The sequence below is a fragment of the Dipodomys merriami genome, unplaced genomic scaffold, assembly GCF_024711535.1.
Source record: "Dipodomys merriami isolate MVZ:Mamm:240054 unplaced genomic scaffold, mDipMer1.0.p SCAF_39, whole genome shotgun sequence".
Taxonomy (NCBI): domain Eukaryota; kingdom Metazoa; phylum Chordata; class Mammalia; order Rodentia; family Heteromyidae; genus Dipodomys; species Dipodomys merriami.
The window spans coordinates 11690464-11812359 of record NW_027205492.1 but is presented as its reverse complement, the minus strand read 5'-3'; the positions used below and the strand labels follow the sequence as shown (position 1 = coordinate 11812359).

Genomic DNA, 121896 nt, shown 5'->3' with positions numbered 1-121896 from the left:
GGTTGGAAATTTGCATTCAGGATGCCCGTATGGCCAGCTTTGGCTCCCCCACCTGTGCTCACCTGGCTTTCCCTCCTTAAGCAGGCCAGGGCCCTGCCCTCCCCACCTCAGTGGAACCCGAGGGAACAGAGCCTTCTGTCTATATCTCCAAGGAAATTTCTAGAAGAAAGCGCTGAACATACTGAGACAAGAAGACGAAAACGCCCAATGTCCTCCATAAAGAACTTTTTATGGATACACAAGTCTCGTGTCCGGGATTCATCTGTGTCCTTGCTGTATGGAAGGTCCCATGGCTGCTTCTGTTCTAACGATGTTTTCTGTCCAGGTCTTCTCATCCAGCAGCATAAGCCCAGGAGGCCAGGGGCCGGGAGGGCCCTCCAACACTGTCCCTTGATTTTGGTCAAAATCAAGTCACTTGCTGATCCTGTCCTAGCAGAGGGGCTCACAAGGGGCTTGGACATGGGGACTGTTGTTGGACACCTTAGCATTAAAGACTTGGGGCCACCAAAGGATGGCCAACTTGGATGAACTGCAAACTTCTAATCCTGGGGAACAAGTGGCGTAGGATCCCTCAAAACGGGGGAGGTTTCTAGGGGTCCTGGTGCTGGCCCCGCAGGAAAGAAGGTCTGTTGGGGCCTCTCCAGCTCTTCCTGTGCGCGGTGACCGCACATGAGCACCTGGGGCTGATGCATCTGTGGACAATCCGGGTGAACCTGCTCGATGCCTCCGTCATGCCAACCTCCCCTCTGCCCACCACAGGAGTACCCAGAATTCCCCAAGCCTGGGTCTGCCAAACCAGGGAATCTGGCCTCGGCCGGCTGGATGGACAGGCTGGTTTTTCCATTCATGTGCCCTTTGGAGTCCTAAGATGAAACAGACTTTACGATGAGCCCACGTAAGGACAGCAGCTGTGTTCTTACAGGATCACACCTAAGACTGGCTCCGGAAGGAAGGCTGTGTTCTTACAGGATCACACCTAAGATCGGCTCCAGGAGGAAAGCCTCACTTCTTTTGATCACGAGAATGTTCAAAGATAGAAAAAAAAATGGGGGGAAAAACTGTACCATGAACATCTGGCCCCTGGAGCGAAGATTCCATCATTCACTTTTTACTAAACTTTGTTTTTTTCTACCTGTGTATCTGTTCCTCCCTGTCTCCATCCATCATTCCATTTTAGTTTTGGAATTGTATCCTAGCCACTCAGGAGGCTGAGAGCTGAGTATCATGGTTCACGCCAGCCCAGGCAGGAGAGTCTATAAGACTCTTATCTCTAGTTAACCACCAGTAAACCAGAAGTGGCACTGTGGCTCAAAGTAGTATAGTGCTAGCCTTGAGCAGAAGAGCTTAGGGACAGCGCCCGGGCTGAGTTCAAGCCCCATGACCAACAACAATAAATAAGTTCTAAAGTATGACTTTAAGGCAATGCAGAATTAAAAGTTATTTCATACAGGTTTAGGGAAAACTGAAATTCAGTAACTGGAGTTTGAGGGTAGCCTAGGTTATATACACACACACACACACACACACACACACACACACACACACACACACACACACACACACACACACACAAATCAAAATAGCCCTGGCTACCTCGAATGTTCACAAGATGGCCACGAATCTGATTCATCCATAGGAAGATGATGTTGGGGACGCTGGGTGAGGGGTATGCGGGAACTTGATTCTGACCAAGCAAGGGCTCCCACTTCTCCCAGTCTTCCCAGGGCTCGGTGGGTTTGATTTCAGCTCTGACTGGTCCGATGTCCCAACTCTCCTAGGCGAGTTCCTGGGTTTTGATGGCATGCTCCCTACTAGCAAGGGGGTAGCCAGACAGCACACACAGCCTTCAGCTCACGGAACTCCCTGGATCTCCCTGAATGGTGTGGCTTTGGAGAGGTTCTGCAGGCTGCTCACGGTGGTGCCTTGTGGTAAGATTCCTGTGTCTGGATGTCCCAGGTCACGTGCTGCGGTGATGGGTGGACACACACACAGGGCTGCTATAGCTGTCAAAGGAAGAAGGTCACAGAAGCAGGGAGGCCAAGCCAACTGCATGGATTCAGCATGATCTCAGACCCCTGTGCTGCGGGGGGGGGCAGGGGGCGCGGTGGAGGGGACGCACATAGTCCCAGGCCTTCCTGGTGTCCCCACAGGGGAAGTTGCACATGCGATCCCTGGACAGCCACACTTCCTGAGGACAGCAAGGCAGTGTCCCTAGCCCAGCAGAGTGAGGGGCACCTTTGAGGGGCTTCTGGTGGAGTGTGCAGGTGGGAGGTGCCCTGGGAGGCTGGCATGGTGGGGGGGGAGTGCAGGGCCGGGGTGGGCCTGCCTGTGCTGGCCGCTGGTTCCCTCTAGCGTTCGTGCATCGGGACAGTAATAACCCTCATATGATTTATGGTCTGGAGGGATGGCCTGGCTGGCTGGGGCTGATGGGCGTTTATTACCTACTTAGCTATTTAAGTAGAAGAAAAAGGGAAGTCCTCTCGCACGGAAGGTGATGAATGGGTTCAGACACCCCATTAAGATGATTCATTAGCATGACAAAGGGCTGCTAGTCTCCAGACACAACCTAATGGGGAGGCTGGAAGATCAGGCAGGACCAGACCAGTGCTGGGGCACTCCAGAGGGAGTGGGGGGTGGGGGGACACAATGTTAAAGGATGCAGGATTCAAGGTCAAGATCCCAGACCAGTGCTGTCTGGCAGCATTGCTGCCTCAGCCCCAGGGGGCTGCAGTGGCCACTGACCTGTCCCCTCCAGCAGCTGAGGGGAGGGGGCAAGGGGGGGGCTGGCGCTGTGGTGAAAAGTAAGAGCTGAACTCTGGACAGCCTCCGTGCTGAAGAAATGACTTCTCCTAAGCCTCGGTTTCCCCGTCAGGCCTCAGTTCCCAGGTGATGCCAAGGTTAGAGGAGAGGAGGAAGGTTTGCTAGAGCTTGGCTCAAGGCCAGCGCTGAGGGAGGTGGCCCTGGGCCTCTCCAGGCAGAGCCAAAGGACAAAGTTCTTGCTTGGGCCCAGATGCCACCTGGTCTTCTAGAGTGTTCACCATCCTCCTCATATATGCGCATCTCTCCCTCCCTCCATGTTTTCCTTCCTTCCTTCCTTCCTTCCTTCCTTCCTTCCTTCCTTCCTTCCTTCCTTCCTTCCTTCCTTCCTCCCTCCCTCCTTTGTTCCTGCCATCTTCCTCTTCTTCCTCTTTCTCTTCCTCCTTCAGTGCTGGCCCTAAAGCATGCCAGGCCATCAGTCCGCTACTGACTTGTACACTAGCCAAGAAAGTCCTCGTGTTTCCCTCCAGCTTGCCTGGAGCCCCGCCTCAGGGGAGCCAGGGCTGCAGGGGGCGCTGCAGGGCCTGGTTACTGATTGTTTTTCTTGAACCTAGCCGGCTTAGGTGGGGTGCTCCCTCCTCCTTCTCCCTTAATTCTCACCTCAGCCCCTGAATTTGCTCGACCATCAGCCCAGACTCCTAGACAGATGAGGGAGATTGAGAGTCAGGAAGGGTTAAGTGATTTGCCCAAGGTGACATGGCCGCCAGCGGCGGCGGTGGACAACTTGAACCCTCATCTGTCTCCATCTGCCTTCGCTCCTTGCAAATGTGTCTGCCAGTGATTAGGAGAGGCAGGAAATGGCCAATCACAGGTCAGAGCTCCACTGCCCTTCGTCTCTTCTCATCACTGTGCAGTCTGTCCAAGGTGATCTTTTATTTGTCCTAAGTGATAGCTGCTGGCTCCTTGGGAGCAAATGGACTTGGGAGAGGCAGGCAGGCTTCGGAGGTGAATTGCACTTGGTTCTATGTCGCTGACACCCTGTGTGACCCAGGACAAGCTGCTTGCCTTCTCTGTGCCTCAGCCCTGGTGATGGTGTCCATGCTTCCTAGGGCGAGGCTCAGAGGATGTCAGCCTTTACGACAGGCCCCATCAGCACCCCTCTCAGGGGGCTCTGTTCCCCAGTGTCATTTGGTGCCTCACAGTGTGACCTGTGGGTGCCACCAGGGGACACTGCACCCCTAACACCAGGTCCCCATTTCTCTTTTTATTTGACAACGAAATTCCTATTCCTACTACCTACAGTGGGAAGAGAGAGAGAGATAGATAGAGATAGACAGAGACAGAGAGACAGAGTGGGGGAGAGGGAGAGGGAGAGGGAGAGGGAATTCAACCCTCAAGCCTTCGAAGGTCAACGCCAAACAAAAGTCCTGCCCAAGGAGAGAAAGGCTGAGCAGCATTTGTTAGCGCTCACTCAGCTTTGCTCCCTCCAATCCACCCAGATCTACACAGAGTGGCTGAACCAGCCGGCCCCTCCGCTCCCCTCCCCTCCTCCCTGCTCTGCGGGAAGCTATTGAGTGGAAGTGGTCCAGGTTGCTAAGTGATTTCACTGCGTGCAGTCAGGCTAGAAAGGAATCCCAATGTTTAATTAAAAATGAAGGAAGGGGAAAGAAGGAATGCACAGTGAGAGGAACAAAAGGAAGGAATGGAGGGTAGGAGGGCTCGAGGAAGGGTAAGAGGAGGGAGGGAAGAAGGAGGGGAGGAAGGAGGAACAGAAGAAAGAAGGAGGTGAGGGAGGAAGTGTGTTGCGTGCACATGGCTGCACTGAGGTCAGGTGGCCATGTTCTCTTCTTCGCACAGAACTCTGCAACCTGCGCAGATGGGCCCTGCCCCTGCCCCCACCCCCAGAGCCACTGCCCCCTCTGCCCCCCCCAGCCCTGCCCAACCCCAGGACAGAGCGCAGGGAGCCGGAGCTTCCGCTGGCAACATGACTGACTTCTGAAGTCGCCAGGGTCCACCCCAAGGGCTGGCACAGGGAGGGGTGCAGTGCACCCAGGTCATAGTGCTGGGCCGCTGGGACTCAACCTGGACACGGCCCTGGACCGCCTCGCTGCTGTCCACCTTCCCTCCATTTCCTGGGGGAAAGGAGAGGCACTTAGCCATTTCCTGTTTCTAGATAGTTAGTCGGTGGGTGCTGGGAGCAGGAGGGATCGGGAGCCAAGTCTGAAGCTTTTCTTTAAGCCAGCAACCTTGCGAGTGGACTGAAGGCCATGTCCTCCGTGATCTATTCTTCTGCAGGGCTGACCACTCACATGACGTGCAGTGGGCTCCATCTCCCTGTGTGCAGCTGGACAGCACGAGATGCAGAAGAACCCCCAAGCCCCAGAGACTGGGACTCCTGAGGTGTCCCCACACTTTGGGGGGAGATAACCACTCCCCCAAACTCCTCTCCACCGGCCAGATCATAGTTGGGCCCTCCTTAGTCTTCAAGCTCATGAGGGTCTGGAAACCTCGGCTGTGGGGCGGGCATTGCTGGGGTCTCTTACCCCCCCCCCCAGGATTCCTCAGCATTGCCACAGGCCGGGGGCCTTGTGGCTGGGGCTGCGCTGCCCTGTGCCCTGCAGGTGGTGGCCTTATGACCCAGAGCAGAAGCGCCCCCTCCAGTTAGGACACCCCAAAATGTCCCCAGACATTGCTGCCCATGCTGTGGGGCATGAGGCTCCCTGCTTAGCACCTCACTGGGGCCATGAGAAAAGGGAGTGGTCCGGGGGAAGGGCAGCTCTGTGTCCTTGTCACCGGGATGGGCAGCGGCCTCCAGGTGCTGCTGGGTGGCTTTCAGGACTGGCTTCCTCACACAGTGAATGTAGCTGCAGCCTCCAGGCACAAAACAATGGTCTGAGCACGCGTGACCATTTGGTGGAAACCCAGGTCCCATCCAGAACGGCATCTGGTGGCACAGCGTGTGTGTTTGTGTGTAAGGCGTATGTTATATGTTTGTGTGTGTGAATGTGTGTGCCTGTGGGTACACACACCTATATGAATATGTATCTGTGTGCACATGGAGTGTTGTGTGCCTGTGTGTGCACACCTATGACTGGGCGTCTGTGTGTATGCCTGTGTGTGCACACCTATGTGTGTGTGCGTGTGCCTCTCTATGTATACATCATTTTTTAATTTTTTTGTCTGTCCTAGGGCTTGAACTCTGGGCCTGGGCACTGTCCCTCAGCTCTTCAGCCTAAGGCAAATGCTCTACCACTTGAGCCACAGTGCCACTTCCAATTTTCCAGTGGTTAATTGGAGATAAGAGTCTCACGGACTTCCCTGAGCAGGCTGGCTTTGAACTGCCATCCTCAAATCTTAGCCTCCTGAATAGCTAGCATGACAGGTGCGAGCCACTGTCCCAGGCCATGTTTACATCTATATGAGTGTGTGTGTATATGCCTATGCGTACACACCTATGTGAGTGTGTGTCTGCGTGTGCCTCTCTCTATATACATCTATATGAGTATGTGTCTGTGTATGCCTCAGTGGTGTATACACCAATATGAGCGTGTGTGCCCGTGTGTGCTTCGCTGTGTGTGTATACACCTATGTGAGTGTGTGTATGTGTGAGGCACTTTGGAGGCACTAATGATGGAAATTGTGGGTCAGCCCCATCTCCCGCGCCCTCCCCTTTTTCCATTCTAGACAACAAGAGCCAGACCCTCTGCGGTGGGACCACCAAGGCGGAGCAGGACCAAGGCCTCCAGGGGCTGCTGCCCTGCCGCACTGGCCTCAGGGTGTCCCAGTGAGCGGCCTTCCCGCCCCGCCCTGAGGCCTCCGCAGACAAAAGCACTTCTGTTCACGCTGTCCTGGCCTCCGTTTGGACGCAGCCCTGGAAATCGATCTGGACCCGGGGCTGATCTGGATCTACTGGCTGAGGATCCGGCCCGGGCTGGCGTGTCTGGCCGGATCGCCGGGCAGATAATTTACAGCTGAAACCCAGCACAGGAGAGCCTTTTTTATTTGGCGCAAATGTTTTCTATTAAAAGCCACGGAAGCCTCTAGAAGCCTCTTCTCCCACACTGGCTCCAGGGTCCTCATGGTGCCTGGAGGCTGGGCAGAGTCCTGCCGCTGCAGGAAGGGGGGGGCTTCGTGCCCACCTGAGGTGCCCTGGAAGCTTTGTGGTCGGCGGTCTCACTGCTGAGCAGCCCAGGGCAGGCTGGGCATGGGCAGCCCCCCTCTAGAACCTCCCAGAGATGGAAGGATTGATCCAAGGGGAGGGATGTGGGGCTAGGTGGTGGGCTTTCTGGGCCATATAAGGAGGTCAGTTCTATACCACATCTGGAGTGGACTCCCTGTAAGATGATGTTACCTTCCATCCCTCCCCTCTCCTCCCCTCCCCCCTCCCCTCCCCTACTCCCCTCCCCTTCCCCCCCCTCTCTTTCATCATGGGCTTGAACTCTGCACCTGGTGCTGTTCCTCAGCTCTTCAGCTCAAGGCAAGCACTCTACCACTTGAGCCACAATGCCACTTCTGGTTTTCTGGTGGTTCATTGGCAATAAGAGTCTCACGGACTTTCCTGCCCAGGCTGGCTTTGAACCGAGATCCTCATATCTCAGCCTTCTGAGTAGCTAGAATTTCAGGCATGAACCACTGGCACCCTGATCATGTTATGATTCATTTTGAAGAATCCGATCTTTACTGTTCTGTATTAATGAATTTGAGGGGAGCCTGGGGTGATGGGCTCATTTTGTGTGGCCCCTGGAATTCTTGGCCCCATTTCCAGAGCGGCTGATCCTGAGCTGCCCATTACTTGCACTATGCAGGGTCTCACGTGGTGCACAAGGGCTCGTGGGTTTGTTGAAACATGGGGATCAAAAGCACCGGGAAAGAGCTCCCACAGAGCCGTCTGACGCAGGGCTACAGAACCTGTGTGTGGAGAGCAATGCTGCCCTTTCTTTGTGGAGCTGGGGCAGAGCCTGAGACAATGGGAAGTGACAGGTCAGCCAGGCTGCTGGTAGTCAGGGGCCACAGAGCCTGCATTCCTTCCCCTGAGGCCATGTGGTGTGGAGTCCCCCAAGCTCCCCAAATGAGATCGTTTCCCATGCTGTCTGCGTCCCACCCCCACACCCAGACTCACTGAGTGGGCCAGTGCGAGGGAGACAAAGGAGGCCTGGTGGGACCGTGGAGTCGTGGGCAGTCAGCACCCCGTGAGATCACAGCAGAGTCGGGGGGCCTGATCGCCGGGCCCAGCAACCACCCTCTGATAAGCCAGGCCTTAGTTCCAAGATGGACGCCTTTCTCTGCGAGCATGGGACTGTGAGTCTTCTGTGGCTCTGTGGGCCAGGCGGTCTCCGTCACATCTCAGATGCAGCTGGAGAATAAAAAGCAGCTGTAGATAAAGTGTTGGCGAGTGGTCATGTTGTGTTCTGATCAAAGTTCTGAAACTAAAGAAGGCAGCTACATGTGGTTTTGGGTCCCAGCGTGGTGGTAATCGCTGATCTAGTGACGTGCTATGTACACCATCCCTACTTCGAAAGGGTGCTGGAGATGAGCGAGTTACACCTGGGGTGAGTGCAGGCAGGGGCTGGATGATGCAGTATCCATTCTCCCATTCTCTTCTCTCCTTTCGACTGCAACTGGCATGGTGCCAGCTAAAAGGGCTCACCAGTTAGCTGTTTCTCCCACAATCCTGTGCTGGCTGAGATGTGATGGTATCAAGAAAGGCTTTTATTGTCCTAAAAAAAAAAAGACAAAAAAAAGACAAGTGCACCTTGCCTTTCCTCCTCCTCCCATCCATCCCGCCTGGAAGGGTGATGCAGTGCCTGGAGCTGGAGCAGCTCACGCGCTGCAAACCACAGGCTAAGGAAAGCCGAGCAACCTTTCTGGAAGAAAGTCATGAACTTTGCTCCTCTGTAGAAAAACCCAAACTCAAACCAGTCATTCTCTTGTTTGGTGAATGCAGTAAAAGCAGGTTCTAATGGAGCAAAACCAAACCTCTGGGTTGAAATTCTGAACCCAGTGTTGGGCCAGGTGTGGACAAATGACCATTCAGGGTTCTGACCTTGGCCGGGTGAATGACACGTGGCGGGGGAGGTGGAGGGGGGGAGAGAGGGACATGTTTTGTCCTGGGAGGTGGCAGGAGGGGACAGGTTGTGTCTCTGCACAGGTTTTCACAATGTTGCCATAGTTTCTGTCCTGCCAGTCCTGGAAGTCATTCACACAGGCCCATAGAGGTTTAGGGGAGCAGAGCTGTCTGGCCAGTGGGTCACCTCAAGTCTGTCCCTAGCAGCTGCTTTCCACCTGCTCCCGGACTTCCTACCCCTCCCTCACCCCCACCCCCAGCTAAGCTAAACATTAGTTCCTGTCCCAGCCTCCCTTGTGAGTAGGGGTGGTCATGTGATCTGCTCTGACCAATGGGGTGCAAAGACAGGTTGCCAGGGCCCCTGGGAAAGTATCTTTCCCTGTGCAAAAAGAGAGGAAGAGGAAGGCCCTTTGCTCCCACTCCCCTCCCTCTCAGTCCTTGTGAGCCTCTGAGGGCTGCGGCTGGGGAGATGGGGAGCGAGAGGGAGGCTGGCTTCAGATCTGCTGAGTGGGGCCATGGAGATGCCCCCCACTTCCAGCCTCCCTTCCTCCCAAGCCGAGCCTGGCTTCAGTAAATGCCACCGCCCTTTACCCAGTTGCTTAGGTCGGAAGCCTCAGCCTTCGGAGACCCTGTCTGCCTCCAGCGGCTGCCAGCCGAGCCTGCTGAGCCTTCTGCCATCTGCCACTGGGTCCCCTGAGGTCTCCTGCTGGTCCCTGCTGCCCCTGGGGCTCTCCCAGGACCTTGTGTTCTTTGGGCAGCAGGGTGAGCCCTGGTACTTCCACCCCACCCCACGGCTCCCATGCTTGGGCCCTCCCCAGATTCCTGACCCAAGTCCAGAGCCCATTGCTGCTTCCCACCGTCACAAGCTGGTGGCTGCTGCCCTGTGTGCCCACCTCCTCCCAGCTCCGGGAGGAAAGAGGAAGGGAGGCCTTGGGGCTTAATTCTTGGGAAGGGGGAGCAGTGTTTCTGAGCTAGTTTGGGGGTTTCTTTGCATGTCTGATGATTGACCCACTGCCTGGAACTTGCTGGGCGAGCTCTGCCATCCAAGGGCTGAGGAGGTCTGGCAAGGGGGCGTGGCCCGAGTCCAGGCCAAAGAGCAGAGTGCCCATGTCAGGTGACATTCCATCTCCCTGGCCCTGGCCCTCTCTATCTTTCAACTCCGTATCAATCCCAGCATTGGCTACCTGCTGTGGCTCCCTGGTCCTTGTGGCTGTGGCCAGGTGTGGCAGGTTCTCATCTGAAGGCTCATCGCAGGCGGGTGGTCATTCAAGCTCACGGAATTCCTTGCTGACTGGGGCTGGCAGAGGCTGCCCTTGGCAGTTGACATTTGGGACTCCCCTGCTTCAAGTTGGCACGGGGCACTAACATCATCAGCCTGGACATGAGTTGCAGTTGAGTATTTATTGAACACCAACTGTGTACAGACCTGTGTCAAGCTCAGGCAGACCCCAACAGCCCTGTGCACCATGTCCTGGGTATTCCTGGGGCTGTGAGTGTCTGTGCTGATGATTTGTGACAGATAGGCGGGCTGGATTCCTAAGGGGCGTGAGGCTGGCAGTGTCCTGCTTCCCCAGGGGCCCCATATGAGCCCCAGCCCAGTGGGGCATTACCCACAGGGACTCCTTGGTTGAGCTTCATTTCATTTTCACGTGTCTCATGTGCCTTAGTGCCTTTCCTGATGACAGCTCCCCCACTCCAGGGAATTGTCTCACTGCAGGGGTGCCTGATGGGGCCCTAACTCCAGCTGGCTTAGATGAGCAGATACCTCAGGTACCCTGAGCTCCATCATGACCCATGAGGGGAGCTGGGATATGTCAGTCCACGGTAGCTCTTTCCCCTTCACCAGCTGGCTCTGCACAGCTGCAGTCATTGGGGCAGAAGCCTGGCACGCAGGGGAGGGATCTAAGGAGGCAATGAGTTGAAAGATAGAGAGGGCCAGGGCCAGGGAGATGGCACCTCACCTGACCTGGGCGCTCAGCTGTTTGGCCTGGACTCGGGCCACGCCCCCTTGCCAGACCTCCTCAGCCCGTGGATGACTACAGTGCTCGCCCCGTGGATCAGAGCTTGCCCAGCAAGTTCCAGGCTGTGGTTCAACCATTAGACATGCAAAGAAACCCCTCAGAAACTAGCTCAGAAACACTGTTCCCCCTTCCCAAGAATTAGGCTCCAAGGCCTCCCTTCCTCTTTCCCAGTGAAGAAATCAAGTTACCTGAGAGCATCTTCTCCTAACACATGGCCGTGTTTTTTGACAGGGACATCTCAGCCAAGGTGGCCACAGGTGGCCACGGGTGGCCGGTGAAATGAGCAACACAACGCTGATCAGATGCAATGGCTTATCTCAGTCCTCCAACCTTCCTGGGCTGCCGTGGCCTGAGCCCGGCCACTTGTGCTGTGCAGCTGAGTCACGTTCTGTTGTCTCCTCTGGGAGATCGCTGCCCCGGGACCAGGCCTGCTTTTTGAACACAGTGAGGTTCTATCTGCGTGGCCTGTTTGCTGCCTGGTGCTGAGGAGGCTTCCAGATGTCTTGAACCGACCTCCAAGGACGGCCACCCTGGCCGGCAATGTTTCCGGAGAAAGAGAAATGAAAGAACCAAATGTGCGCAAATTAAATTTTCTGCTTATAACAAGGCTTTTGAAGCCCCGTAAATCATCCTTTTGTTCTCCAGCTTCCCACCCCACCCCCAACAGATTCTCAGATGGCTTTGGGGAATCAAAGGATTTTGCCCCATAAAAAACAAAACCGGGGCCTTGGTGCCAACAACGTCACACACAGTGGGGAGGGACCTGCAGAGCCACTGATCTGGTGGTAGCTTGAAGCCTCCACAGCTCCTGCTCTTCCTGGGGGCCTTGAACAGAAGCCTCTGGGCTTAAGATCTGAGCAGCAGCCGCAGAAACAGGTCTGGTCAAGGCTACCATACGCTTTTGTACCCTCTTTGATGTTAGGCAACCGCAGGGCTCCTGGCTCAGAAGCAGACACTCCCTGGCAGCCTGCGGGGGCTGAGTGGCCTGAGGAAGGGGGTCTGGCTGAGGAGGATGAGGCACTTTGCCTGGGAGCAGCAGATGTGCGTGCCTAGCAATGCCTGGTCTAGAGGCTCAGCCAGGCAGCATGCTCTTCCTCTTTACAGCTAACCAGTGTGTCACGCCTGTGCAGAGATGTGGGGTGGGTGGCTTGCCTTTGCTCAAGTGAGCACAGGACAGGAATGGGGCAAGTTGATGTTCACGGCTTGTTGCCCTGGGCTCCACTAGCAGGTGTGAGCCGGGAAGGAAAGAAGATAATGTTGGCATGCAGTGCATAGCCAGGGTCCCTGGGAGTTTGCAGCTGGTGGTCTACTGGCTCTGTCACCTGGCTGTCTGGTGACAAGGGCTTATATGACGAGCTCGATATCTAAATCGATGTGAATGTCAGGTACACTGCCAGCGGCATTTTAGTGTATATATGTCTGAAATAATGCATGGGACACAACTTTCTGCGGTGTATCACACATTCCCACTGTTGGTAAACTTTCTGTCACTCTGACAAAACATTTGAATGGAAGAAGGATCTGTTTTGGTCCCTGGTTTTGGAACGTTCCATTGGGTACTTGTTGGCTGCATTGCTTTAGATCTGGGTCAAATGTGAGTATCCTGGGGTGGGAGCCAGTGGAGGAGGAGGAAGCTGCCTTCTTCATGGCGGCCAGGAAGCAGAGTGGGGGGGAGGGGAGTTGGGTTAAGATTTACTCTTCCAGGACATGCCCTCAATGGTCCACTTCCTCCCAGCCCATTACCCGGAGAAACTCACAGATGACCAATCACAGTCCATGGTGCCAGCTGGGGCCACACTTCAACACATGAGCCAGGTGTGTGTGGGGGTGGGGATGTGTCTCATCCCATCCACAGCAGCCTATATCAGTTTATTTTTTCCCTACATGCTGCTGCCCCACCACATCACAGTTCTGTTTAGCCGGAGATGCTCTGCTTTTGTTGTTCTGGGTATCTGTGAGAAGGTTCTTGAACAAAAGTTAGAGCTCCTGACCAGGAGGAGTAAGCTTTTAACGTTGGTGTGATTGCCACAGTTACCACAGGGATCCCAGCGACTCATGTCCCCCTACAGAGGTGGCAGGAGGCACTGAGGGTTGTCTGGCTCAGAGAAGGAGCAGAGGATTGTGGGATGCCCAGGTCCCTCAGGAAGGCAGAGAACCATGTGTCCCCAAACCACTCTGCGCAGTGCTGTGGCGTGGACAGCTTCGGTGACATCTCTGATTGGTTGGGTCTTGGTCACATGCCAGCCTCTGGCCGCAGGGCGGGCTGGGACACTCCCTCTCCCAAAGGGTCAGCTGTCCTTTCAGAGGCCAATTCTGCTTCAAAGACAGGGATTCCATCTTTGGGATCAGGTGTGGTTTGGAGGAGGGAGACACTAGAGCAACAAATGCCTAGGTTCCTAAACCAAGAATTCTGTTTTGGCTGTTTCTGTGGGAAGAGGAGTTTCTGAGAACCCCAGTCCTCATGTTGGTGGGCAGCCTTGGACTTTTCCGTGGCTCGTTTGGTGGCCCTTAGATGATGAATTCATTGGAACTGCCATGAGATATCCCAACTGGTCTGGTTGGGTGTATGGTGGCAGCTGGGGTCATCTAAATCCACAAAGCCGGGGCAGAGAACTTTCTTTGGTTTAGTAGACAAAGCCCAAATTGAATGAGTAAGAGACAAATTAAGCATTGAGAATTGTCTAGTGCAAACCCAGCTCTCTGGCTCCTTGAGATCCAGTGTTTTGGTTGTGTGGGACTCAAAGCCTGGACGGGTCGGCTGTGGGCCTGTGGGCACGCGGCCCACCCTGGCTCCCTGTCCTCTTTATTGAACTAGGCAGCGTCGTCTCTTGCCACCTGACATCATGTCTGTGCTCAGCCCTCAGTAGCATCAGGAGAAGAAATACTGCTCAGGCCGTGTACCTCGGATATCTGTGCTGCTCACCCGGCCGCTGCCTTTGGGCACCGGAGTGCAGGACTTTGGCTTATGAGAGGAGTGTGAGAGGGACTCAGGGGGCACTGGGTCTTCACCCAACAGCAATAGGGCACCTACTGTGTGCATGAGACGCCTTGGTGTGCCCCAGTGCAGGTCCTGGAATCAGACAGGCTGCAGTAGGAGGTGGCCGGGCCATCCACCCACCATCAGCTTCTGGAAGGTTCCCTAAGGGTTAGAGCTGGGATGTTCTCATCTTTAAAATGAGATAACTACAACAGCACCCCATAAGGTAGTGCGTGTGTGTGTGTGTGTGTGTGTGTGTGTGTGTGTGTGTGAGAGAGAGAGAGAGAGAGAGAGAAAGCGAGAGAGAGAGAGAGAGAGAGAGAGAGAGAGAGAGAGAGAGAGAGCATGTATGTGCGTGCGTGTGAGAGAGAGTCAATCAGTTACTCAAAAAACACATGAGGGCTGGGAATGTGGCTCAGCGGTAGAGTGCTTGCCTGACATGCATGAAGCCCTGGGTTTGCTTCCTCAGCACCACATACACAGAAAAAGACAGAAGTGATACTGTGGCTCAAGTGGTAGAGAGCTAGCCTTGAGCCAAAAGAGGCTCAATGACAGTGCTCCGGCTATGACTTCAAGCCCCAGTACCGGCCAAAAACAAAACAAAACACAATAATATGCTTCAGATTGTAGCTGGAAGATATTTCAGTCTGAAGCTTCAAGCTGAAAATTTAGGGGAGGGTGTTGCTCTTAATGGAGTTCAAAGGCAGTGGCGGCAGCATCCGTACCCAGAATGGGCACAGTGCATTCTTGGCACACCAGCCTCCTGGTGTCTGCTTTGTACTAGGTCCTGTGCACAGCCGGGTAGAGAGGTGCTCCCTGATAAACCTGGGGGGTGCTACTTGTGACTAAGCGTGGCCCATGGCCATTGCTGGTTAGCTGTGGATTTGGGGCTGGTCCTGGGCACCTGACAAGTGCTCCATGGAGGGCAGGGGTGGGGGGCAGGGATGAGGGAAGGGGAAGAAGCAGATGCCACCCCCAGGGGCACATGCTCCGCAGGTCAGAGCAAAGGAGAGGAAAGGAGCCTAGAAGTGAGCCAGAGAGAGCTGGGACTCAAGGCCCAGCCAGGCTTCTCCCCCAGAGGAAGCAGGGTCACCATGGTGGTGGTGTACAAAACCATCCCTCCCCATGTTTGTGATACCCTGGTCATCTGCCGGGCCACCATTTTTCTCTGTGTGTGTGTGAGCTCATCTGTCTGTCTGTGTTTTCCATTTGGAACTAACGACTGATGGAAGATTTTTTTTTTAAGACAAGTTTTCTCTCTAGGATACTCAGGTCAGCCCTGAATTCACGATTCTCCTGCTGCAGCTTCTGGAGTGCTGGGGTTACAGGTGTGCACCACTATGCCTGGCTGATGAAAATGAAACTACATGGAGCCTTTTATTCCACTGTTTTAAACATTGTGCAAAGGACACCAGGGACGAGCAAGCATGGGGAACGAACCGGTGCCTGGTGCACTGAAAACTGGTGCAGGGCGAGAATTTCACCACGGTACCCTGTGCAATGCAAGCTCTGCAAGGGAGGAGAATCTCACCACAGGTGTGCTAGGATAATTGCCTCCTGGTGGCTCTCACGGAACACAGGCATTTTCAATCATGCAGAGCAGAGCAGGCTTTTGACCCTCTGTTCCCTGCTGGGGCCCAAGGCCCAGATCATCTGGCCGAGGCCAGGTGGGGTGGAAGAGGCGGCAGCCCCAGTTTTTTTTTGGGGGGGGGCGGGCTGGGAGGGACTGGGGCCAGCTGGGCTTCCTGCAGGGCAGATGGAATAAAGTTCTAGAGAAGCAGCCGCGGCCCTCCCTCACCTCCGCTAGCAATGTGTGTGTCAGCAGAATCCGTTTCTTCTTTTTATTGCCTTGGAGACATATGCTGACTTGGTCAAAACCGCTTCTGCAAGATGTGACTGATGATGTGTGAGGTGAACCGTCCTGGTGGATGCGGAGAGCAGCCAGCTGGGGTGGGATGCGGGGCTGGGCTGGGTGGGCCTCGGGTCGGAACACAGTCACCCCGTTCACAATTCCAGGCCTTCTTTCAGCAGAGCCGGCCCAGGGCCCAGGTGTGCCGCACTCCAGGCAGATCGGATTACAGCACTGGAGCCCCAGGCTGGGTGCCCTGGCTCTGGAGAACTGGGAGGGGAGCGGTGGGGGTGGGGGGCTGGCTGTGGGAGAAAAATGACTGGGAAGTCCCTGGGTACAGGCGGGCCTGGGGTGGGGGCTGGGGACCTGGGCAGATGGAATGCAGGGTTACCTTTCATCTCCCAGCCCCGGGCTGGGCTGGGCTCCCTGACACCCACCATTCTCACCAGGCCAGGTTAGCTTGGTCTCTGCTGGGCCCCAAATCACACTATCCGGAAAGGCTCTGTTCCTGGTTATTTTTAAACTCAGATTCTTATCTGGATGGTACTTCTGTGACTGGGGGCGTGGCTCAAGTGGTTTAGCACTGGCCCAGTAAGCAGGAGCAGCCCTGAGTTATTAAAAAAAAAAAAAAAAAAAAAAAAGTAGGGGCTGGGAAGGTGGCTCAGTGGTAGAGCGCTTGCCTTGCATGCATGAGGCCCTGGGTTCAATTCCTCAGCACCACATAAGCAAAAAGCAAAAAGCCAGAAGTGGCACTGTGGCTCAAGTGGTAGAGCTCTAGCCTTGAGCTGAAGAGCTGAGGGACAGCGCCCAGGCCCAGAGTTCAGGCCCCACGACCGGACCCCCCCCCCCAAAAAAAAAGAAAAAAAAAGGTGCGCACCAGTGGCTCATGCCTATAATCCTAGGCTGAGATCTGAGGATCATGGTCTGAAGCCAGCCCCAGGAAAGACTCATCTCTAATTAAAAACATCAAAAACTCTGGAAGTGGAGCTGTGGCTCAAATGGTAGAGCACAAAAGCTCAGGGACAGCACCCAGGCCTTGAGTTCAAGCCCCATTATGAGAAGGGGGGAGGAAGAGAGAAGGAGAGGGAGGGAGAAAGGTGGAGTGGGGAGAGAGAAGTAGAAGTGAGGCTAGTCTGGTAGAGCACCATCCAGTCTTGAGTAAAAAAGCCACAGGAAGCCCTGAATTCGTGTCAGTACACACTCACACTCATACACACACACTCACACACACAGATTAATACTTATTTTCTCCCATGCACAGGGTGCCCCCATGACTTGCCCATTCTACAGAAGGAAACGGAGGCCGGCAGAGGTGAAGTCCCTCCCCCATGGTACCCAGCACCCAGCTGGCAAAGGCAAATGCAGATGAGTGTGGGGACAGGTGGGCACACTGCCCCCTCCACTCTGAAGGATTGACCCCCATCCTATTGTCCCAGGCCCACACAGACTCCAGGCAAAATCCCAGGTATGTGTGAACTCCACCTAAGCCCAGCTGTAAACATCCCATTGTGGGCCCAACTGAAAGGCCCCCACCTTCCTTGAGCTAGGGCCTTTTTCACTAACCTCTACCTCCTTGCTAGGACCTCCTATAAAAACCCAGATCCTGACCCAACTCTCGGGCACAGCCCAAACCCATGGGAAGGTCTGAGCCCCTGGCTGTTTCCTTTTAGGTTTCCCTCCATTTTCCTAACATACCTGAGACTCCCCATCAATCTCAGGTCTTTCTTGAGTGTGCCCCCCCTCCACTCCACACCCAGGTCTCCCCAGGGGGCTTCAGTGTCTCTTGCTTCCTGTTTCTGAGAGCCTGGAGTAGTATTGGGGGCTTCTATGGGGGAGGAGGCAAGGAAGAGAGACAGCCCCTTCTCCCCCAGAGCGATCACTGGGAGATAAACTGAGGGGGGTGGGGGGAGAAGGGGGAGCCTTATCTCTTCAGTTGCCATTGGAGCCCCTGGGGTGAGGGGCCTGGGAGACACCTGGCTCTTCAGGTTTGGCAATGATTCATCCAACAGGTTTTTTACTGAGCACCTGTTGTGGGGGGGACTGGGGGGGCCCCTGGAGAGGTGATGCACCCTGGGGCGGAGAGTGGGTGACAGAGGATGCAGGTGTGGCAGACGATGCCTCCTGAGTCTCCTTTTCATTGCAGACTTTGGAAAGAAGCCACCTCTTCATAGCCATGGTGTCAGCGCAGCTGCTGCGGCTTCACCCTGGGCAGCCTGCCCTGGTGGCACGGGCAGGGCTGAGGACAAGGCTGGTTCCTGTCCCCAGCGCTGCAGGGCCCGTGCGCTGGCCGGTTCCGCGGCTGGCAGCTTCCCCTGGGAGGCTGTTTGACCTGGTCTCACCGCTCCTCAGGATCCAGGGCCAAGGCTACACCTCCAGCAGCCCCCGTGGCCCGCCTCCCCTCCCCTCTGTCTCTGATCACTTGTCACGGGCTGAACAGTCACGGATGGATGGTGGTGACTCCCGGCTGGCCGCTAGTTGGATATCCTCACAGTTTGGCTGAGGGACCAATCTCCCTCCTGGGTTCTGTCTCAGAGAGAAGCAGAGGGCAACAACTGCCTTTCCCCGGCTCCCCAGCCTGACGGCAGGCGTCTCTGGGACCTGGCTTTGCTGTCTGCTTTGTCCTCACTGGGCACTGATCAGCACCAGGTGGGTCACATGACATTCTGGGCCTAGTGAAAATGAGAGCAGGGGTTCTCTGGCCCTTGATTATTAAGAACTGGAGTGTGTTGACCGCAGGGCCTCAAGGGCGGCTGCACAGGCTGTGTGCCACGGCGGCCACTTTGCCCACATCCTGTGTGGAAGGAATGAACAGGGCAGGGCAGGTGAGGGGCAAAGGAGCTCAGATCTGTCACACTCTGCAGCCTGCCTCCAAGGAGGAATAGCTGGGCCAGGTTGGTCCTTGCTTGGCTAAGGCCTCTCCTTCTTTCTCCATGTGGCCTCTTGGGCTGCCATATTCTCCTTAAGTGCCCCAAAAGGAGACCTAGAGAGCCTCATGGCTGGTCAGAAGCTGTAGAAGACCAGGATGCTCCAACTAGCCCCTAAGAAAGGCTCAGCCAGAGTCCCTTTCTTAGACTCAGACCTTCAATTGCTTACCCCAATACTTGGATCACCCACAAAGCCCGGCCACAGGAGAGCAGGAGGAAGAGGTTGAACTATAACCCCACACAAGGCCCTGGCTTCCAGGCTAGGTATGGCTTTGCTCCCATTCTTACAGCTGAGGAAAGAGGCTCCTTGGACTAGTAAGGCATCATGTCCCACCAGGCAGAGAGGACCCTGGCCTTTCTGAGTCACAGGGGGCCTCTTTGGATGAGTGGGTGGCTCCTTCTTTGTGAGGTGGGGAGAGGGAAGAAAGGAGGCGTGGGGGGGGGGGTGAGGAGAGGCCCAGCCCCTTGGTGGTGAACTGCATCTGCACTGCTAGGGCCAAGGGGGGACTGAGGTGTCTGTCTGGGGCAGAGGGCTGCGTGGGGATGTGCTCCCCTGCACACACATTTCACTTGTACACTCAACAAATACAGTTTGGATCCTGCAGCCCCGGTGGCTTTCCCACAGGGAGCTACGGAGCTCCTGAGAAGATGGCGGGCCTCCACCCCCAGGGGTGTGGCTCGCAGTGGAGACAAGAGCACGAAGACAATTCTAGACAGTGAGGGAAATCACAGAAAAGAACACACGTGTGTGTGCCTGGTGTGAGAAGGGGGAGTGGCTTTATCACAGGGGCCCAGGTAGGAGTGTGTGTGTGTGTGTGTGTGTGCACGTGTGCACTCAGGCACAGAGTAAGGCTAGTGAGGTCAAGCCCGCAGTAGGTGGGGAGGGCGGCCGACGCGACGTGCTGGGTGGAGGGAGTGTTAGGGGTTCAGAAGGACGAGGCAGGCTCCAGGGCCACCACCTCCGGGGAGCCCTCTCCCATTTCCGCGCCGCTTCTCACCACAATCACTGCCCGACTCGCACCGGTCGGCACAGCTCTTTCCTGGTCCCAGGGAAGGGCCAGGCGACTCGGACTCCGCGCTGCTTCGCACCCCCGGGAGCGACCGTCCGGGTCCGAGGAACCCGGTGGGCACCGCGAGGGATTCGCGGAGCGCGCTGCGGGAAGGAGGGAAGGCGGCCATTGGGCGCAGCTGGGAGAGGGCGTGGCCGAGCGCAGGTGGGAGGCCGGGCGCGGGCGGGGCGGCGCCAAGACCGCCCTCCTTCCCCTCCCTCCTCTTCCCAGGCCCCTGCGCGCACCACTCCGGGCTCCCCGGGGCGGCTCTCGTGAGATCGCCGGGCTGGGGGAGCAACTCGGGGTCCCCTCTTCCCTGGCTAGAGTTCCCCAGAGCGTGGGTCGCCGGCGCCCCAGGGCGAGGGCGCGAGCGGAGCCCGGGGAAGGAGCGCGCTCGCCGCCTCCCTGGCCCCGGCTCCGGCTCTCCGGACTCTTAGGTTGCTGGCTGCTCCTCCCACACCCGCGCCCGCCTCCCGGATCCTTTCCTCGCTCGCTCGCTCGCTCGCGCTGGGTCTCCTAGCCCTGCGGTGCGCCCGAGCGAGTGCGGGGCGAGGGGCCCCGGGCCAGCGCCGAGCCAGAGGCGAGGGGTCCGGGCCGAGCGCGGCCGGCCGGAGAGTGGCCATGTGTGGAGCGGGCGCCGCGGGGCCCGTCTGCAGCGAGTGACCGCGCGGCGTGGACGGCCGCCCGCCTCCCCTCCGCCCCTCCCTCCGCCTTCTGCCACCTGGGGCGGCGCGGCCCGGGCGCCCCCGAGCCCGGCTCGCGCGTAGAGCCGGAGCCATGCACGTGCGCTCGCTGCGCGCCGCGGCGCCGCGCGGCTTCGTGGCGCTCTGGGCGCCGCTGTTTCTGCTGCGCTCCGCCCTGGCCGACTTCAGCCTGGACAACGAGGTGCACTCGAGCTTCATCCACCGGCGCCTCCGCAGCCAGGAGCGGCGCGAGATGCAGCGGGAGATCCTCTCCATCTTGGGCTTGCCGCACCGCCCGCGCCCCCACCTCCAGGGCAAGTACAACTCCGCGCCCATGTTCATGCTGGACCTGTACAACGCCATGGCGGTCGAGGAGGGCGCGGGGCCCGACGGCCAGGGCTTTTCCTACCCCTATAAGGCGGTCTTCAGTACCCAGGGCCCCCCTCTGGCCAGCCTGCAGGACAGCCACTTCCTCACCGACGCCGACATGGTCATGAGCTTCGTCAACCTCGGTGAGTGGGGGGCGGCGGGGGGAGGGATGGGGTGGCAGTGCGCCCCTGCCGGGGGGGGGCGCTCGGGACGGGGTGTTGTGCGTCCTGCTTAAGGACGCCTTGGGAGGGGGTGTGCCCATGTTGGGGGCGCTCTGCGACCCGGAGGGGGCCAGCGCTACGTCCATTCATCTGGCCATTCAGCGCCCTTCGCAGCACCGCGGGTGCTCGGCGCGATCCGTCCCCCATTCAGTGCCCCGGGGTCTCCGCGGGCTGTCTCCTCCCTCCCGGTCGGGCTCAGCTGGCCCGCGGTGGTGGTGGATCGCGAGGCCCGTGGGGGCCCGTGGGACGCCTCGTCGGGGTCTGGCGCCTGCCCGGGCGCGGCTCAGTTCAAAGCGCTCGGCCGGGTCTGTGTGCCGTCCCGGCCGCCTCGGCCTCCGCTACCTGGACTTCGAGGGCCCTTCTGGGCGAAGCTGCCTTCCCGTCCTTCCTGGGCCCGTCTCCGCCCGGCCCGGCCCTGGCACCGCGGGCGTCGCCCTCCCTGCCCGCCCCGGCCGGCCCTCCCTGTCCCCTCGCGGTGCGCCTGCTCCGTGGCGCCGCGCGCCCCGCGCGCCCCGCGCCCTTTCCCAGCCCCGCGCCCACCGCGCGGCCTGAAGCTGGGGGGAGAAACGTTGCCATCGCGAGCTTTCTATTTTAAATATTTAATGATAGGTCCCGAGCGGGCAGGATCCATTTCCAGCGTTTATCACGTGTGGCGCGCAAACCACGGGTTCTGGCGATTGGGCGGCTGGCGTGAGGTCTCGGAGCAGAAGCCGCGGCGGGGTCGGCGGGGTGCCCGCTTCCTTCCCACCTGGAGGCCCTAGGACCGCAGGGACGCTGGCCCCGGAGTCCACTCCCCCGCCGCCGCCCCCCCCCTCCACTTGAGACTTGTACAAAGTGACCCCCGGCAGGCAGCGCGCTTTAGGGGCTGACAATCAAATATTTGGCTTTGGAGATAATAGGCCAGGAGAATGCTGTTTCCTGAGCCCCTTTCATTGCACTTGTGTAACTTGCAGCGAAATCCCCAACCAAGTGAAGTCAGCAAACACGCCCACGGGCGGGAGCTGGGTCGACTTGAGAATAATGTGCCCCTTGCTGGGCACCTGGGGTGCCGGGGGAGGGGCTGGGGGAGCCGGGATCTGCCTAGATGCCCCCCTCCACACCGAGTCTCCAGATTCCCGAGGTGGGGGTGGGGATTGTCTAGTCAAAAATCAAAGACTAGCATGAGGCTCAGGAGCAAGGAGGTGGGAGACCGAGATTTCAAAATAACTTAAAGCAAGTTGAAGTTAGCTAAGCCTTTGGCTGTGTGTCCCTTTGTAGGTGTATGGATCGCTGGAGGGACTGAAGTTTATTGCCCACAGGAACTCGACACTAGGAACTGGAGTCTGATTTTTTTAAAAATTGTGCTTGTGTGTGTGGTTTTCCAAATGTGTGTGCTTATTGCTGATATCAAGAGCTAAAGAAAGATTCTAACAGCACGCATGTGTGTGCCGGGACTTCTCTAGCCCTCGATGCCCGCCCTGCTCAGCAGGCCTTTTCTTTGCACTTCACATGTGTTCTCTCTTGATTCTCACACAACACGGTAGGTCCCAGAACTACACTCAGCCTGGCTGGAGTTCCTTTTTTTTTTTAAGTATTTGTAATCACTGACTTGAGTAGCAGGCTTTGCCAACCACGTGCAAATTCTGCCCTGCTGCTTCTCCTGGAAGGGCGCTGTGGCATCCCAGAGGAGAGCCCGGCCCTCCGGGTGCTGCTGGGAACTCAAGGGCAGGGCTGGGCGCTCCCCCTCAGCCTGGGAGCAAGCTGAGGCTTGCCTGGGAAGGCCACAGCTGGGTGGTTTTCCTCTTCTGGCTGCACGCATACCTTTCAGTCCAGTTCTTTCATCTTGAAAGGACAAAGACTGGCTTGTCTGAGCCTCTTAATCAGCCGGCTGGCTGGCTTTGGGCTTTGTGGGACTGGCCTGACTTTCTCAGGTCTAGCTTTCTGGAGCATCACTGCAAATTAGATGGCAGAGTGGCTTTTAAGAGAGCGCACGGTGACCTTGTTTTCTTTCTTTCTCTCTGTCCCCAAACTCGAGGTAATTAGTTAGGGGAAGAACAGTCTGTAGTCTGGTGAACAGCTTTCTGCTAAATGCCCCAAGGGTGTGTGTGTATTTCTGCTCAGCAACAGCACAGGAATCAACCCTCTATCCTTTCTGTCACGAGAGGCTCCATAGGAGAGACTCAGGGTGGAAGTTGGTATGGAGAGGGGTGTGTGTAAGTGTGTGTGTGTGTGTGTGTGTGTATGTGTGTGTGTGTGTATGAGAGGGAGAGGGATGGGGGGGAGGGAGAGTGAGAGGGAGCGAGGGAGAGAGACAGACACCCTGATCTGTGTTGGCCAGGAAGCCAGTTTTCTCTGGGGCTGCAAATCACGTTGATCTGTAATATACAAAGCTGTTTAAAGCCAAGTTTGTTCTCACACTTCACCTAAGAGTGAGAAAATATCACTTGTTCACGTCAAACCATTGCATGTTTCCTTGACTTTGGAGACCCCTGGTGAGATTCTTGTATGGGGGGGGGAGAATTAAGGGGGGGAAATGGTGGGAATGTTCCCTGCCACCCCTCCCCCTCCGGCATACTTCTGCTGTCCTGTAGGCCTGCCTGCCTGCCTGCCTGCCTGCCTGCCTGTCTGTCTGGGGACCTTGCCTGCCTGGGGACCCTGCCTGCATCCTGAAGGCTTTTGCAGACCTGTTGCCTTTATTCTTCCCTCTGTCCACAGCCACCCTGGTTGCTGTTCTTATACGTTCTTCTCCTTGGAATTCGAGCTTTTTGCCGGGCTGAGCAGGATCTGTTCTACAGGGGGAATTTACGACAAAACCATGTGCTCCCTTGAGAGCTTTAGAGGGTACCTGAGACCAAGGCCAGCCCCCAAGAACCCTCCAAAGCAGGCAGCCAGGGCAGCTGGCTACTTGAGCCGGCCTCACGTCTCCCCAGCCCAGGCCCCTTAACTTCAATGGGAAGATCAGTAAACTGGTTTGGATTAAAAAGTCCCCGACTCCTCCATGTAGATTTAATTTGGGAATTTGAAACAGGCTCCTCTCTCCTAAATAGTCCCCAGGCGACGGTGATTCTAAGATGACTCTCCCCTTAGCCCTGACGGCTCATTCTTTTCTTTGGAAAACCCAGCAGCTCTGCTTAGAATTTTCTAGACAGGCCGGCTGGCATGGGGGTTGGTGACCCGTGTTTATCTCTGGGGCCAGGTTATGAAGGAATGAAATTTGTTTCATCTTTGATGCTCATTTGGAAACACCAAAAAAGACGCAGAGCTGGAACCGTGCTGTTCTGGAAGCCAGCGGCAGGGAAGGGGCTTTGGTGACTGCGACCCGGAGCTGGAGCGAGGAAGGGGCTGTGCTGGGAGGCTGGCTGGCTGCTTTGACCATCTGGCTGTCCTTTTTGTTGACAAGTGTTTGGCATTAAGAGCTCGCCTTCTCCCCCTTCAGAACAGGCCCTACCACTGTAGAGTATTAGGAAAAGATTCTGTTACAGTTTAAAAATGTCCGCAGGCCGGCCGGCGCTGCAGCTGTAGCCTGGCTTGTGTTAGACTTTGGAAGGGGTGGGCTCCGCATTCCAGCGCAGCGCGGCCCTCCTTGGGCCGCGGCCAGGGGTTAATAGAGATGTCACACAGGCCCCCCCTTCTCTCTCCCGCACCCTCTTTCTCTCCCTGCGGCCGGCCTTCGCGCCAGGAGTGGACCAACAGCTGTGTTTTTAGTAAACCTTTCAAAATCACTTCTTCTAAAGCTCATTTTCCTGCTTATATAAATCAAAGATTGCTCCCCTTCCCCTTCTCACCCCCCCCCACTGGGGATCTCTGTAGGTGACCCATGTTTGAACTTTTGGGATCCTTCTGTGGCTTTCCCTTCTAGAATCAAAGCAGGATGAGGTTGAGTCCCAGATGCCAGCTTGGGTGGCTTTTTTTTGGGGGGGAGGGGGGTGGGGGGTTGAATTCCAGAGCTGTTGTTTAGTGACAAGGTCCGCATGGAAGGAGCAAGGGAGGCAGCCCAGATAAAGGAGGTTGGGGCCTCGAGGGGGGCAGGGGATCGTTGTTTGAAGGTGGGATCGGGCCTTACCTCCCCGCTGTTGGCGGCCATCACGCCTCTGCCCGGATAAACACAGCTGGTGGACCGTCCCCTGGCCGGCATGCCTGCGATGTGAGCGAGTATCACATGCCCCCCACCCCCCCATGAATGGTGACTTCATTCTAGGGAGAGCCCGTCTGAGCTGATTGATTACCCGTATCGCCCGCTATCTTGCCCAACCCTGTTTGCTAAGGTCATATTTGGCCCACGGTGGGGATGAGTGTCCTCAGGCTGCCCTCCTCCGCCCTTCCCGGCCTGCTGAACTCATGGAACCCAGGACCTGGTGCGCCCAGCTGCTGCGCCCAGCTGCGGCCACGGTGCTCCAGGGCTGTGGACCCACTGGGTTTTGGCCCTCAGGCCAAGTATCCACCAATGCACTCCAGTGGGGGGGAGGGTGTGGGGGGCCCTCTGGGGTCAGGCCCAGGCAGGGATGTGGGGACCTGTCATGTGGTCGTCTGCAGGAATTTGGGGGTGAGCTTAGAGTGGTACGGTGCGGCTGTGGCGTTTACTATAAAAGACTTAACTTCCATTGGCAAAATCAATGCATTGAATTTCACAACCTTCTGCTTTTAATTAGTTTAAATCAAATGAGCCCGTGCCATTTTTTTTAACCGCCTCTCGCCTTCATGGCATGAGGAAATACCAATATTTACATAGAAACTGTTAATTTGCGGTGCAAATGATAACGCGTTCAGCTTTACACAGCACAATGGCTCCAGCTTCAGTATCCCCAGAGCAACGCGGGGACGGGGACCGAGGGGTGGCCTCAGCCAGATGAGGGAGCAGAGAGGGGGTGTGGGCAATGTCTGGGGCTTGGAGCCAGGGTGCCAGGACACAGGCAAGGGAGGCTGGACTCACAAAACAACAACAACTCTTTCTTTGCAGGTCAGCAAAGCTGAGTCTGCCACAGATCTAAAATCCTTCCCCTTGCTGGGTGCTGGTGGCTCACCCCTGTCATCCTAGTTACTCCGGAGGCTGAGATTTGAGGATCGCAGTTCAAAGTTAGCCAGGACAGGAAAGTCTGGGAGACTTTCAACGAACCAGCAAAAAGACCAGAAGTGGCTCAAGTGACAGAGTGCCATCCTTGAATGAAACAGCTAAGGACAGTGCCTGGGCCCTGAGTTCAAGCTCCAGTAACGACAGAGAGAAAGAGACACACACACAGACACAGAGAGAGAGAGACAGACAGACTCTCTCTCTCTCTCTCTCTCTCTCTCTCTCTCTCTCTCTCTCTCTCTCTCTCTCTCTCTCACTTCCCCATAAGCAATTCTTGCACTTCAGAGCAGTGGACACTTGACTTTGGGTTGGCTGAGAACCTGTGAGTGTGTAGTCTCCTTTGTGCTGGAAAGCTGGAGGCCCAGGCTTTATTTATTCCAGAACTTTCTTTCCCAACCTCTCTGCAACCGTTTGTAGAGTCAGGAGAGCTGGCGCATGGCAAGTGATCCCGGACACACATCACCATGATTATGATGTGAGCCGGTCGGTATTAGCCATGTGTTCAGCTGGGATTGAATTCTGGGTTTTGTAGAAAATGGCATTTGACAAATACTATTTGACAAAACATGTGACTTAGTATTTCTTAATGTGGAACAGATATTTCATAGTTAACCTTCCCCGGTGAAAAATTGCCCCAACCCAAGTAAAATCACTGACTACCAGGGCTGGGTTGGGGACTTTTTTTCCTTCCTCCTCCGTCTCCCCCCCCTCATCCTCCCCTTCCCCCCTCTCCACCACCCCCTCTCCCTCCTTCCCCTCCCCCTCTCCCGTGTATGAAGGAGGCTGACACTTGCCCCAAAGTGACGCTGGGGCAGGCGTGTGCGATGTGCCGCGCTGGCTTTTGAGCCTGTGTTTGGAAGGCAAAGCCTCTCTGATCCGAGTGGAGTGCGTTGAATTAATGACGACTCTGAGGGCCCAGGTTGAGGGTAATGGCTTTATTGTTTTGGAGCCCGGGTGCTTATAATCCGGTTCCTGTACAAACATGTTTAACGTGTGTTAATGCATTTCCAAACCAGAGCCTCTCAGCACAGCGCTGCTTTTCATTAATTGATGTCGGTAGCCTGGTACAGTATTTCAAAGGGCTGGCCAAGTATAAGCTGTGTTTCTAATTTCCTTCCTTTCCTGTGCTCCAAATGCCAATGTTAATTTGTTCCCATGCAGGCCCCCGGCTGCCAACCGCGGCTTTCCATAAAGGGCTTCCAGCCCTCGCTCAGGCTTGGGGCCGCCTGGCCAAGTTTCCTGACACTTTGCAACTAATTCTGGGTGATATATGGAGGGGGGTTGGGGGGGGGTTCCCTGCCGTGTGTAACGGAAGTTCTTGGTGACAGCAGTGGGCGTGGCTTGGCCAGGCAGAAGGGGAAGGCATCCCTGGTGATTGTCTGTAGACTCTGCATAAACCCATGGGTCTGCCGTCATTATGGTTGCACATTAGCTGGGTGACTTTGCTCGAGTTACTTAACATCTCTGAGTTTCTTGCCTCTCTTTATAAAGGCAGATAATCCCTTCCTCAACTGAATCTCAGGAAGACAGCATCATATTGCCTAAGTGCAGAGTTCTGGCACACAGTAGGTGCACAATAAATGGTAGCTGTGGTTGTTTTTATTGAGATAGTCAGATAAATACTAACTTTCCTGTGTTCATCTTAAATTTTGGTGTTTTGTTCTTGTGAGTGTGTGTGTGCTGATACTGGGGCTTGAACTCAAAGTCTCCAACTCTTGTTTGGCTTTTCCACTCAAGGTTAGTGCTCTTCAACTTGAGTCACAGTTCTACTTCTGGATTTTTGTTTTCGTGGTTAATTGAAGATAGAATCTCATGGACTTTCCTGCCCGGGCTGGCTTTGAACTGGGGTCCTCAGGTCTCAGCCTCTCGCGTAGGATTTACAGGGACGAGCCACACAGGTGCTTGAATTTTAGTGTTTAAGTGCTATTGTCTTTTTGTTCCGGCACCTGGGCTTGAACTCTGGGCCTGGCTCTGAGCTTTTTAGCTCAACGCTAGTGCTTTACCACTTGAGCCACAGCTCTATTTCTAGCTTTTTTTTTTGTTAGTTATGGGGCTTGAACTCTGGGCCTGAGCACTGCCCCTCAGCTCTTCAGCTCAAGGCTAGCGCTCTACCACTTGAGCTACAGCGCCACTTCCGGTTTTCTGAGTGTTTATTGAAGGTAAGAGTTTCACGGACTTTCCTACCCGGGCTGGCTCTGAACCTCGATCCTCAGATCTCAGCCTCCTGAGTATCTAGGATGACAGGCATGAGCCCCCAGCTTCTTGTTCATGTTATTTACTGTTTTTTTTTTTTTTTTAAGACATCACCATGTGCATGGGCTCGGGCATCCCTTCTCTTTAGAGATTGTGAAGTAGGATCGGACAAACCCGACCCCCTGGATGGAGAATCGTGCGCTGCTGTGGGTCTTTCTGTGTTGGCGTCTGTGCTGATTTAAAAATAAAGTTACAACTTGGGGGATGGCATTGGAGCTGTGGGGACATACTGAAATCCACCTGCTACCTCGGCAACTGCCAATGACGACAGCTTCTCCAGATGAGAAAGTTGACTTTGTAAAACCGTCATCGCTGAAGTGCCCGGGAAGCTGGCCCCAGCACAGGTGGTCTTGTCTCTTCCAGGGGCCACAGCCACTGCATTCATCAACAGTCCCACTTTTTAAGGGAGCAGGTGCCAGGCGGCAGCCGCCACTCCTGCAGCTGGGCCGGCAGTGTAACAAGGCCCTCCGGTGGGGGCGGGGGGGGGGGTTCAGTGTGTTTCGATGCCTGCAGAGACCAGAGGACCAAAGAGCCGTGTCTAGGGCTGCCCACGACCGTGCCTGTGGGGATTCTCCTTCCCATCTTTCCCCCACCTGCCCTGCCCTTTGTCTATTGGGTCTCGAAAGTCCGACTTAGCTAGTGTTAAGTTTCTCTTCCTCTCTGAAGTCACGTGTCATCTCGCCTTTAACTCTCTGAAGGCGTTTTCAGGTTTCTCTCTTTTGTTGTCTGGCTACATTGATCTGGCTACACATAAAAACTTTCAGTGTTTCCAAAACCCAGGGCTTGCATGATCCAAGGCACTGGACGGAGGCCTGGACCTCCCGCTGACCCCGGCCTTTGTCTTAACTTTCATGTTGTTTGAATAAAGCAAAAGAACAACATCTAAGCGCTCAGCTTTGCAGTTCACACAGCTTCTTGGCCTCTGCCGCCCCCAGTTCTCCCACATAAGGGCAGCTGGGGCCTGGATTCCATGGCTGCCGCGCGGGCACTGTCCAGCCAGCCTACCTAGGGCATAGTGGGGACCCGGGAACAGGGAGAGCGTGCGCGTGGCTTCCTCAGGCGTGTATGGTCTCCAGCCCAGATTAGCGCGCATGCACAAACAGAAATGAACTGAAACGCCTACCGAGTCAGGCTCCATCCTTACTCTAGAGAAGGTGGATAAAGGTAGAAATTTAAGTAGGAGTTCCAAAGATGAAGTACAGTGCAACACTTTACACGCAGTCATTAGTACAGAATTTAATTAACCTTCATGAATGCATTGCCAGTCCTGGGGCTTGAACTCGGGGCCTGGGCGCTGTCCCTGAGCTTCTTTTGCTCAAGGCTAGCGCTCTACCACTTGAGCCACAGCGCCACTTCTGGCTGCTTTTGGTGATGAATTGGAGATAGGAGTCTCACAGGAAGGGCCTCGCCATGCCATCTTTCCCGTCTTGGCATTCTGCACAGGAAGTGGCACTGTGCCCTCCACAGGGAGGAGGCCAGCCGCCTCCCGGGCCCACAGGAGGGCCAGGTGGGGCCTGGAAATGCCTCCTGCCTTCGGCTTCTGTGGGGGCCCCAGCTAGGGAGTGGGTGTGGAGGAGACAGGGTGGACACCCTGTGAACAGAGGCCCAACCCGTGACCTTGACTTCGTCCTGTTCTGCTGAGTAAGATACAGATAGCAGGCGCCGCCTCCCCCTCCAGTACCTGTCCTGTGTGCACAAACTCCTCTTCCCTGTCTTTATGGCTAATTGTCAGGGCAAAGGGCCCGAGTGCCCCAGTGTGGGGCCCAGGGTACACCCTTACCCCTCCAGGAGACAATTCCAGGAGAGCTACATACAGGTGTGCATTTTAGTAGCCAAGCTTCAGGAGGCTGAAAAGCCCATAGGAGCCATCCCCTGCCCTCTCCTCCGCTGCCCTCCCCTCCCCTGCCCTCCCCACCCCTCCCCTTTCATACTGGGGTCTAAACTCGGGGCCTTGTACTTGCTGGGCTGGTGCTCTGCCATAGGAGCCATGCCCCTAGCCCTTTGGTGATTTTTTTTTCAGGTAGGATCTTACATTATGGCCCAGGGCTGACCTGGATCTTGATCTCCCTATTTAGGACTCCTGCATAGCTGGGATGACAGGTACACATCATTGTGCCTGGCTTTTTACTGTTGAGATGGGATCTTGCCCACTTTTTTTTTTTTCAGTAATACCCAGGCTAGCCTTAAATCATCATCCTCTGGATTGCTGCCTCCATTTCCTGAGTAGCTGGGATTATAGTCCTATTCTCAGTCTCACTGTGTGTCCTGGGCAGTTTGTAATAAAGGAAAGTTGCCCACATCCAAACGTCTGTGAGTAGGGCTCTCGCCTGGAAAGGAAGTGGCAGAGGGGTTCAAATTCAGTGGCTTCTTTGTGCGTCAGGTGCTAGGGTTGAACCTCTGCTGCGTAAGCACTGTGCATACTGTCCCGTGGGGCACTTTGTGAGTATGGGGGGAAAGCTCTAGCAGCTTCAGGGTGACAGCTGTTGGGGTTGGGTTTCAGGCAAGGGATGGGATGGGGAGACATTCTCAACAAACCCTATTCCTGTCAAGTTTTATTTCTTTTAACAATGAAAAACCAGGCGCAGGCCCGGTGCCTCACACTTGTAATCCCAGCTACCTGGGGGATGGGAATTGGGAAGATCTTCGTCAAGGTCAGCGGGGCAGAAAGTAGGTGAAACTTCATCTCAACCAGTAAGTTGAATGTGGTGGTGCACACCTGTCATCCCAGGTGCGTGGCAGGGGCCTGGTCCAGGTGGGGCTGGGTAAAAATGTGAGCTGCTAACTGCAGCAAAAAGGACAGGGGTGTGGCTCACGTGGTAGAGCACCTGCCTCGAGAAGACACAGCCCGGAGGTTAAACTCCAGCACTGTCCCAAACCAGAATAGAATAGGACAGGAAACATGCTGGGGTGTCTGGGCAAGGGTGGGGGTGGAGCGAGACCCTCCGTGGACATGCCCGGGCCAGGCGCAATCCTCTGTAGTTCAGGCAGGGCATCTCAACTTATTCCCAAGTGAAATGAACTTGGTAAAGGCAGGAGGCAGCCAGGCCGTGGACCGGGATCAGGGGCCCGGGTGCCCATGGCCCTTTGCTCTTCATTCTTCCCTGAGCCCCAGCAAACCAAAGCAGGAGACGCCTGTAGGCTGAGTGCGGGGGGGGGGGGGGGTGAGGTGGGGGGTGGGGTGGGGGGTTGTGGCTCTGTGGGGCCGGCGTGCTGCTGGCGCTGGGGTATCGCACCCCACAGGCCAATAACCATGCAGTCTTCAGACCTATTAACGCGAGGGGAGACTTGGGGCAAATGAAAGGCCCGCGGCCCCTGCCGGGGAGAACTTTAAAACTCTCAGCTGTCCCTAGGGTGCCCAAATAAAGCGGCCATTTGTTTATGAGTGATGGGGGGGGGCGGCTGGGGGGGTCTTCCAAGTTTCTTCTTGGCCTTGAACTTTGTAAAATCCCTTCCCCCCACCATTCCCTTCTCAAGTTCCACTGTTGGGCTCACTTGACCCTGGGTTTGTTGAGTGAGAAGCCCCTCGAAGTACCAGTAGGGCCTGGAACCTTCTGGGGCCAGTGGATGTTTATGGCTCTTCCCTTTAGGAGGACTCAGTGAGTGAAGTAGCTGGGCTCTGAGCTTCTAATGGCCCCGTGTCCGGCGGGGGAGGGGGTCCGGGGGTCCCCAACACCCCAGGGGCTTGGGAGCCCTTCTTATTAGCTGGCTGCAGGGCGGGGGTCCCCGGCCTTGTGGCGTGTCTCCTCCCACGGGATGCCCGCCCCAAGGTGTGACAGTCACTGACACAGCAGCTCCCCTGGGAGACCAAGTGGGGCCTGGCCGAGGATTACAGACTCGGGGGGACTTTCTCCAGCTGGCATCTCGGCTTCAACTACTGACCTGGGGCCTTGGGCTGTGAATCCTGCCCCCTCCCTTCCCCTCCCTTCCCCTCCCCTCCCCTCCCCGCCCCAGGCCCAGGCCTGGAACTCAGTGTCTGATGCTTTTTGCCCAAAGGCTGGTGCTCTACTACCTGAGCCGTGGCTTGTGCATTTTAGAAAACGAGCGATACATCAGTATGGCCTGTCCAGTGAGAAGTATATGCACTTTGGGTGTCAGGGTGTGGACATGAGGGGGGCGTACTGGGCCTCGCAGGTTCAGCGGGTCTTTGCTGACCTCTGCTTCCACCGTCTCCAGCCCCTAGCAGGGACGGTATTCTCGCCTGCCCCCTGCCCTGCGGGGGTCAGCGGCCCGGGTGCCTCTCCCGCCCTGTCACCCAGGCTCTTCCTCGCTCAAAGCCTTTTGAGGACCTCTGAGCTCCCCTCGGGAGCCCTGCTACCTCCCACAGCCTTTCCTGAAGGCGCCCGGCGCCCGCAAAGGCCCCCGCCCTGCGCCCTGAGTTCTGCCTCCTCCAAGGTGCTCAGATGGCAGAGCCCCACCCCTGCCACTGCTAACCCGAGGCCCTGGGTGGGCTGCTGAGCGGGGGGGGGGGGGTCCCCGCATCCTCTGAAGTTGACCCCTGCCCCTGACCTGGGGTGTGGTGACAGGCCGATCTGGGCACCCCCGCTGGAGGAGAGCTGACTTCACATGCTTGCGTCCTAGCGCCCAGCCATTGCGACATCAGCTGCTGGGCGCAGAGACTCTGCCCATCCGGGACTGCCTGCCCGCCTGTGCCCATCCAGGACTGCCCGCCTGTGCCCATCCAGGACTGCCCGCCTGTGCCCATTCAGGATTGCCCGCCCGCCTGTGCCCATCCAGGACTGCCCACCTGCATCTGTCGGTGTGTGCCTGACTGTGCCTTGCAGCTTCCAGGCAGAGGGTGGGTGGGCTGAGTGCCCGGCTCTTTCTGGACCCGCAGAAGCTGAGCTCTGGCAGGTGGCTCTCCCGAGCGGTGCCACTGGTTGGAACAGGCCCGTGGGCACCAGGCTAACTGGGAAGCTGGTGACTCCAGATGAAGCCTGTCCCGTGACATGTTTCCTGCGCTTGGTCACGATGTGCGTGCCGGGGCAGGGTTGTAAGGAGCACCGCGCTGTGCGGAGAGGCTGCAGGTGGTCCGGGCCACGGGTGTTGTGGGGCAGGGAGGCCGCGGCTCACAGACGGAGCCACTCTGAAAAGCCGTCCAAGTTCAATCACAGGAAAATGGGCCATGCTTCTTTTTGTTCCTCAGTACGGCGTCAGCCTGTCCTTCCGCATCCCCTCCTTTCGTCCGTCCCCACAGCTGACCCTTCCCATCTTCATCTGCTCATCAGATGGTGGGAGCCCACCCTTGTTTTACCCGTGAGGAAATAGCATCAGCGATGGCTCAATCTTGCTTGGTTTGGGGAGTGGCCAGCCTGTCTACCTGCGACTTTATATCACTGAGGGAGTGCCTGGCCCTTGAGTCTCCTTTCTTCCCCTCTCCTCTCCCCGTTTCCTTTCTCCCCTCCCTCATCTCCTCCCCTTCTTGTCTCCTCTCTCCCTCTTCCCCTTCCCCTCTCCCTCCTCTTTCTCTTTTCTCCTTCCCTTCTTTTCCTTTCCTGTCCCTCCCTTCCTTTCTTTTTTTCCCTTCCTGGAACTGGCGGTTCTACTCAGGGCCTCTAGCTTGCGGGTACTTTACCACTTCAGCCATGTCCCTGGGCTGGGAAGGTGGCTCAGTGGTGGAGTGCTTGCCTTGCATGCATGAGGCCCTGGGTTCTATTCCTCAGCACCACATAAGCAGAAAAAGCCAGAAGTGGCGCTGTGGTTCAAGTGGTAGAGCATTAGCCTTGAGCTGAAGAGCTGAGGGACAGCGCCCAGGCCAGAGTTCAGGCCCCAAGATTGACCAAAAAAAAAAAAAAAAGCCCATCCCTGCCTGTTGCTTTTGGTTTATTTTTCAGATAAGGTCTTGTGCTTGTGCCTGATTAACCTCAGACTGATTCTCCTGCCTCTGCTTCCAGAGCAGCTGGGATTACTGGCATGTGCCACCGAGCCGGGCTGGGAGGTGGTGGTGAAGGGCCCAGCCGACACGTGCAGGGGCCCGTGCATGGGCTGCTCCCGGGCCTGCGGGTGCCCTGTCCCTGGCTGCAGAGCCCCTTCCTGGCCTCCTGGGCAGGACCGAGGGTTAGGTCTCATTCTGACAGAATGAGCCAGGCGGCTTCTCTGCCTAGAAGGAAGCCACGCAGGAGAAATACTTGGCTTGGATTTAAAGACCAGGTTGTCACAAAATACTTTAGCTCTTTTTTAAGTTTGTTTGTATATATTTTTATTGTAAAGATGCTGTACAGAGGCAAGGTAATGAGTCCATTTCCTATCCAGCATTGCAACCCCTCCTTTGTTTCTCCCCTACCATCCCTTTCCTCCCACCTCCCTGACTCCTCCCTCTCCCCACTTTTTTCTTTTTATTGAGACAGGATCTCCCTAATGCAGCCTAAGCTGGCCTCGTACTTCTGATCCTCCTGCTTTAGCCTCCTGAGTGCTGGGATCACCGTGTGTGCTGCCATTCCTGGCTCCCAAATCCTTAGGTTTCAGCCCCCACCTCCCCGTCCCCGGGGTGAAGGCGCTCTGAGCCAGCTCTGAGCCAGCCCTGCTGCCGGCTTCAGCAGGGAGAGGCGGGGTCCCCAGCAGAGAGGCGAGCGGAGGGGAGGGGAGCGGAGGGGAGGGGAGCGGAGGGGAGGGGAGAGGAGAGGGAAGGGAGTCTTTCTTAGAAATTATTTCTGGCCAGAGTATGCTTGGTGAGAGCAAAGCATGCTTGTCAGAATTCTCTGTATGTAGACAGCAGACATGTGTACTAAGTAGCTTGCATGGTGGTAGTGGTGGTTGTATGGGTGTATGGTGGTATGGATGTATGGCGGTATAGTGGTATGGGTATATGGTGATATGGCTGTATGGTGGTATGGCTGTATGGGTATATGGTGGCATGGCTGTATGGTGGTATGGGTATATGGTGGTATGGCTGTATGGGTGTATGGGGTATGGCTGTATGGGGGTATGGGGTATGGGTCTATGGGGGTATGCTGGTATGCTCAGTGATAGGTGGGCCAGCTGGTGGCTCAGAGAAATATTTGCTGCCTGATGAGTGAAGGCAGGGCAAACAGACTTGTGTCCTCTTCCCCTTTTTCTTGCTTTGAATGGTGCTTCTGTGGCGATCAGATGCTTGGAGCCACAGCAGCCACGTTGTGTCTACTAGGCAAGAAGTCTAAAGATGACAGTCACTGTGTAAAAACCATGGCAGGGCAAAAATGGCCTAAGGAACATGAGCTCTTGGCAATGTGGCTGAGCTGTGTGCGGTGGTCTGAATGAATGACGTGTTCTGTCCTGTGATCTGGAAGCTAGATAGGCCCCATGGAGAAGGACACAGGGTGGGGGTGCTCGGGGTATGCCTTAGTTACCAACATCTGCTGAGGGTCTGCTCCATGCCTCCCTCCCATCATCCTCTTCTTTGTTTGTAGTAACTGACTTCATTTCCAAAAGCCATTTCAGGTGGAGGCCTTGGCTGTGCAAGCACAGAGAGGGCGTGGCTGGCCGCAGGCTGCACAGCCAGTGTTGGTGCCTGGCTTTGGAGGCCCGCTGTCCCAGGCCCCACATGCCAGGCTCTGAGGACACAGGGCTGGGCGAGGCCGCTCCCTGCGCCTCTGCAGTCGCCCGCTCAGAAGCTGTAGTTCGCTCTTGGGGTCTGCTTAGAAGTGCAGGGCTGTGTGAGAGTCGGGCACACTTGTGAGTGTGCAGCGCCCACACCCAGAAGTCCACAAATTGAGTTGCAGGAGAATCCTTTCCCCTCACGCTTCCGTCCTGGGCCCATGGTAGGTTGGACCTGTGTCCGGGTCAGTGTGTCCCCTGCTAGCTGATTCCTCCACGCACGACCCCGGAGATAAACCTGCTTCCTCCACACGCAACCGTGGATTTTAAACTTGAAAAGCGGCTGGAAGCTCAGGATTTCCTCCTCCTCCCTGTCCACAGGTGGGTTTGGAGGGCAGCGGTGCCCCTTCATGGCTGTTGGCAGGGTGGAGGACAGGAATTTAAATATGGCTGGCCAGCTCTGAGCCTTTACTTGCTGCTACACATCATGCTTGGAGAAATGAAGCTGATGACTGTTGTTAGGTGTTGTTAGGTGTATGTGTGTGCCAGTACTGGGACTTGAACTCAGAACCTGGGTGCTGGCCCTTCTTTTCTGCTCCAAGGCTGGTACTCTACCACTTGAGTCATGCCTGAACTTCTGATTTTTTGCTTGTTAATTGGAACATTTCTGTCTGGGCTGGCTTTGAACCTCCATCCTCAGATCTCAGCCCCCTGAGTAGCTAGGATGACAGGAGTTGGTCACCAGCAGGGACAGTGTATGGATTTAAAGACTCTTATTTTGAAGGGGAGATAGAGCTGGCCCCTTTTTTTCTGCACCTGCATCTCCTGGTCTAATGAGTTTAGGCTGATGGAACCCAGACCCCAGGAAGGATTAGAAATTCTCATTTGATTTGATTTGCCGCTAACATACCTGAAACCAGCTGTGTCTACCCCGCTGACCCCAGCAGCTCTGGCCTTGCTGGGAAGGCTGGGGTTCCCTGCTGTGGGGCGGGGAGAGGGGGGTGACAGGCAGGGAGAGGTGTGGGGGGGGTGACAGGCAGGGAGGGGTGGGGGGGTGACAGCAGGGAAGGGCCACAGCCCTGCTCCCACTGGGCCACCTGGGAAAACAGCGACCTAAGCAGCATCCTGAGTTTCCCACCCTCCGATGGCGACCTCTGCCTCCAGTCTCACAGGAGGATAGAGTTGACTTGCCCTGAGTCCCTTGCTGTGGCTGGCAGAGCCTGCGGGGTCTCCCGAGCAGCACCACCACCCCAGAGAACGGCCAGGCCGCACCGCAGACGGGCGTGGGCCGTGCTGCGGGCAGCAGCGCGTGGGACCAGGTGCCCGGTTTGTGGGACCAGAATCCCTGGTGGAGGACAGCGCTGCGGAGCCTAGGGCTCACCCTGCTCGTGGGGCAGGCGTCTGCTGCCCCAGGCCCCTGGGACCTGACACCGCTGGCAGGTGGCCCAGCCTGAGGTCACCGGTCACCAGAGGCCGCCACAGGTGCAAACCCAGCTGGGGACAGAGTGCCCTGGGGACCGCCTAAAAGGAAATTGTGTTGTGTGTCGCTGCCCGTGCCTCGGGCCCCTCAGTAGGGATGGCCCTGGGTGCCATGGGACTGAGCTGAGCCACATGAGTTCCCGCGGAGGTGACCACGAGCCACGCGGAGCGCTCAGGGATAACAGCAAAGCAGAGCACTTAGCTGCTAAGCCGCACTGGCCACCTCCCTGGGCCCAGGTGGCCTGTGGCTGCCACCTTGGTGGTACAGGCGCGATGGGCAGTGTTGGTGCCTGTGCCTGGCATCGCCGCTGGGAGGCAGAGTGACTCGGTGGCTTGCGAGGTGCGGCCTGCCGGCGGGCCGGGCAGGGACCGGCGCAGCCTCGTCCTCCGTGGATGTTCGAGGCGGACTCTCACCATGACGCCCAGGCCTAAGCAATCCTCTGACCGAGAGGGTGAAGTGGAGACCCAGGGACCCCAGGGTGGCTCCTTGGCCTGAGGACTGAGGGCTGCAGGATGGACGGACGTGGACGGCTCCTCTTCCCCCTCCTCCCACCTCTGGGTTGGGTCCCTTCTAGGCAAAGAACTGTCCCAGCCCCGGAGATCATGAATTAGCCCCAGCTTGCCTTCCTCTCCGGCTCTGCCCGCTTCCCACCGCTGGCACTGGGAGCAGCGTTGTATAGGGCCTGGTTGCACAAACATCTGTGCAAGCCACCCGAATCAGGATGAAAAGATCCCCAGATGCCTCCGTGTGCACCCCTCTCCCCCCATCTATAACGCCCCGCTGAGGGGACCGGCAGTGGCGGGGTGGGCGGGCCCTGGGGCCCAGTTGCGGGGAAGTTCCCTGGTAAAGCCAGGGAGAGTGGACGGCGCGTTTGGCTTTCACCAGCATGGCGGATGAGCCGTGGGCGCGCTACGCTAGTGGTCCCCAGGTGAGGGAGCGTGACATGGCCGTGGTGGAGTCTTGCAGAGCCTCTTGTCAGCTCTGGCCATCAAGGGAGGGCAAGTGACTTGTCTGTCCAGCTCGGCATCCTCACCTGTGGAGGGGGCGAGGTGCATGTGCTAGCCTCGGGTCAGGGGTCAGGGGTCAGGGGTCAGGGAGGTGCCGGGGAGACATGGCACCCGGCTAGTGGGCACTCTGCCTCATCTGGGTCCCGGATGCTGTCACAGACAGCAGAGCAGAACAGAACGGAAGGCAGCAGCCGTGGGCTGGGCCGGGGGCGGTCCCCAGTGGTGGGCAGCGGTCACTGTGGTTCCCTGGGCACCTCCTGTGAAGCTGTCAGCTGCTCATCTCCCCTGCCCCTAGCTGTGCAGCTCTGTCCCTGCCAAGGGATGGCACTGTGCCCACAGCCCTGGGCATTCTTGTCATCCCCAGTCTTCAGACATTGGAATCGGAGCCGGCATTGGCTTCTTCCTGTTGCCTTGAAAGAGGCTTCTCGTCCATCCCTCATCCTTTTATGGAGCCAGATTGGGGGCAAGATATATAGGCTCATTTATCTCGCCAGGGTTGGTAGTGGCAGCCCGAGTGCCAGGTAGAAGGAAAGAGTGCCGTGATCGCTTAGTGATGCCTGCCTTGTGGGCAGGAAGGCAGACGGGATGAGTGTACTGTTTAGGCACCATGCCCTGTCCAGGCCCTTCCTCCAAGTTCTGGCTGCCTCCATTCTCCTCACAACACTTCCCCAGGGTGCCGGCCTGTACCACAAGGGACCAAACCAGTCTTATTAATGGATGGAGGACTGGCTCCTCAGCCTGGAACCCAAGCCCCTTCCCAGTGAAGAGCTAACCACGTCTTATTCTTGTCTCCCAGTCCTTCGGCCATGCTGTTCCCTCTGCCTGTGTTGCCTTGCCCTGGCCTCCGAGGCCAGCCAACCTTGTTCTTCCTGAATCCTTCTAGCTCCTTCTCTGTGAGAACTCACCTTAGAGTTGCTCCAGTCAATGGAACAAGCCTTCCCCTAGGGACTGGGTCTCCTGATCCATCCCCTGTTGCCTCCAACTTTGGACACAGCAGCTCCACGCAAGGTGTTTGCCCAACAGAGATGTGTGCACCAAGAGGAAAGTGAAAGACATATCCAGACTCATCAAAAGTGAGTCCTGAGCTGGGCACCACTGGTGGCTCATGCTTGTAATACTAGCTACTTAGGCGGCTGAGCTCTAAAGATCACAGTTCAAAGCCAGAAGTGGAGCTGTTGCTTAAGTGGTATAGTATTAGCCTTGAGCAGCAGATTGGTGGGGTGGTGTGGTAGATGGGTGGGAGACGACAAAAACAAACAAACGCGCGCGCGCGCACACACACACACACACACACGCACGCACGCACGCAGGAACAGCGAAGGCTACTCAGAAGGTTGAATCTGAGGATCACGGTTCAAAGCCAGCTGGGTAGGAAAGTCCACAAGACTCTTATCTCTAATAAGCTGTGCAGAAAAAGCTAGAAGTGTTGCGGTGGCTGAAGTGGTAGAGTGCTAGCCTTGAACACAAAGGGGCCCAGGGACAGTGCCCAGGCCTGGAGTTCAAACCCCAGGACTGGCAAAAACAAAAAGAGCTGGGCCAGACACCACTGGTGGCTCAAGCCTGTAAGCCCAGCTACTCGGAGGCTGTGATCGGAGGATTGTACATGGTCAGGAAAGCCCAGAAGATTCTTACCTCTAATGAACCACCGAAAAGCTCCACCAGAAGTAGAGCTGTGGCTCAAAAGGTAGAGTAGTAGCTTTGAGCATGAAAGCGCAGGGATACTGCCTAGGTCCTAACCAATTAAAAGCAAAAAGGTTCCGGCCTATGACTGTGCTGGGATCTGTCTCAGTGGAGACAGATGGGTGGAGACCCAGCACCATGGGGATAGCCTCGGGCGGGAGCAGGGAGGGGACACGCTCTGTGTCAAACAACAGGTGCCTGATGGTGGTGGTGGGATAGTGGCTGGCCCTGGGGGGGGCCGGGGGAGCCTGCTGGTGTCTTTGGTACTGGTTGAGTTGAGTCCTGCGCGGGGTGTGCTCCTGTTGGGAAGTTCTTCAGCTTCCAGAACTCCCCCTGTGCTCCTCACTGTGGGCTAGGTGGGAGTCAGGTCCAGTGACTGCTGTCATACCTGGGGAGCCCTATGAAGCGGCGGGCTGGGCTGGGCCTGGGGTTCAGGGTGCAGGCCTTCTCTACCCTTCTTCCTACAGAGCTCCGTCAAGGCGGGGCATCTTGCATTTGGGAATTTATTCAAGCTCCAAGAAAGCTGTTGTCATGGCAGATGGCCACCCTGAGATGACCGCACTGCCCTGTGAGCACTTCCTGCCTGTGCGTTTCTGGGTGTGTATATAATTGGGCTCATGTTTGTGAGGCTCAGAACTGCTGTGTTTGCAGAGCACCCCGACTCTAATTAGCTTAAAGAGGTCTTGTTTGACGTAGCAGATCAGGAGACAGCAGCCCTGACCTCCGGGAGAGGTGGGGACCACAGACAGGGGCTTGAACCTGCAGGTACTCCCTCTTCCTCCCCCTCCTCTTCTCCCCCTCAGTGGCATATGTCACCTCTAGAGTTCAAGGCAGGAGAACAAACCCTGTCTGTTTTCTAGTAAAAAACTTGTTTCCTCCCATCCCTCTATGTGGGAGAAAGGGGTCATGGGACCCCACAGCCTGACTGGAAGAGCACCCATCAGGGCCCTTCCTCACCTCTTCGGCTGGGGGAGGAGAGAGGGGAAGAGAAGTGGGTGGGATTCATCAGTCAGTCAGTGGGTCCAGGGGCCTGGCAGTGCCTCCATGCCCATGAAGCTGTGGATGCCCTCTGAGGGGCTCTGAGGGGATGTCTCCCACCTGCCCGCAGTGCATCTCCCTCCACAGCTCTGAGTGGGGTAACTCATGAGTGTTTTGGGGAGTCAAAGGCTCAGAATGGGACACGTTGGGCTTCATGGTCTCCCAACTCAGAAGAGACCAAGCTACCTGCATGCTGGGTCACCTGCATTTACATAGTCATTTGCATATGGACGTTCATTGCATGTAGGTTATCTGCATGTAGATCATTTGCATGTAGAACATCATTTGCATGTAGGAGGTCATTTGCTTGCAGGAGATCATTTGCATATAGGATCACCTGGGTGCAGGGAGCTACTCACATAGGGAGGACTGTGACCACAGTCGAACGTGGACAAACTCCCAGGAGGCTATAGGGGCCAGGGCCAAGCCTAGGGAACACTAACAAGGTGGGAGGGGAGGAGAGGAATTGTCTGCAGACAGAATCCAGCCTGGACCGGAAAGTCTATGAGATTCTTATCTCCAATTAACCACCAAAAAGCTGGAAGTAGAGCTGTGGCTCAAGTGGTAGAGCATTCGCCTTGAGTAAAAAAGCTCAGAGATGGCACCGGGGCCCTGAGTTCAAGTGCCAGGACTGACACGCAAAAGAAAGGGTGGGCAGGGCATTCATTGGAGGGCTGGTGATCTAAGGGCTCCCGGTGTCGGTGTCGTAAGGAGAGTGGGGGTTCTAGGTGGGAGGAGCCATGATTGCTGGCCGCAGGCTCTACCTGATGACAGCTGGTTCTCTGCACTAGTCCAGATGTCGTTGTGGGGAATGGCCTGATGGGTGGACTGGGGGGGAGCAAGTGTGGAAATTCTCCCTGCGAGGGGAGGGGGCCATGGACACTCTAGGACTCAAGGCCTCTTGGGCCTCAGCCCCAGGAAAAAAGACATCACAGCTGTGAGTCATCCTGAACTGCTGTCCCCTGCTCAGGAGGCCCTAAAAACCTCCCAGGGAGCCCCACTGGCCACAGCCCGGTGAGAGCTGTGCCATCGCTGTTGCTGGCCGTGTGCCACTCCATGGGACGTAGGCGGCGCCCCAACCAGATGCCCCCTGCGGGCTTCTAGAGCCTCCCCTCAGGAGCCCCGGTTTGGAACTGTGGAATGGGCAGGTGGATTAGAGCGCCATCAAACTATGGGCCCTTGGGGTGAGTAAGTGGACAGGCACCACAGCGTGGAGGGACGCCTGCACGTTCCCGAGTGGCTTCCGGAAGCCGGGCAGCCAGCCTGGGGGGGGCGGGGCTGGCCCTGTTCTGCTGTGGGCCCCGTGGGGTCCTCTGAGGGAGGGTGCTCAGGACTGCGGCCCTCCCCTCCCAGGGGCCCACGGGGTGGCACGGATTGGCCCGTGACGGGCATTGGCCCTGGCTGTCTGCTTGCTCCCTCACCTCGGGTTCCTGGGCCACCTGACGGCCAGAGGATTGCCCTTGGAGCAGCTGCCACTCAGGACTGTCCCTCTGCCTTCGCAGCCAACAAGTGCGCAGGGCGCTAGCAGCGTCCCTTCTTCCCACGCGGCCTTTGTCACGCTGTGTGAGGGATGAGCGGGCCAGCTGTCGCGCGAGGCGTGTGGATGCTTTCTGGGGAGTCTGTCTCTCTGTCCCGTGCTCCATGATGAGTGTCCTGGCGTGCCAGCAGCGGTGGTCAGAGCTCACCTCCCCAAGGTCGTCCTAAGGCTGAGACCTTTTGTGCCCAGCCGGCCCTGCTGCAGGCCCCGTGGCCTTGGGTTTTCCTCCTCCTCCTCCTGGGTGTCTGTGGTCTGTGACCGGGACCCCCTATCTACTTTCATCCCATGTGGAAGGGACAAGGTGCGGGCCCTGGGCCTTGCTTTTCCTGAAGTCATCTCCACAAGCTCCCAAGGCTTGGCCGTTCTCCTATTTCAGGGCTGTAGTCTAAGGCTGTGGTTGCCATCTTGGTTACTCATTAGAAATACGTGGGGGTGCTTTGAAAGGGGCGACTTCTAACTCCTCTGCCCAGCTGTTGAGGGTCCTAGCCCAGGTGAGGTGAGACGCCTGAGGCCCGGTAGCTCCCAGCCCCCGGCCCCGGTCCCAGCCACCAGCCCTGGGCCCCAAGCCCCTGGCTCCCAGCCCCCGGCTCCCAGCCCCCAGCCCCGGCTCCCAGCCCCCAGCCCCCAGCTCCAGCCCCCGGCTCCAGCCCCTGGCCCCCAGCTCCAGCCCCCGGCCCCCAGCTCCAGCCCCCGGCCCCCAGCTCCAGCCCCCGGCCCCCAGCTCCAGCCCCCGGCCTCCAGCTCCAGCCCCCCGGCCCCCGGCTCCCAGCCCCGGGCTCCCAGCCCCCAGCCCCAGGCTCCCAGCCCCAGGCTCCCAGCCCCTGGCCCCCGGCCCTGGGCTCCCAGCCCCCAGCCCCAGGCTCCCGGCCCCCGGCCCCGGGCTCCCAGCCCCCAGCTCCAGCCCCCGGCTCCAGCCCCTGGGCCCCCAGTTCCAGCCCCCGGCCTCCAGCCCCAGGCTCCCAGCCCCCGGCCCCCAGCTCCAGCCCCTGGCCCCCGGCTCCAGCTCCCGGCCCCCAGCTTCCGGCCCCCGGCCCCCAGCCCCCAGCCCCCGGCTCCGGCCCCCTGGCTCCAGCCCCCAGCCCCCAGCTTCCGGCCCCCGGCTCCTAGCCCCCGGTCCCCCAGCTCCAGCCCCCAGCCCCCGGCCCCCGGCCCCCGGCCCCCAGCTCCCAGTCCCCGGTCCCCCGGCTCCCAGCACCCAGCCCCCAGCCCCCGGCCCCCAGCCCCCGGCTCCAGCTCCCGGCACCCAGCTTCCGGCTCCCGGCCCCCAGCCCCCGGCTCCAGCCCCCAGCTCCCAGCCCCTGGTCCCTGGCTCCCAGCCCTGAACAGGTGGAAGTGGGGCTTGAAATCTGCCCATCTCTCAGTGCTGCACTTGGAAATGAGCAGGCTCTGTGGGTTAGTCCCATGTACTTTACTGACCAGCCCATCCATTATTGTGGCCAAGACCCCCCCCCACTCTCTGGATGTCCAAGGCAACCTTGGGGTGCGCCGTGACCCTGCAGTCTGACTGTGCGTGTCGTGTGGGGTTGCGCTGGTCACTAGGGTCACTTGTGGGCAGGGCCTCACCCCGCTCTGGTCAGGAGCCTGGACTCTGACCAGGGGAGACAGGGAGACTAATGTCCCCTTTCTTGCAGTGGAACATGACAAGGAGTTCTTCCACCCGCGCTACCACCACCGGGAGTTCCGCTTCGATCTGTCCAAGATCCCGGAGGGGGAAGCCGTGACCGCGGCCGAGTTCCGGATCTACAAGGACTATGTCCGGGAGCGCTTCGACAATGAGACCTTCCGGATCAGCGTGTACCAGGTGCTGCAGGAGCACCTGGGCAGGTGGGTGCTGGCCAGGGATGGCGTGGATAGGCCGAGACCATCTGGATGGCTCCTACCAGGGAGTGGTGTCTTTGTTAAGGTAGGTGTAAGTGGTGTGATGCTGTGTGCCTTGAAATCTGGGCAGGACTAGGCAGGGACAGGAAGCGCCAGGACCTGTGGCCCTGTGTGGGGATAGGGGGGTCTGTTCGCATGCTCAGGAGCATAGAGAGAGGGAGGAGTCAGGGTCCAGGGTGCCCCGTGGTCCCTCCCCCCCACAGTGGAGCCCCATGTGATGCCTGACATACGATCAAAGTGGCATTTGTAATTAAATGTTAGGAGGGAAAAATCCCAAACCAAAAGCAAACAACAGAGAACTCACAGCTGTGCAAGAATCACTAGCAAGGTGAGGTACCAACATTGGGGGGAACCCTTGTGTTTCTGGAGGTGGTTTAATGCCAGGGACTGTGAAAGGCTAGTGAGTTAAAAACAAGTCTGTGGGGCTGGGAAGGTGGCTCCGTGGTAGAGCGCTTGCCTCGCATGCATGAGGTCCTGGGTTCGATTCCTTAGGACCAAATAAGCAGAAAAAGCCGGAAATGGTGCTGTGGTTCAAGTGTTAGAGTGCTTGCCTTGAGCTGAAGGGCTGAGGAATGGCATCTAGGCCCAGAGTTCAAGCCCCACAACCGATCAGAAAAGAAAAATAACAACTTAAGTCTGAGGAGACTAAATGGCCAGTGTCGTGTTTCTCTGTGGCTGGACTTTGGGACTACATAAATCTTGGCTTTTTTTTTTTACTGGTCCTGGGGCTTGAACTGAGGGCCTAGATGTCTAGTCTCTGAGCTTCTTTTGCTCATGGCTAGTGTTCTACCACTTAAGCCACAGCTCACTTCTGGCCTTTTCTGCATAGTTTATTGGAGATAAGAGTCTCATGGACTTTTCTGCCTGGGCTTCGAATTGCAATCCTCAGGTCTCAGCCTCCTGAGTAGCTAGGATTACAGGCGTGAACCCTGGAAGCCAGCGATCATGCCACTTTTATTGTCCCCAGTGGTGTGCTGTGGCAGTTGTTAGGAGCTGGTTGGTCTTTTCCTACAGGGTGTAGACTCATAATAGCTGATGGGGACAGGGAACCCCCTGTGTTAGGGGGGGTGCTCATCTTGATTACCAAGACAACAGAACTTAGATAGAGTATCACCAGTGTTTTGAATGTGTCACCTTGAATGTCATCTTGAATATAGCTTCCTTACCTTTGCGGACAGTGTATCTGTGAAACAGGCAGAGTTGGCATGGTCTAGAGCCACGGCACACAGCCATGTGACCCAGGCTCAGGAAACTGGAAAAATTCATACTTAACAAAAGAATTTCCATGCAGAATTTGGTTTGGAGGGCTGGAAATGTGGCTCAGTGGTGGAGTGCCTTCCCTGGTCAAGGGCAAGGTTGGGGGCTCACCCCCCAGTCCTGGCAAAGGGGAGAAAAGCTCAGTTGTGGATAGGCAAGGCACATTCACAGAATAAAAGTGCACAAATGAAGGCTGACTCCTCCTATGAGCCCCCTAGCCTGCCCGCCCTGGGCAGCCTGTGCCCTGCTGGGTTTTGTGTGTTTTGAATCTGGGGCTTAAATTCAGGGCCTCACTCTCTTGCTTGGTGTGTGTGTGCCTGGGTGTGTGTGCACACACCAGTCCTGGGGCTTGAAAGTGCCTGGATGCTATTCCCGAGCTTTTGTAAAAGCACAAGGCTAGTGCTCTACCACTTACGTCGCAGCCCGCTGTAGCTTTTGCTGGTTCATTGAAGGTAAGAGTCTCATGGGCTTTTCTGCCCAGGCTGGCTTCGAGCCTCACTCCTCAGGTCTCAGCCTCCTGAGTAGCTAAGCTTACAGGCATGAGCCGCTGATGCCTGGCCTGCACCCCATTTCTTACCCAGCAGGCTTATTTGTCTGCTTGTCCATTCCACGGTCAGTGGCACTGACCCTTTCCTCCTGCCCCGTTCCTTCATGCCAGCCTCGCCTGTCCTGTCCTTCCTGTCTTGTGCTTTTTAGACTCCGCAGAGCCCCGTTGTGTGTTTGTGTGGTTGTGCGGGTGGGGTATCTCACCCGATGCCCACCAGCACGTGGTGGCCTCTCTGTTCTGCCAGTGTGGACAGTGTCGTGGGTCTCAGTGACACACCTGGGTGTGTCTGCGGCTCTGGATGTAGCCTAGTTGGCCAGGGCCTCACCTATTGGTGGCTTTGGTAGGGACAGCTATGCTGTTTCTGCACCCCTTGTGTCTCCCCCTCCCCCCTCCCCCACCAAATGTGGCTGTGTGTCCTCTTCCAGCCGATGGCCTCCCTGCTGTCCAGGCCTCTCTGCAGCCCAGTGCCCTTGCCACTGTCTGCTGTGTAACCACCCTGGTATCTGCGTGGAGGGAGCTGTGGTCTTGCGGTCACCCGCCGCCCAGCTGTCCCGGGCCAGGACATCTGGCTGTCGCGCAGAGCTCTGGGAGGCCGGGGTGCCGGGGCGGCCCCAGGGCCTCTTCCCCTGGAGCATTACTTTCCACCAAGTCCTCTTGATCTCTCAGAATCCAGATTGAATTCCGACAATGAGCTGAGCTGGAGGCCTTCCACAGCCTCGGGCACTCCTTCAAGCCCAGCCGGGGAGCCGCCCTTGGTGGGCTGAGGGCCAGCGTGGGGCTTCGCTGAGGTGCAGGGGAGGTGTAGTGAACGGATAGCAGAGTCTCCGTCTCCTTTTCTGAACCCTGGGCGGGAAGCCCGGCCAGCCGGGGCCCAGCCTCCCGAGGCCGCCTTCCCTCTGTCCTGTGGACAAGCAGCTGGCCCAGGGGAGGGGTCGGACAGACCCCGGCCCCTGCCCAGTCCTGCAGCTGGGATCGGACGCTCTGTCCTCCGTCCCTGCTGTGTCCCAGGACAGCTCCCCTGGCTGTGCTTGTGCTCAGAGCCCCGGAGGCCAGGCCTCCATCCTCGTCACCACCGAGGTCGTGAGGATGTCGGCGGCTGAAAGAGAAATGTCCCCTGATCCGTCACAGGGACTCTGGTTGCCAGGAGGGTGACCTCAGTGTGCCGGCCGTGCCAAGACCCAGGTCAGCTGCGGCCTGAGTCACTCGGAGGCCAAGGGGGCTGCGGTCCCGCCCGGCCCCGCAGGAGCAGCTCACAGCCCCTCTCGGTCCGGTCCAGGCCTGTGTTCCTGTGCCTGGGCCCTCCTGGTTGGGGCGGTGCTGCAGCCGGCCGGCCCAGCTAGCAGCCTCCCCTGCCTCTGGGAGGCCTCGAGGTCCCCCAGCCTCCTGGGTGCACACCTGCTGTAGCTCAGCTTCCCACCCCCTTGAAGACCTCAGCTCTGTTCCCCAGCGGGGTCTGGAGCAGGAGGGAGCCACGCCAGCAGAGGCCACACTGCTGGGTCTCACCTGCTCCAGGAAGGTGCCGGTGACCAGGTACTTGGCTGAAAGGGTTTGCACTTGCCTGCAGTCCCTGTGTCCCTAAGGCCACAGGGTGACCCAGGGAGGGTGGGACCCTCCCCCCCGCCCCTGCCCTGCCTTTCCCCAGCCTTGCAGGGGGCTTGAGTGTGGCCTGGGTGACTTTAGTCACGGAGCACATTGGAGCAGAGGGACATGGACACTGCCTCCCACCTGCGGAGGCAGGTGGGAGATAATGCCCCCCTCCCAGAGACCCTGGGGCCACGGGGAGGCCCAGTGCTCTTTCTGAACACCCTGAAAGCCGAGACAGTGGCTCTGATGAAAGCAACGCCCCCATGACCCTGGCGTGGACCCGTGCGGGGGCAGGTGCCCTCCCCTTGGGGAGCGTGGGCCAGGACAGACCCCAGGAGCCGACATCAGGCTATGGATTTTTGGGTCCCACCAAGAAGTTTACACCCTGGAGTCTGGGTTGGGGCTGACACCAACCTGCCAATAGCTCAGAGGCTCTGCCTGTCTCCCCCTCCTGCCCCGCCCCTTGCTGCACTCTCGCTTTCAAATGCTTTGCCTCATAGTTTATTCAGGAGCAGAAGGTGAGGGACCCCGCACCCCTGGATGGCAGCCCAGCGCGCAGTTGCCTCCTGTTCCCCTCCGCCCCTGGCTGGGCCTTGGTGGGCGAGCAGAAGAGCTCCAGCTGGGCTCTCTGCTTTGGTCGTGCATGAAAATCAGTTCCGCTGATTGGTTAGGATCCATCTGTCCGCCCAGCTCATTGGCTGGACGGAGCATTGGTGTTAGTCGGGATCTCCCAGGCTGTCCCCTGTGTGCTGGGCTAAAGCTGGTGGCCGAGACCTCGTCTGGTCTCCCCAGAGCTGGAAGGAAGGGGATTTCTTTGGGCTCAGCCCCTTGTATTACCTTGGGCCTGTTTTCTTAGAGACTTTTACTTCCTGCAGGACTCAGCCCAAATTGTGGTCCAGACCTGGATTGTCAGCCTTAGCGGCTGACGAAAAGAACTGGCTGGGGGTGGTGCTGCCTTCAGGCTCAGGCGACTTCTGGAAGCTTCTGGAAGCGTCCTACGGCTCTTGGAAGTCTACGTGCTGGGTTCCACATCTCCTGGCGTTCACTCCTTGCTGCTGCACCTCAGCCTCAGGGTGTGAGCTGCTTTCTCAGGATGGACCAGCTCAGCTCCCCTGGGAGCCCCCTGGAGAGCAGGAGGGGGAAGCTGGCGGCCACAGGGCCAGCACGTCCCCAAGGGCGGAGGATTGGCGGCCTGGGTGCCCCCTTCAGCCCTCTCCCTGGTCCTTACTCCACAGCCCGGATCTCAGGCCAGGCAGTATCCCTCAGGGCCTCTCGGTTCCTCTGGGACCCTCCTCTCACCACTTTGCAAAGATCATTCTGGAAAAAAGCCTGCTTTCAGTCAGTGCCACCCAGCCGGGCCGGATAGCAGGCTACTGTGTCCCATCCCACCAGCGCTGGAAATGCAGCATCCCAGGGCCAAATGCCTGCCGGCTTCCGGTCCTGCGGTCTGAGGCCATCTGGTGGGCCGTGGTGGCCGTTTTGATCTTCCAGCCTTTGATTCCTTGCCATACTTCATCTCCAGCCTGGCGTCTCAGGGACAGTGGGGGTGGGGGTGGTCGGGATCCACAGCGACAGGCTTGTCAGTGATGGCTGGAGCAGCCTGGCAGCCCCCCACCCCCGACTCCTCCCAGCATTGTCACGTGGCATCCAGCTGGGCAGGTGTCCCTGCTCAGTCCTGGAGCTCTGCACCCCCCACATGGGAACCGACTGCCTCCTGTGCAGCCAGAGTTGCCCGGCCAAGTTCACAGTGTGGTTCTCGGTCACCATGACGTGTCTCTGGACCGGGGCAAGAGGTGGCCGTCCTTGGGGACAGCGGTGATGACAGAACCTGGCTACCTCTCTTTATACTTTCTGAGCAGCTCTCCCCGTGGGCTGGTCCTGTCCACCCATTTTACAGACAAGGAAACTGAGGCGCGGTGCCTGGAAGGGATGAAGGCAGCCCAGATCTTCCTTCCCTGGGCTTCTTGAGAGCACATCTTCCTTTCTCCCGCTGTGGAAATTGTATAAACTGTGGGATGGATGGTGGGAAGATCACATCTCCACCCAGGGAAACTAAGGCAGAGCAGACAGATTGACTGTCTAGCATTGCAGCCACCGAAAGCACCTCTGTCTCCACTGCTTAAAGTCATGTGAACTGGGTTTGGCTCGCAGGTCTTGGTGGAGCCTTGTTGGCTCTGTGGCAAAGCTGCGTGGCTGCGTGGTGCGTTGGGGGTGGCCCAGCACAGGGGCCGTGAAGATGCTGAGCAGGACCAGAGCCCTCGGTGTGCTGCTCACGGTCAAGTCCATGTTGCCAGTGACCCTGAATGTAGTAGGTGCTCAGAGAAACACCTGCCTCACAGACGCATAAAAGAAGGATCTGGCTTTCTGCTTTGCTGGGCTCCTACGCTCTCCAGGCACCCCAGCGCCCTCCTGCATGCCCGTGTCACACTGGCCCTGAGGCACGTCATAGACGAACGCGCAGGCAAGCCTCTGGCCACCAGCATTTTTGCCCTGGGGTCGGTCCACCCTAGCACACTTCCCAGCATGCTCTCTCCTCCAGAACTGAACCTGGAAAATGTCTTGTTTGCGATCTTTATTCGGCATCTGAGCTCAATTTCCAAAAAGTGAAAATTGCCTGTAATTATAGTACTTGTGATCCTATGCAAGTTTCCTAGTGGTGATTATAATTATATTATTTAGATCTGGTGGGCCAGTGGGTATCCACGGGTCGGCTGGCCCTCACTGGCAGCAGCGGGACTGTCCTTGTGTGCTGTGGCCCGGGTCCCTGGCGCTGGACTGTGTCTGGGGACACTAGGCCTTGGGAGCAGGGCTGTCTGGATAGTTTGACCCGACACTTTAATTCCAAAAGCACTTCATACTTGGACCAGGACTTCTACTCGCCTATAGGAGCCTATTTTTTCAAACGTATTAACATCTGTGTTTCATATCGCAGCCTGTAATTGCTTTAGCCTTTTTGGCAGGAGACAAAGAGAATTAATATTTTTCAATTTGGTCACAAGCGGTCATCTGTAGCGGGGAAGGAAAGGGCCTGCTCAGATGTTAACTCTGTACGGATGGGGCGTGCGGGCGCACCGGGGAGGATGGTTTACACATCAACTTTGGTTAGCAAAGGCCAGTTATTTCAAAGCCGGGTCCAGAGTCAGTTTCTTCCTCCGTCTCGTCAGTGCTGCCGCCCCAGAGGGGCCAGTTTGTTTTCCCAAACAATGCCCGTGGCTTTCCATCCTGCCACTCTGAGAACCGAGCAAGCAGAGTGGACATCTGGCCTGCATTCCAGCATGCACACCACCAGCCTCCCTCTGGGAGTCAAGGCAGGCATTGCTAATCAGTCCCAGCACCCTTGCCCGCTGTGCCTGGAGTACATCTCCACCAGAGGAGGCAGCCATCGCTAATCAACCCTGCCATCCAGTGAAGCCTCCCGTCCAGGCAGGTCTGACCTTGAGTTGAGGATTGTGTGAGAGCTGATGACCCCGAAGAGCCCACAGTGCTGAGCAGTGGGACCATGGATGAAGGAGGCCGGGGTGGAGGGAACTGCACTGTCCAGACCAACTTCACACATCGCTCAAGGCTGTGTTTCTTGGCTTCCTCCTGGCACGCAGGTTCAAAACCAGACCTGCCTGCAGTGGCACATTCCAGTCAAACAGGAGGATAAGTCTGCAGAATCAAAAGATCGAGACCAGCCTGGCCTACCTCTCGAGCTGGTGGCTTACGCCTGCAATTCTAGCTACTCAGGAGGCTGAGATCTGAGGCTCAAGGCTCCAAGGCAGCCTAGGCAGGAAAATCCAAGGGATTCTTGTGTCCAGTTAACCAGCAAAAAGCTGGAAGTGGAGGTATGGCTTAATTGGTAGAGCACCAGCCTTGAGTGAAAAAGCTAAGGGAGAGCATGAGGCCAAGTTTGAGTTCCAGTCCTGGCACACATACACAAACCCACAAACAAACCCCAGGCCGAAGCACTTCCAGGGTTTGTTGAGTCCCCTGGGGTGAGGCAGGTTGGCTCCGGATGGAGGAGCACCAGGTGGGGGAAATGCCCGGTCCCAGGATCTTGGGTGTAAGACGTCCCCCCACCCAAACCTCAGAGCTCAGCTGTGAAGATCCCAGAGGCTTTGGGGCAATCCCAGCTAAGGCCCCCAGGGCTTGGTGGTTCTTGGGGTGGGAAGACCCTCTTCTTCCTGTCCTCCTCCGCTCCCCTCGGCCCCCCCACTGCCCATCAGCTTCTGGGGAATGACGATGCGTGAGGTGCAGGTCCCACCTGGGATCTCATTTAAAGAGAAGAACATGGGCCCCAGGTCCCACTGGCCCCAAGCCGCGCTCAGTGCTTGGAAACAAGCTTCTGGTGCTGGCCACTTGTGCGGTTGGACGCGGGAAGCACGGAGCCCCTTGATACAAATGCGATGGTGATTTCAGCCGGTGATGGCGGAGAGCTGAGTGCGGCGGCTTCCATCCCCATGTGGGGCCTGCTCTTCTCCCATGCGCCAACATCCCCAGCCAGTGGGTGGGGAGTCTCTGAAAGCCACCCAGAGCTCTCCGAGCCCAGCCACCAGAGCGCCACGTGACTTCCTTCCTTGCCTCTCTACCCGCCCCTCTGGATGGCTCCTGGGTCACTGCTCAGGTCCGTTCAAGCCCCTGATGTACCGTCTATTTCTGAGGGGCTCCTGGAGCGTGATGAGCCTGTGACACAAGGCCCGCTCCACACCTGGTCCTGCCCCAGGAACCTGGCAGGCGCCCGGGAAGGGTGAGCCATCCTCCCTCCCCGTCTCTCCTCCTGGTCCCCCTGCTTACTTCTGGATGCTGCCTCTAGCATCTGCCTCCAGCAGATGCCCCTTCGCCCTTCGACTACACATCCCAACAGCCTCTGCGTCTCCATCTTCATCTTGATTAATTGCAATTATCAGCCTGGTCAGCGTCAAAAATGGACACATTTTGTGTCTCTCTATAAATGTCTGAATTTTCTGAATAACACTTTATCCGTGTAGGAAGGGTCTGTGTACTCTTGATTTTACTTGGGACTCAGGACCGTTGGCAAACATGGGTTCTTTTATTCCATTCTGGTTTTAATTCTGAAGGTTGGCTCTTAGTGACATGCTCCATTTCACACCATGAAATAATACTTGCAGACTGGCTATGGAAGGGTTAAAGGGCTCAGAGGTCTTGCTGAAGGCCGGGGTGGAAACTGATGCAGACATAGAGTCGCTGCAGGTTGACGCAAGACACAAGCACAAGGACCCCAGCTGCTCCGGGGCAGGGCTGCCGGGGTTCAGAGCTGGCTCAAGGGGCCTCACATGTGCACCTTGGCTGCCACCTTGCTCAGGTGGGCTGTGTCACTTCAGGGAAGTGTGCTGGCTGAAGTCCCGGGGCAGGGTTTGTCCCCTCATTTGTAGTATGATGGGCTCATGATAGGTCAGTGGGTGGTGCTGAACCCCAGGTTAGATGCCTCTCAATTTGTGTGAGCAGGTTGGGGTGGGGAGTCCTATCACTTCTTGGCCTGGTGAGTTAGAGACATGCAGGCTCATGTTGTGAGCAAATGCGTGTGTTCCCGATTTCCCTCAAGGCATTGTTCCTTCATAGGTAGCCATTTTCATTTGTGTGGATTATTTGTAAGTCTCTGCCTCGTGGTTTGTGCAGGGCCGGTGGTGGCTGTCCTTGTGAGCGCTGGCTGTTTTATAAAACGGAGTCCCTTGGGGCTAGGGGCAGCGGGCAGTGACGCCCGCGCGCGCGAGTGGCTGAGCAGGGTGAGGCTTCGTGCCCGTGGCCAGCGCGTGGCCGACATCTGCCTGCAGCCCCTCTGTCAAGTTCATTTCCTTCCTGCGTCATGTGGCTGCGCTTCTCCAAGTCTGGGCTTGGGATCTGAAAACATCCTGTGGTTCTCTTTGTTTTGTTTTGTTTAGAAAGGTTGGAAGGATGACGCAGCACGCAAACTTGTTTGTGTTGGTTTGTTTGTTCCTGGACCGCTGAGGAAAAGGCTGAGTTCACCTTGTGCTATTTTGGTTTGGAGCGAGAGGAAATGGAGCAACCAGGGAAAGTCTAGAAAATCCGCCTCCACCATGCCAGTCACAGGCCCTGCCCATCTGTGTGGACTTCCCAGAGCTGACTCAGAGTTCTGCGGGGTCTTAATGAATATGTACGTCTGGGCTGCGTGTGCTGGAATCCACCGGGGAGCCCGGCTGGTCACCAGCTTCCCAGATTGGGGACTCCTGGGTCTCAGGGGTGGACGGGGCTGAACTGTGTACCTCTGGGGTTGCTGGGGTTGGTCAGCACTGGTGGCTCCCACCTGTCATCCTAGCTATTCAGGAGGCTGAGATCTGAGGATCGTGGTTCAAAGCCAGCCCGGGCAGGAAAGTCCATGAGACTCATATCTCCAATAAACCACCAGAAAACCGGAAGTGGAGCCGTGGCTCAAGTGGTAGAGAGCTGGCCTTGAGCTGAAGAGCTAAGAGACAGCTCCCAGGCCCTGAGTCCAAACCTCATGAGTACTCCCCCAGTACACACACACACGCATGCACGCATGCACGCACACACACACACACACACACACACACATGGCTGGGGTGCATGTTCTGAAACCAAAGGGGGGGTCTAGTGTGTCACCAGTTTTCCAGAAATTCTGGGGTCCAATCTCTGGCATCCTAAGCAGGGGAGGAAGCGTTGGGTCTGAGAAGAGGGTGGAGGTCCTCTTTCTTCCCAGTGTTGCTCCCCAAGGTTTCCCAATGGGGATCCAGGATAGCAGACAGCGAGAGGAGCAGGGACCCAGCCCAACCTCAAGGTCCCAGGGCCCAGGCTACAGCCAGGCCTGGGGAAGGTGGTAGAAGGGAGGTGCCAGGGTAGGCTGGTGTCTCTTCAGCCAAGTTCTGGTTCTCTGCTGGGTGCTGAGCACTAGGTTCTGGGCAGTGGGTGCTGGAGCTTGGTACTGAGTAATGAGTACTGGGTGCCCAACCCTGGGTTCTGTATGTTAGTAATGGATGCTGGTGCTGGGAATTGGATGTTGGGTGCTAGGCACTGGGTGCTGAGTGCTGGGAGCGAGGTGGTGGGTGATGGGTGTTAGACACTGGATACTGGGTGTTGAGTCAGTACAGTGGGAGGGAAAATAAGGCTGGACCTGGCTGACAAGTTGTTCAAATGGGGACGGAGAGAATGCCACACGTGGCGATGTGGCGGTGATGGTGTGGCCGCAGTTCCGGCTGTCCCGGAGGGACTTTGGCTCCCGGTGTCCCCAGGGCCCGTGGTGCTTTGTGGGGAGTGGTTGCAGTAGAGGAAGGAACAGTGTCGCAGGCAGAGGGGCCTGCGTGTGCCAAGGCCTCTCATGTAAATGAGAGCCCGAAGGAGCCTGGGTGGGAGGATCTCGTGTGGAGGGCCGGACACCATGGCGCGGATGGAGCCAGGCCCCCGTGAGTCCCTGTGGGAGCTCTGCTCTCCCTGGAGTTCTGGGTCAGCAGCATCAGCTCCTGAGCTGCGGGACACAGAAGGGTCACGCTTATCCCGAATGAACACGAGACTTGGGGGTGGGGGGGGGAGCTGCCCGTGCAGGCTGCTGGGTGCAGCGACACCCCGAGGTTCCCTTTGCGGTCCCGGCCACTGCCTCACCACCCCAGAGCTGCGTGGGGCCCCAGGACCTCCCGGGGCTCCCCGCAGAGGGCCCTGGCCCTGCCTACACCTCTGCTTGTCTATGCTGGTAGCCACATCTCACGTGGGGAGAACCCTCTGTGTGTCGCCGTGATTTCTTTATCCACCCTTGGTGCTCCACCCCAGTTACACACCGGGTCTTGACAGCAGGACCTCTCCGAGACTTTCAAGTGCGCATGTGTGGTGCCTTCTCTGGATGTCAGTACCTGGCATGATGCTTTGACTGCGGGGCCTCTGTGGATGAGATGCATCTTTGGTGACTTTGTGAAACTCCAGACCCTTCTTGCAGAAGGAGGAACTGAGGCCCAGAGCTCCGTGGCTACTGTGTTCCTGGCCCTGTCCCTCTGGGTGCTAGATGGGGGTGACGCAGACCCCCCCCCCACATGCTCACTCCCTCCATGGGTCTCTGTGCTGCCAGGACCCCAGGGAAGCTGGGAGCAGACTCCGTGCTCTCCCTGCGGTCGGGGGTGGGGGGTGGTGAAGGGGGGCATGTATTTCTTGTGTATTTTTCCACCTTTCTCCCGGGTGACTTAATTTTAGTCTTCCCAGAAGTGCTTAGCTTTTAGAGAGTGTGTTTAAAAACAGCCCTGGCCTTCCCTGACTTCATCCTCCAGCCCTGGGGGCCCCAGGCCGCTGGGGGTGATCTGATGACAATGGAGGTGGGGTGGGACGCAAGGTGGGGGGAGGCCCCCCGCATTGTGGCCGCCCATGGCCCTGCCTGACTCATGCATACCTGCCCCCGCCCGGTGATGTCACGCCCGCCCTCCTTGCTGCCCACCCCTCCTCCCTCCATCCTCTGACCAGTGCCCCGTGGCCTGGCAGCTGTGCCTGGCATGCCAGCCTCACGGTTTTGTGGAAGGCAGCAGAGCGATCCTGCAGGTTGGGGGGGCAGTTTGGGACATGGTCATCCCCTCGCCCCCCCCGTTCCTGCTGTTCCTGTACCCCCGTTCTCAGGACCCGACGTCTGTGGTCAGAGGTCCTGGGGGCCTGCCTGCACCTGTGTCCCCCCTCACCCTCTCCCGCCCCTCCCCAGTCTCTCAAGAGGCTTTCCGCATTCTAGCCCTCTGCTAGGGACACGTGTCCCTGCACACCTCCTCGGGTGGCAGCCTGCCCTTGACTTGGGGTGCTCGTTGACTTGGGGTGCTTGTGCACAGTGCTCCTCTCCTTCCTGCCGACCTAGTTAGGTGACACAGAGGCCTGAGGAGAAGCCGTTCTCGTGCAGTGATTTGGAAATGGGGGGTCAGGATCACGCCTGGCCCTCTCCGGCTCTGAAAGCCGCCTCATTTCTTGGGGAAGTTGAAAGGGGGCAGCAATTATGTTGCTCTGACCTCCCCTTCTGACCCTGCCCCCCCTTCCGCGAGGCCCCTCTGCACACCCAGGTCATCTCCTGGGTTCATTTAATCGCGGCCAGGCTAGGGCTCAGGACAGAACCTTTAGACGGGCATCTTCTCCAATTTACTCCCCAGTGCCCCGTGACCCTGGGTGGGGACCCTCAGCTCCTTTCACCTCTCCTGTTAAGTGGGGTCCAGCTTGGACCTGCGTCTTGGTGGAGGTTAGCCGAGAGGGGACCAGGTCCCAGGCTGTGGTGCCAGGGTGCCCAGGCCCCCTGGAGGCCCCCAGGCCCTAGCTTGTGCTGCTCCCCGTGGTGGGGGGCTGGGGCAGCTGCCTCGAGACCTGGACGAGGACCCCTTGGAGACCCTCGGAGCGGGTGTCGTTCTGCCCGCCTTGCAGTCTGAGCTCGGGGTGGAATGTTGCGCATGCACACACGGTCTCACGCTGCCCGAGCCAGACCCGATGCTCACCCACCCCGCAGCCTGCGCCAGAGTCCAGGCCGCCTGCCGTGGAAGGCCGAAATGCCACCCATGTAGTTCCAAGGCCCCATGGGGCCCTGGAGCACCTGGACCCCTGGCAGGAGCCGAAGGTGGAGACTCTCCACAAGCCTTCATCCCGAGTCCGGACCTCAGGAGACAGCAAGGCCCAGCCTGGTTTTTTGTGTTGTTTTTTTTTTTGGGGGGGGGGGGCGGGTTCAGGGCTCCCTTGGGCTGGGCTGATTGGAGGTTTGCAGTTCCTCTGCAGCCCTGGTTGAAGGGGTCCCCGGCCCCCCGTGGGAGGAGGTCCTGTCACAGGCTCTAAATAGCCTCTAGCCAGAGGGCCAAAAAGAGACTTTTTCCACCTCCCACGCTTGAGATGTTAAAATATCCACTTTCCACGCAGGAAGAACTTTCCTAGGAAGGTGGGCGGAGACATAGGAAACCAACGCTCCCTGCCCCCCCCCCCACACACACTGCTGAGTGATCTGGAATGGGGAGCCCTTGTGTCCCAGGCTGGTGACTTTGGAGCTCCTGTGAGTTCATCCCTTGCACAGCAGGGCTTTGTGGGGTTCAGGCTTGCCAGCTTCTGCTGCAGGCCGTGCCCAGTGAGGTATGCCTTTAAACCCAGCTACTTGATCACAGGGCCAAAAGCTCGCAAAGCCCTAGTTCAAAGAAAAAGCTGAGTGTAGTGGTCCATGCCTGGAATCCTAGCTATTTGAGAGGCAGAGAGAAGAGGATTACTGTCCAAGGCCAACCTAGACAAAAGATAGACCCTGCCTGAAAAATAACTAAAAAATAACTGGAGCAAAAAAAGGGGGGAGGGGGGAAGGCAGGGGCATGGTTCAAGTGGTCAAGCATCTGTCTAGAATGTGCAAGGCCTTGAGTTCGAATCTCAGCAATACCCCAAACAAAACCCAAAAGCCAGAAGCAGCGTGAGGTGGGAGGCAGCCAGAGGACATCTCTGCTGAGCCTGCCCACACCCTGAGGGGGGGCGGGGAGGGTCACGTGGACCACGGGAAGCTGATCCAAACAGACCGGGTTTTCCGAGCTGGTAACCGGGCTGTGCATGCTGAGCCGAGGCGCTGTGGATGATGGGTGCATGTGGGAGAGAATGGGGGGCAGCGGCCCTCACAGAGGAATCCCGCTGCCTGCCCTGTGCTCCGGAAGCTTCTCCACAGGTGTGTGCCCTCCACATCACAACTGATCTGCAACACAATTTCCCTCCCTCCCTCCCTCCCTCCCTCCCTCTGTCCTGAACATGCCAGGCAGGTGCTCTACCACTGGGTTGTATTCCCAGCCCTACTTTACTTTTCAATTTTCAAGCAGGATCTCATTAAGTTGCCCAAGCTGGTGACCTGGCTCACCCCCCCCCCCCCCCCCACTCCAAGTAGCTGGGATTACAGGCACGTGCTCCTGTGCTTGGCTCTCTACTGGAATCTCTTTAATGTCTTATTTGACTGTTCAAACGTTCCCTTTCTTTCTGCCTCGATCTCGGCATTTTGTTGCCTCCTGGAATGCGCACGGTGCGTGCACTGTTTCACGGGGCCTCTGCCCGCGTCGCGGAGTGGAGCGGATGGTCCCGGCTTGCCCGTGTCAACCCGGCCCTGCCCAGCAGCGGCTGCGAGGCCCCCTGCCTTGCCCGCCTTGCCCAGGCCCGCGTCCTCGCCGGTGCCCCTCAGAAGAGGGCCCGCTTTCGGTTGAGTGTTATTTGGATGGTCTGTGCCCGCCCACACGTTGTGGTTGAACCAACAATGATTCTTTGGCTCAGGAATGGGGCCGGGCAGAGCCAGCTGCTGCTGCTGCCCTGCGGGGGGCGGGGCATTGCTTGTGGTCAGCCATGGCACCCCACCTGGAGCCCGCCTGGTTCCTGGCCCCCCCCCACCCCAGGATGTCTCTGTCTTCAGCAATGTCAGCCTGGCCTTGCAGAGGACAAACCCAGAAGCCACCAGCCCTCTTGAGTCACCAGGCCTGGTCTCCGCGGGCGCCTCCTGCACGCCGTGAGCTGCACGGTCCGTCCAGACCCCACAGATGGGGTCAGACTCCACCAGCAGCTGGGAGCGTGGCTCAGGCACAGACAGGGAACATGTGTGTGTGTGTGTCATAGAGCCACGAGTGGCCTTACACACCTGTGGATGGATGTGGGGATCCCAGGGCGGCTGGGAGATTCCGAGCTGCCTCACTGTGGGGAGCAGCAAAGGCCCTGCCCGGCCCTCCCCCATCTCCAGCCCTCCCGCCCCATTCCTGTTCTCAAGGGCAAACAAAGGCTGGGCACCAGTGGCTCACCTCTGTAGTCCCAGCTACCCAGGAGGCTGAGATGTAAGGATCATGGTTCAAAGCCAGCCTGGGCAGAAAAGTCTGTGAGGTTCTTATCTCTAATTACCAAAAAGCTGGAAGTGGAGGAGTGGCTCAATTGGTAGAGCACCAGCCGTGAGTGAAGAGCTCTGGCCCTGAGTTCCAGACCCAGAACTGGCGCCCTCTCCCCACCACCACACACACACACACAATACCCTTGAGGACACTGGTTCATGATGTAAGTTTGTTTATTCCTGGGTTCGCCGGGGGGCTGTGGAGGGTAGCATACCCCGCAGCGCGGGGAGGACCCCTGCACACCTGGAGTCCCCCGCTTGCTTCCCGCCGCTGGCTGAGCGGGAAGTTCTGCCATAGTCTCATTGGTCAAAGGCCTGGAGACGCTGACAGCCTCACCTGAGCAGAGATGCTGGAAGAGCCATCTTCCTGCATGGTGCCTGGCTGGGTTTTGCCTAGCTGGCTCCTGGTCTGGCGATAGAATCCCGGGTAAACAACTCCAGCCTTCTGAGCCGCTGCCCTTGAGAGCCACACACTGCTGGGAAGAGTTCCCCAACCTTCAGAGAAGTCGGTGACATGAAGCTGGTCAGGCTGTTCACCCAGAGCCTGGCATGTAGTAACTGCTCAGCACGTACTTACCACAGCTGGTGACTGTGTGTGAAGAGCAGAAACTCTCTTTGGGTTTTGTCATGGTGCTTTCCATGCATCCATGCATGCATGCATGCATGCATGCATCCATCCATCCATCATCTATCCATTTATCTGTCCGTCCACTCAATCTGCCACCCACCTCACTATTCATCTACCTACCTATCTACCCGTCCATCCATCCATTTATCCACTCACCCAACTATTCAGCTACCCTCTCACTCCCCTGTCCACCCATCCAACATCCATCCGTCCATACATCCACCCATCCATATATCCATTCAAGCATCCATCTTTGCCTGTATCCATTTATCCATTTGTCTGCCCATTCTGTCTGTCCAGCTACCCACCCCCCACCCACTCACCTGCCTACCCATCCACAGGGCAAATTGTAACTTTGCTAATTCACTACTACAAAAAGCGAGGGAAAGAACTAAAGGGCGCCCTCTTTCCTTCTCTCAATGACCAGCACCTGAATATACACACAAAATAAAAGGAAAAGGAAAGAAAGAGAGGGAGGGAGGAAGGAAGGGAGGGAGGGAGGGAGAGAATAAGACAAAGCTTCTGGCAAGGGTGCTGAGCTGCTTGGGCTGCTCAGCCCAGCAGCACCCTTGGCTAAGTGACCTTGGACGAGTGATGGTTGTTGCTCCCCACACATCAAGGTTGGGAGGATTAAGTGTGTGTAGAGCCCTGCCCCCCCCCCGGGCTTCCAGCAGCCTGCAGGTTGGCACCACCTGCCAAGAAGCCCCGAGGGCTAAGGCCAAATGGCCTGGTGGCAGCCCCGTCCCCCATGTGTCCCTGTCCCTCTCCCTGCTGTGGGGCTGCCAGGGCCCCCTCCTCCCCCTCCAGTAAGGGGTGGGTGGTTGGTGTGGAGGTGCCGTGGCCGGCTAACCTAACGCCATCTCTGTTTCTCTCCAGAGAGTCGGACCTCTTCCTGCTGGACAGCCGCACCCTGTGGGCCTCCGAGGAGGGCTGGCTGGTGTTCGACATCACCGCCACCAGCAACCACTGGGTGGTCAACCCTCGACACAACCTGGGCCTGCAGCTCTCGGTGGAGACTCTGCATGGTGAGTCTGTGGCCACCGCCACCACCGGTCCCAGGACAGCCAGTGTCCCTGCACCAGGGGAGGGGCTCTGTGCGCATGCTCGCCTCCACACCAGCCAGCTCTCCCGCCCTCCCTGCGGGGACGTAATGCCCAGCCCCTGTCCCCTGCACGTGGACCCTGCCTCTCCGCGTGGCCCTGCGCCAGCCAGGGTGGCAGCCTGCGTGTGGCTCTCTGCCTGTGAGCGGTGCACGGTCTTGGCCACAGCAGACCTGCTACACGTGGACCGGCGCTCAGAGGTGACACCGCACATGGCAGCGTGCTCTGTTGACACCTATCTAGGCCAAGTTGACTCTGGGGCACAGGCAGTGGCATGCTAGGCTCTTACCCGCCAGAGGCCAGTGCCACCAAGATTGTGTGGACACAACTGTCCATACTGCCAGTCAAATGCCTAAGGCATTGGTTTCTCCCACATTAGACCCGTGAGTCAAGTATCCATCAGTAGCCAGCCCCAGCCCTGCCAGCCTCTTCCACTCCCTACCCAGTCTGCCGAGGGTGGACAGGAAGTGAGTGAGAGCTGGAGGGGTGGGGATCTACTCATTGCTTCTGGCCCCACAGTGAGTTTCTGATTCATTGGGGACCGTTATTCTGTGTGTAGTGTTTTACTTCCACTGGTTTTAATGTATTTTCCCCCCACTTATGCTGGACTGGGAAGCTCTTACTTGCCTATGGCTACATAGGCAAACATTATGGGAATGTGCACCAGTAAATGGTTTCCCTCTGACTTCCTTCTCCCTTGCTGCAGAATTCCGTTTCCCATGGCAGCACCTGTTTCGGGGCTCACTTTTTTTTTTGTCGGTTGTGGGGCTTGAACTCTGGGCCCGGGCGCTGCCCCTCAGCTCTTCGGCTCAAGGTGAGCGCTCCACCGCTTGAGCCACAGCACCACTTCCATCGGGGCTCACTTTCGGGGATGCGCTCTGGCATTGGAGTGGTTGCATAGAGACCCGACTTTGCATCTTTTCTTCTCCCACAAGCGACAGCCTAGTGTACCCAGTGCGCCCCATCTGACCACTTCTCTTAGAGGCTGGCCCTGTCCACCGGGAAGGAGCGTCCTTTTTAAGACTTCTGTGTTTTGTGCCTATAGAGAGTGCGGTTGTAGGTCTGTAAGGTCGGCCTGCCTCCCGCTCTGCGACTTCAGATGGCTTTCCTGACCTGGCAGAGCTGCGGCTTTATCATCCTCACATGGGGATGGGCTGGGGCTATAGGGTTGTTAGGAGATTTTGTGGGTTGACAGAGGAAGAACTTTGAGTTCGGTGACTTATACCTGTAATCCCAACTCCTCCTGAAGCAGAGATTGGGAGGAGTTCGATCTGAGGCCAGCCCCAGGCAAATGGGTCATGAGACCTCCATCTCAGTCAATAAACTTGGCATGGTGGTGTGCACCTGTCATGCTAGCTATTCAGGAAGCACAAACAGGAGGATCACTGTCCAGGCTGACTAGGACAAAAACACAAGACCCTGACTGAGAAATAACGAAAGCAAAGATGTCTAGGGGCGTGGATGGGTGGTGGGGCACCTGCCTGGCCAGTACGAGGCCTGGGATTCAAACCTTAGTATTGCAAACCCAAATACCAAAGTGTGCCTTCGCTTTGCATGGCGGCCGTGTTGCAGGTGGGCAGGCGTGGCTGTTGCTCGTTGAAAGCGTCAGTATCATGGGCAGTTTGTGTGGAGACTGCAAAGCAAGTCTGGGGTGCAGGGGGAGCCTGCCTTCCCTGGCAGCCCCAGGCAGCCCCAGGGGCTGGCCAGGCTGCTGCCGCCGCTGCCCAGGCTCCAGCCGGGAGGGCTTGGACCCCCAGCTCAGAGCTGTCAGTGGCTCTGGGTGGGGAGGTGGGGGGAAGGGGGAGGATGCTGTTTCCCACTGGGCACTGCACACGCTGCCTGGGAAACTGCGCGTGGTGGCTGGCTGTGGACCGACACCTCCTACAGGGGCCTCTCCCCCAGCCGTCAGCACCCTGCCCATCCTGGCTGCTCCATCAGAAACCACCTGCTGTGTGCCCGGTCCTGGCTACTAGCAGAGCTGCTGGTGCCAGCCTCAACTCGGGAACCCACTGACTCGGATCTGTGGCCCTGCCCAGGGCGGTGGCAGAGCCCCGGGGTGTGTCGGGAGGGGGAGGTGGCCTCCGTCGGGTCCTGACTGCGCAGGATCTGGCCACAGTTGGGGGACACAGAGGGGCTCCCGGGCGTCTGCCCGCATTCCCAGCCGCCGCCTTCTGGGCCTCTGCGTCCTCCCCAGGCCTGGGCCTGTGGGTGGTGGAAATGGCTGCCCTGGCGCTGCAGGGCTGTGTTCCGAAGCCTGTGCCAGGCCCTGCCTGCCCACGACCAACGTGGAGGCCTGTGTGCTCGCTTCCTCCCCGTCGGCCCTGGGGGAGGCTGGGTCAGAGGTGCCCTTCCGGGACCACCCGGAGGCGCGCAGAGCCTGCTCCCTGCTCGCCAGCTGCAGCCCTTCTGTTGGCTCTGCTGCAGCTGCGGGGGGTCTGCTCCCCCGCCCCCCGCCCCGTGCCCACCTTGGGGGAGGAAGCTGCCGCACCTGTGGCTTCTGGGCGGTAACCAGGCAGCAGGAAGAGGGGTGGACGGTGCAGGGGTGAGGGCTGCGGTCCTGTCCCCCCCTCCCCCCAAGTTGGTTGCTGGAGATGAATGGAGCACTGTCCGGGGCTGGGCGGAAGCAGAGAGGGACCCCTGAGCCGACAGACGCCTTGGCTCTGCACCCTCTGCTGAGCAGTGCTGGTGGGTTCCGGGAGGCCTTGCTGTAGCCCCAGCCCCAGTCCCAGCCTCCCAGGTAGCCACAATGGGGGGTGTGGATTTGGTACTGATAATCTTGATAACTCTTCTGAGGCTTGACTTGATCGCCTCTGCCCCCCTTCCCAAGAAGCTGGGATTACAGGCGTGAACTACCATGCCCAACTTACATGTTAAGGGACCTTTCACGTCCCCTCAGTGTACTGTTGGCCCTGGGCGCTGTCTGCCGGGATGGGAGCCATGCTGACCCCCTCCCCACCCCACCCCTGCAGGAACTTTGCTCACATGGGAAGCACATGCTGGTCACTCAGCAGACAGCCTGTGGGTGAGGAAGGAGAGGCTGAGGCCGTGTGGACCGGCGCTGCGCCCCACCCCACAGCGCTGCTCCCCACCCCACAGCGCTGCAGCTGGGGCGATGTTTGGGCTTGGCTGGCTCGAAGGCAGCACAGGCTCAGGAGGATGGCGCCCGCCAGCCTCCAACCCGAGGACCCTGCCTTCGTCTGCCCCTGCGCTCCGTGGGTGCCTCCCACACCTGCCGGCTTTGGCTGCTCATCTCGTGGGCCCCTCCCCCCCCCACCTCGGGGAGTCAGCCTGGCACAAGTGTGTGCTCATGTGTGTGCCCCTCCCCGGGGGCACACAAGAGCACACGTCCTTCCTGGGGCTTGCAGGGCCGAGCTGGGCGGTGTGCGTGGAAGTGAGCCTCCCGCTGGCCGCTGCTTGCCTGTGGCGGGCAGAACGCCGGGGCCGGGGTGCGATGCCATCACGGCCCAGCTCCTCATGATCACCTCACTTCCTGTGTCTGGAAACTGAGCTGGGGGGGGCGCCTGGGGTCCATCCTCGCACACTGGCCAGGCAGGGTGGCTGCTGGGTCACCGCGGCCTGGCGGATGCCACGCTCAGCCGCCTTCTCGCTTGTCACTTGGTCCCGGGTCCGTGCAGGGCAGAGGCTGGGATTCATCTGCTTCCCACAGTTAATGAGGAACACTCTCATGCTGAGGGCCCCAGGGGCGGTGATGGCCCTGGGCCTGGAAAACAAGCCATCAGAGAGTTGGGGTGCTGCCCTCTCTGTGGGTGGCCTCTGAGCCCCAATTGGGCTCTCTGCCTGCCATCTGGGATCTTCAGAAGAGCCTGGGCGCTGCTTGGGGCACCCGGTCATGGTCACCAGGCAGTCAAGTGCCACCTACGGTCCTGCCAGGTTCTCAACCTGCCCTTTAGCTGCCTCTCCCTCCACTCCCCTCCACTCCCCTCCACTCCCGCTCCCACGCTCTCCTGAAGGCCGCCCAGGCCTTGGACAGCTGCTCCATGTAGGCATGGTGTGTTGGCTGAGTTCGGGGGTCCCTTCTCCACACACCCCCTTGGGGGTGGCATGGCGGTGAAGCGTGTCACCTCGCGTCCAAGGGGCCCTGGGCTGCTGGCTTCCCACGAGCCACGCGCTCTCCTCGTGTGACACGCGGCTCACTTCCTGGCGGGAAGGCCGGGGCAGTAGTCCTGCCAGGCGCCCCTCAGTCCTGCCGCCTGCGGGCCCAGAGCACGGGCATCGCCACAGCGCCCGGCCTTGGGGAGGACCCCTCCAAGGTGAGACTCTCCAAGGTGAGACACAGATCCCGGGTCACTCAGTATGATACATGGTCGTGCACACTGGGGAAGGCTTTTGCTCATCTGAAATTCAGGTTCAGGAGAGTGTTCCGGCTTCCATTTGCAAAAGTTGGCCATTCCTAAGCTTTAACAACAAAAAAAACTTAACTTTTAGCTAAAGTGGAAATCCTCTCCAATTTTCCCAAAGACACAGATTTCATAGTTTAAAACATTCTGTATATCTTGTCTTTCTGTCAACATTAATCAACCCATTTCCACCTGCCTTATATATTCTTAGTGGACTTTTTTCCTTCCTTCCTTCCTTCCTTCCTTCCTTCCTTCCTTCCTTCCTTCCTTCCTTCCTTCCTTCCTTCCTTCCTTCCTTCCTTCTCTTGCTATGTAACCCAGGCTGGTCTTGGACTTGCTATGTTGTCCAGGCTGGCCTAGAGCTTGTGATCCTCTTGCCTCTACTCCTGAGTGCTGGGATTACAGACCTGAGCTACCATGCCTGCCTCTGGCTGCATACTTAAATACAGATAATCAAAGCAATTAGTTGGATTTATGAAGCAAAGCTGATACATTATAACATCATATCCTAATGTCACAAAGAAGAAAAACATTATCCCCCTGCAATAATCCTTGTTGAGGCTGGGTGCGGTGGCACACATCTGTAATCCTAGCACTTGGGAGGCTGAGGTAGGAAGATCACAGGCCAGCCTAGGGTTTACAATGAAACCTTGTCTGCCTCAAAATAAGTAAATAGATAAATAAATAAGCATAAAATTTACTGTGTATGTAACACTTGTTGTAGTTATAAGGTATTGGCTTTCGTTAGCAGCATGTAATTACTTATTTATAGTTAACTGTCAGTGACAAGCCTGATGCAGTGTGGCTCATGCCTGTAATCCCAGCTACTCAGGAAGCTGAGATCAGTGAATCACAGTTCCAAGCCAGACCTGGCAGGAAAGTCCTAGTTTCTCAGGAAGCTGAGATCTGAGGATCACATAGGGAAGTCCATGAGATTCTCATCTACAGTGAACCACTAAAAGCCAGAAGTGGAGCTGTGGCTCAAGTGGTAAAACATCAGCCTTGAGCACAGAAGCTGAGGGACAGCACTCAGGCCCCGAATTCAAGCTCCAGGACAAGTGCAAGCACGCACATGCGCACAAATAAATAACAATAAGAGAGCTAGGAGAACGAAGTAAGTGGTAGGGCATTTGCCTAGCAGGAACAAGGCCTGGGTTCAAAACAGAGCACCCACAGAGCAAAAGCCCTCAGGGTAGCTCCTCAGGCTGCACAGGGAGCGCTCTGTCGGGACTTTCCTCACCCTGGGGACACAGCAGGAGACATTGCTGATGGGCACAGATGGGGTGCTGTTGGCGGCAGTGGGGAGAGGGCACGGTGTTGCCCCCACCCAGTCACCCACCCAGACGCTTCCCCGTCCCCAGACCCCCCCTCCCCCGCCAATCACCCGCCCAGATGCACGTGGTCCTCCTGCTGCCCCCACGCTGGGAGACCCTGGCATTGCGTCCAGCTTTCGGATTGTTAGGGACAATGTGGCTTGCCCGTAGCCGGCACCAGGTTCCCGCCCAGACACGGGCGTGGGCTCACAGGGTGACCGAGCCTGCGACTGACGGCCAGCCCGCGGGCCCCGGTGGTTTTCTGTGCCTGTGGTGGTGCCTTTCAGCCTCCAGCTAGACACCCTGGATCTCTTCCCAGGTTTGGGGCCGGGGCGGGAGTCTGACCTCACCTGCCGCCCGACAGGCGACGGGAGCCCCGTGCTCAGAGCCTCTGCGGGGCCGCGGGGCCGGGCAGGGACTGCGCGTGTGCCAGCAATGGCTTGCAGACCAGGCATTTTTATATTGCTCATTTTAAAAGCCTTCCGGGGGGAATGGCCGTTCCTGGGGGCTCGGCTTTAATGGTTTTTTGTTGTGTGTGTGTGTGTGTGTGTGTGTGTGTGTGTGGTGTGTGTGTGTGTGTGTGTGTGTGTGTGTGTGTGTGTGTGTGTGTGTGTGTGTGTGTGTGTGTGTGTGTGTGTGTGTGTTTTATAGAACCTCTCCCATTATAGATGGATGAACTCAGGGAAACCCCGCTCAAGAATGCAGAAAAGCCAGACGTTGATGGGGGGAGGGGGCAAGGTAAACTCGGGGTGGTGGTGGGAAACATCCTCTCAAGTGCTCGCTGTTAAGCCAAGCAAGCCCCCCCCCCCCGCCCGGTCCTGAGCTGGCCTGGGGAGCTGTGTTGATTGCTTTCTGACGGGCCTGGGGGGGGGCCTCCGGAAGTGAACTCCAAATGTAGATGGCCCAGTTCCCCCAGAGATGCCATTTTGGGGAGACCCTGCCTCCTCTCACTTGGCTTGGGGGCATTGTAGCCATGGTGGGTATGTGGCCTGACTCGGCGTGCTGTGGGTTCAAATTCCACCGTGCTGGTGCCAAGCTGGGTATTGTTGGGCAGGTCACTCAGCCTCTCAGAGCTTGTTCTGTAATGTGCACATAGACTTTGACTCCCTCTGGTTTTTTCCCCCGTGGACCGGTCATCACCAGAGCCATGACCTTGAGCTTGTATCCACAGTGACCTCATCGTGGGTAGACAGCCCATCCTGAGTCTTCTGCCTCGTCCACCCTTCCTTCTGTTCCCGGCACTCTATGGCCTCTTGGGGCCTCTGTCCACCCCCCAGATCCCTCCCCGCACACAATTGCTGCCACACACCTTGGCCTCAAGCGAAGGGAGAGGTCACCTGGCTTAGCTGTTAGCTCAGAAGCTCTGGCTGTAAACCCCTTTCTCAAGCTAAGGAGCTGCTGGCCAGGCCTGGGGCCCGGGCTGGCCTTCGTGGCTATGCACTGAGCCTGGGTGTGCAGTGTTTTACACCTTTCACCCCAGCTACACAGAAATTCTAAATAGGAGGATCATGGTTCTGGGCATAAGCCAGAGACCCTGTCTCAAAAAGGCTGGAGGTGTGGCTCCATGGTAAAGCGTCTGCCAAGGAAGTGTGACGCTCTCGAGTTCAAGTCCCATTGTTGAGCCTCCAGCTGCAGGCGGCCCTTCCTGCGTGGGTCATGACCTCTCTCAAGGATGCCAGCCATTGGTACAAGGCCCCTCACCCTGGGTGGCTGCTCCCTGAGGAATTGTACCTGCAGGGACCCCACTTCCAAAGCAAGCCATCCGCGAGCCTCTGGGTGGCCTGAGTTTGGGGGACACAGCAGGTGCTCGCTGAGACAGGGCCAGGTGGACGGGGGCCCAGCTGTCCCCCAGCAGCTGCCCCTGGACCCCACCCTCTGCCCCACCTCCAGGCATTTGCTGTTGCTGGCCCCTGTGCCTGGCCACCTCAGCTGCCCTCGGGGCTCCTCCCTTGCTGTCACCAGGTCACACGGTCATTAAAACCCTGACCTGGCCGGGCACTGGTGGCTCACACCTGTCATCCTAACTACTCAGGAAGTTGAGATCTGAGGATCATGGTTCAAAGCCAGCCCAGGCAAGGAAATTCCGTGAGACTCTTATCTCCAGTAAACCACTAGAAAACCAGAAGTGGCCCTGTGGCTCACGTGATAGAGCTCTCGCCTTGAGCTGAAGAGCTGAGGGACAGCGCCCAGGCCCAGAGTTCAAGCCCTGTGACTGACAAACCCACAAAACACTGACCTGGCTCCCTGCCCCCTGTCTGGCCTGGCCTTTCTCCATGCACTTATTCATTGCCACTGGGTCCCTCCCCATGCTGTGTGCCCATCCAACTCCCCCGCCCCCACCTGCACGGAAGTCCCGGGGACAGCACACCTTCCCAGGTGCAGAGCACATGCTTGGCCGGCAGCGCCAGGGTGGGTGAGGCAGATGCTCAGCCTCTGGCCCGCCCTCAGCCCCTCTCCCCTGCCCTGTGCCCACAGTTCTGTGCCTTCCTGCTTCCGCTCTAGGGCAGAGCATCAACCCCAAGCTGGCGGGGCTGATCGGGCGCCACGGGCCCCAGAACAAGCAGCCCTTCATGGTGGCCTTCTTCAAGGCGACGGAAGTGCACCTCCGCAGCGCCCGCTCCACGGGGGCGAAGCAGCGCAGCCAGAACCGCTCCAAGACGCCCAAGAACCAGGAGGCGCTGAGGCTGGCCAACGTGGCAGGTATGCCCGGGGCCCTGGGGGAGGGAGGACGGCCAGGTGGAGAACCAGGAGCCCCATAGGCCCAGCCAAGGTCACTGGGAATCCGTGCGGGTGCCGAGCAGATGGGTCTGCAGCAGACTCCGTCGCTTGCTATGTGGAGCGAACGTCCCCATCCTGTTAAAAGCCGCGAGTTAGTCTAGAAATGCGAATAGCAGAACACACAGAACAAGGTGCCCATTGTGTCCGTTTCTACATAGACACAACAGCGGCTTTACCAATGCCCACTGCTCTGAAGGGGAGCCATGCAAACAGGGTGGGGTGACTTTGGGGAAGGGGGGGAGTCACTCCTTCAGAGCAGCAAGGGAGGGGGCCGGTTTGCTTCCTTTGTTTCTTAAAATGAAACACATGTGAAGTTTGGGCTGAGCGTGGTGGCTCGTGCCTGTGGTCCTTCTCACTCAGGAGGTGGAATTCAGGAGGGTCAAAGTTTGCGGCCAGCCTGGGCAAAGACGCTAGCAAGACCCCCATCTCAACACACAGCTAGGTGGCTAGATGTAGTGGAGTATGCCAGTAATCCCATCTAGGTGGAAGGATGTATATTTTCGGATCACAGTCTGAGATTGGCCCTGCAGGGGGTCAGGAGACTAAAACTATCTGGAAAATAACTAGAGGGCTGGGGGCCTGGCTCAAGTGGTAGAGCACCTGCCTAGTAGAATGTGAGGGTCTAAGTTCAAATCCCCAGTACCATCAAAAACAAAAGTGAAAAATTGATCCACTCAAATCCTTTTTCAGTATAAATGAGAGGGTTTTAATTACATCTTATTTGGGTACTTTTAGATTTTATTTGAAATGTTTCATCACTATAAGGTAAGCGCATGAAAGATGGAGTCATCATTTTTCATTGTGAGCAACACAGAGGCTCTGAGAAGGGCCAGAGGTGAGACCTTTCCTCGCTGCACGCGCAGGTGCACACGCAGGTGTGCAGTCACACTCACAGTAGACAGTCACAGGTCCGAGCTGTTCTTACAAGATTGTGCCATTGAAGCCAGACACTGCTGTAATCTGTACTCCCAGCCCCACGGAGTCAAGTCCTGAGTGTGGGTAGAGATCTCCTATGGCTTCTCTTCTGGACTCTCTTCTAAGCTTCACAAATGCAAAATCCAAATGCAACTCCAACTGACCCCTTCCTATCTGGGGACCCTCCCTGGGCTGGGGTTCGGTGGCAGAAGCCAGAAGGGGCCCCCCCAAGGGGTCATTCAGATGGGCTGACCGGTCATCGGCCACGTCTGTGTGGTGACGGGCCCCAGGAGAGGGGCAGGGGGGACCCTGGTGCTCTCCAGGGGTGCAGAGGGGACCCATGGGCAGTGAGCTCCGAGTCCCGAGCGAGGCTGGGCTGGTCCTGTTGCTGCTGGCTGTAGCCCCAGCAGGCGATGCAGGTCTGTGGTGGGAGGTTTTGTGGCATTTGGAGGCTATGGTGGCTGCAACGAGGTGGTGATTTCCCTGGGAGCCATGTCTTGGACCTCCGTCCCTAGATGAGGGGCAAGTTTCGTGCATTGTGAGGTTGCACCGAGAGAGGTGCGTGCAGGAGGGCACGGGGGCCAGCTCAGAGCCCAGAGGCCGTTGGAAGCTCTCGTGAACCCTCCTGGAAGAAAGTACTGTGATGCCCCCATCCCAGCCATGCCCCCCACCCCCCCGCCCTGCCAGGTGTGTGCTGAGAGTGAGGAGACAGAACAGCTCAGCCTTACCCCCAACTTCCCACAGCATCCTTTCCGGCCCTCTGGGGAGTATCTGCCGCCCAGGCCCCCCCAAGGATCCCCCACCGCCTTACACAGCAGCTGCTCCCCTGGCTTGGGATTGGCTCCTTCCTGTGCGTCTCAGTGCCCTGGGCTTCTAAGTTCTTCTCAGCCCTGCCTGGGAGTTTAATTGAAAGCCAGCTGGGCCTGGGCGGCACCCTGGGCTCTGAGCCCGGCCTGCGTGCATGGGCGTGCCCTGAGTGTTTGAAGTGCCCCCGCCCCGCGTGGCCCTGAGCATTTGCAGTGTCCCCCCCCGTGGGCTGTGGGGCCACACAAGTTGCGTTCTCTCCCTGTGCAGCCTTTGTGTGTGGAGTCCATGTTGCCACTGCTGCAAGCATCTTTCCTGGAGGCCGGCCTCCTGCTGCCGGCCTCCAGCTGCTCCTCGGATGATGTGGCTTAGGGTGGGCAGCCTGCTTGGGTCCCTGGTCCCCTTTGGGGCCCAGCACCCTGGCAAAAGCCACCTTCACCAGATGGCCCACAGAGTGGCAGCCATGTGCATGCACTGGTCCTGACTTGGTGGCTTCCCAGGGCTTGGGGAGGGGGGGACTGGGCTGTGGGGGGGGGGCCGCTGGCATCTGGGTGCTTTGCTCTGAGAAGTCACCTGGCGCTGCCCGGGAGCCGCGGCCTCTCCAAGACAGTGGAGCTCCAGAGGTCCACACTCGGAGCCCAGGAAGAGGCTGTTGTGATGCTGGCTTGGTGTTGAGGTGGCTCTGGGGGGCTCTGAGTCAATCAGGCAGCTTTGGCAAGTGTCCGGGAGAGGAAGACAGGTGTGGTCAACAACACACCAGCCCCTCTCAGTGTGTGTGTGTGTGTGTGTGCAGTGTGAATGTGCAGGGAGTAGTGCAATGTGAGTGTGCATGGGGAGGGGGGAGCGCAGTGCACGTGTGAGCAGGGGGGAGGGGGATTTCAGTGTGCATGTGTGTGTGCAGGCGTCAGCTATGCCTGCAGCTTTGCCAGCGCTTACAGACTCTCTGGAAAGCCGCTGCCCCGCTGCGTGTAGGAGGCTTCAAGGTCTCCACCTTGCAGCCCTCCGGCTTCTTCTTGGTGGTGACAAGGGCTCCGTGCTCTGTACCCCCACCTCCTGCCCCCCGCCACGCCACTCCAGAGGACTGTGGTTTGAGGTCAGCCTGGGCAAAAAGTGAGCAAGACGGCATCCAGCCAGGCTGGCACCGCACCTGTGAGCGGAGGCGTGGGTACAGGGCTGTGGGCTAAAGCTAGCCCGGGGTACAAACACCACAAAGACCACTTCAGAAACTAAAAAAAGAGCAAGAGATCTCAGGGCATGGCTCAAGTAGTAGAGTTCCTACCTAGTAGGCAAAAGGCCCTGAGTTCAAATCCCGGTTCCATCTACCAAAAGACTAAACAAAACAAAAAACACACGTATCAGATCAGGTGCAGTGGCACATCCCTGTAATCCCAGGTAAGGAGAGAGCAGAGGATCATTATAACAAAAAGTTAGCAAAATGCTTCCTAAAAAGTAGACTGAGAGCTGGTCAGGCAGTAGGGCCCAAGTGGTAGCTCGAGGCCCGGAGTTCAATCCCCAGTATTGGAAAACAAAAGAAAACAACCCTCATACATATAAAGGAAATAACGTCTACAAAGGATCTGGAAAGCGCAGACCTTGAGCAGTAGTGAGGGGCGGTGGGGGCGCGCTCCTGCTGGGGTCGCTGGGCTGGAGGCCTGGTTGCTGCGCCCCAGGGCCTCTGACCGCCTGTGCCTGTCTCTCCTCCCGGGCTCTGCGCTCGCTCTCCCCAACGATGCAGAAAACAGCAGCAGTGACCAGAGGCAGGCATGTAAGAAGCACGAGCTCTACGTCAGCTTCCGGGACCTGGGGTGGCAGGTAAGGGCCGGTCAGGGCCGGTCAGGGCCGGTCAGGGCTCTGAGGCTCGCCAGGACTCTGGTGTGGCCAGGCAAGGGGCTGCTTCCCCAGTGCGGTGAGTGGGGACCGGCTTGGCCTCTTGGCCAGTGTGTGCCCCGGTGCTGGGTGGACTGGCAGGGGAAGACTAGGGCGAAGAGTATGGGGGGTCCCTGAAACCCGAGAGCAGAATTGGGATGGGGCCCCGGTGCAGCTAGGAACCCTGACCCTTTGGACTCTCCACGTACCTGGCCCGCCTGTTGCCCTGTGGCCTGCTGCTTCCCCACGCCTGGCGGGGAATGTGGAATGCGGGGCACGGCTGCTCCCCTCTGCCCCGGCCACTGGCCCTCGCGTGGTTTCCGGGTGGGATCGTGGGAGCGCAGCCCTTCGACCGCACCCGCCCAGGTGGAGAGGGCGGGGACGGCCCCCCAGCAGCTGCCGGGCGCACCGCAGCCTTCGGGGCTCTGCGTGGTGCAGCGTGGCTGAGCACGGGACTGCCCCACGGAGCCCAGATGCTATAAGATGGTGCTGCTCTCCATGTGGGAGCTCTGTGGGGAACCCAAGGAGAGAGCCGGGGGGGGGGGAGTCCAGTGCAGAGCTGAGAGGAGTCCAGTAGGAGAATGTGCTGAGAGAGCCCCCTGGGGAGTGTGGGGGGAGGACCCCAGCAGGGGTGTCAGGGAGTCCGGTGAGTGAGCTCAGTGGGGGAGTCCGGTTTCTTCAGCGCGCTCAGGCCGGTCGCCCACAGAACACAGGTGCCACGGCAGCACGGTGGTCTCCTGTGGTCTGTCCTGGGATTCACGGTGGTGCCATGACCAAGGGTGGCAGGGAGCACACGTGGGCCCGAGCTGGGCAGAGCCCCAACTCCAGGGGCGTCTGCGGAGGCCTGGTGTGCCCGCACCGTGAGGGGCTGCACGGGACCAGCGTGGAACGGGCCCTGGGCCCCGTGACTGTCTCTGCTGTCGGCATCCGCCACCGCGTGGCGGCTCCCTGGTCTCCTGGCAGAGACGTGCACCAGAGCGCCGAGGGCTCCCTCCGGCGGGCTGCAGCTGCTGAAGCTTTGGGGTGTGGCGGAGTGGGTGCTAGACCAGATCTGCCTGGCACCAAGCCTCCCCTGCGGCCGCCCCTGCCGCCGGGGAAGCATGGCTGCCCCAGGCATGCGCTTTCTGCCGTGGCCCGGCCCTGCCGCCCCTTGCCCTTGGCTTTCGTTCTGCGGGGAGCACATTTCCCTGGGCCCCTAGCCTCTGCTGACCTGGGCCCTGGCCACCTGTCCTCCTCTCCCTGGGCAGGACTGGATCATCGCACCCGAGGGCTATGCAGCCTACTACTGCGAGGGAGAATGCGCCTTCCCGCTGAACTCCTACATGAACGCCACCAACCACGCCATTGTGCAGACGCTGGTGGGTACCCCCGCCTGGGTTGGGGGGTGTAGGGGGATGGGGGCACGAGGGAGGCAGCACAGTAGAGGAGCCGGGGCCACTCGCAGGGACTCGCACGCCTCTCACGGAAGTCCACGCTCGGTGCGTTACAGGTCCACTTCATCAACCCGGACACGGTGCCCAAGCCCTGCTGCGCACCCACCCAGCTCAACGCCATCTCTGTGCTCTACTTCGACGACAGCTCCAACGTCATTCTGAAGAAGTACAGAAACATGGTGGTGCGGGCCTGCGGCTGCCACTAGGCCCTCCGGGAATCCAACCCTTCCGGCCACGCTTCTCCGGATCCACCCAGAAGCTCCCGAGGCCCTCCACCATCCCTGGGACCTCTCCCCTCCCTGGCTCACTGGGGTCGGAGCTTCGATTGCTTAGTCACCTGTGGATGAGATCTTGGCCAGCTTTGCCAGAGAAAGACCAGTCGGAAAAATAACCACAAAGAGAACCAGCCGGGCCCAGGCGCGGCTGTGCGGCCCCGCCTCCGCGCAGCCCCGCCTCTGCGCACTGCCCAGCGCTCCCTGCCACCAGCGGCACCCGTGCGGAGGAGGGGCGTGGCCAGGGGTGGCGCCCACGGTCTCTGTGCTGAAGGGAGGCCCAGCGGAAGTTCCTTTACTAAATGTCACAATAAAACGAATGAATGAAAGCGGCCAGGATGTTACAGATATGTTTCCTAAACAGTTTATCCCCGTTTCTTGGTTTACTCTGATTTTGTAAACAGAAGCTTGCGGTGGGCGGACAGCGAGGCCCCTCTGCCGCTTGGTTTCGGTCTGAGGCTGCAGGGGGCGTCTGCACACACCGGACTGCATCAGAGATTCCAGGGAGGGGAAGGACAGAGGTCTGCTCGGAGGAGGACGGGAGCATGTTCCAGAGTGCAGGGGCCCCCACGCCACGTAGCAGGGGATACATGAGACACCGCGGAAGGGACGGGACAGCAGGTAGGATGGGACGCACAGCTTACCCGTGACATTGAGAAGCACCGAGGGAATGAAGCCTGCCGCCTCCGATGGAGTCCAGGTGTGGCTCCTCTCCGGCGGTGCCCTGGTTTCTCAGAATGAGGGAGAGAGCGTGGGTGTGGGTGTGTCTTGTGTGCAGGGTGTGCCAACGGCCAGCTGCAGACAGCGGGTTGTAGAGGGCACCCCGACCCCGTGTCCGACTTGGGGATGGCATTTCGGATGTGGCTCTTGGGACGAGTCCTCCTTGTGAGTCTCATCGCGGGATTGTCTCGAGCACAAGGCCTTGGAGAAGCCGTGTGCACACATTTCCCGAGTTTGCACCAACACACAGGCTGCCCAGTGGCCTTGTGGAGTCCAGCCCCCTGGGAGCCCTTCTCCGCCTCCGTGGAGTTGCTTCCTGGGTTCTGCTCATACGCTCTTATTTTTTCTCCTTCAGTCGCTTGGGCAACGGCCTGGATGCCGCGTGGCCACGGCAAGGGGCAGCATTTCTGTTTCACCCGTTTTGCGTGCTGGCCCCTGTCTCCCGCTCTCGGTCTGCCCACACGCACCGCTCCTACCTGCTTTGGGTTCTCATGTGTACGTTTAAACATGTAAATAGTTGTGACAAGACAAATTATTTATTTCCATCGGAAGCTCTCCCAAAAGCTCTTTGCATCCTTGTTGGGGACCAGTGAGCTCGCTTTCTTACAACCTGTTTGTTTTCTTATTTAAGACTATTTATTAATGGTTGGACCAATTGTACCCGTGGCTGTTTAAGAAAGTGGTCCTTAGTGGAAATTCTGTATGAATAGATGAAATAAAAGGGTTTTGACTTTGCAGAAAGGAGGCTGGTGGTGTGGTTCTTGGCCTGTCGGTTTGTCCTCTCCCCACTGGGCCGTCCTTGGATTTCCCCAGAGCGCCGCACAGGGCCTCGGCCCCCACCACAAACTCGCCGTTTCTTGTCCAGGCCTGGGGTGAAGCGAGCGCCCGTCGATATTTTACTGCAGCTGTGTACAGCTCTGGGCCACAGATGCATCCACGCAACAAATGGGACTCTGGTAGGCCCTGACTGCAGAGATCCTTGATTGAATTACAGCCCAGCTGTCAGCAGCTGCTTCGGGGGCGGGGCGGTGGGGGGGGGTGTTAAATGAGCACTGTTTACGGCTAGCATAGCTGAAAGATGCAGTCATCCCAATAAAAGCGAGGCACAAGAGCAGAAACAGGGTGGGGGGGTGTGGAGGGATGTTCACCCAAAACTTGAAAGCAGCCGTGGTCTACCGCACAGCCCTTGAGCAGCGAGGAGCTGCTGCCCTGCAGGCCAGGCCAGCGGCGACTGGCCAGCGGCGACTGTGGCTGCTGGGCAGGGCGGGGGGGGGAGGGGGAGAAGGCGGTGCTGAGCCCCAGGCTTTTTGAAGTGTGACTAAGGTCACCTAATAGGTGCAGTTTAAGTCACCCCTCCGGTACTGACCCCCGGCCCCTGCGGCTCTGGCACTGACCCCTCCAGTACTGACCTCTCTGCTACTGACCCCTCCGGCACCGACCCCTCCAGCATCGACTGGCCCAGCCACTGTGCCTAATGAGTTCCAGCCGTGATTACCACACTCTCCTGTCAGTGCTCTGCTGTACAATTTCGCCTTTGTTCTCGTTTCCAGGCCAGAGACCCAAGGTCCAGATGTGGCCCGAGGATGTCTTATTCCCCGCAATGCTGCTCACACATTTTTTAAATGTCCATTCACTGCCAACATGTTTTCTCTTAAATCAGAAGGTAGAGAGGAAAGTCCCCAAATCTGTCTTCTCTTGAGTAACCAGCCATGCTGGCCACCTGGCCGCTCCTGCCCACTGCCCCGGCCGGGGACGGGCGAGGCTGGCCGGCACCGCAGCCTCCACAGCGCCCTGCGACCCCTCACAAGAGGTGAAGGCCAGCGACTGGTTAAGAATGGGTGGGTGCACATCCGTTCGTGCCCATGTTCCCTTGAGTGAGCATGGGAGGTGAAGACGGAAGAGGCACTGGCTGCAGGAACGCAAGGCCCCATGGTTTCGCTCCGCCGTGGCGGGGCCCTGTGGCTTCGCTCCGCCGTGGCGGGCCCTGTGGCCATGTCTGTGGCGGGGCCCTGTGGCGTCGCTCCGCCGTGGCGGGTCCCGTGGCTTTGCTCCACCGTGGCGCGGGCCCCCTGGCTTCGCTCCGCCATGGCGGGCCTCGTGGCCATGTCCCCGGCTTGTTTCCTCTGCCTTCCCTCCCCTGCCCGCTGCTGCTGGGCACAGACAGGCAACGAGAGTCACGCACTGTAGTGACCGCCTACTCGACCAGCGAGGAAAAACGACCACCACTCCAGGAGTCTTCTCAGATCACGCTTTATTGGAGAGCCTTTTAGTTGTAGGAGAGCTTGGGCGCGAGAGCGCGTGCACCCGAAATACAGCCGCTTATATAGGGAATTCGAACACGGGTCTTTTCTATTGTTGGTCACCTGCCTTTTACCGTCACCAGGTGTCATGGGATTGGCTGGGGACACTACCTTGCTCGCGCACGCGCACAGCCCAGGCGTCCCGCCAAGCACCATCTGGAGTGGTAATCCTCAAAACTGCAAGGGAGTGGGCGGAGTCTCGCCTCGGCTCCCTACAACGCACCCCCCCAGCTAACAATGGCTGGACCAGGAAGACAACCCCCCTGCCTAGAATCTCCTGGGGTTGCATGGGAAATGGGATCCCCAGCTCTCAGCTTTGTCCCCCCAAACCCTGTCCGCCAGGCTCCACTCCGGGCTGTGTTCAGGGCGTGGGCCTCCATCCGGTGGGCTCGGCGCTCCTAGGCCTTGACCTGAGGCGATCTTGACCTGCTGGTATACTAACAGTCCTGATCCTGCTGCTCACTCCCAAGGGTCCCCATCTGGCCGCTGGGACCCATGAAGGCGGTGGGAATCGCAGCCCTTCCTTCTCCAGATCTGGCCTATGGTGAGCGACCATTGCCTACAGCACTGCAGCCAGTTCACACACCTCCGCAGCTTGGAACAACAGAACTTGATGGGCCTCTGGAGTCGTCGGCATCCCTTGGCTTGTGGCCCCATCACCCAGCCTGTGCCTCCTCCTGAGGCCTTTACTGTCTCTCTGTGCGTCACATTTGGGGTCCGGCACAGGCTGCAGGCTGATCCACGCAGAAGCCTCCCCGGCCACACATGCAGAGATGCAGCCCCAGGCTCCCGGCTCTGGGGGTGACCCTCCTGCTCTGGAACCCTCCGGGGTCCTTATCACTTACTGGTGCTGCCTCCAGACCGGCTGAGCGGCCATGCTGGGGCTCAGGCTGGCCCCTAGGATCAGGCAGGTCCTGGGCTGAGGGGCCTTTCTAGGTGCAGGTGCTGCTCAGTGCTGCCAGCGTGAGCCCCCCTTCCCGTCCACGGCACCCACGGCAAGCGTGACCATCTCCTCACCCCCCTCCGTCTGTGCCTCAGTGCCTCCTGGCTCGGGGCCCGCAGTAGTCTGGCACTGGCCTCTCTTGGGGTTGAGATTTAGGGTTAGAGTTAGGGTTAGGATGAGGCTGAGGGTGAGGGTTAGGGTTAGGGTTAGGGTTAAGGTGAGAGTTATGGTGAGGGTGAGGCTTAGGGTTAGGTTTAGGATTAGGATTAGGCTTAACGTTATTCTGAGTGTAAGGGTTAGGGTTACAGTTACTGTTAGGCTTAATCTTAGGCTGAGGGTGAGGTTGAATTTGAGGGTTAGGGTGAGGGTTAGGGTTAGGGTTAGTGTGAGAGGTAGGGTTCAGTTAAAGTTTAGGGTCAGGGTGAGGTTTAAGGTAAGGTTTACCCTGAGGGTGAGGGTTAGGCTTAGGTTTATTGTTAGGGTGAGGGTTAGGATGAGGGTTAGGGTTAGGATTAGGGTTAGGGTAAGTGCTAGGGTGAGGGTGAGGTTTAGGGTTAGGGTTACCGTGAGGTTTTGAAGTAAAAATAGAAGAGGAAAACATGCAGCTCTCCAAACCTCTAGGGTTTCGACAGCTGCTTGGATGGCGGTGGATGCACCTGGCCCCGCACAGCCCCGCTGCCCTGGCAGGCGCTCTTCTCCCCAGCCCCCTGCATGATGGGATCGTGGTGACCCCCCAACTCCACACACAAAGCCCGGAGCCGCCCCCTCCTCCTCCCCCCCCCCCCACTGGCCCGTTACAAGCCAAGCCCCAGCCCAGCCACCGCCAGCCAGGGCGCCGGGCCTGCTGGATGTCTTAAACTTCTTACCGGCTTTTGGACAAGGGCTGCAATCCTTTTGCTCTGGGTGCCTCAGACTCTGCAGCCTCTACTCCTTTGCCCTGGGGAGGGATCGAGCCAGGTCCCGGGGTCCAATTTGGCCTCTGCATGAAGCACGCGCCGTGGACAACAGAGCCCGAAGGCCTCACGGCCGGCCACGCTGTGGGCGATGAAGCGATCAAGGGAGCACACGGGCCGCCGATGGAGGAGGAGGAGGCCGGACCCGGCAGGAGGCGGGCAGGAGAGCAGGGCCTGGGTTCCAGGAGGGCGCTGGCGGCATGGGGGCCAGGCGCTGTGGAGGAGGGCGACGGGAAGCAAGCAGGGGCTGCGACAAGCAAGGCATACCTTGTCGCCTGAGGCCCCGGGGCAGATGGAGGAGAGAACCAGCAGGAAGAAGCTGCCCAGGGAAAGACCGCTTGGGGCGGCTGGCCCATCCCCGGGGGGCGGAGGGACGCCGTGGGCACAGGGGATGTGAGCACCTCTCTGCTATAGACAAGGCCTTGCCTGTGCCAGCCACTCACAGGCCCGGGTGGCACAGCTGTTCCCAGCCACAGATGCCTGGGAACGGTGGAGAGCAAGCCCCGCTCCGGCCTGGGAGCTGAGGGGCGGGGGGAGGGCGGTCCGCGTGTGATCCTCAGGATCCGCAGGTGAGGGGTCCGGGGATGGAAGCCCCCCCTGCTTCCAGGAGCCCCCAGTGGGGCTGGCTGCCGGCCGGGCTTGGGGAGGGTCCCCGGGGCAGAGCCTCAGGGGAAAGCAGCTCTCCACAGAGCTCTGAGCCGAGGAGACTGCGTCCGTGGTGTTGTCAGGTGCTCAGTGTGTGACCCTTGGTGACAAGTGTCCGGGGAAGCCACGTTGGGGCGATGGTGCCCATGCAGAAGGTGCCACCTGGCCTTCTACCGACTTCTACTGGGCGAGAGGGAGGGCTGAGACGCACCCCGGCCTCCAGGACCCCGGGGCGGTGGTGACGGCTGGGTCCCCTGCCAGGAGCTCCGCGGGTGTGAGGCTCCGGGTGGGCAGGCTGGTCCTTTGGCCAGCGGCCCTGCTTGCTGTGGCACCGCCTTCGAATCTCCTAAATGATGCCGAGCCTCCCCTCTCTCTCTCCCTCCCCGCAGAGACCCCTCCACAGGCCACACACACACAGAGCCCCCAACTGCCCCCCAACTGTGATGGGTACCTGACACAGCCATGAACCTCCACAAGTAAACCGAGCATTTGCTCTTGGCCGGGCACGAGGCCTCGAAACCCCTGGGGTTCTGAGTTCAGGGTTCCACATTCACACGAGAACTCTGCATCTGACCTTGGAATGGAGCCCAAGCCCACTGCACACCTCCACAGCAGGTGCACGGATCCCAGGGGTACAGATGTGGAGGTGGGGGCTGGGGGGGGGGAAATTGGCCACCGTGGGCTCAGGTCCCCTGTCCTTGACTTGGCCCCTGCTGGGGCTCAGACAGCCTAATGGAGCTGTAGCAAAGTGGAATGGGAGCGTTCCGGTGGCTGGTGCGCACGGGGTTCCCCACCCAGCAGCCTTGAGGGAGGGCTGGTGGTAGAGCCGCTCCAGCCTCCACAAGGCCCTGGTCTCTGTTCTGCCTGCGTTCGGGTGTCAATGAAGGGAAAGATGACAGATGACCCGGGCCTCCATCCCGGCCTGTCCCAAGTGCTCCCGAAAATAACACCGCAGGGGCGGAAGCTCTTATCTGTGGAGCCACTTGTGATAACGCGCTGTGGGTCCTGGCCGATATGCTGGATGAGATGTAGGAGCAGTGCTGGTCTTGAAGGCGTCTGCTACTCGGCTGGTCTGATGGCATCCGGAGAGTATAAATAGCAGGCTGGACCCCATCATGGAGTGGCCAGCCGCCTTGCCCACACGTCATAGCCACGCTGGGCCCGCAAGCTCCCGGGAGCCTCCCCAGCCAGGGCCTCCCAGCCCCTGGCCCTGGGTGGGGTGTTTGTGTTCAGTGTCGGCTGCTGCGTTTCCTTGCTGCCGGCACGTCTTCTCCCCAGCGCTCGCTGCGTCCTGGCGCCTGCAGTGGGGAGACGCGGCCAGCCCCGGCCGCCTCCTCCTGCACGCTGCAAGGGTTCCGTCGCAGGTCCTCATCGCGCCTGTCCTACGGAGGATGATGGCACGCTGGGGTCTCAGACGCAGAGGGCGCTGTCCTGGGCTGTGTCCTGGTCTCACTGGTGGATCGCAGTGCTGCCCTGGCCCCGTAGCTCCCTCTCTCCACCAGGTAGCCCGGGCTGGCCTCCAACTCATCATCCTCCCGCCTCGGCCTCCTGGGTATTTGATGGTGTTGAGCGCCTGGGTGCTGGGCTGCCTGGGTTTATACCTCTGCCCCACAACGAGGGTGGGACCCGTGGCAAGCCACTGCCACGAACGGAGCTAATGACCACTCGAACTTGGGAGGGCTCAGGAATGTGCCTGGCTCTGAGTGTCCCTCCCTCTACCACCACCACCATCACCATCATCACCATCACCACCACCATCATCACCATCATCACCACCACCACCACCACCACCACCACCACCACCACCACCATCACTATCACCATCACCAGCATCACCATCACCAGCATCACCATCACCATCACCACCAGCATCACCATCACCATCACCACCACCATCATCACCACCACCATCATCATCACCATCACCAGCATCACCATCACCATCACCACCAGCATCACCATCACCATCACCACCACCATCATCACCACCACCATCATCACCATCATCACCACCACCACCACCACCACCACCACCATCACTATCACCATCACCAGCATCACCATCACCAGCATCACCATCACCATCACCATCACCACCACCATCATCACCACCACCATCATCATCACCATCACCATCACCACCAGCACCACCATTGCTACCATTACGACCACTACCACCTTTACCATTATCACCAGCACCAGCATCTTCACCGTCCCTCCGCCCCGTCTTCACACACGTGGGGCAGGGAAGTGGCTTTGGGGCTGGTCAGTGAGGGACGGGTGGACGCAGGGAGCGCATGGAGAGTGGTGGCGCAGCACGCACACTGGGAGGGCCGGGTGGCCTGGCCTTGGCGCCGGCCTCTCCGACCCCCCGCCGGCGGCTGGGGCCCGCGAGCCGCTCGGCACTCCCCGGGTCCTCCTGAGCACATTGCTGTCACGCCCCTCCCTGTGGAGAAACTGAGGCTGAGAGGGGCGGGAATATCCAGGTGAAGGGCACGGTGGCTGCTGGCTGTGGGCCGGCCGCGCTCTCCAAGACCAGCGTAGCCGCCTGACCGCGGCCGTGTCTCGTTTATGAGCGTTAGACATAACTGGAAGCGAACCCGGAGATGCTGGCCGCGGTCAGGGCTGCGTGGGTGCTGGTGTGGCTCAGATTCACGCCCACCGCACGCTGACTGCTCCGGTCACGCGTGACGTCCGGGTCCCGGGGCCCGTGGGGGCGGCAGCCCCTCCCGACGCTGGCGTGTGGCACGCCCTGAAACACCAGTGCTGTGCTGCGAACGCGGGTCGTCCCCGCGCTCCGCACAGCGGCCCCTCCGGCCGCGGGGACGGGTTCACGGCCGGGCCACGGCCCCTCGAAGACCATGCGTGGTGTGGCCACCTCCCTGTCCCGTGGGCCTGCCCCCTGGCTGCCCCCAGCCCTGCCCGGCCTCCCCCTCTGGAGCCGCTCTGCTCCTGCCACCCACCGTCCACTGCTCAGGAACTGGCCCAACCTGTCCAGGAGGCCCTGGTCTGCCCCCCCCCACACCCGACCCCTGTGACCCCTGACCCGTCCACACCACGGTTCCAGATAGAAAAGACAACCGGCAGACATCTAGCAGGGGTGAGTATCAAAGACACTGCTTGAGGCCTTGTGAGTTCTGTGACTGTCCAATGAGGGCCGTGTGTAGAATAAAAGTATCCACTGAAAAGGGTGTGCACAGAATACACAAAGACTACAGTGTGTGCGCACGCGCGTGTGTGCTATAGTGGAGGTTGGATTCAGGGCCTGGCATTTGTTCGGCGGGAGCTCTGCCACTGAGCTGTAACCCATCCAATTTTTTCTTTAGTTATCTTCCAGACAAGGTCTCCTGCTTTTTTTACCTAGGGCCAGCCTCTGAGCAGGATCCTCATACCTGTGCCTCCTGAATAGCTGGGATGGCAGCCACAAATCACCATACTTGGCTTGTTAGTTGAGATGAGGTATCACTTTTTTTCTCCTATATCCATCTACTGAGTAACTGGGGTTATAGGCATAAGTCACTGCATCCAGACATAAATATGCATACTCAGAGGTTTCAGAGACAGTCCCAGAGAGAGAAAGAGAGGAGAGAGAGAGAGACAGAGAGAGAGAGAGAGAGAGAGAGAGAGAGAGAGAGAGAGAGAGAGAGACAGAGACAGAGACAGAGACAGAGAGAGAGAGAGACAGAGAAAGAGACAGAGAGAGAGAGAGACAGAGAGAGTCAGAGTCAGTAACCTGCCAAGGTCACAGGCTAGATCAGGGCTATGCACCTGGCACTATTCTACTCTCTGGAAGGATCTCTGTCCAGGCAAAGGGGGCAGACGTAGACTCTCCATGGACCCGTGGTCATTTCCTGTTCCTCTTGGCCCTGCCCCAGGCCCTAGCAGTGCAGGGCCACGCTCTGAGAACGCGCACTGGGAAAGTCTGGCCAAGGCTCCGTGGAGATGAATGAAAGGAAAACAGTCTCTTCCCTGGTGACGGACACTGCACGGTCCCGAGCGGAGATCTGGCAAGCATCCTGCCCACCGGGCGTGCCAGATGAGCCGATAATTCAGCCTGAGAACTCCCCGGGCGCGGGGAAGCCGCCAGCTTGGCCCGCTCTGCTGGGCTTGCAGCCGTGTTCTCGTTGATTTAGGATGCACACAAGACGAGGGCCACGTCCAGAAAGGCGGGAGAGGCCTCGCAAAGGCTGTAGAATTAAGATGTTAAAAAAAAAGGAGAGGGCGAGCCATAGCATGGCAGTAGGGGTTTTGTATAAAGGTGTAGAGATAGCCGGGCGCCGGTGGCTCCCGCCTGTCATTCTAGCTGCTCAGGAGGCTGAGATCTGAGCATCGCAGTTCAAAGCCAGCCCGGGCAAAGAAACGCCGTGAGACTCTGATCCAGTGAACCACCAGAAAACCGAGAGTGGCGCTGTGGCTCAAGTGGTAGAGCGCTCGCCTTGAGCTGAAGAGCTGAGGGACAGTGCCCAGGCCCAGAGTTCAAGCCCCACGACCAACCCAAAAAACAAGGTGTAGGGATGGTTTTGGCCGCAGTTCTGCCGAACACGTGTCAGTGTGTGCGTGGGGCCAGCCCTCGAAGGCCACCGGCCCTCGAAGGCCACCAGAGCAGCAGGAAGGGCCTGGACGGGATCACCGCCCATCCAGCTGCGCCTGGGCCTGGGCCTGTGGGGCTCCAGAGGAGACTTCTGTGCCTGACCCAAGAAAGTCCCTGGGGAACGAGGTGCAGGTGACATCATCTGACACGGGTAAAAGCCCGCCAGGCCCGGGCCTCTGGGTGGGACCCCCTCAGGTCTCCCCCCTCCCCCCACAGACAACGGCCGTCTGCGACTTCTTGATTCAAACCCCCACAGATTGGTGGTCAAAGATGGCTGTGCTGCATTGGCCTTCCGGTCACTGGCTCTAACTGTGTGGGGACAGGGGCCTGCTGAGTCCCCCCCCCCACCGGGCGTTGCTCCTCTTTTTCCAGTCACTGCTGCTGTGTAGATTCCTGGAGCTGATGGCACAGGGCATGGTGGGAGGGAGGCTCTGGGGGGCTGGGAGGCACAGGGGGAGGTCAGGGGGAGGGCTGGGAGGCTGGTCTCCAGCCGTGCCCCCCTCGGGGGACAGCCTGTGTGGTCTCACGGCCTAAGTGGTGCGGTGGCCGAGTCTGTCGCTAGGATCACCATGTGGGGAGAAGCTGCAGCTGGAGGTCTCGGGGACGATGGTTACCACGGGGACCTGGGCTGGGGTGGGACCTGGAGACCCCAGAGGGGCGGAGCTGGCACTGGTGGTGATGATCGCAGATGTCTGGGGGCCTGGCCGACTCCAGGATGTATGGGGGGGTTTGAACGTAAGAGAGCAAGGGCAGGAATCAGGGAGCTGGGGGGACTGGGCCGGGGTAGGGCCCCCTGCCCTGCAGCGCCCCCCGCCCCCCCCGCCCCGTGCAGCTGCCAGTGTGTATGCCGCACTTGCTGGGTGCTGTGCTCAGCCCCATGAGGTAGGTGCAGATGGGCAAACCGAGGCTCGGAGGCTAAATCGCCTGGTGTTGGGTGGTGCTGGGGTTCAAGGCCAGACGCCGGCACAGAGCAAGTTGCTCTCGCTGCGGCCCGGCCCGCTGCGGCTGAGCTGCGTCCACGTTGGTGTGGTCTGGGCTCCCTGACCTGCATCTGGCCGGCCCCTGGGGGCGGGGCCTCAGCTGTGCTCACAATGGCCCTGTCCACGTCTGCAGGCCACGCTAGAACCTTCCACGCCTGCCCTCCTGGGCGGCTCCCAGGACCCGCTGCCCGCGCCGTGGCTCTCCCTGGGCTTTGGGCTGGCAGAGGGGGCTCTGAGCTGAGCCCCCTGGTGTGCGGGTGGTGGCGTGGGCGCCGTGCACCCGCTGGACCCCCTGAGCCCTCCCTGGGGGATCTGATCGTGCGTGGCAGTGCTTGACTTGCAGAGGTCGAAGGTCGCATCCGTGTGCTCCGTGGCTTTCTGGTGATCAGGGGTGGGCCAGGGCGTGTTGCCCAGCCTGGGGGCGTTGGTGTTGGCCGGACTGTGGGGGGACGGGGCTGCCAGGATGGCACCCCGTCCCCCAGGGTCCCGTCCGCGCCTAGCAGGGCCATGAGCACTGGCAGCACCTTGCAGAAGCTGGAGCCTGGCTCGGCCCCCGTGGGGGCCGCCAAGCAGAGCCCGTGCCCCGGACCCCCCCAAGTGTGAACCCCTCCGGCCTCGGTTTACCTGGTACTTGGGACCGAAAGGAAATGAAGGGCAAACGGGCGACTGCGGGCCGCATCTCCCGACACCCAGAACAGGGTGAGCGGCGGCCGGTGCTTCCCATAATCAGAGCTGTTAAAATGCGGGCCGGGAGAATACAGACTCTTCTGCCCGCCGCCTGGCCCGGACCCTGCGCCAGCCTGAGGCGCTGCCCCTCCCCCGGTGCCGGGCGGGGCCGGCCGCGCTACCGGGACTGGACCGTCCTGACAGACCTACCTGACTCCTTGGGCCCAGCGCGGCCCAGACCCTTCTCCACGGCTCAGCCATCTCGACAAACTCCAGGCCCAGTGCCCAGGGAGGTCCGTCTGACCCTCCATCCTGGGAAGCGTTTTCCAGAGTGCGGGGCGTGGTGACAGTTTGCCCGTGGTGGGCATCCGGGCCCTGGAGACCAGTGTTTCTCCACGGTGGGGGCCGCACGGGGGAGGTCCCCCCCAACCTCCCCCCACAAGCCTCCCCCCAAGTGTGACAACCCCAGCTGTTTCCAGACATTGCCAAGCGTCCCCTGGGAGTAAGCATGCGCTCTGAGGACATAAGCCAGGGTGAGTCTGCGCAATCCCACGTGGCCCCACACCTCTCTTCTCCAGAACTGCCCCTCCCAGGCAGCCACGTTTGTTCTCACGGCCTCCTGAGTGTGAGCTGATTGGCTCAGCTGTGACATGTGACCTACGACGAGCCAATCACAGCCTCTCCTGGGACTTTGACCTAGAACCAGAGGCTGAGGAGGAAAGGTCCTGGGTGGGCTGGGGACTCAGGAAGGTTCTGGACACCGCCTGGCACCGGTTCCCCCGGTGGCCAGGAAGCTTTCCTGTAATTGTTGTGGACTGAGAAGTGACAGCAATGACACCAACTCCCCAAGTTTGGTGAGACTTGGCACAGAGTGGGGATTAGGCCTCAGGCCCGAGGCAAGGGTCTGGGCACCAAGTCCTCTGGTGATTGTGCCCCTTCTCTTCCCTTCCCTTTCCCTCCCCTCCCCTCCCCTCCCCTCCCCGCCCTTCCCTTCCTTTCCCTTCTCTCTCCCTTCTCTTTCCCTTTCTCTCCTTCCCCTTCCCCTCTCCCCTCCTCTCCTTTCCCCTCCCCTCTCCCCTCCCCTCTCCCCTCCTCTCTCCCCTCCCCTCCTCTTCTCAGAACCACAGCTTTGCCCAGGCTAGGCAAGCAGTGGACCCCTGAGCTGAGATAGGACTGTATCTCCAGCCATTGTTTACTTTTCCGGCAGGTGGCCTTGAGCTCTTAATCCTTCTACCTCCAGCTTCTGGGTGCTGTGGCTATGGCCTGCCAGGCTCTGATAAGCAACTTTTAATGCAGTGTTTTAAAAGATCAGAATTAACGGTGAATAAAATACTAGCAATCCACAGTGAATAAAATTTTTAAAGTGTAGGGACAGACGCCATGGCAGCACCAGGCCCCAGGGGAACCTGAGCCAAAGGACGTGTTCATGTTTATCTTGATCCTTGAGATTGGTTTCTGTTTTTTTGGTCATTTGTGGGGCTTGAACTCATGGCCCAAGCCTCTTTGTGCTCAAGGCTCGTGCTCTACTCCTCGAGCCACAGGGCCACTTCGGGTTTTTGAGTGGTTAATTGGAGATAGGAATCTCACGGTGACTTCTCTTGACTGGGCTGGCTTTAAACTGCGATCCTCTAGTCTCAGCCTCCTCTGAGTGGCTAGGTATGACAGGCGTGAGCCCCCGGCGCCCGGCTGATCCTTGGGAGTTTTATAGTAGTAATCCCCAAGCTGGTGGCGGTTCCCCCCTCCCGTCTCTGGTCTGAGGCTTGGGCGGTGCGGGCCCTCGTGCCAGCCTGGGCCACCCCCTCCTCACCTCGCCCTCCCTCCAGCCCAGATGGCTCCAGCTGTTTCTGCTGGGTTCTGGCCTCCAACTGTGCCCCCCCCCCCGCCCCGTTCTCAGCCACAGCCAGAGAGATTTGAAAAATCAGATCTCATTAGTGTCCGCCTACTAGAGGCCTTTATGTTCAGAATTACAGCCAGGCTCCTTGGCCTCTGGTGCCCCTCTCCAATCCCCTCCCTCCCTCAGCTCCTCCACAAGGATAGCCTTGCAGTGGCCGGAAGACCCTCCAGTCTCTCCTGCCTCAGGGCCTTTGCACTGGCTATAGTCTCTGCCAGAACATTCTGCCCTAGGTGTTCACCAGGGCTCAGCTGCAGGGTCAGCTGAAGGATGGACGTTTATAAATGAACCCTGATTCTCCCCAAGTCTCTGAGCGCCAGCCCAGGACCCCTTTTCCAGCAGCTCCCTGGGGCTTTCTGGCCCTGCCTTCCCCCCTTGAGCCCCCCCACCCTCAGTCTGGCTCCGATTACCAGTTGCTACCCACCACCCACAGACAACCAAACGTGAACCAGCTGCGCCGCAGGAAACCGCCTCTGACGCAGCCCGGTGCTCGGGATGTCTTCGGTTAGTGTAAACAGGCTCTTAACATCCATTTTTTCCCCTTTGTGCAAAATACCTAGCATTAATTCTGACTCCCAGGATCAAACGGCTAACAACGTGTTGATCCCGGCTTCCTCCGGGGCTGTGTCGTGTCACCCCGAGAGTTACGGGGCTGGCATTTTCCCTGACACGCGCTGGGGCCCGCGTCCGGGAAGGAAGCAATTAACAGCTGGGGGGGGGGGGGGCGAGGCTTGCATCAGCCCCCGCGTTTTATTGAACGTCGCCTTTTTCTTTTGCTGCTGGGTTCTTATTATTGGTTAAAGCAGAGGAAATGGGCTTTTCTGATTCCTCGCTTGGAGCCGCGTTGGAGGCAAGCTTGGAAATCAAAAGGCCCCGTTGAGTTATTGGTGTGACTTTTCCTTCCCTCCCCGTCTCCGGGCAGAGGTGGCCCAGTGCTGGTCTGTCAGTGGGGGGCCCTGCCTGTCTCCCCCAGGGAGATCCTGTGGCTTCTCAGCACCGTGTGCCCCACCTGCTGATGGTCCTGAGGACCAAGCTCATCCTCAGATGCTGCGGGGTCCTGAGGAACACACGCTCAAAGCCGTCCCCGGGCCAGGGCCCAGACCACAGGCCCAGGGTGGGAACGGAGGCTGCAGAACCCGCGTCCGCCACAAGGGGCCGCCAGCACGCACATAGCTCCCTTAGCGGGATCGTGCTGCTGGAGCCGCAGGAAAATCTGGGTTTGACTGGTGAAAGGTTCAAAACACCCAGCAGGCCAAACAGAAAGGGGTGGTGGTGGTACTGGACATCCTCTGGTCCTCCCAGCTCATCTGGGGCCCGGGCTGGGTGTAGCTGGCCGGGTGGGGGTGGAGAAGTGGATCCCTAAGGACACGCGAAGGCTCCACACTAGGTAGGGCCTGGCGGCCCCTGGGAAGCGGGCCTGGCGTGACTGCAGGCCGCCCGCTGGCGGCTGGAGCGCCCTGTCTTCCCCGAATCTGGCAGACCGTGCATCCAATTAGCAGCCCTGGGGACTCCCTTATAAAAATAATACTCCAAGCCCGGCACCGGTGGCTCACGCCTGTCATCCTAGCTACTCAGGAGGCTGAGATCTGAGGATTGCGGTTCAAAGCCAGCCCAGGCAGGAAAGTTCGTGAGACTCTTATCTCCAATTAACCACCAGAAAACCGGAAGTGGCGCTGTGGCTTAAGCGGTAGAGCGCTCGCCTTGAGCGGAAGAGCACAGGGACAGCTCCCAAGCCCAGAGTTCAAGCCTCATGACCAACAACAACAACAAATAATAATAATAATACTCCTGGGGTCGGGTTGCGCCGTTCCCATTCATCTCTGAGCACAGGTTGCAGGTTGGCCGGGATGCATGGAGGCAGATGTGGGAGCTGGCATTGTGGTGTAGGGTGGTGGGCCTCGACCTCTCCTGGAACACAGGGTGATGGGAGAAATACCGGGGTGTGGAGAGGCCTGGGGAGCCATGACGGGAGACCCCATCCATCGCAAGCAGGAAGGGGACAGCGGCTGGCTAAGCGGAGGCCGAGTCTGGAGGATTCTGTGGTGTGGCCCAGAAGGCAGCCTCGCTTCCCCTCTCCCAGTGTCCCCTTCCCGGGCGCGGCTGGAATCGAGAAGGAAGCGGGGTACAGCTCTAGAATGTGGGGCATCTAGGCTGTGACTGTGGTGACCGGCTGTGGGGCAGGGGGGACACGCTTGTACAAAGGGCCACGGTCCCTTTGGGCCAGCCCTTCTCTGTGGCTGCTGCTTGGTGCTGTTATGGCAACTCCGGACAATGTGCAACAAAGAGCGTGGCTGTTTCAATAAAACTTTATTCACATAGACAAGCAAGGGCCTGGGCCTGGCCCTTGGGCCCTAGTTTGCAACCCTGGGAACTGGGAACTGAGACACCAGTTGAAACAAAGCTGACCGCTTTCTCCAGGGCCTGAAAGAATTCCCCACGTCCACAGCGGCCAGAATTTGGTCTGTCCACACACTCCCAAAGCATAGAACTGCAAAATTAACTTTTCTTTCTTTCTTTCTTTCTTTCTTTCTTTCTTTCTTTCTTTCTTTCTTTCTTTCTTTCTTTTCTTTCTTTCTCTCTTTCTTTTTCTCTTTCCCTCTCTCCTTCCCTTCCTACTTTTCTGCTATCTATCTATCTATCTATCTATCTATCTATCTATCTATCTATCTATCTATCTATCTGTCCTCTGATCTTTCTATCATCTATCAATCATCCATCTAATTATCATCCATGTATCTATCATCTCTCTGTCTTTGTCTCTGTCTGTCTCATCATCATCATCATCATCATCATCATCAGTATGGGTACCAGGGTTTGAACTAAGGACCTTGAGTTTGCCAATCAGGTGCTTCACCACTTAAGCTACAAACCCAGTCCTTGGGCTCGGTTGCCTTTTTAACATGATCTGACATTTCTGCCCGGGCGGCCTACACGTGCTTCTCTTCTCCCACAGAGCTGGGGTGACAGGCGTGCACCGCCGCTCCCAGCGATTGTCCACGGCAGGGTTTTGTGAACTTTGTGCCCTTGTGGGGCTGTCACCAGGCCCCTCCGCTCTCCCTCCCTCTTAGCAGGACCCTGGGAAAACGAGCTCCACATCCGGGACTCGCAGCCATGCGGTCAGTGTCCCCACACACACAGCGTGGTGCTCACGGGCTCTGGAAATCGAATGACACGTCTGATCTGCGGTGATGCGTCAGACCCCACATTAAACATGGTGTTGCACACGCACCGGCCTGGAGGGCCGATGAGCCCCAGACCTGCCAGGAGGGTCCCGTCACCTCCTGACACGGAAAGCAGGGCCGCGACAGGCCTGGGCGCGTGGGGTGAGGTTGTAGGGTCACCGCACCCTCCCGCTTCGCATCGGCAGACACGGGGCACACAACCCCGCTGCCCGTGCCGTGCCCCGTGCGCCCGACCTCACACCATCCCTCAGGCCCCACCCCCACCCCGCCACCACCACCACTGAGGCCGCTGTGCACGCGCACCCCCTGCGCCTGGACGCCAAGTCCCGGCCTCGCCCGGGCAGGGAGAAGTTTTGAGGGGCGGCCACACCCCAGGAGTCCGCAGCTCACGGCCTCTCGGCAGGGCTGGGTGTGGCGAGTGTCCAGTGAGGAGAGGGACCTCCGGCCGCCCAGCCCCGCAGGCCGCCCAGGCCCACACCCGCCTCGCTCGCGGTGCTGAGTTGAAGCGAAGGTCAGATTTTACTGCGAGTCTGGAAACGTCCAGGCAGCCAGGCCAACCCAGCACTTAGGGGCTGAGGGCTCCACCGGCATGTCTGTGGGGAAACAGAGGCACAGGCTGGCACAGGCTGGGGTCTTAGCCCCCCAAGGGCAGGTGCCTGGCAAGGGTCCTGGGCTGGGACTGGAAGAGGCCGAGCAGGAGGGAGGCAGCTCGGCATTCGCAAGCGCCCCCTGCTGGCCGCGGACGGAAGCACAGTGTCCAAGCCTCATGCCAGGGCTAGATTCTGTGTGTGTGTGTGTGTGTGTGCGTGCGTGCGTGCCTGGGCTAGATTCTGTGTGTGTGTGTGAGAGCATATGTGAGTACACAGTACGTGTTTCATAAATCCTTACTGAACAAATGAATTTGTGTGCGCCACAAACCATAGAGAAGGAAAAAGTAGACATTTGTGTGTATATGTGTCTGCAGTTCTGTGTCTGTGTGTCTATATTTCTGTGCATGTGTGTGTGTGTATTTCTATGCATATGTGTATCTCTGTGTACAATTGTCTGTGTGTCTGTATTTCCACGTGTGTCTAGGTATGTGTGTGTCTTGTGTAACACGTGTGTCTGTGCATGCAGGATGTGGCTCTACTTTGTCCAGAGTGTTCTACTTTGTCAGGAGGGCTCCCTGCAGGGGTGGTGCATAAGCAAGGTCTGGAAGGTGGGAGCCTGCGGGGCTGGAGGGCAAGGAAGGGCGCCCTGGGCGGGGGCGTCAGACACCCTGGCCAGGGGCAGGAAGGAGCTCCCGGGCAGCTGTCAGGATAGGTCTGCATGAGTGGAAGATGTGTCCACACTCATCCCCCACACCCTCATCAGAAGCTGTCTTTTGACAGTGAGCAGCAGGGACTTTTATTCTGGTGAGGGAATCCAATGTGGAGGGAAACAGCCTGGACTGGGGACATAGTAGGTTACCCAGGGTCCCCTCGATGGGAGCCGAGGAAGTGCCGCACCCGGGCCTGGCCCTGGGCAAGGCGGGGGCTGGAGGCTTGGGGGCGCAAGGGGGTGCGTTGAAGCCGGGGAGCTCAGCAGCTCTCCGGGTAACTGGCTCGTGAAAGCCGTGTGAGCGATGACAAGACTTTTATGGGGGTTTTGCTGCTTTCTGCAAATTCCAGGGCATGATTTTACAACCCTATGTCACCCCCATCTGAAGAAGAGGAAAGAGGAAAGAGGCTTTGGGGTCAGAGGGGAGGGAGTGAACTGCAGGGGGCCCCAGGGGGTGGGCTGAGGGGGGGATGCAGGGTGGGGACGAGGAGAGGCAGAGAGGTGGCACCAGGGCCGCACGCGCAGGGGGGGCCAGGCAGGGATGGCGGGAGAGGAAATGGCGGGGAGGGGAGCGTGGCAGGTCGGGGGATGTGGGGGGTGGGGGTGGGGTGAGGCCCAGAGATCCCAAGGGACAGAGCGCGGGAGGTGACAGCAGCGCCGGGCATGGGCACCACGGGGCGGAGCCAGGGCAGCGGCCATGGCTGTGACCCGGCCGCGCTGTCCTAAGCCACTCTGCTGGGCGCTTTGTTAGATGAGACGGGGACAGACTGCTGGGGTTTGAACCCTGAGTCTGCCCTTGCAGGCTTGGGCAGGCCAAGAGGCCGGCGTGCCTCGGTTTCCCCTCTGTTGCGGGGGCACAGGGTTGGTGATGGACGGCTGAGACCCCACGCAGGGCCCCGGTGGCCGTGTTGCTTTGTGGTGGTCACAGCCGCGTCACGGGACGCCCGCCCTCCGTCCTGGGACCCCCGCTTGCCTCCCGCTGCCCCGGGTGTGAATGCGTTTCGGCCAGGGCTGGTGGCACCGTGTCCTCCTGCCCCGTCTCCGTGGACGGGAGATGTCCTTGACACGAATGGCCAGCCGGGGACAGGGACGGTGTGAGGCGGGGCCTAGGGCGCTGACCCCGCGCAGTGGGGAAGGCAGGGTCCCCTCACTGTGGTCACCCGGGCACCCAGAAGTGGAGGGACGCCGTGAGGACCGGTCAGGGCTGTGCCTGGCACCCGGCAGCTCCATCCGCGTGCCCTGGGGACCCGGGGACCCGGGGTCCCGGGACGGCACCCGCCATGTCGGTGCTGAGGCGTGGCCCGGAGGGGTGACGCCCCGATGCCCCTCAGGAAGCCCTGGGCCTGCTCCTGTGGGGCCCGGGCCACACCGTACCCCCGCTGCCCCTCCTGCCTTCCCCGGGGATGGCCCCAGGCCTCACTCGGGCCTTCATCATGCCCAAGAAGGCGCTGCGGACTGCATGGGGGACGGGGTGCAGATCCCAGGGAACCTCGCAGTGTGGCTCTGGCCCCACCTCATGGACAACCTGGGCTGGGGCGACCTGGGCCCTTCCCACATGGGCGGCTGCTGCATCCTGCTGGCCACTGTTGCCTCTACTTCCCCTGCTGCCCCCTGCTGGCCCCTGCTGCCCCTACTGTCCACTGCTGTCCCTACTTCCTCTGCTGCCCCCTGCTGGCTCCTGCTGGCCACTGCTGCCCCCCTGCTGCCCCCTGCTGCCCCTACTGTCCACTGCTGACCCTTCTTCCCCTGCCGACCACAGTTGGCCCCTGCTGCCCCCTGCTGGCCGCATGGCTCTGGCATCCTGTGCTGCTGGGTGGGCGGGGCCTCTCCTGCTTCTTGGGCTGGGGTCCTTGCGGCCCCCATGGTGAGGGCCCTCAGGCCTGTGTGTGGGTGCCACAGAGACCTGAGCTCCCACACCCCCAGCCCGGGGCAGTGAGGCCCCTGTCCCTGGCCAGGCCAGGGAGCAGGCCGCCTTGGGCTGTTCAGCCTCAGACGCCTGGCTTCCCCTTCCTGGTCTCTCCGATCTCTCTGGAAGATGAGCAGCAGGAGAGATGCCAGCCTGGCAGCGAGGAAGCTGGGCTCCATCCAGTCCACCTGCCTTCCTTTCCCTTCCGTGTTCTTTTAGCACACACGGGAGGGGTTTCGTGTGGCGTCTCCACACATGCACATGAGGGAGACGTCACCTCCCCCTGCACCTCCCTCCCACTCTCTTGCTTAAAACAATGGCCACAGGCTGCGTCTATGCTGCAGAGGGGACGCTGAGTCTCCCAGAGGCAAGGCCTGCTGTGCCAGCCCAGCAGAGGCCAGGGTGCCGGGCAGCCGGTGTGGCTCCTGCCATGTGGGTTTGCTGTCTGTGATTTTTTTGTTGTTGTGGTCGGTCATGGGACTTGAACTCTGGGCCTGGACGCTGTCCCTCAGCTCTTCAGCTCAAGACGGAGCGCTCTACCACTTGAGCCATAGCACCACTTCCGGGTTTCTCATGGTTCATTGGAGATCTGAGTCTCACAGACTTTCCTGCCTGGGCTGGCTTTGAACCGTGATCCTCAGATCTCAGCCTCCTGAGTAGCTAGGATGACAGGTGTGAGCCTCCAGTGCCCACTGTATGTGTCTTTATTTTTACTGAAGTGTGATTGTATGTGTGTGTTTTACTGGAGTGTGATTGTGTGTGTGTGTGTGTGTGTGTGTGTTTCTGATTGCCCCGTTTTAGTGAAGACCTGCTGGGCCTGGGGTTGTGGGCTTCTTTGGGGTTCATATTGCAGCGAGGTGTGGGGCATGGGGTGGGCAGCCTGGGGAAAGGCCTGAGCTACAGGGTCCCAGGGATTGAATGAACACTGTGTAAGCACCAGTGTGGTGGAGGAAGGGGGGTAGGAACATGTGTGTACACGTGTGCACTTGTGCTGTGTGCATGCACTGTATGCACACATGCTGTATATACATGTGTGTATGCACACATGTTGTATATACATGTGTTGCGTGCATGCAATGCATATATGCAAGCTATGTATACATGTGTGCTATGTGCATGTGATATGTGCATTGCATATCATGTGTATGTACTGTGTGCACATGTAGCGTGTGTGCATATGTTGTGTGCACACGTGTGCGCGTGCACTATATGCATGCATGCTGTGTATGCATGTATGCAGTTTGTGTTGTGCTGTGCATGCAGTGCCGTGTGTGCATGTGTGTGAGCACATGTGCTATGTGTGTATGCACTGTAGGTATGCATGCGTGTATGCATGTATGCTGTGGGCAGTGCTGTGTGTGCACCGTGCTGTGTGTGCATGTGTGTTGTGTGCACACGTACTGTGTGTGCGTGCACCGTAGGCATGTATGCTGTCTATACATGTGCACCCTGTGCGCGTGCACTGCGTCTCCATCACGACCTTTCACGGCATCCTGAGCATGGTCTTCCAGGCCCCCGGGGGCCGAGCAGATGCAGGGCCCTCTCCCGCGCTTCCCCGGCTCGCCTCCCGCGCGGCCCGGGGCGGCGCCAGCAGGGGGCACTGCAGGAGCGGCGAATGGGCCCAGGGTCTCGTGGGCCGGGGTCTGGGGCCGAGGTCTGGGGCGGGGCCTGAGCCGGGGTCTGGGTGGGGTCTGGGGCGGGGCCTGGGTGGGGTCTGGGGCGGGGCCTGGGCCGGGGTCTGGGGCGGGGTCTGGGCGGGGTCTGGGTGGGGTCTGGGGCGGGGTCTGGGTGGGGTCTGGGCGGGTCTGGGTGGGGTCTGGGCGGGTCTGGGTGGGGTCTGGGGCGGGGTCTGGGTGGGGTCTGGGCGGGTCTGGGTGGGGTCTGGGCGGGGTCTGGGTGAGGTCTGGGGCCGAGGTCTGGGGCGGGGTCTGGGCGGGGCCTGGGCCGGGTCTGGGGCCGAGGTCTGGGGCGGGGTCTGGGGCGGGGTCTGGGTGGGGTCTGGGGCCGAGGTCTGGGCCGGGGTCTGGGTGGGGTCTGGGTGGGGTCTGGGCCGGGGTCTGGGGCGGGGTCTGGGCGGGGTCTGGGTGGGGTCTGGGTGGGGTCTGGGTGGGGTCTGGGCCGGGGTCTGGGGCCGAGGTCTGGGGCGGGGTCTGGGCGGGGCCTGGGCCGGGTCTGGGACCGGGGTCTGGGGCGGGGCCTGGGCGGGGCCTGGGCCGGGTCTGGGGCCGGGGTCTGGGGCCGAGGTCTGGGTGGGGCCTGGGGCGGGGCCTGGGGCGGGGTCTGGGCGGGGTCTGGGCGGGGTCTGGGGCCGGGTGAGCCGGGCAGGGACCCCGGCGGCAGATCCCCGCTTAAAGATGGAATTAGAATTAGGGCGGGGGGGGGGGGGTAAAAACGGTGGGGTCAGACCCGGCCCACCGGGCCGCAGACCCCGCCCAGACCCCTCGCCGTCTCCGAGGTGAAAGTGCAAAGTCCGGAAACCTGTAAGGGTGGAGGAATGTTCTAGACGCCCCTCTGGCAGGTGTTTGCAGCCAAGGGCTCCTCCCCAGGTGTGGGAAGCCCCCCCACACCCACCCCCCAGAAAAACCACAACGCAGAGCCAAGGACTAGGGACTCTCCTTGCTGCTGCCTCTTGGGACGAAAGCCAGGGGCCACAGTGCCTTTGCCCAGGAAAAGTTGGGCCGGCCGGGCTGCAAAGGCTCCCAGCCATCTTCCTTTGGCTGGGACCAGGCCTGTGTGGCTGCGCGGTGGGAGTGCTCTCCTTCCAGCGACTGCGTTCTACTCTGCCTTCAGCAGAGGCAAAGCCCCAGACTTCACAGCCCCGCTTACCTGAGCCCCTCCGGGGCCTCCAGCTAAGCTCCTTCACCTTAGCCTTCCAGGGAGAGCCTGGCCCAGCCTTGAAAACCATAGCCAGGCCCCAGCAGCCATTTCTTCCCACCCCAGACATCGCCCTGCTGACCTCATTTCTTCCCCTCTCCTAAACTGGGGACAGAGGGACAGAGCAAGGGGTGATGCTGACAAGGGTGACACTTCATCTGGTGACTCGACTTACAGAACTGCCACCCCTTTGTGCAGCAAATTCATCACAACAACAATCCTCACTCCCCTGCCAGCGTAATCCCAGCTGCTTGGAAGGCTGAGCCATGAGGATCGAGGTTCAAAGCCATCCCTGGTAACCCGAGAGACTCTTATCTCCAATTAACCACCAAAAAGCCAGAAATAGAGCCCTGCTTCAAGTGGGAAAGCACCAGCCTTGAGTAAAACAGCTCAGGGGCAGCGCCCAGGCCCTGAGTTCAAGTCCCAGGACTGGCATGCACACACACGCATGCATTCACACGCGCACATGCATGTGGAGGCACTATGGCCCTGGCACAGCGGTGGCCTGGCACTGAGGTGCAGCCCTGGCTCCAGCCAGGCTCTGCCTCTCCGTGTGCTGCTTCCCCAGTGTGGGAAGTGAGGAGAGGGCGCTGTGAACCCGAAGCAACGCCCCCTGCACAGCCTTGCGCCCAGACCCAGGGGAGGCCTGGCTCCAGCCACTCCAATAAATATGGAAATGACAATAAAACGCAATCAATCATCAATGAAGCCAGGTTTCTCCCGAGTCTCCAAGTAGTAAAATATTGGTTCCAATATAATTTAGGCCACATCAGAAGTCGGATTTGAAATGAGCTTTGTGGGGAAGCTACAAATTACCTTTTTAAAGATTGCTCTGTAATTACAGGCCTAATTAATTACACCAGGGAGCTGTGCTCGCAAATGTGTCCTATTTCACACCAGAGAGGCCCTGAGAAAGACCCAGCCCGACCTCGACAGCCAGGCACGGGCACCAGGCGCCGGCTCCACAGAGCCCACTTGTGGGGTTAGGTGGAAAGTCCACTCGTGAGAGGAAAAGAGGAAGAAGAGGAGGGGGGAGGGGAGGATAGAGAGGTGGACAAAGGAAAGGGAAGAGGAGAAGCGGGAAGGGGAGGAGGAAGAGATGGAGGGGGAGGAAGAGAGGGAACATAGAGGAGGGAGAGAGAAGGAAGAGGAGAAGGAGGAAGTGGAGAAAGAAGAGAGGGAGGGAAAGAGAGGGAGAGAGAGGAGGAAGAGGAGGGAGGAGGATGAAGAGGAGGAAGGGAGATGGAGAAAGAGGAGAAGGAAGAGGGGAGGAGAAGGGGGAGGAGGGAGAGGGAGGGGAGGAGGAAGAAGGAAGAGGAAGAGGAGGAGGAGGAAGCAGCCGCTCTTAGGAGGAAGAAAGCCCCGTCAGGACTGAAGACCCCAAGCTGACCGGTGGCTTTTCCCCTCGCTGGACCTGAACTCTGACCTTGCTCGGGACCCAGGCGCGGGGCTCTGGGACCCTGATTTTGGGGCTCTTCACCCCCACCCTTGCCCCAGGCCATAGAGGCCTCTGCAGCCTCCGATGCCACTGCGGACGGGCCTCTTGTCCTTCTGTCACCCGTGGTGGGGCCCAGAGGCGACCCCGGGGCCTCTGCGACATCCTCCCGGGGGTGACTCAGTTTCCCTCGGGCGCAGGGCCGCGCAGGCCTGCGCATGTCGCCCGCACCCTAGCTAGGTAAGCCGTGAGCCGTGGTACTCGCGACCCCCAGGGGGCTGCAGGGCCAGGCGCCCCCCACGCGTGTCAGGGACTCCCGGGGACGTTCCCTGCCCGCACCCCACTGGGCGGGGTCCCGTCTGCAAGCCGGGGATACTCGGTCGAGGACTGGGCCTAGGCCTGGGCGAGAGCGGGAGACCTGGACCACAGGCTGGAAGCTGAGGGCTGGGGGCGTGGCTCCACCACAAGCCTGGCTCCACCCACCAGTCAGAGGGCTGGGGGCGTGGCTCCACCACAAGCCTGGCTCCACCCACCAGTCAGAGGGCTGGGGGCGTGGCTCCACCACAAGCCTGGCTCCACCCACCAGTCAGAGGGCTGGGGGCGTGGCTCCACCACAAGCCTGGCTCAGCCCACCAGTCAGAGGGCTGGGGGTGTGGCTCCACCACAAGCCTGGCTCCACCCACCAGTCAGAGGGCTGGGGGTGTGGCTCCAGCACAAACCTGTTCCCTTCCACCAGTCAGAGGGCTGGGGGCGTGGCTCCAGCACGAGCCTGGCCCCACCCACCAGTCAGAGGGCTGGGGGCGTGGCTCCACCACAAGCCTGGCTCCACCCACCAGTCAGAGGGCTGAGGGCGTGGCTCCACCACAAGCCTGGCTCCACCCACCAGTCAGAGGGCTGGGGGCGTGGCTCCACCACAAGCCTGGCTCCGCCCACCAGTCAGAGGGCTGGGGGCGTGGCTCCAGCACGAGCCTGGCTCCGCCCACCAGTCAGAGGGCTGGGGGCGTGGCTCCAGCACGAGCCTGGCCCCACCCACCAGTCAGAGCTGAGCCACTGAGGCGCTGGGACATGGCTGGCTCCTCCCACTGCCGCGGTCCACCCCGGGCAGCTGCCCCTGGCCTTCCCTAGACACTGGGGTTTGGAGCCCTGCTTTCTGCCCCCTGCCCGCAGGCTGGATTTCCTCTTCTGTGGTTGGGGTCAGGAGTCCCGGGATGGCTGGGGCCTGACCAACATGGCTCCTTCCTCCACCCTTCCTTCTCTTTCCGCCGCGAGCAGCCTTATGTTCCATCCCACGCCTTTCCCCCTAGACTTCCTGCAGGCGAAGGAGGCCCAGGACATTAAGACAAGTCACCCAGGGGTGCTAGGCAGGCTTCCTGAGGGCAGGCTGATTCACCTCCTAAGTGGATCTTTGTCTTAGTACAAACTCCCTTCCTTTTTCCTCCGGGGATAAGTCGTAATTGCTGGAGCTCCAGCAGCCAATTTTGGATCACGAGGATGCTCCAAGGAGGCTGCACATCTCATGCTAAGAATGAAAGGCAGGAGTCGGGGCTCCTGATGTCTCTGTCCTGAAGACAAGATTTCCACGAGAAGGAAGCAGGCCACTAAGTTTAATGCCCTCGTTTGTGCTCCGTCTCTACTATTTTGCCTTTTTACCTTTTTCCTGGGTCCCACCAAAAAAAAAAAAAAAAAAAAAAAAATGGCAGAGTGCAAACCTGGGCTCCACAGCCAACTTTTCTCCTTTCTGTCTGTGTTTTTGTATGCTGTTTTTTTTTTCTTATTATTTTACTATTATTTTGTGACCGTGCTGAGGCCTGAACTCGGGGCCTTGGACTCTCCCTTGGCTTTTTCTGCTCAAGGCTGGCGCTGTACCCCATGAGCCCCAGCTCCACTTCTGCCTTTTCAGCGTTTAATCAGAGATAAGCGTCTCACGCACTTTCCTTCCTGGGCTGGCTTCAAGCTAAGTCCTCAGCTCTCAGCCTCCTGAGTAGCTGGGACTACAGGCGTGAGCCACAGCACCCAGCAACCCAGTTTCTCAAAGCTTCAGATGCACTGGGATTCTGCCTACTGACAGCGGGTCAGGACAGGCCCGGTCCAGCCCACAGCCCCATGGGAGGGGGGGTCCCCGCCCCTGAGAACCTCGGGGTCCCCATCCCGCTGGGGAGAGGCTCTCCCCTCCCCAGAACCCAAAGAAAACCAAGGCGGGGGGGGGGCACTAGCCTGGCAGTGTTTATTAGATTATTAATTAAATGCACCTGGCTTACTGACGTCATTCACGGGGGGGAGGAAGGAGGGGTGCCCCAGGGGACAGCAGGGTGGGGCTGGGCCCTCTCATTTGCTGCCAAGATTTGGGGCCCTGGTTTAAGTGTTGGCCTTAATCGTTTAGCAGTTGTAAAGGACTCATTAAACACCCGAGGTTTATTGGAAACACCTCCCTCCCTTCTAGCCCTGCACTGGCTTGTCCCCCCAAATGCGGCCTGTAGTCACACCACCTTGGCTGGGAGGGGGGGCGGGGAACAGGAACAGCAGGGGACAGGCTTTCAGACCGGCCATGCTGATCCTGAGCCCTGCCCGGCCTCTGCCAACTGGATTGAGGGGACCCCCATTTCCTGCATGAGACCAGGGGATCGGGGATGGACACCCCACCCAACGTCACCCCTCCCTGACCACCCCCTCACCTGACCCTGTGCCACTCCCACCCAGGCCCTGGGCTGCCCCCCACCCCACCCGGTGAGCCCCCGCTCAGCCCTCACACCTACAGAGCTCGGGGAGCCGGGCCTCGAACCTGCTTCTGACCTGTGAACCCCCCAGGTCTGCTGCACTCGGCAAGGCCCCACCCTGAGGCGGGGTGCGGGGTGGGGTGGGGGGTTCTGGGCTGGGGGAGGACTGACCGGAGGGGCCACAGGCCAGCCGATGCCGGGGGCGCAGGCAGCTGGGTGGGGTGAGACCTCGGGGCTGTGGAGACAGAACAGAGCAACGGAGCGAGCCAGCGCCTTCTCCTGGGGACGGGCTTCCCAAGCCAGGGCCCAGGGTGCTGCCAGGGCCAGGCCGTGGCTGGACAGGCTGGGCTCTCCCAGACAGACAGACAGACAGACAGACAGAGAGTACCAGGGTTGAATTCAGGGCCTGGATGCTGTCCTTGGGCTTTTTTGCTCAAGGTGGGTGTTCTACCACATGAGCCACAGCTTTGCTTTTGGCTTTTGGTGACTGATTGGAGATAAAGAGTGCCAAGGCCTCTCCTGCCCAGGTTGGCTTTGAACCGGGAGCCTTGGATCTCAGCCTCTTAAGTAGCTGGGCTTACAGTGTGAGTCCCAGCACCCAGTGTATTTAATTCATTTTAACTTTAAAGTCACTGCATTCTCTGCCGGCACCGGTGGCTCTCACCTGTAGTCCCGGGGTTCCATGGTCTTGGGAGGAAACGGGGTGCATGGTGTATTGAGCTTGGCCAGGTAGAAACAAGTCCTCCCCTCCCGCCCTCCCGCCCCAGCCCTGTGAGTCTCCTCCAGCCTCCTGGGGCCAGTGAAGGGCGCCTCGGAGCTCCCAGCTATCAGCAAGATGGAAGTAAGCCGGGCACCAGAGGCACACGCCTGTAATCCCAGCTACTCAATAGGCGAGATCTGGAGGATTGCAGTTCGAACCCAGCCCAAGCAGAAAAATCCATGAGACTCTTATCTCCGATGAACCAACAAAAAAGCCAGACGTGGAGCTGTGGCTCAAGTAGTAGAGGGCCAGCCTTGAGTAGAAAAAGCTATGAGGCAGCACCCACGGCCTGAGTACCAGCCTTCCCAGCACTGCACACACATGAGCACACGTGCACACACGTGCACACACGCGTACACGCACAGGACATTTCACAGCCCACTCGTCATTTTACGATTCTTTCTTTCTTCTGGGAGGGATGGGTTCAGTGTGAGTCACGCTGTAGGTGCTGAGCCGTCCCCCTTTGCAGGTAATTGTATCAGTAGGAGCATCACAGGATGACGTCCCAGTTCCAGGAGGTTCTGAGGAAGCCAGTGTGTACCCCAGCCCTGCTTTTCCTGGGGCTGGCTGAGGGGGAACCCCACGTTTGGAGGCCCTGGGACCTCCACATAGAATAAGACCGGGAGGCTTTTCCAAACCTGAATCTGACCCTCACTGCCTGTTTTGTTGGTCACGGTGCTTGAACTCTGGGCCTGAGCGCTGTCCCTCAGCTCTTCAGCTCAAGGTCAGCCCTCTACCACTTGAGCCACAGCGCTACTTCCATTTTTCTGGTGGTTCATTGGAGATCAGAGTCTCACAGACTTTTCTGCCTGGGCTGGCTTTGAACCTCGATCCTCAGATCTCGGCTTCCTGCATAGCTCGGATGACAGGCATGAGCCACCAGTGCCCAGTGCTCCCTGCCTTTTGAAAAACGTACCAGCTGTTTCCTGGAGCCCCTCGCCGTGGGGCTCCTGCTCTAATATGTGGAATTGTGCACCCCAGGACCTCGCCCTGGAGTGTCTCATTCGGGGGGGGCTGGGGCCTGAGAGTTTGTATTTCCCCAGCTCCCACAACTCTCCATCCAAATCCTGAGACTCCACCATCTAAACCTTGTGCAGCCCTCCACAGCCCCAGTCCTGTACCCGCGCTAGCCACTACCACACTGCTCCCCTTGATCACTAGATGATACTTCCCAAGTACCCCAGGGCCTTTGCATATGCTGGCCCCTTATCTTGGCCTACCACCATTTCCTTCAGAGCAAGATAGTGTCATTATCCCCGTTTTCCAATGTGGAAACTGAGTGTTAGAGAAGCAAAGTCCTTGCTGATGCCAAACTCAGGAGAAGAGTTGGTCAGGGATTCAAAGTTCCATCTGTCTGTCTGCAAAGCCACCATTCCTTGCCACTCCTCCCACAGGAAAGCACTAACGCCGAAGGCAAGCCCTTTGTAGGAGATTGCTCCCTGGTACACACATCCTCAATTCAAGTCCCTGACATTTGGAACTTCGGGACTTGGGTACAAGTTCAAATTGACCCTCCTTACACCCTTTAAGATCCAACTGACTCAGCTCGGATTCCTTCAGTGTCTCCATGTTTATCTGAGGCTGAGTGCCAGAGACACCATTCTCCAGCCCACGGGGCCGGCGGGACACTCAGGTTGTCATGGTAACTCCAGGCCCTTTCCTCGGAGTCCTCCCTCCCGGCAGGGCGAGGTTCTGGCTCAAGCAACCCAGGCTGAGAAAGCCAGAGACTCACCTGTGCCCTGAGGCATCTTCTTTGAGCTTTCTTGGATTTCAGATTCAGATTTCTTGGAGTTCTATTCTATCCATTGACCAGCTAGCCAACCAACCAGCTACCTAACTGTACAACCATCCATACAACCACCATCCATCCTCTTTCTACCCGTCTGTCCATCCATTCACCTATCCATCCATCCATCCCTCTATCCTTACATACAACCACCATCCATCCTGTCTACCCATCTGTCCATCCATCTACTCACCCATCCACCCACCCACCCATCCACCCATCCATCCTTCTATCCTTACATTCATAGATACATACAACCACCCATCATCCTCTGTCTACCCATCTGTCCATCCATCTACTCACCCATCCACCCATCCATCCTTCTATCCTTATATTCATACATACAGCCATCCATCTATCCATCCTCTGTCTACCCATCTATCCATCTATCCATCCACCACCCATCCATCTACCCAGCCATCCTTCTGTTTTGTTTTTGTTTGTTGTTGTTGTTTTGTCGGTTGTGGGGCTTGAAGTCTAGGCCTGGGCACTGTCCCTGAGCCTCTTCAGATCAAGGATAGCACTCTACCACTTGAGCCACAGCGCCACTTCCAGCCTTTTCTGTTTATGTGGTGCTGAGGAATCAAACCCAGGGCCTCGTGCATGCGAAGCAAGCACTCTACCACTGAGCCACCTTCCCAGCCCCCATCCATCCTTCTATCCTTACATTCATACATACAACCATCCATCCATCCTCTGTCTACCCATCCATCCATCTATCCATCCCATCCACCCATCCATCCATCCACCCACCCATTCATCCTTCCATCCTTACTTCCATACATACATACATACAACCACCCATTGATCCATCTATCCATCCATCCTTCTGCCCTTACATACATACATACTACATATATGCATGCATCCACCCATCTCTCCACTATCTGCCACCCCATCGATCTGCTCGTTCATGCACACGCTGGGTGCCCAGTTGCGGTGGGGGATGGAAAGGGATTGCAAGGCCAAGCCGGGGCTTCTGGTCCCAGGCCAAGGTGGAATCTTACCAAACGCATTCCCTGTCCGGGTGCTCCCATGTCTTTCATTTTCCTGAAAGCCACTAACTGAATTTTCTGAAGTATTTCGTGGCTGTTGGGCTCATGTCTTTTGGGGAATTAATAAGAAAGTTTCCAGCCAAGTCCATTCCTGGAATCTAGTGTCTGGGCATTTTCTCGGCTCCCCTTCAGCTACACACATAGGACTCAAGAGAGAGCAGTAAGAGGCCGGAGGGTGGGCGGGCCTTGGCCTTGGCCTTCCTCCGAGGCCTGGTGGGAGCCTGGCAGCCTGGTGCAGAGCTCCCAGAGGGCCCGGAGGCTCCCTGCCCTAGCCACGGTCCCTCCAATCTTCCCTCTCCTCCATCTCTCGGCACTGTGACCTCCATCCTCTGGTAGAGAATTAGCAATGCCTCTGCTCAATTTTGACAGCTCCAGACACCTGGGTGTGAAGTGAAATGTCTCTGGGTGTGTGTGTGTGGTGGAGGGGGCGGGGGGCAGGGACAAAGGACCTCTGCAGCCTGGTGCCTCTCCCCTCCTCTGCCTCTCCCCCCCCCCCCCCCGCCCATGTGGGGCCTTCCAACTCCATCGCCCCCAGAATGGTCTGCTCAGGGCAACAGCTCCGCTCCTGCCCCACACACAGGAAAGGGAGGTTGAGGATGAACTGGGAACGTCTCTCTGGATCACATAGTGGCTGAGGCAGAATTCTAAAGCCCATTTTTCTGACCCCAAAGCAAAATGGGGTAAAAGAAAGTTCCCGAAATGAAACTTTGATCTCATATCAATACCAGGAAAAGGATCAGATCACACTGGGCTCTTTCCTCTGCTATGTTTTTAATTTTTTAATTTATTTTTTATTTTTATGTCAGTCCTGGGGCTTGAGCTCAGTGCCTGGGAGCTGCCCTGGGCCTTTTTGTTCAAGGAAGGAACTCTACCACTTGAGCCATAGCTCCACTTCCAGTTCTTGGTGCTGAATTAGACTTAAGAGTCTCATGGACTTTTCTGCCCAGAGTAGCTTTGAACCATAGTCCTTAGCTGTCAGCTTTCTGAGTGTGACAGATTATGAGCCTGAGCTCGGTATCTGCCCCTCTCCAGGCTTTTGTTTCTCTTTTTACAATGCTCCTAGGTTGCAGCCATTCTAAACCCACGTGGGACCCCATGGTCAGCATCCAATTGTCACCCCAGCCATGGGGGGCACAGGGCACCCCGGGTCTGCGTGCTCTGCCCACCGCCTGGCGTGTGGAACGTGGGGTCTCGCAGGGGGCGCCCGGCTCCCCAGCAGCATTCCTGCCTGACATGTGGTTTTAATTCCCCAAATTCTTATGTGTATTTTGCTGTCCTGTCCTGATGAGATAAAATGCAGCAAATGTAAACCGAGAGTTGAGCAAGCCTGGGAAAACTATGAAAAGAAGGAGAAGCACAACAGGAGCTCTGGGAAGCGTCTTGCACACGTTGCGGGCCCAGCTCTTACCTGGAGAGGAGGGAGAAGGGTGGGCGAGTGGGCTGCTGCATGGGGCTCCTGTCCTGAGATGGGGAGGGGGCTGTGGGGACCCCCAGAAGGGACCTGGGGAGCACCCCCTGTCCCCAGCCCAGCAGCCAGCGCCCAGCCCTGTGTTCCCAGTGTCCCCATGTCCCCCGAGGGGAGGAGATGCAGAGGAGATCAGGAAGGAGTTGTGCAAAGCCGGACAGGTCAGGGCCTGGGGGGGGGGCCCCGCACAGCGGTGGGGACAGAGCTGGGATCCCGGCTTCTTCAAAGGAAGCCCGACGCGGGCATTCCTGAGTGAAACCTTCCCGTTCTCCAATGTGGAGACACACTGGGCTCCAAGCTCACCCTGGGGGGACAGGGCCACCCGGAGGCCCGGCCTCGCCCTGGGACGTGCACCCGCGGTGGCTGCTGTGGCCGCACGTCTCAGCCAGGCCGCTGCTCCACGCGGGTCCGCTGCCCTCGCTGGCTCCCACGCCAGCCCTAAGATGCGGGGCCTCCTGTGGCCTCCAGCCGGGGAAACTGAGCTCCGGGAGGCCTGGGAACCATCCGCCCATGCCAGTGTCTCCCCGGCTGGCGCTGTGTGACCCTTGGGGGCTCTGGTCCTGCAGGGTCTGCTCTGGGATGCTCGGCAGGGCAGAGGCAGGGCCGGTGGAGGTGCTGGCCACTCTGGAAACCCAAACTCTCTGGCCAGACAACGTGGCAGTGGGGAAGGGGGGTGGGGGAGGGCACAGAGCAGGACAGATGGAGGAGCAATTTGGGGTGATGGCTGGGGCCCCACAGTGGCCACTGAGTGCGGATGTGCACCGTGGCCTCCTCCAGGCTCTGCTGGGGTTCACAGAGCACGAGGGCCCTCGTGGGGGTTGGGGTGTGTGTTCTCTTCCTCCTCCCTCCCAGCGGCGTCCAGCAATGTGTCCAGGGCTGTTGCTGGTCACACTTGGGGCTGACGGTGGCCCCTGGCGAAGGCTGGGATGGCTCTGACACGAGCAGTGCCCTTCACCCCCACAGAGGGGGCCACCCCAAGGTCGGGAGCAAAGCCAAACAACTCTCCATACAGACACTCCACCCAGGGCGATCTCCATGCAGACAAAGGGGCCAGGTACATCTCCATGCAGACACACGGCCCAGGGAGATCTCCATGCAGACACACGGCCCAGGGCTACCTCCGTGCAGACAAACAACCCAGGTTTATCTCCATTCAGACACATGGCCCAGGGACATCTCCATGCAGACACTCCACCCAGGGCAATCTCCATGCAGACACATGGCCCAGGGCGACCTCCATGCAGACACACAGCCCAGGGCGACCTCCATGCAGACACACGGCCCAGGGCGACCTCCATGCAGACTCATGGCCCAGGGTGATCTCCATGCAGACACATGGCCCAGGGCGACCTCCATGCAGAAACACGGCCCAGAGCCATCTCCATGCAGACACACTGCCCAGAGCCATCTCTATGCAGACACACGACATGGCCCAGGGCGATCTCCATGCAGACACACCGCCCAGGGCCATCTCCATGCAGACACACTGCCCAGGGCCATCTCCATGCAGACAGACCGCCCAGGGACATCTCCATGCAGACAGACCGCCCAGGGTGACATCCATGCAGACACACTGCCCAGGTTTATCTCCATTCAGACACACCACCCAGGGCAATCTCCATTCAGACACACGGCCCAGGGCGATCTCCATGCAGACACACGGCCCAGGGCCATCTCCATGCAGACACACTGCCCAGAGCCATCTCTATGCAGACACACGACATGGCCCAGGGTGATCTCCATTCAGACACACCGCCCAGGGCGATCTCCATTCAGAAACACGGCCCAGGGCGATCTCCATGCAGACACACCACCCAAGGCAAGGACTAGCTGTGTCCATGTCCAGCCTGGAGGACCCATTAGACCCAGCCTCAGCCTCAGTCTCCCTGTCTGTAAAATGGGCCTGTGCAAAGCTGTCTGCAGCTGGTGAGTTGCCCCAGAGCTCAGCAGAGACCCCGTCTCCTCTCCTCCCCCTCCTCTGGGGGGGCAGCATTTTCTTCTCTGGAAATCACCTTTTTTTTTTTTTTGTCAGGCGTGGGGCTTGAACTCTGGGCCTGGGCGCTGTCCCTCAGCTCTTCAGCTCAAGGTAAGCGCTCTACCACTTGAGCCATAGCATCCCTTCCAGTTTCCTGGTTGTTTATAGGAGATAAGAGTCTCACAGACTTTCCTGCTTGGGCTGGCTTTGAACCGTGATCCTCAGATCTCAGCCTCCTGAGTAGCTAGGATGACAGGCATGAGCTGTGGCACCCAGCTCCAGTGCATCATTTTGAGCTTGCATCTCTGGCCTGTGTACACTGTGATACAGCAGCCAGGTGAGACGGGCCCTACAATATTCTCCTTGCGTGAGGAAATCCAGCATTTTAGAGCTGTAGATGCTGTTTCTTGGAAGAGAGACTGGGGATTCATCATTGGTTAGGGCCTGAAGCAACAGGAAACCTCATCTTTATGGCGCTTAAGAACATGAGGCATTCCAGAGCTTGAATTCAGGGCTTCCTGATCTTCTTAGCTTGCTCATGCTGGTGCTCTACCACTTGAACCATGCCTGTAGCCGCCCCCTTGAAGCCCACTTGATTTTTTTGTTTGTTTGTTTGTTTTGAGTCTGGTCGTGAGGCCTGAACTCTGGGCCTGGGCGCTGTCCCTCAGCTCTTCAGCTCAAGGCTAGCGCTCTACCACTTGGGCCACAGCACCACTTCCGGCTTTTTTCTTTTTGCTTATGTGGTGCTGAGGAATCGAACCCAGGGCCTCATGCATGCAAGGCAAGCGCTCCACCACTGAGCCACCTTCCCAGCTCTTGAAGCCCACTTGAATGGGCCATTTTAGCTTTTGTGAGTACCAAGCCAGCCTCCACTTGTCTGCTGGAGTGGGTGACTCATGGCAGCTGCTGGGTGCTCCACGTGCCTTCAGTTAATTCTGCCCACAGCTCGAGCCTGGGGCTCAGCACAGCCCCGCTTACTGCCCTAAGCAAGAAGCCCGGGGCTCTTGGCTCCTCCTCCGTGTGTGGCCAGGAGAGGACAGCTCCCTGGAAAAGAACTCCGCAGAGTGGGTCCCCTGCTAGAGGAACCCACCGGGTGGCTGAACCCTCAAGCTCTGGGGAAGTCGGGCAGAGAGGCGTGGCCAGGGCCGGGGCCGGGTTGCTGCAGTCCCCAGGGTGGGAGGCCCCCAGGGCCTGTCCTCCCCCCGCTCAGCCGGGTTGCAGCTGTGCAGCTGATGTGTCACCTTGTGAATCCCATTCTGTTACATTTGAAGGTGGCTTTAGAAAAATAAACAATCGCCGGGCGCCGGTGGCTCACGCTGGTCCTAGCTACTCAGGAGGCTGAGATCTGAGGTTCGAGGTTCAAAGCCAGCCCGGGCAGGAAAGTCTTTGAGACTCTTATCTCCAATGAACCACCAGAAAACCGGAAGTGGTGCTGTGGCTCAAGTGGTAAAGTGCTTGCCTTGCAAAACTGAATTCAGAGCTGAGGGACAGCGCCCAGGCCAGAGTTCAAGCCCCATGACCAACGATAACTGTCTCTCCGACAGCCCCTCCTTAGGTCTCATCTGACAGCCAAACTCCAGCGCACCCGGCTTCTGCCAGCCCCTGGCATATGCTGTTCCTCTTCCTGAAGAGGTCTGCTCAGTGACCAGGGGCTTCTCCATGCAGCTCCCAGGGGGACCTGACTCTCCCCCACCCCCCACCCCCCATGGAGGGGGGCGTGCCCACTGCGTCCCCAGCTTCTAAGCAAACAGGATGCACCCTGGATCCGCAGACTGGCCCATGACCTTGGGGAGTGGGGTCCCTGCACCTCAGTTTACCCCCCTGTGAATGTGGAAAGTACGCCGTGGGGGGAATTCATGATGACATTTTCTTTGTGCGGAGGGCTTGGCTGGGCGACAGCGGTGGGGTCTGTGTCGTCGTTGGCTGTGTCCTATTCTGTATTGTCTTGACTGTACCGTGTTAATTCTATATCGTATTAATTCCGTATCATGTTCATTCTGCCTCGCATGAATCCTGTGTCGCATTCATTCTGCACCGTGTTGGTTCTGTTCCTCAGCTGTGGCGCTGTGGCTGTCTTTTTCACCTTTTCTCACCAGGCACCGGGCTGTTTGATGTTCTGAATGTGCGGTGCTGTCAGGACCGCTGAGATGAGCCAGGGAATGGTTGTCTCCTCTGCTGGGGCGGCCCCGGGACAGCCTGAATCCACCACAGAGGCCCAGCCCGGCCAGCTGCTTGGTTTGTTGGGTTCTTCCTGAAATCACTGACCAAATACCTTTGGGGCCACCAGCCCCGCTGCCCCGATCAGATTTTAAAGCAAGATTCTGCTTGTGGGTAAGTTTGGGCTTTCTGGACGGGGCAGTGAGAGGCTCTTGGGGGCTGAACCTGGGCTGGAACTGGTTTTTCTAGTATGACTGACTCTTGGAGGCCGTGTGGGAAACACTGGCAATATAAAATTTTCCATTTAATTCAGTGGCATTAATTACATTTGCAGTGTTGGGAAACCACCGCCATTGTCTATTTCCAGGAGGATTTCATCACACTAAATGGAAACTGATGAAGCAACAGCTTCTTGTTCCCCTGTTTCTCTCAGCCCCCCCACCCCCCACCCCCCCACCCCCCGCGCCCCAGGCTCCTGGGACCACGGGTCTGCTCTCTAGTTCCAGAATTCCATGTAAATGGAACCAGAAAAGATTGGTTCTCTTGTATCTGATTCATATGCTCATGTTGAAGCAGGTATCAGCTCTTCATTTCTTTTTATGGCTGAATAATATTCCACAATGTGGCCAGATCACATTTCATGTATTTATTGATCTGTTGATGGATTTTTTGGGGGGGTACTGCTTTGAATAATATCACAACTCACAACCTGAAAAAGCATCTGCTTGAGTCTTTGCTTTTCGGGTATTTGGAACGTGCCTGGAAGAGCAATTATGGAAGCACGTGTCAATTCATGCTCCACTTTGGAGGTAGCCATCTAAAAAATTGTTTTTTTAATTGTTTTTAAAGATGGCTATTGCATTCTTTTTAACAGGAAGAACATAAAACTCAAACCAGACAGGTGATCTGAAAACACCTTCTTCCTCTCCTTAGGTTAACTTTCACTGGAAACCGGCCTTTGGTGACCAAAAGTTTGATGAAGGCTGATGTGACTTTATTTTTTTGTTGTTGTTGCTTAATCTTTTGGTGTCATACCTAGAAAAAAAAAATCTCCTGAAGTGCGGTCAGAAGTCATCCAAGGTCATCAGAGCCTGACCCCTCCCCTGCTCCCGCCTTCCCTCCTCCTTCTTCCCCCCTTCACCTGCTGTCTTTGCATTACTCAATAACAGGGCAGGTCCTAACTATGATTTTTTTGAGGTATTTTTCTCTCCTTCCTGAGAGTCTAGAATTCCACAAAGGGGGAGAAGATGGGAGGGAGAGAAGACGGGAGAGGAGAAGAGAGATGAGAAGAGAGGAGAGGAGAACAGAAGAGGAGAGAAAGGAGAGAGAGAGGGAGAGGAGAAGAGTGGAGAGAGCCACTTCCCCTCCTCTAATGGACGCGTTTAGCACATATGTAATTGTAACCGCTTTGGAATAAAGAAATCACTTACTTCTCTGGGAGAAATCTAAGAATCTTAATATTGGTCTGTCAGCTGGCAAATCAAGTTCTCTTAAAAAAAAAAGTACGAATGCAAACTTCCACACCAAGTTGGAGTTTGACTTGAAACATTTAATTTATTTAAAAATAGAAATGTAAATGCAGCCTGTATGTTTTCCTCCCGCTGTCAGAACTCTCTCTGGCTCTGACTGACTCATTAACAAATTAACATGTTGTGACGGGGCTGTGAAAAGTCGCAGGATAATTGTTACAGCCACTGTCCTGGGGCTCTGGAGTTATGCCTCCCAAACTCTTTTATAGAGTACAAATTAGATGCTTTTCTATATGCTATCTAATTTTAATTAAAATTTGCCCCGGAGCTATCCTTAACAGCTTTGAAGTTACCGGAGTTTTGTCATCCTGGGGTGGCGAATGCTAGAATGCTCCCAGTCGATCATGTCAAAATCAGTAGTCATGGAAACGCTCTCTGATGGTTTCTTCCCAGTCTGGCTCAGATCCCCTGGGGTTGACTTCAACCAGGTTCTGGAATGATCTGGGACGCAGAGAGGGTGCCTTCTTCTTCGTGGACAGAGATGAAGTTTGGAGCTGGTGGCCGGGAGATGGAGCATCTGCCCCCAAGGCCTGGGATGAAGGGGACAGGGCTGGAACACTCCCACGGTGGGACTTTGCTTGGCCCGTAAAGATCGCCGCGGCCTGTGTGCTACTGAAAGTCACTGGGGACTTGGCAGTTTGGAGAGATGAAGAAAAGCATCTTTCTGAACGCCCAGCACGGGACCGGCCCTCGCCCCTGGTGACACATGCTGCCAAGACATTTTCCCTTCCCTTCCTTTCCTTTCTTTTTCTTTTCAGCCCATATTTAGAGAGTTCAGTCTGGCTTTTAAGGCCCTGGGGTGGGGGAAGGGGGCCAAGCATCCGGAAGAGTGGGGAGCTGAGAGGTGGCTGGGACACCTGGGGGCCGGTTGGCCTCCCGGCCTCCTGGGGAGCTGGCCTCATGGGGGGAGGGGCTTCCCTGCTCTCCCATCAGATCTGACCCTGTCTCTTCACTTCCAGAGGAGTCCCTGACCCTTGGCTCCCTGCCTGCCATCCTGCCTGCCCGCCCTGGCGAAACCTGACCTCCTTGCCCTGGAAAGGGGCCCCCAGCTGGACACACACCCCATCCCGCCCACCCCACCGTGAGGCCCGCCCTCTGCCCTCTCTCAGGTCATCAGAGTGTGCCGTGGGGGGCTGTCTGAGATCGGCCTCTCAGCAGGGGGCACTGGGGTGGGCAGGCCCCCGCTGGGACTCATCCAAACAAACCCTGAGCCCCAGCAGCTGCCCTGACCCTGGACAGGCAGCCAGGGCCTCCTGCTCCAGGTCACCTGCCCCCCAGGCCGCCCTACCCTGGCTGGCTCAGCACTGCAGGCACTCTGCACCATTTCTGTGGAGCCGCCTAACGGGAGCAGATATCCCAGCACGGTGGGAGCCCAGCATCATCTCTGCTGGGCCCCCGTGGGCCAGAGCGCCCCCAGCCCCTGGCACGGACCTATGGGAGATCTGCTGCTCCCTCCAGGGACAGGAACACGGAGCAGGAGGGCCGCGATCCACGATCGGGCCCCCACTGGGTGATTACCCTAGGAGGAGTCCTCTCCCTCTGGGGCGAAAGCTCTCCCAGAAAGAAGGCCCTGCTCCGGCCTCCCCCGCCCCTGCTGTGGCCCCGTCTGCCCACGGCTCCTCGGATCCTCGTCGGCCGGTGGAAGCTCCGCTTGGGTTGAGGGGCTGCCCTGTCCTCTCTCATCTCCACCTTTATCCTAATGACTCGACAAAGCGCTGCTCCCAAATAAGCATACACGCCCAGGATCGGATGGACACTGTCCAGCCGCTTTCCCTACACCCTGGCTTCAGGAACTGGGAAATCAGGGGCAGGTTCTGAAGCCAACTCTGCACCGTCCCACAGCACGAGTCCTGCCTGTGACGAAGCCGCCGCAGCCAGCCAGGAGCGGCCTCAGAGAAGAAAGGTCTGCAGACAGCCGCCTGCCTGCATTACAAATAAAGTTTTATTGGTACCCAGGCCCATGCACACATCTACGTGTAGTTAGTTGCCTTTGCCCTTTAAGGTGGCCCTAAGGCTCTGTCCTTAAACGGGGGAAAAAAAAAAAGCCATGCTGCAGAAGAGAGAGATGATGCTCCTCCCACAACCGGGCGTCGGAATGCTCTAGGACTGAGAAGTTGACATTAGGAAAATCCCCTAATAAGCCTCCAAGGGTGTAGGGGTGAATGTGCAAAGGTCATGTGATTCTTCAGGAGGTGAGGAGCACTGTCCTCCTGAAGACCAAAGAGGAGAAGAGCCAGTGGAGGAGGAGGAGAGGGGCGGGAAGCTGGGGCTCGAACCCAGGCTTGGGACAGAAAGCGCTGCCCCTTTCAGTGTCCTGTCTGCAGATGGGGGCCACAGGAAGGGGCACCCCAATCCCTCAGTGCCTATGCGCCCCCAGGATGGTATAGGTCCTTCTAGGCTGACTCTGGGGAGGGCGGGGAGGGGCGGTGTTGCCCCCTTGAGTCCCCATCATTCCAGGCGTGGCTTGTGCTCTGCACACAGTAGGGCTGCAGGTATCTCTTGATTGCATGAGTGAGTAACTAATGAGGCTGTCTGGGGTGAGGACTCCCCAGCCGCTCACACGGGGAGCAGACCAGCTCTGTTTTGTCTGTGGCTGCTGAGACTGTTTTTGAGGTCTCATAGACAGAAAACCAGATCCATATGTCCCTGATTCATTCACGCCCTTCCCCCAACCGTGGTTCCTGGAAAGGGGGGGGGGACGGGCATCTCATGTCTGAGACATCTACTGAAAAACCTGCCTGTTCCAGTCACCTCTTCTTCCAGAGGTTCAGCTTCACCAGAAGTGAATGAAGGCTGGAAAGGTGGCTCCGTGGTGGAATGCTTGCCTAGCATGCATGAAGCTCTTGGTTCGATTCCTCAGTACCACATATGCAGAAAAAGCGGGAAGGGGTGCTGTGGCTCAAGTAGTAGAGCACTAGCCTTGAGCAAAAGAAGCTCAGGGACAGTGCCCAGGCCCTGAGTTCAAGCCCTAGGACCAGCACACACACACACACACACACACACACACACACACACACACACACACACACACACACACTCATTCACTCACAAAAGGTCCTCCAAACTTCAGGAGTCTCCAGGTGGAGGGCAGGCTCCTCCTCCAAGGTGAGCCCAGGGCCTCCCCTCCCTCCTGGTAGTAGTGGGGGAGGGGGAGGGGGAGCCGGGCGGAGCCGGGCTGGGAGGCCTGGGGCAGGGCCCGGGCTCGGAGCCCTGCAACATGAAAGTGCCTGGAGAGGCGGAGCTGTCGGGGCTGTCAATCAGATAAATACTTCACAAGGCGCACTTGAAAGGAAGGGGCAGGAGGCCGCTGACCACCCCCGCCCCTCCCTCCACTTTCATGTTCCCGCCCCCGTAATTAGCGGTGTGGAAGGTTGAATGACACGCCTTGAAAGCCGGCTGCCAAGCGGGCTGGTCCCCCTTGGGAGCCGGATGAGTCGGGATAATTACGCCTCTCCCTGGCTCTCCGGGGCTGGGCTGTGGTCCGTGGGGCAAATGAGCGGCAGGAAGCCCTCCTGGAAGAGCGCCACGGCCCAGGCCCCCTTGCGTGCAGGCTGGGGGCGCTGAGGGGACCCCTGGTTTTATTGGACTGGCAGTACTGGTGGTGCAGCCCCTCCCTGTGTAAGGCAGACCCCAGTAATCCCCTACACACATCCAGGGCTTACGCAGAGCCAGGAGAATGACAGGCGCTAAGCCGAAGGATCCTGAGGCTCTAAACCAGCCCTGCTGGGAATGCATTTCCTCACTCATAATCCAGGGTGGCTTCCATTACCTTCTTCTCACAACGGAGAAAATGGGAAACTGCTGGCCTGGCTTTCAAAGGTAGAAATAGGTCAGATGCTGGTGGCTCACACCTGTAATCCCAGCTACTCAAGAGGCTCAGAGGTCACTGATTCAGATGCATTACATTCATAAACTGCTTTGTTAGATGGCACTTTTTTTTCTACTTCAAGATATTTTATATTTTCAAAGTTTGCTTGAACTCAGGGCCTGGGCACTGTCTCTGAGCTTCTTTTACTCAAGGCTAGTTAGTGCTCTATCACTTGAGACACAGCACCACATCTGGCTTTTTCTGAGTAGTTTATTGGCAATGAATCTCATGGATTTTCCTGCCTGGGCTGGCTTCGAACCTCAATCTTCAGATCTCAGCCTCCTGAGTAGTTAGGATGACAGGCGTGAGCCACCAGAGCCCAGCTTTAAAGATAATTTAAAAATAAAATTTAAAAATAAATTAATTTAACAAAAGAGACTGAGATCTGAGGCATGGTTTGAGGCTAGCCGGGGCAGAAAAGTCATGGAATTTTATCTCCAATTATCCTCCAAAATGTCAGAAGTGGAGGTATGACTCAAGTGGTAGAGCATCAGCCTTGAGTGAAAAAAGCTTCGGGAGAGTTCCCAGCCCCAGCATTGGCTTGGAGGAAAATAAAAGGTGGAGATAAGCTGATTTTTCTCTCAGCTGTCTGAAATTCCTGGCTTGGCATCTCACTCCAGTGAGAGCTCAGGAACATACAAGCACGGGCTGGTCCTTGCCAGGGAAAAGCACTGGGGAAAAGCAAAGGCTCAGCCACCACTGAAGGCCCCTTCACAGCAGTGCGGGAAGGGCAGACCTGGGAAAGGAAACATGTGACACTCTGACAGCATCTTCCCCGTTTCACCAGGGGGGGGGAGGCTGTGGCCTAGGATGGCCATAGATTGCTGCTTTGGGGGAGGGGTGGAGGGAGAGAGAGAAGGGGGGGAGGGTGGGGGTGGGACATGGGGGAGAGGGAGAGGAGAGAGAGAGAAAAAAAAATCTTTGCCTCCCAAAGGACCAGAGGTCAGCACCTGGAGACACTGTTTTATTTCACAGCTGGAGGCCAAGGATGCCATGGGTGGGCATCCAGTAGAAGTGAGGGCTGCTGTGCCACGTAGCATCCTACTGGGCCCAGGATGCCCCAACACAGAGACGCTCCAAGTCCCAAAGCCTGTAGTGCTGAGCCAAGTCCTCTGATACCTGGAGCTCTGTGGGCACTTGACAACGATGCTATGGACCTATCAGAGTCTGTGATAAAGATGGTATGGACCAATCAGAGTCTGTGATAAAGACGGTATGGACCAATCAGAGTCCGTGACAAAGACGGTATGGACCAATCAGAGTCTGTGATAAAGATGCTATGGACCACTCATCGTCTGTATACCAGACGACAAGGCAGCCCGTGGCCAGAGAAAGCCCAGGGCTCTGTGTTCTGTGCACCCTTCAAGGCTGGTGAAGACCTTCACGCCCAGGGCACCCCAGCACCCCCACTTCCTGTGGGATGCAAGACTTTCCAATTATTTCAGAAAGATGACCAACAATCCAGCAATGTGAGCTTGGCTGGAGCGTTCTCCGCAGGCTGTTTGACGTCCACGGCCAGGTCCCCTCCTCTGGGCCTCGCGTGCCTCCCCGCTGGATCACTCACAGAGCCCAGCAGCTGCCCATGGCTGCACTGTTACCTCCATCTGCAGAGCTGGGTGCTGTGCAGCGCACACCCCAACAAGAAAACCAGTCAGATCTGTGAACTGTGGTTGTGATGGGAGCTAATTAGCATTTTATAACCTTCAGCAGGGGTGGAAAGCGGCAGAGATGCTTTACAGCAAAGAAAAACCCATTTGCAAATTTAATATCTTCTGACAAGTTAATGTCTCCAACCATTACCTCCCTGGTCTGTGATTTAGCCCTTCCACAACGATCTGCCAGTTTCTACTCCCAGTAAGCTTTGCTCCCCGGGAGGTCACCAGTGAAAAGGGCCATTTGTATCCGGGTTTGACCTCAAGAACTCAAGTCTGAGATCGGGGATCAGAAAACCATCACATGACTTTGGTTCACCTGCCTCCCTTCCCCCCATGAGAGGTTTGCATGATTCTAATTGGCTGGTGAGAAATCAAGAGGAGAACAATGTTTTGTGATGCTTGAAAATCATATTGCCAAGAGACTGTGGCTCATGCCTGTAAATCTAGCTACTCGGGAGACTGAGATCTGAGGTTCTGGGTTCAAAACCAGCCCAGGGATGGTAAGTCCGTGAGACTCTTATTTCCAACTGACCAGACAAAAAAGCTAGAAGTGAAACTGTGGCTCAAATGGTAGAGAATCAGCTTGGAGCAAAATAAGCTTAGGAACAGTGCCCAGGCACTGGATTTAAGCCCTAGCACCAGCACATACAAACACACATTACATTTAAGTCAAATCTGAGCCTCCATTAATAAAGTTTTATTGAAACAGAGGTGAATTTGGTTCTATTTTTACACCCAACCACCTTTGCGCCACAGTGGCAGAACTGAGCAGTGGAGACAGAAACCACAGACTCTGCGAAGTCTAAGGTATTTGTTATCTGCCTCTTTATTTCAACAAAAGTTGACAGACCTTTGATTCAGGGGTAAGTAAGTAAAGTAAACTCAACACATACAGTTCTGATAAGTTAGATGTGGGTCCCTGTGAGCCTTGGGAGGAGAAATCAACTCTGCCTGGTGCTCGGGACAGAGGGCTTCCTGGAGGAGGGGGTGAGGAAGCTGAGCCTCAGGATGAATTCAGGGCCTACAGAGTCACTGCTCTTCTCCCTGGGGGGTGGGGGGAGGGGGAGTGGAGAGAGGGACTTTGCGCTGCCCACTGCTTCTTTTCCCCAGCACGCTCCCCTCTGGAGCCCTTCCTTTCCTTCCAGAAACTGCTAGACAGATAACTTGGTTTCAGCTAGCTCTTCGCCCATGGCTAATCTCACTTCATATGACTGATGTGCTCCAATTCCATCCATTTTCCTGCAGATGGAGTGATTTCATGGCTGTGTAATACACCCTATCTGCCACATCTTCGTTCTCCATCCGGCTATGTTTCTCTGCTGATTTTAAAGGACAGTTTGGCTGGGCACAGAACTCTGGGTGGGAAGTTGTCATCTTTCAAGGTCTGATGTGTCTCTCCATCCCTCCTTCCCAGTGCCCGTGGGGGGATCTTCTGTCTCTCCGGGGGCTTGTCTCCTTTGTTTGGCGGCATCGCATACTTTCTCTACTCCAGGTGCTTCGTGTGTTCACTGCGGTGTGTATGGAGTGCCTCTCCTCTCCTCCCCCCTGCACTCTGCACTCCTCTGTCACCCAGGGGACCTTCTCTTTCTTGACGGGGAGGAAGGGTTTTTTGTTTTTGTTTTGCCATTATTTTCTTGAATAGATTTTTCAGTGTCTTTGGTTTTTATTTCTTCTTCCTCATCCATCCCCACCATTCATAGGTTTGATCTTTTGTTGGAGTCTAGAAGATCTTGTAAATCTCCTTCCTGTCTCCTGATGTTTGTTGTCAGTCCTGGAGCCTGAACTCTGGGTCTGGGCGCTGTCCCTGAGCTTTTTAGCTCAAGGTGAGCGCTCTACCACTTTGAGTCACAGCACCACTTCCGGTTTTCTGGAGGTTCACTGGAGATAAGATCTCATGGTCTTTCCTGCCTGGCCTGGCTTTGAACTGTGATGCTCAGATCTCAGCCTCCTGACTAGCTGGGATTACAGGAGTGAGCTGCTGGCACCAGCTTCTGAGTGTTTTTTGTTGTCTTTGACTGCTGGATTGAATCCTCTGCTTTACCCTCTGATACGCAGTTTTCAATTTCAGTACTATGGTCTAGGCTTTTGATTGTTTTATTTTTAATTTTGGGCAATTGAGCTCTTTATTGACAAGATTTTAGTTTAATTCCCCTCCTCCCAAGATTCACATATCTCTACGGATTCCCCCTTTTCTATCTTGCTCTACCTTCTGTATTCCATAGGCCGGTTGTGTTCTCCTGTCATTCTGTTTATGCTGTCATGTTGAAATCACCCAGCTTTTTAGGCTCACGGGGTGCTTATATGGCCAGGTGCGTGCACAGCTCTGAAGGGTGGGCATCTGCTGGCCAACCATCGGTTCTGGGCACGAGCCCATGCGCGTGGCCCTCCACTGGGCTCCACGAGGATCCTCGGAAGGTAGAACGGCGCCTTGTGTCTGCGGCCAGGCCAATGAGGACAGCCGCTGCTCTGCCGGGCACGGACCTCCCCTGCGCAGTGCAGGTGGTGCTGGGTCCAGTCCACGCGCCAGTCCCCAGGCGGAGCCCACGGCACGCCCCCGGGCCCCGCCAGGCCTCTCCCTGCCTGGGCTAGGGCAGGTGAACACAGGGCCTCTGTGGGTCACCTGAAGCGGCCACTGCTCAGCCCCCAGGAGAAGCTTCTGGAATGTGCTAGGAGCCCAGAACAGCTCCCACCCACAGCCCCCTTGTCCAGGCAGTGAGCTTAGAAAATTGCTTTTGACATTTATGAGCGTTTTGAAGGCCTTAGCCTCTCCCGTTCTGTGTGTGCAGTGACCTTTGACATGACCTTGCCGACAAAGGTCACGCCACATCAAAATGGCATTCCAGAAGATCCTTCACAGCAGCAGATACTCACCGACCTGGACTCCGTTTTCTCAAATGTCAAAACACTGGAAGAGAGATGTTAAAAATCCACCAGAACAACCAGTTAGCAACAGCGATCAAATCAGAAGAAAAATCCCGGCTTCTGATTTTTTTTTAAGAGTTATTGGAAATTGATTTTTAAATTAGTTAAATAGTCTTACATACAATAGTACTGAAATAAAATTAAGCCGTGTACAACCTATGTTAACTGAAGTTTGGAAGGAGAGAGGAAGTAGCTGGGAAGAGAGAGAGAAAGAAGAGAGAAGGGGGGGAGAGAAAGAGACAGAGAGCGAGAGAGAGAGACAGAGAGCGAGAGAGAGAGTGAGAGAGAGAGCGAGAGAGAGAGAGAGCGAGAGAGAGCGAGAGAGAGAGAGCGAGAGAGAGAGAAAGAGAAAGAGAGAGAGAGAGAGAGAGAGGAGGGCGGGGAGAGGCCGCTCCGGGTGCCACAGGAGCACAGGGAAGCTGGCAGCATCCTCACCAGAGCTCTCTACCCCATGCCAGCCAAGGAGACAGAGGAAGCGGGGACTGTGAGACCTGGGTCTCCGTGGTAACAGCCCCGTGGGAGCCCCCAAACACATGCGCCCTTCTCCCCCAGCTCCTGGAGTCCGTTTGTCTTGACGGGCCTGGAATGAAAATGAAGTTTGGCTGAAGATGAAGGTGGGGTCCCCTCCGGAGCTGG

General features: G+C 58.1%; 1 protein-coding gene across 1 annotated transcript; it reads left to right on the top strand.

Moving 5' to 3' along the window:
* Positions 1–20165: 20165 nt before the first annotated feature.
* Bmp7 (bone morphogenetic protein 7) lies at positions 20166–76425 on the top strand. Its single transcript, XM_069990043.1, has 7 exons — positions 20166–20836; positions 44097–44289; positions 61027–61175; positions 69424–69621; positions 73154–73230; positions 74532–74642; positions 74774–76425. Exons 1-7 carry the CDS (start codon positions 20419–20421, stop codon positions 74921–74923), a joined length of 1296 nt encoding a protein of 431 aa, XP_069846144.1. The 5' UTR covers positions 20166–20418; the 3' UTR covers positions 74924–76425.
* The last annotated feature ends 45471 nt before the right edge of the window (positions 76426–121896 follow it).

Coding starts and splice junctions, on each gene's coding strand:
- Bmp7 (XM_069990043.1), top strand. CDS start 20,419: ATGCACGTGCGCTCGCTGCGCGCCGCGGCGCCGCGCGGCTTCGTGGCG. Junction 69,622..73,153: donor GAGGCTGGCCAACGTGGCAG/GTATGCCCGGGG, acceptor CCAACGATGCAG/AAAACAGCAGCAGTGACCAG. Junction 74,643..74,773: donor ACGCCATTGTGCAGACGCTG/GTGGGTACCCCC, acceptor GGTGCGTTACAG/GTCCACTTCATCAACCCGGA.